This window comes from Danio aesculapii, chromosome 3 (assembly GCF_903798145.1).
Source record: "Danio aesculapii chromosome 3, fDanAes4.1, whole genome shotgun sequence".
Taxonomy (NCBI): Eukaryota; Metazoa; Chordata; class Actinopteri; order Cypriniformes; family Danionidae; genus Danio; species Danio aesculapii.
In genome coordinates this window covers 18883922-19028100 of record NC_079437.1, presented here as the reverse complement: position 1 = coordinate 19028100, position 144179 = coordinate 18883922, and the positions used below count along the sequence as shown (strand labels likewise).

Sequence of the window (144179 nt, the reverse complement as noted above, 5' to 3'; positions counted from 1 at the left end):
TACACTGTTGTCCATCCCTTACATCTTAACCCACCCTTAAACCTACCCATACACCAAATCTGTCCTTAACACTTCACCAGAAGTGTTCTTCAATACATTATGAATCGGTATGTCAAACCAAGCTACCACTGGTTTGCTAATTATCTGTCCAATAGAACACAGTATGTCCAAATGACCGGCCTGACTTCTTTATCTTTAGAGGTGCCCAAAGGAGTGCCGCAGGGATCGGTATTAGGGCCTATTATTCGCTATCTACATTAAAAACTCGTGCGACAACCTTCCAAATGCCTTTTATTATCCATACACTGATGAGACATTGATTTATTGTTGCTCTCCTTCATTTTCTCAGGCCATACAATTTTTACAGTCTGCTTTTAATATTGTTCAGTCACGTCTTAAAGCTCTTAAATTGGTTTTAAATGTAGACAAATCTGAATGAATGATTTTCTCAAATTGTCCCACTCCTGTGCAGAACCAACCATTAATTACCACTGCCCAAGGTGAACAAATAAATTGAGTTTCCAGCTATAAGTATTTAGGCTTTCTGCTCGATCGGGAGCTTTCTTTTAAAGAACAAGTAGTAAATTTGGTTCGAAAATTGAGAGTTAAGTTTTACTATCGAAATGCATCCTGCTTTTCTCTTAAAGCTCGTAAACATTTGGTGTCTGCAACATTTTTAGCATTGATTGACTATGGGGATGTTTTATCTATGAATGCTTCAACCAAATGCCTTCAGCCTTTAAACTCTGTCTATAACAGCACTCTAAGGTTTGTTACAGGCTGTCAGAGACTAACTCACCATAGTGAACTGTATGCCAAAGCTGAGTGGCCTTCTCTGTATGTAAGAAGGTACACCCACTGGATGACTCTGGTCTACAAGGCTCTTCCGGGACTGATGCCTTCATACCTATGTTCCCATCTTCATAAGTCAAAAAGCCAGTATGCCCTACGTTCAAGTGAATCTTATCATTTGACTGTTCCCCGGGTTTAAACTGAAATAGGGAAGCGAGTCTTTGGTCATGCCACCCCCTCATCCTAGAATACTCTTGAGTCTGAACAAAAAATGTCTGAGCTCATCCCAATTACATCTTTTTGCTCTATCCTTTTTAACAAACAACAACAGTCCATTTCTCCATGTATGTGTTTTTAAAATATATTGTAATGCGGTATAGCTGAACAAGTAAACTGTATTTTTATATTATCTTAATTTTCTATTTATTATCAATATTATTATTTTTTTTCATAAGTTGTGTGTTGCAGACCTCTTGGCCAGATCACCCTTGTAAATGAGATTTTGATCTCAATGTTTTTTTTTTTATATGGTTACATAAAGAAACATACATAGAAATACAGAAATATATATACATTCTTTGTAGGCCTGTCACGATATCTATTTTATGCTGTACGATATATTGTACCAAAATATTTTGCGATAAAGGATATTATTGTAATTTTAAGACCATTTTATGCCACTCATTATGTAATGCCAGAATGACAATATAATCACAATGTAAGTACACTTGTCCAAAGAACAGATCCTATTTTATTCTTAAAAATATTTTATTTAATTATAGTCATTTTAACTATTTAATAATTAGGCATTGGAATCAGAATGTGAAAATGCAAGGTAAAAAAGTAACAGAGGCTGCGATATCCGCTACCCAATCTATTTTCAGTTGTCAGGCACCTACATGAAAATATACTAATGTAATTTATAGTAAATACTATAATGTTTTTTAACCATACTGACAATTCCATACTGACCACTCCAATAGAGATAGAGAAGTAGCACATCAGCTAAAATGTTGTTAGAATTGGTTTTTATTGAGGTCATGTCCATGTGTTGTGCAATAAGGAGATTATTGGTTATTGTGATAGGCCTAATTCTTTGACGTAAGTACCTAGTAGTTAAGGCCACTTCATATAATGTAGGACCTAAAACAATGAGAAAACCCATCGCTTTATCGTGTTAGCCCACACTTACTTTTGGTGATGTACACCTACTGTACCTGCATCCATGTCCTGATGCTGGTTATTAACTGAACTACGCTCAAAAATGATGTTACTTAAAAAACTACTTACTTAAAATGAGCTTAAACAGCACTTAAATTAAAAAAAAAAAATGTTAATTCAATTTCTTCATGTTATCCCTCTGTGTACTCAACTTAAATCTGTGTAAAAACCAAGAATTTTTATAGTGTACAGTGGTCCCACGCTGTAACGTGGTTCCTGTTTTGTAGCCTTAGTTTCGTAGATATTTTTTAGTGCAATTTGACATGCTTTTTTTTTTATTACAGTGCATTGTGTAATGCATCCTGATTGGCTGTAGACTGTCAATCAATCTTTTCCGTGTCTCCTATACAGTACAGAATGCATTCAGCTTGCCAAGTTAACATAGATCTTCAATCACTAGCAGTTCCAACAAAAATGCAAAAAGGGTTGTAACTGACCGCAGCAAGACCATCATAAAAGAGGTCCCACACCGGCCGCGCCACGCAACACCATGCATTTTAGAATTGTAAAATATGCACATCTGCGTCGCAAGTCAGTGGCTGTCTGCGGTGCCTAGCTATGACTCAGGACACTGTTCATATTTCTGTCACGTGAGTGCCATCTGAATAACTTCATTTTAAATAACACTGTAATATATTCTTTGAATATAATATATTCAATTAAACTATTTCCAACTATCAAATGCACGGCACATCCGGTGTGCAACCTCCTTAAGGATGGAGTCAGCTTCGTGGATTAGTGACTGCAGGAAAAAGAACATTATGCTGGATGTCAACATTATCCGCACAAATGCTAAAAAGCTTTATGAACCTTTATGGACCACTGTATATGCATAATTATACAAATTACCCCCAAAAAATATTAGTTAGTTCAAACTACTCACTTAAAATGAGCTAAAACAACACAGTTCTTGAGTTTATTTTTGGGACAACTTTATTGTTTTACGTTCGATCCACTTAAATTTGTAGAAACTACTAAGTTAACTTAATTCCTTTATGTTTTCCCAACACAAATCGATTGTGTGGAACCCAGCATTTTTTACAGTGTAGGTCAGCCAAATAGTTCTAAAGCCGCCTTTCCACTGCACATGACATTTGGACACGACTGTTGGAAAACGCCCCCTTGTGGCAGTCACACATAATTTTCAGTGTTGTCGTGCTCTATAGGAGTGAAGCTGATTCTCGTGGTGGCCGAAATAAAGTGCAAAAAGAGCCTTTATTATCCATGCATTCACCATGGTTGAATGAATTAATGAATACTAGAAACTCATAGACTGCTAAAAATTTAGGAGGGAAAGTGGATACAACATAAAAAAATCATATTTTTTTATTACTCATTTATGAATAGGAATGTTTTTTTAATATAGACCTTTTTCTGATTCAAAAAATAACGAAAGAAAATCCTATATCTCATCTCGCACGCACGAACCTGCTTGGACAACACTGGAATACATCACATCCGGTCAGCCGGTTGCATACGGTGTAGTCGCAGGAGTTCAAATATTTCAACGTATCCGCAGCTGAAATTGGATCCAAATTTTCCGGTTGTTGCTAGATCGGATACATTTGCGGCCGGAAGTTGACGAGAATTATTTCTATTATTTATTACATTTCTCATTTATTGTATTTCATTAACGTCTACCCCAATCCTAAACCCAACCATCACAGTTACGTAAAAACAGTTGTTGTATCGAGTATTAGTTATGTTATCTATTAAATTACCCAATAAATTGTATTTTTTAACGCCTACCCCAACCCTAAACCCAACCCTCACAGTACTGTAAAAATATGAATTATTGTTATACAATGTCATAAAAAAATGCTGCTTTATTAATGTGCATATCGCACTTCCGGTCGCATATCCGATCTAGACTTTACCAAATTTTCAGCATATGGAGATAATCGGAACTCCACGCAGCTCCCGGACTAATCTCCATTGGAAATTAATGACTTCCTGTCTGTCGCTTGTCGTTTGTCGTATGCAGTGGAGGCGGCTTAAGTTACAATGGGTTTTTTCACTCTAAGTAAAGTCACTAATTGCTTTTGGTTAGATATGTGTTAGTGTTTACTGCTGTCATTTATTTGACAGCAGATCACAAGATCATAAAAGTATGTATTGAGTTCACTGTAACTTATGATATTAAGTTAGAACATGATTAACTTAGTTTAATAAGTTGTGCGAGCTGTTTTACGTCAGTTTAGTATAAAATAAGTTCAAAGAACTCAAAGTTAATTTGATTCAGCTTAAATGTCGCGGCTTCGAGCGGCGCATCCGGTGCCTTAGTCAAAGTTAATTCAGTGTGCGTGGTTATTAGTCTCTGTGTACAAGCTCGGCACTTGAAACTAGCACACAGTTGGCTGTAAAACTGTACAGACACATATGATTTTGTACTCTCTGCTTGGTCTGTGTCAAAGTCGTACATGTACGACTGAATGGTGATCTTCTCTCTCCTTCTCCGTCTGCCTGTCAGACTCTGTTGCAAACGCAGAGCGGGTGAGCTCATGGCCCCGCCCCCTTGTTACGTTGGCGGGAAGCCGAAACTAATTTACATGTGAAGCAACACACCCCTAAATCAGCGAACTGTGGACACGCCCCCAACATGACACTTTTTAACACATTATAATAAAAAAATCTGAATTGTGTTTTGAACTGAACCTAAACTGGCACACTCAGAACCATAATATTAATATTACATCATAAAAAAGAGGTAAACTATGTGCCCTTTAAAACACCCGCTTCGGATATTATCAAACGATTGAATGGCTGTTATTAGTGGTTATCAGCTGATAGATATGGGCCAGTAGGGGCCTTCTCTGCTTACTGGTAGGCTCAGACGGCTGTTATCATCCATCCACATGGTAAATCAGCTATACTAATAGTATAGAAGACTCCAGATCCAGATCTTTTTTTGCATTACTGTGATGGTAGGGGTAGACGTTAATAAAATACAATTAACGGGATATTTAATAAATAATATAAATAATTCTCGTTAACTTCTGGCCGCAGTCATATGTGATTTATAGCTGAGTAACCTTGTGGATGATAACAGCCTTCTCAGCCTACCAGTAGGCGCAGAAGGCCCCTACTGGCCCATATCTATCAGCTGATAACCACTGATAACGCCCTTTCAATAGAGTAAAAATATTTGAATCAGTTGTTTCAAACTGCCATTTATCTGTGATAAAACATTACAAGATTTGCACTTGTGTGTTTCATTGCACTTGTGTGTTTCATTAAACATTTGACTTTAAAAGTGTCCTGAAACATGCAGGCGAAATCAAAGCAGCTTATTTCACTTCAGAACAGGGTCATTTGAAATACACAGAGATTAGTGTGTTTTACTGCGGTACATGGACTACTTGTAACTGTATATAGAGCTTAAAATATCACCTCTTGGCCGTCGCGTCAAGCCTTGTTAGCATATTAACCGTTCGTTAACTTTCACGCTTCGTTAATACAGTTCATAAATGTGTGGGTTTTGGTCCAGCAGTTGCGTTTAGCGCCTTGAAGGGCAGGTCTGACGTTATGTCCAGCTGGAGCTCTTTAGTTTCACAGCCCAGGGGGGCACAGGGGTGGACGCGCTGAGCTCCAGTAACACGTTAGCAAAACAGCAGCTGAAAATAGATGAGACCTGTAACTCTTACAGACAGATGTGAGGACAGCAAGCCAAAGGGGAAACGTCTCACATATGACTTAGAAGGGGGGGAGGGGGGTGGACAAGACCAGGAGAGTCAGGAGGGAAACATAATATAAAGAGATAGAGAGATATAATCAAAGCAAAGCAAAACAGATATGTGCAAACTAAACGTAGCAAGCTGGAAATAGCAAACACATTGATTGCTGTTCATTCTCTCACCTCCTGCTCTTTCCCACACTCCGCCTTGTATTTCAAGCTGTCAGACCCCCTTCCAGACTGGTGCTGATTGATGACTTCATCAGGGAGTTAATGTGACACAAAATGTTTTAAAACTTTTCTTCACTTGTGGATCTGTCCGACAGGTCCTACTTTATCCCTGTCTTATGGATCTCTTCTATCACAATATGTGCAACATCTAAAAATGTAGTTCATTATTCTGTCTGCATTCATTGTTTTATTTATTTAGTTTTTTACTTTTCAATTTTTTATTTGACAAGATTATATTTGAAAATGATCATTATTATTATTATTATTAATTACTATTATGTTATACACTATTATACATTAGACTATATTATTATACTATATTGTTATATTATACACTGCCAATGAGAGGGGAGCAAGATACGGTACCTTTTTTCAGCGAAGGGCCATTTCAGATTTTTTTTTATCAAATGCATTTATAAAGAGCCATATGAGGTGTGTGCATGTAACAAAATCTTTATTTATTTATTTATTTATTTATAACCAAAACCTTTATTTATCTCCCTGCACAATTCAAAAATAAACAATTATGACGCATCACAATGTATGAAGCAAGAACAATTTACAGATTTGTTTTTCTTTTTGCCATCGCCACTCATAAATGTTTAAATTTACGTGCGTGAGGTTACCATAGAAATGTAAGTTACCACAGAAATGTACCATAGAAATGTAAAAAAATATAGCTTGGCCTTTATTGTTGTTTCGATTCAAGTTAAACCACAGCACCACATATGCAAATTGGTTGAAACGTCCTTTTATTGTAAACTGAGTTCTTATTCATTTCGCTGTAGAAAATACAATATAAAGGGAATTGTAATTGCATTTTCAATAGGAAACTGATTTGTAGTAACAGTTATATTTTGTAAAAATTTGAAATATTGATGAGAGAGAGCTGGAGAGCCATAATTTTTTGGTCAAAGAGCCACATGTGGCTCCCGAGCCATAGGTTCCCTACCCCTGAGCTAAAGGGATAGTTCACCCAAAAGATTAAATTTTTTTGCACTATTTACTCTCAAGTGGTTCCAAGCTTTTATCAGTTTCCTTCTTCTGTTGAATACTATAGGAATACTATATGGCAAAGCATGTTGATTGGTCAGTTTGCATGTCTCAGTATTTGGGCTTTGGTCACATGGTCAAGAAAGATACAAAATGTTTGGTTAACTTTGCTCTGTCTCTTTTCGTGCTCTGATCTTTTCCTACTCTGCATTTTTCCTGCTCCTCTCCGTTCCTGCTCTGGATTCTATCTTCTCTGACTCTACTGCTATCAGACTATCTTAGGGACCGATTCTCTTTGTCTCTCTCTCTCCCTCCCCCTGTCTCTCTCTCTCTCTAAGCTAACTTTATTTTACATTTAAGCATGGGTACAATTATTATCATATGTTTTTATCATTTCAGTTGGCTTATCTGTGTGGAGTTTGCATGTTTTCCACATGTTTGCGTGGGTTTCCTCCGAGTGCTCCGATTTCCCCCACAAGTCCAAACACATGTGGTACAGGTGAATTGGGTATGCTAAAAATGGACCGTAATGTATAAGTGTGTGTGTGTGTGTGTGTGTGATTGAGTGTGTTTGGATGTTTTCCAGGGATGGGTTGCGGCTGGAAAGGCATCCGCTGCTTTGGCGGTTTGATAAGTTGGGGGTTCATTAAATCATTATTTTCGGGATTAAGCTGAAAAGAAAACGAATAAATGAATGAACAGTTACTGTATTTACATGTTGAAGGAGATGTTCTAGGATTTCTGCACTATGAAAAGGTTCCCAGTCCACATCTATCATCCTCTCATTTCCAGTATCCAGCAATACATGACCAATGTCATATACAGTACCACAACGTCAGTTTTGTGAGGCTATTTTAAATATATCATTTATCAAATTGATATTGACTGTCTGGCAGTTTGTGAATAGACTAGTCAACCAGTTGGATAAAAATGCGCATTTTACACTAATGAAACAAGTCACAGTAAACTTGTGTGTTTGAAAGAAAAACAATAGAAACTATAACCCTAACTCATACCACTTTTTTACCACTTTTTTATCTTTGATCTTATTAATTGATCTGAAATCTAGGGATAATTTGCTTAAACATGTTTGACTTTCTTCTGCTAATCACAAAAGAAGATATTTAGAAGAAAACTGGAAATCTGTAAATATTGACTTTCATAGTATTTGTTTTTCCTGCTATGCAAGTCAATGGTTACAAGTTTTCAACTTTCTTCAAAATGTCTTCTTTTATATTCAAACAGAATAAAGAAACTCACAAAGGTTTTTAACCACTTGAGGGTGTTAAAACATACAATCAAGTAATATATCCTTTTTATTTACATTCAGCGACTAAAGTTGTGTAATGATGCATTGGTGTTTACACTCTCAGAAAAAATGGTACAATGTTGAACCAAAGAAAAACCTTAGTCACTGGGGCAGTACCTTTTTATGGAACAGAATTGTACCTTAAGACAAAAAAACAAATTTGTACCATTGCAGTTTGTACCTTTAAAGACAACCAAGGCCGACATGATTTGTACCATGGGAAACCAAAATGTACCTTTGGTTTTTAAAACCTGCAGATACAGTATTGTACCGTCATCAAAGGTACAAATCTGATTGATGAATGTACCACTACAGTGACAAGAAACTTTGTACCTTAACAGTGTCAAAATTGCTTACCAAACATTTATTTAAAATGCCTTTAATGTTTAGTTTACAATACCTATAGTTTTATGTTTTACCAGTTGTTTTGTATTATTGTATTGTAAAACTTTATAATTAATGTTTATAAGTTTTTTAAACGTATGCTTTTAAATTATGTTTCATGTTTTAATATGGAAATTATTCCTAAAATCACTTTGCCTTTCCAGTCATATTTATTTTCATAAACATTGTAATAAAGGAGTCGTTTTTTTTACTTTTGTACATTTTATATGAGAACAATTGTGTATTTGTATTTCAATTGTACCATAAAAGGTACAGAACAGTATCATAAGAGGTCCAGTATCATAAGAGGTCCGTGTACCTTTTTTTCTGAGAGTATATAATATGCTGCTCCCAACATCCCTATAAACCTTAGCCTCAAGCTTTTTGCTGGGTTTACTTTATGATTATTGTAGTCATGCTTACTATTTGTTCCAGTAGCGGAGGTTGATCCAGGATCCATTTGCTGTATAACAAATCAGGATAACTCTCTCATTTCTCTTTTACATGTCCCTAAAGTCACATTTTTGAAAGTTAACTGATCCTCAATTAACCAGTTAAAGGTTCTTATGTGACCTCTATAAACTTGATTGCAAGTGCACTTGATTTTTTTATAATATTTGAATGGGTCTTCTTGTGTCCAAGATCGTCTTTTCCCACCGTATACCATTTCTTTTACCACCTGTCTTTCTTTATAGTTTTACTCTGTCTCACACACACACACGCACTGCACATGTGGTGTGCAGATTGTGTTTACTGTCTCAGACTACAGTAGACAGCCAAGTACAGTGATAGAGCATCTAACTGTACACTTTGACCTTTCATCCTCTGATTTACTGCTAACACGTTTGAAAAAGTCACCTTTTTTGTCAATAATAATGAAAAATCCTGCCTGAAATTGCATATTTAAAGGAGGCAAACTGTAAACTGTAAAATGATAAGCATAGCATGGCACTCGCCATAAATATACATAGAGAAATGCCACATTAAATAATTCCAAACATGGTGATGTTTTTATATACATTTGAAGGCAAAATTATGAGCCCTCCTTTGAAATTTTAATAATTTTTCAAATAAAAACTGATGTTTAACAGAGCAATTTTAACAGTATTTCCTAATATAGCATTCATCAAAACTTAGTTTGGCTGAAATAAAAGCAGTTTTTATTTAGTTTTGCATACATGCATACATTCATGCAGTTGCAGATGCACAGTCAACTTATTCTCAGTGTTCAAAGGCCAGCTTTGATCATTCTAATAACGCAGATACTTCACATATTAGCATCTTATAGAAACAGTCAATAATTGGCTATCTATGTGTATTTACTCTATATATCTGTTTGATCAACTTTGAAGATATAAATTCTTTACTTGAACGGGATGTACGTAAGACCTTTATAATCATGACATGTCACGAATAAGGAGTTTTTCCTGTCATAAACATGATTGTCAGAAGGATATTTTTCTGATCCCTTTTGCCATTAAAATTTCTCTTTAAAAAGTTTTTTTTTTTAATTATAACAGCATTATTAATATTTATTGACATTTAACATCAATTTAAATTTGTACCACTGTAGTTGAGGTCAAGAAAATATATTAATGACACTGTTATTATCATGACAGTTATAATGACCTCATGACACTCATGTTTATGACAGGTTTATGACAAAGTATGTTGTCTTTGTAATGTTGAGATGCCATGAGGCAATTATAATTGTCAATATTATAACAATGTCATATTATTTTTCTTGACCTCAACTACAGTGCTACAAATTGAAATTGTAATTAAATGTCATTAATGACACTGTTGTAAAAACAACAGTGTCATTAATGCATCAAGATATATTTGTTCATGTCAAAAATGTCATAAAGACATCTCAAACAATGTCTTATTGGCATTTAAAATGACATAACTGAGCAAATGATATGTAATGAGAGTAATACATAAAATATCATTGTCATGACAACTTGACATAAACAAATACATCATAACGACACATTGATGGTGCCGTTATAAAAATAACAGCATCATTAATTTGTCGTTATGATGTATTTGTTTATGTCAAGTTGTCATAAAGACATCTCAAACAATGTCTTATTGACATGTTCAAATGGGCAATACCACACGAGTAGCAGTGCGATATGGCTGTTTATCGGCACTGTTGGGAGGCGTGCGTGCCTTAGTGTCCCACCAGTGATGATATACAGCCACAACGCACTGGTACGAGTTTGATATTGCGTTTATACAACAGTTCAACAGCATAATTGTTTATATTTAAAAGAAAATCAAACATGGAAAGTCTAAAAATCCTTTTGTATGAGGAACTACTTTCTTCCGCCATTCATTCACATCTGCAGCTGACGTCAGAACAGCAAATGCCTTTACTAATTCATCAACGTCACTTTAGAGCTAGTATTTGAATGATTTTCTAGCGTAATGTCTAGAGTGATGATAAAACAGATGATTTTGCTCATATTTTAAAATTATAAGGCTGAACGGCATGAAATGCCATCAGTCTACAGTGTTTTCCCAATATTTCTCTGTTGCAATCTGGAGATCATAATAATTAACCCTGAAAAAGCCAAAGCAGCGCAAGCACTACCAGATTACTGTTGTGTTTGCGATAAGGAAAACGCTAAACACATGCAGGCATTTCTTCTTTTTTTCTGTTTTCTGAATGTCCGGCTCGCACAGAAAACAGAGAGGTTGCAGTTCAAATAAAGAGAGTTTATTTATTAATAATAATGATAAACGAAGGCAGCTGTCGTTCTTCAACCACCCTTGGGAGAATGCAGACTGGTAGATGGGCAACAGAAAATCCACCTCAGCTTTCCTCATCTAAGGGCTTATTACGCTGTCACTGTCACCATCTTGTGGCGGAACGTCAACCATCTTTGCTACATGACAGGCTGATGGATGCCGACATTCTGTATCTCAGAAATTATAAATATTTAAAATAGGCACTATCCTTATAAATAAACTGCATAGATGCAATCTAAACAACTACATTCTCAACTAAAGAAAGCCTCAAAAGTACATTGTTGTTCAACAGCTGCAATATTTGTTAAACTGCAGTGAGTTTATTGATCTGCTGTCACTCTATGTGGGTGGAGTAATACAGAAGGGTGAAGAGGCTGAATGAGTTCTAATATTGCAGAATATCACACGGCTGTCAGCCAATCAGATTCGAGAACCAGACCGAATTTTTTTCTAAAATGACAAAACTGAACGAATGACATATAATGACAGTTGTCATAATCCTGCATAAAATCTCATCGTCATGACATCTTGACATAAACAAATATATTAAGATGAATAAATGATGCCGTAATAAAAATAACAGCGTCGTTATGATGTATTTGTTTATAATCTCAAACTATGTTATATACGTCATATTGTCGTAATCCTGCATAAAATGTCATTGTCATGTTCACAAAGGTGTTGTAACACTCTTATGAACACCCCTTCAAGTAAAGTCTTACCCTGAAGGCATTGGTTCAAATCCGGGGGAAAACAATTGAATATTAAATACAGTGTAAGTGGCTTCATATAAATCTGCTGCTAGTTGCAGAATTTTAATGTTTACAATTCTTGGCCACAGTATGCAGTAATGCTGACCATAATTTTACCAGAGACCAAGATGATTTCTCTATATCTCAATCACTGCTATGTTACCGCACTGGAGACCCTCAAAAGTTCCCCCCATTAGAAACACTTGCTTTATTCAATCTGTCAAATGAGGTTTAGGCAGCACGCATGCAGTCAAACTTTAAACTTGTGTGGTTATATTTACCCTGACTGCTTGCAAGTGCATTTCAAATGTAATTATAAACAGTAGACTGACTTGGGTTTTACATGAAGGGTATAACCTAAGCTCAGCTGCATTTACAGTGCATTTCTTTTATAACTCGACTTGTTAATGAGACAACATCTTGTGAAAGTGCTGCTGTACAGATTGTCTTTTTCTGAACAATACAAGCTTGTTGTGGTTGGAGTGTGAGTCTCGGCTATAGGCAGATTTCTGCTGTAAACATATGTGGGTTTAATTAGCAGCAGGCTGAGCTAAACTGATGATGACGGCAGGCCGGAGCTGCTTGTTATAGTCCTGATGATGGCTGTTAGGAAAGACCATGCTCTGTGATGTTTCATTAAGGCTATAGTGATGCATTATCATAATGGATTCTGAGTTGCAGTTAACAATTTGTTAGCATTGGCCGTTGCGTTAGGTCTTAGGAGCAAACAATTAACTTTTTTTTTAACCCTTTAAGAAAACGCAGTTAAATTTTTGGTTTTAGATTGTTAATTTTTACAACTTGAAATGTTAAAATGATTGGTTTTTATTATTATGGTAGCTTAACACCATATTCTAATATTATCTTTTAGTCCTTAATGTTATTTACTTATTTATTTGCTTTTTCCTACGTTTTCTGGGCTCTCGTGTTTAATTGTTTACAGCTTAAAGACAACTCTCACATGTAGAATGAAGTCACATGAATTGCTCAGGTTTGGGTTTTTTCACAGACTTCAACAGACTGTAAAAATCTTGATGGTTCTGTGGGTTTTGTCTATAAAAGCTGATCTTTAATTTGTATTTTCTGTTGGATTCAGATGAGGTGATTAGCTGGGCCATTCCTACAGCTTGATTTTCTTTCTCTGAAACCATTCGAGAGTTTCCTTGACTGTGTTTTGGATCATTGTCTTGCTGAAATGTCCACAGTGGTTTTATCTTCACCATCCTGCTAATGTAGATGTTGGACTAAAACAGATAATATTATTTTACAATGAGGAAGGGCATTGGGTTCCTGAAGAGCTACTGAGAGATTTCAGCTGCTGTCTGGGCTTTCACTACCGTTTTACACCTTTCTTTCTTCATTTGTTCAATACTTTTTCCCTGTGTGGTTTCATTTTATTACACATAAAATGGTCACGTGTTCAATACTTATTTCCCCCACTATATATATTAGGGCTGGGTCATAGGGTCATTTAATCCCAGATTGCCCAACCCCCTCCCAAAAAAAATATTATGCTTGCAGCTAAACTTTATTAACCTATATAACGTTATCATAATTCTAATTAAATATCGGATATACATTTATTCATTTTTATTTAATGTTATATAATTTCATATAAATTTCATACATTAGGCTACTGAGTTGCATTTTATTGCTTTTATTTGTGCCTGGTCGCTAGATCTGGTAGATAGTTGATATTTATTTGTCAGTGTAGATATTTACAGTAATGAACGTCTTTGTGGTTAGGTCATGTAATTCATCCGGAAACAGCAACGTTGGATTCCAACATTAGATCAGTAACAGTTCCTTTTATATGTACAGCTTCTCCATTGTCTTATCTAATACTTCTTACCATGAAAAATACATGGTGTGGTGCACAGTTTTAAATGCTCGTGTCTGACGGTAAATGTGTGCTAAGAGCCCTCAGTTATGCAGTTTTTTTGCCGGGAGTGTTTTTGCATCCGTGTTTTGTTTTTTTTACACTTCAAAGAGTGCAACATTTCTCCAAGTTCTTCCATTCTTCCCTGCTTGCTGACACTGTTATGTTGTTTGTATGTTTCTATGGCAAATACAGGGCAAACTAAGGAAACACAGAGGGGAGCGTTATGTGTTTGGTTGAAAACCGATTTTCAAACAAATCGATCTAACTTTTATACTTGAATCGATAATCGAGTTAATCGATAAATTTGATTTATCCCCCAACCCTAATATATATATATATATATATATATATATATATATATATATATATATATATATATATATATATATATACACATACACATACACATACAGTGGTGAAAAAGTACCATTACTTATCATTCTCATTAGTGACATGCATCTAAAAAGTCTCTGGGTCAATGCGTGTAAAGATTTTGGACATCTTCTTGGACACCTTTAAGTAGTGACTACAGGTTGAAGGAAAGTAGTGGAGTAAAAGTTGTGATACAGCACTAAAAATGTACTCAAGGGAAAGTAAAAGTACACATTTTGAAAATTAGTAGATGCACTGTGAGTTAATATAAAGTAACGGTAAACAGCTGTGTTACCTTAACTTTACTAGAAATTAGCAAATTGGCTTTAGAAATTTCTGAATTTACTCATAGATTTTAAATAAAAAAGCATAAGTACAGTCTGATAGAACATCTGTTAGACTTTTGTTTGTTGTTATAAGAAAAAAAGTCAAAGAATAACATGTTGGAGCCATATTTTTGTGTCGGAGCCACAGCCTGTGTCATATTTTCCTTCTTCCCTCTTTCTCTACTGAATAATTTCCTGTCTCTTTTCCCTTTCCTGTTATATAAAAGCCTAAAAAAAGTCCATATAAATAAATGATTGTTAGACTAGGTGAGTGGAAATAAACAAACTATCACGCTCTTCCTAAACCTGATATCTGTGTATATTAAATGATCTAATGCACTTTACTCAAAACACCTTATTATTATTCAAGAGCCCTCGTGGCTGTGGCTCATAAGAATCTCCACCAAATTGGGCTCAATATGCTGGTTCGTGAAGTTTTACATTTGTTTAATGCCACTTGTAAATGTCATGGCTCTTGTATGAGCCGCTGTGTCATAGACAGCCAAGCAGATGTTTTTGTCTTCTGCGAGAGTTGAAGGACCTGAGGGAGCTCCTTTTTAACTATTCATAAAACAATACGCACTGAGCCCACGGCAATTAGAAAGCACTTAATAGACTTGGATAGCACTCACAGGGTCATAGCCTCACTTTAAGGAGGCCAAATCAGACGGGTACTCTGTGTTTATTGTTCATGTTTCATTTTTTTAAATGTCATCTATAAATAATGCGGACATTTACATGAAGGCGCATCATTGTAAGTACGCCATTATTTTAATTTCAGCTGCGCCTGTGGTCATGTTCCCTATGCACTCCTGCATGCGATATGAGCTCTCATCTCCAAAAAAAAAAAAAACAGCACTTAGGAGATACTGAGAGGGTTTTAGCATCGATTGAAGAGAAATTCTGCCACTTTTACAACTGTTTTGAACATAAATTGAGCCTTAGGTAAGCTGCGCTCCATATTTTTGGATTTTCATGACTTTATTGCAATAGTGAGCCCAGAAATGTTAAGCCAAAAAAGTTTTGCTCTTATTAAACAGTGTTGGGAGTAACAGGTTAAAAAAGTGATACATTACAATAACTAATTACATTTTACTTTAATGCAGTAGTGTAAGGCATTAATGATCAAAATTCAACTAAAATTTAGGGGTGTAAATGTCCACAGATGTCACTGTTCAGTACGTACCTCGGTTTTGGGGTCACGGTCGCATTATATTATACACTTGTATCTTCTGCAACACCTCACACTTGAGCACCATGTTGTTTTGGTTGGCATGTCAAGATAAAACGATTTCAAGTTTAACACACAATGGCACTCATTATTGTAAACTGCATAGCAGTGGGCCAATCAGAACAACTCGGAAGTGGGGCAAACGTTGGAAGCTTCTGTGTAGCGATTTGGCATTACAACAGCAACATAACGGAACCATTTCTGAGCACTGCCAAAGTCTTGAATGGACTTTTGCACCCCATCTCATGTTTTCAGATGCAAAGACACGTTCTTTGTGAATGGCTCCTCAGTTGTTGCACTTCTGAGCTCTTTTCTACCTAACTTCAGTGTTCGCATATCTGGATTGACTGTATTCATCATGGGAGTACATGAGCCAAACAGTGAGCCCCGTGTACTGTGATGGTTTGGGACAAATACAGTAGTATTACACCCCTATTAAAATGTAAATGTTCAAAGGAAAGAAAAAAAATGCAAGACCACAAGATATTGAAGGCAGAATTTTTGTTTTTGCCACCAGAGGGCGTGTATTAAAAACAAACATGATGATGTCATGACTGAGTGTGGAATCATGGGAGTTGTTGTCTTCACATCTGAAAGTACACTATCAAGCCGAAATCATGTTGCTCTTGGATGAGCTAATATTTCTTGTCTGGTGGGTCTCTCAGCAGCTTTGAGTTAGTCGTGGTGCTCTTGTGTTCTTGCATGACTTTGATTTTGAAGAACGTGTAAAATTTGATGCCATTTCTGTCTGATACAATTCATGTGCATGAGAAAAAAACATGTTCTCCTAAAAGCTGTTTTAGGATGCTGTAGTCGCATCTAGTTCATTTTTAATGAGGGAAATGCATAAAGCAGCAAAATGCGAGCGTTTTTTGTGGTGGCACAACGGCAGCTGTATGCAACTAGTGTTTGTGCACCCGCTTTCACAAGCATGGGTGGCAATTTCACTAATATAAAAGTTCTGACAATTTTATACATGTCTTGTGTGTAAAATATTGTTCCTATGATATAGCAAATAAAACTAACAAGCACAACACGTTATGTGTTACGGAATATAAGGTCTCTCACCAAAGGAAAATAAATATTCCAGAGCAGTCAGCAACAGTGCTCACACTATATATCATTATAGATAAGGAGCAAAAGAAATTACTATAGATATATAGACAGATAAATAGACAGAGTTATAACTCAACTGGTTTGGCCATTTGACCCACATTTTCTATGGTCTTTAAGCTTGACCTTTTTCCTCTTCATATAAATGGGCCATGGCTTGACTGAGTACCCAATAATGTGGAATAATAGTACACAAGACAGCAAATAATTTAACATTGTTGTAGTTTTTTGGATATTTTTAGAAATTTCTGAATCTAAACCTAACCTGTAAGTTCTACGTCTGTAGTTATTTTAGTGTAAGTAACTCAAAAGTAATACAGGAGTAATGTAATGCATCAGAGAAATATTGTAAAGTAAACCATTACTAGGCCTACACGGAATCTGCATGAGCAGAAATCTGCAGATTTTTAGCCCATCACTGAATCTATGTATTTATTTGTGTAAATGTGTGTAAATTTATATTTGTTCAGTCTTTAAATTAATTTCACTAATATTATTGGGATATAATAATAGTAATATTAAAATGTTCATATCGTATATTTACAATACAGTATGTAAAGTATTATTTTCTGTCTTTTAGTAGATATATGAGAGTCTTGATTTGTTTACCAAATAATTCTAATTGGATTTGCATTGTAAACATTAAAGTTAAAAAGATAATACTATTTATTTCATATATTACGTTTTTATATTACGTGATACTCCTGAAATCATTCCACATAAATCTGCAGCTCTTTTACTAAATTTTCAGTAGAAATTGCAGGTTCTGTCTGGCCCTAGCGATTACTTTTTAAATAACAGTAACAAGTAATCTGTAATGTGTTACAGTTTGAAAGTAACTTGCACAAAACTGCTTTAAAACTACACTTTAAACATGCTGTGTTGTCATAACTCAATGTTATGTCAACTATGGACAAACCCAACATTAAATATCAATTACACCTTTTTAACCCAGTGATTGGGTTTGTCAATTTTAAACCAAACATTGAGTTACAACAACCCAGTGCTGTGATTGCCAGCAGTTTGTTCTCTGCTGGAGATTACTTCCTGTAGCTTGTTGTAATTTTCTCAATTGGAAACCACTTTCTACTGAACTACATATCCCAGAAGTCTTTGCAGCAATCCCTCCTGCCACAGATGACAGTCATTTGGACACACACACACACAGCTGATACTCATGATCATTGATTACTTGGACTATTTAAACCCCTCTGTTTCACACACATGTTGCTAAGTATTGTTTACCTTTTGCATACATTATCTAAGCATATTTCTTGTTTCTTGTTTTTCTGTGTTTTGACCTTTGGACTGACTATTTAACATGTTTTTGAGTCTTTGCCGCCTGCCCAGAACCTTTTTTTTTTCTTTTGAATATTTATTTTTTTTCTGGGTTTTTACCTTTATTAGATAGGACAGTAGAGAGAATTAAAAGGAAAGTGTGGGGAGCAGAGAGAGGGGAAGGATCGACATAGGACCGCGAGGCGGGATTTGAACTCGGGTCGCCGTGAGCACCAGAGTGCATGTGTTGACACTTTCCACTACGCCATTTGCACCAACTGGATTATGCTCTTGGTTTCTGCCTGACCATTCTAAATAAAGCTGCATTTGGAGCTACCCCTGTCTGCACATCCTCCATTCACAACACCCAGCCTTTTTTAGTTTAAAGTGCATTATTTTACAGTACAAATATAAATAATAGGGTTGAAAATATTGAGCTAAAAACAATTATTAGGTGATTCCCATATGCATAGTCTAACAGATAGTCAGGTCATGTTTCATTGAAATGGTCTCAACTTTAGTGCAATGCACTGAGCATAATTGTTTCAGTCAGAGACCAAACAATAATCATGTAACAATATACAGATGCATCCTTTGGTCTGTGTTTGGTTTGTACTGTAGGTTCATCCAACATTAGTGGACCATACTAGATCACAAATATTTATTTAAAAGCAGGTGTTCTCCATTTAAACTAAGATAAACACAACATAACACAATACAAAGATAATGAAATATGCCTAATAGAGTGGCATTGCATAGGCTGCTGTAGGACATCTGGGATCTAATCAAGTTGTGAAACTAGATCTGCGGTATGGTGGGTGGGTTTAGGGAGTAGAAATGATCAGGAACAGTTTTACATCAAGAACAAGACTGAATTGGATTGCTCAGATTAACAGCTCTTACATTTACCATTCACAATAGAATAGAATATAAAAGAAGATCAGTGCATGTCCACCAAGATTGTATTACGTCTTTCTTTCATGCATTCAAACAGGATTTGTCTTCTTTCCCATGAAAAAAAAAAAGATTTTGCTTTATTTGATTTATTGGGCAGCCATCAATCTGAGCGAGTCAGGGCTAACGTAGCCTCAATTCTGCTTCATAGATAAAACCTTTAAAATAGCTTCCTTATCCATTACTTTCTTATTATTATGTGTCAAGGATGATGTTTTAATATGTCTTCCTTACACTTTTTTTTTAAATTATAGTCTCTTTCACACAGTTCTTTATTAGGGAAATGGTGTTAAAATGTTTTGGGGATTTCTTTTTTGGGCAGGGGCTCTTGTTAATGAATTTGGATCAAATTACAAAGATTTTAGCACTGTTTTACACCCTTGAATACAAGAAATTTTTCATTTAGTGAATTGCAGAAATGTAAAAAGCTGCTCTTTACTTGAGTGACAGGCTTAGAGATTGTGAAGCAAAGCCCCATTGGGGAAATAAAAGTGATGCAAATCTCTAAAAATAGACCTGAACCCACAGTTTTCTTCCATTTCCAGTGACAATAAATGCTAATAATGACAGTAAAATACCAACAACTTTCATTCATTTTTGCACAACTTATACAATGGAGGAAATAAGTATTGAACACGTCATGTTTTTTTTCCTGAGAATAATATTTCTAAAAGAGCTGTTGACATGGAATTGAACCAGATTTTGGTAAAAACCCAAACAATACAAACATAAAAATAAAACAAAACAAAAAAAATAAAAAAAAAATGAGTTATGTGTAATAACAATGGGATGACACAAGGAGAAAGTACTGAACTACTGAAACGTTTTCAATGCTTAATATGGAAAGCTTCTTTGGTGATGGCAGCTTAAAGACGCCTCTCATATGGAGCATGAAGTCACATGCATTGCTCCTTTACATAGAGTGAAAATCTTGATGGTTCAGTGGGTCTCGTCTATCAAATCTGATTTTTATTTTGTATTTTCTATTGGATTCAAGTTAGGTGATTGGTCGGATTATTCAAGCAGCTTTATTTTCTTTCTCTGAAACTTTTTGAGAGTGTCCTTTGGTTTTGGGTCACTGTCTTGTTGAAATGTCCACCCTGTTTTCATCTTCATCATCCTGATAATGTAGATGTTGGACTGAAGCATGAAGCATCTTACCATAGTGCACTAATATTTATAACTAATTTTAAATCCCTTACTCATCATTGTGTGTTGTATACTAGGGTAGGTTGGTCTGCTTTGTACGTTCATATGCGCAAGCATTGGCATATCTTTGTTAACAAATCTATATTGGGTTTACTCCCACCATATTTACAAAATTAGATTTGTAAAAATCCTGTCCTTAGCTATGGCCTTCGGTCACAGGATATTTATTTACTGTCTGTTCCTAAAGTGCGGGCTGAGATGGGAAAAAGGATTTTAATACACAGCACCTTTTTCAAGGAATAATCTGTAAACAGTTTAAAGAATTGATTTCACTGAATGCTTTTAAAAAGACTATAAATGATTTAGAAATTGAAACAGGTTTGTAGATGTTTTGAGTAGTTTGTTTGTCAGTGTGATTCATATTAACTTTCAATTGTTTTTTGTTTTATCGTCTGTTAGACCCATGTGACATGTATACTGCCTAATCTTGGCCAGTATGCTCTTGTAAAAGAGATTTTTAAATCTCAATGTGTCTTTCCTGGTTATAATAAAGGTTATAATAAATGTTATAATAATAATGAGCAGATAATATTAATTTACAAGACAAAGGGCAGAGGGTTGCAGAATAGCTGTAAGATTTCAGCTGCTGTCTTGGATTTCACTGCCTTTCTACACCTCCCTTTCTTCATGTGTTCAATACTTTTTCCCTGTCATTTAATTTCATTACACATAAATTCATTTGTTAACAAATTACTTTTGTTTTCTTTGCCCATATGGATTTCTTTTGTTGTTGCCAACTTTCAACTAAAGTCAACATCAACTTTAGAAATATGTTTTCTGAGAAGAATGGTGTTCAATATTTATTTACCCCACTGTAATTAAAAGGCAGATTATCAATAAATAAATACATATGTTATATTTTATCTGTATGACTGCAATGCTATTTTGTAATCAGCTCCATATGGCTTTTCTGGAGTATAGTAAACTTGCTCAGTAACTTACCTGGTACAGTTAGCAACTGTAATGACTGATGACAAGTAGTCATAGTTGTAAATGCAGTTTTATGTTACGCCTACTTTGGGTAATGATACAGTAAAATGTAGGGTTGGGTTTAGTGTAGGTGGTTCATTATTTTTGAACACAATAGAGCATTAATCTTTCAGTGATGTAAATACATTTTTGCTGTAATTTGTACAGCAACCAACATAACAAATCTTTGCCAGATTCATGTTCATCTGTTTTGGATAAAACTTGCTTTAGTAGGCTGTCATGAGAAGTGAAAATGAATGTACTGTAATATTAGAAGTGTTGCCGAAGACCCATATTCTCAGTATCTGTTTGTTTGTGTGTGTGATTGTGACGGCCTGTCCCTCTGTGAGGCAGCGGATTCAACATCTGTTCTTCCATTTCTCCAGCCAAAGCTATTCATCAAAATGCGAGTGAATGGAATTCCAAAAGCCTTTAAAATCAAACAAACAAATAAAGCTTAAGAATGGATGATTTGCGCCCTTCCATTTTCTTCAGTCTCACTTCAGTGAGCCGCTCCCTCGCGCAGCTGGAGCCAATGATAGGCACAACTAAAAGTATTACGAGATGAATAATAACTTACCATAAATTTCCATATCTCATATAAATATTGATTATGTCAGCAGGGATGATGCCTAGATTAACTCCACCTGAATAGAGGAGTTTAAGCACGGCTGGCCATACACAATGAGTGTAATGCAGAACAGGTCCGCCGGGGCCAGACCCTATCAATGGGGAGATTGGGAAGAAATGCCTCTGCTGTTTTTTTTTTTTTCCTCCATCTGTTAGTCTCTCACACACAAACACATACAGGGGGACCAGGCTGGTGACTCACTCACAAGCTGATGGTGGTTTGGTATTCGTGTGGCATGTGGCCAGAAGGAATGCTGCAGTCTGTACACACACACACACACATACACTCAGACACACACACAGACTGTACCCATACATTGTTGTTGTTTGTGTTTTCTAATAATGGAGTTATCAGTCTCTTACTGTATGTTCAACCAAATACTGCATTTATTTTCAAAAACATTCATTCATTTTCTTTTCTTAATCTGGGGTCGCCACAGCGAAATGAACCGCCAACTTATCCAGCACATGTTTTACGCAGCGGATGCCCTTCCAGCTAGGAGACATCAATACACACCCATTCACACACATACACTACGGATGATTTAGTTTACCCAATTCACTTATATCGCATGTATTTGGACTTTGCAAACCGGAACACTTGGAGGAAACCCACACGAACACGGGGAGAACATGCAAACTCCACACAGAAATTTCAACTGACCCAGGTGAGACTCGAACCAGAGAACTTCTTGCTGTGAGGCGATCATGCTACCCACTGCGCCACCGTGACGCCCCTTTACAAAAGCACACTGAAAAAAATTCTGAAATGTTCTTAGAATTAAAACTAACCATGTCTCTTTTTAAAGATCCTCTAAGTGGATGAGGAGCTCCTCAAACACATGATAATACATAATGAGGAGCTTCTCCCAATTTTTATGAATAAACAATAGCATTAAGAGCTTAGAGTGTATGAGTGTTTCCCAGTACTGGCTTGTGGCGTCCGCTGCTCAAAACATATGCTGGAATAGTTGGCGGTTCATTCCACTGTGGCAACCCCTGATAAATGAGAAAATAAGCTGAAGGAAAATGAATGAATGAAGAGCTTTAGAAAGCCACTGTCTAATAGTAAGTCATTCTAACTATTTCCTAACCATAACCTCCTTCATATTTTAAAAAATTGAAATCTGTGTAGAATTGAAATGGGTCACAGATATTTTTGAGGTTTGCACCAACTCACAAATATAAACCAACTGTATTGTGTATGCTATTGTGTTTCTGGAGCAGAGCAGACTATAAGGCCATTGCCACAGAGCCATAGTCTAGTGCTCAGGAATAGTTTTTAATAAAGTAATCTTCTGATTGGTCCACTGCTTTAGAACTGATGTTGATGAGCAGTGCATTATGTAAAAGTTGGTTTGGTGTCTTAAAAGCATGACCATGTGCAAGGTACTGCAAAAGATGTGAGTATAGCAGTCACGCATGTCCATCAAGTGCATTTACATAGAAAACAATGAAAAAATTGTGAATTGAAAAAAAAAAATGTGCCCCTTAAAGAGATTTTAGCCACGGTTTTGCCATCTGATATAAATTTGGGAAATCCTAAAAGATTCCTGAAATCCTAGGCTAAAATCTGTGATCGTTGGTTTGACATGTTCACTGACAGCCGCTTGGAGCCCATTGCGATCAGATTTTCCCTCCGATAAAGTTCTGGCAGTGTCAGAAGATTTCACTTTCCTGCAGTGTGACACCAGGAACAGGAAACATGGAGGAGGAAAGTGGTCAGTCGCCACAATTTGCTTCCACCAGACATGAGATCTCTCTCGTTCCCACAAATAATGTACCCACATTATATATGGTGGAGGACACCATATATAAACCATAGACACAAGCTGCGATGGTGGCCCTTTCCCTCCTCAAAACTTCGCATATTTCACAGAGCAAAATGCAAGACATGTTCTTCCATCGTGGCTAGTGTGGTGCAGATGCTAGAACCCACCTTTACGCATGCATGACGTTGTAAATTGTATAGCTTGTGTAAAGACATAAATTGGATATGGGTCACAATTAAAAGAACGTGTAAACAAACAGGCAAAAAAAACAAATCAGAATTTGGCATCAAGACCTGACAGTGTAAACGGGGGCTATGACAGCTGAGATCTTACAGTGTGACTTGGGAGCCATGTTCGTGCAGGATTATTGAAAAAATCGCACAGTGTGAGCCGGCCTTTACTCCGAGTAAATTACGCTATTGGAGAATAATTAGCCGCTTGAACATTTTGAGTTCACTTTTATTTTGACTTCATTTGCGCCTGCAGTTTCCTTCACTTGTGCATGAAATTCACTTCACAACAGATGCAAAATCACTCCAGTTTCTGAGTTCATCAGATCCTTCTGAGGTGCACATAGCTTGGTGAGTTTCACCAACTTCTCCAGAAGCTGCGCCTAAATGACGGCCGCTACTAGAGAAAGCACCTGATTGGACGGCAGCAAGAGCAAGCTCCTGATTCACTGTAAAAATGCAGGGTTCCAACACAAATTAAGTTAATAATTTTTTTCACAAATTGAAGTGGACTGAACATAAAACAATTACGTTGTCCCAAATAAAACTTAGGAATTGTTGGTTCAACTCAAATTAAATAAATAGTTTGAACAAACAGCAAAAGTAATTTGGTTAATGTGATGCAAATGTCCTCCAAAGTTCAGATTTTACAAATCACATGTAAATTTGCACCTTATGTGCTGCCTCATTTGCGTGAATTGCTGCAGGATGTCAAATCTATGGAGACCCAGAAATCACGTGATGGTGGGGGGAAAAAGGGTGGAAAAAAAACCTGGGTGGGAGAAAAAAAATGGGTGGGAGAAAAAAAACTGTGATAGGAAAATATGTTTTTCTAAGTTTTTGCATTCCCTCGCAAAGATGTTTTTCCCACAAACTCTTTCTGTTCACTTCATACATGTCAACCCTCCCGTGTTTGCTGGGATTCTCCCGTATTTTACCATACTATCCCGCTATCATCCTATCATTAAGTTTTTTCCCATATTTCTCATATATTTTTAATCCTGAAAGCGTACTGAAATTAACATAAAAATGTGTGCATTCACTTTCTTTCCATTAAAGCTGTGCGCCGATCATCGCCCTTCATATGCAACCCCTGAATTAGTGAATAAATGCGTAAGCACTGACTGACGGACACACTCTGTATGATAAACTGATTCCAGATCAGCTTCTGTACACGCCATTTAAAGTGACACCTCTGTTATCAAACAAGTGAAGAGCAGCAACTGAATCTCTCGTTTTGTTTTGTTTGATAACAGAGGTGTCACTGTAAGAATGCTCAGATCTATAATGAGAGCATTCCATTAATTTAGTAACTGTTTATGTTTTGTTTGTTTAAACACACACCCGAATCCCAAAGTGTTCTGAACTTTAGCTCCTCTTTAAATGGCGTGTACAGAAGCTGATCTGGGATCAGTTTATCATTCGGAGTGCGTCCGTCAGTCAGTGCTTACGCATGCAGTTGCTGATTCAGAGGTTGCATATGAAGGGCGATGATTGACGCACAGCTTTAATGGAAAGAAAGTGAATGCAGACCTTTTGTATTAGTTAGCGTGCTTCCAAGATTAGAGAAATATGGGAAAATACATAATAATAGGATGATGGTGGGATAAAATAGTAAAATATTGGAGAAATGTTGGCAAAAACTGGAGGGTTGACATGTACAGGTAAGAAGTGAACAAAATGTTTGTGGAAAAAAAATCTTTGCGAGAAAACACAAAAACTTAAAAAAATATATTTTACTTTCACTCTATTTTTTCATCCACCCATTTTTTTCTCCACCATCACGTCCTTTCCGGGTCTACGCACAAATTACATCTTTCCTTTGACTTAACACGCAAATCGATTTTGCTTAACTTTATATGTGTCTGGTGTGAACACACCATAATGTTTATTTGCCAATCCGAATCAAGCATTCAACAGCCTCATAGTATAAAGGTTTTTAATATATGTAAATGTTTTGATTTCTTATATTACTTGAATTTTCTGGAAATACACCAAGGTAACCTTTTTCTTTATTCTCCTCTACCGCTCTCCTTTTCTTTCTCTCTCTCTCTAAAATGTTTTTTATGCAATTTAAGAGATTTCCACACTATCACAATACCCAAGTTTCCTTAAAAGGATGGTTTAGCCCACTTTTAATGTGAACACATTTAAAGTGAGCATAAAACGATTTTCCTGAAAACACAGTATATGTGCAGTAGGGCTGCACGATTAATCGAAAAAAGATCACAATCTCAATTCGACCCTACACATGATCTTAATTCAGATTTTCTACGATTCAGCCAATTATATTTTCAAGGTCAGGAGAGAAGCAAGGCAGTCGCACAAGTCTTCGCAGCAACATGGACACCTTCAAATAGTGTTAAAAGTGCCACATAAGGTATAATTCACCGAAAAATGTCATTTCTGTCTTTATGTATTGATGTATTCACGGTCGCGAAATCACACGTGAGCTGTTGTTTGCTGCCGAGAATGCGCGCGTGCATGCAAATGACACCTACTTTAGTGAACAGAACCTGCATAGATTGTGAATAACAGGTAATGAAGTTGTAAATAACGTTCAGTTTGTTGCACAGAGGGATCGTTTGAGGGCCGTGCGGGAGGTTTGATCTGCATGTGTGTGTTTTTTTTTTTTCACAGTGATAGCAGTCATGAGCCGCACTCGGAAGTGAAAGTGAAACCTGTGCGCACATCATTTAAATGATCATATCGCGTTTAAGAGATGATTACGACAAGCAATTGATATAATTTTTTCTTTCATAGTGAACACAGTGTTGTGCATGAAAATAAATGTTTACTGTGTCAGTATAACAACCCTAGCCTATATATAATGGAAATATAATGGTCTAATAATGTTGTCAATGGCAGATGATAAGCACATGTCTTGAACAAACATAATAAATCAACTTCAGAATTATGAATATTTATATTCTGATGTCATAATTTTACTGTGAATAAACAAACGGAACATATTGAAAGTCTGTTCAAGTCCACCATAATGTATATACAAAATGTAGCATTTTAAGCAACAGCAGACCTACACATATGCCTAATATTATTATTGTTGTTTTACCATATGTTTGAGAATTAACAATAATAATAGGCTAATCATATTAACCTTTATTTTACATTTACAGAATCGTGAGAAAATCCTGATCTTGATTTTAAGCAAAAAAAAAATTGTGATTCACATTTTTGCCAGAATCGTGCAGCCCTAATGTACAGTACATACTACTCTTTTGACTTCTTTGTATTGATCAGCCAGCCAAACTGTGTGTGTTCAGATAGGAAGAGAATCAGAGGGTCAGTGTGTCTGTGTGTTTGAGTGTTGCTTCCACATGAACAGATGGCGGAATCATGTCATGGCAGTCACTGTTTAAAGTGTGCCAATGAAATGCTCAGATTGACTCAATGACAGAGTAATAGCAGTGTGTGTGGTGTGTGTGGTCATCTGTGCGTGGGTGGGCAAAGACTGTGTTTGCGTGCAGTGCTTCATGTCTGTTTGTAACTGTGAATGTTGTACTTGTGTGATAGAGGAACAGATACTGTAGATACAGACAGAGAATGCACATCTTTCTGTATTTACATCAGTTTTACTCCATCTTTCTGTTTTTGTCACCTTCTCCCTGTCATATTTCTGTCTTGTTTCACTTCTGTTCTTGCGCTGGTGGTCCTGTCTCATTTCTCTCGAGAGGCAGCAGGTGGCATGTGTTGTGGGCTCTACATGTACTGTATGTGTGTGTGTGTGATGAAGGGTATTGATGTGTAGATGTGTTAATGGTTGTGGTGAGGATGGCTTTCCTCAGTCCCAACCAACTTCTGATATTGAAGCTGAGATAATTAAATAAATAATATTTAAATTATTATTATTTTACTTGAATTTACAAATCAAAGATAAAGAATTGGTCTGTTCATAAAGTATTTAAGGTTGCTTTCACATCTGTGGTTCGGTTCATTTGGTCCAGCCCAAGGGCAACCAATGATACATAGTAGCATTTTTCTGGCGTTTTTGGGTCGTTTTCACACCACACTGATTGCTTTGGTCCGAACCAGCTGAAAATAATCAAAATGCAGTCATGTGACAAAATCCACATCACTCATTGGCCAGATGTTATTGAACGTATTTCCTAAACCACTTTTGAATTGGTCAGAGTTAACATGTGGGAAAATGTCAATGGAAGTCCCGCAAGTAAACAAACCGATGTAACGATTGTTGACCTCTGCGTTGTGTTGTTCGCAGTCATCACCAACTCAAAGCAACGACACCTTCCAAAAGTGGTTCTCAGTGTTTCTTTATTCTGAGAAACAAATCAAATCACATATCACATGAAACACAGGGCAATATACTGCAGACAAAACCGTAGCAGCATCAGCCATGATCCGCTGAACTCTTTTTAATATTTTACCAAAACAAATTCACTTATAAAGAATATAATTCCACATACTTGAGAAACAAATCAAATCACCTATCAAATGAAACACAGGCAATATTGACCTTATTCTTTAATGCGGAAGTGCGCTCATTTTTACGATTGTTTTAGAACTTCCGATTCAGCTGTCTATGGGAGAAATGGAATCATAAACGGCAGAAAACGGTCTAACTGCTTACTCTACAAACAAGTGCTTGCATGACAATACAGACAAAGTAGAATAATATAATAAGAAAATATCAGTTTGAAACATCGAGCAGCAAAACGAGCTGTTTTTAACGTCTAAAAATGAATGTAAGTGAATGAGACCGGAAGTCTCGAGCCAAAATGATTCAAATGGCTGCGCTCACTCGTACGCGGAGAATAAGGTGAATACTGCAGACGAAACTGAATTAAACAAAAGATGTAAAATGAACAGCACTGTCATTTTAAGTGTGGTCTTGCGTCATTCCATAATAAAATGTCATGATAGCAACATGCAATTTTTACAACGAGAAACACAATGCTCGATAATATTGCATTTCTTCATACATATTCGCTGTATAAATCTATCAGAAGCATTTTTTTGGCAACTCAATCACTCTTTTATATCCAAAAATAATCATGTTATACACTTTAATCACAATGTTTTCACTCCTGTGTTCAGAGCACGCTTACCCATAGCAGCATCAGCCATCATCTGCTGAACTACGGTAGCTGCGCAAGGACAAAATAAAGAAAAACGCATACATGTTTTAACCACTAGGGGGCACCAAACCATCAGTCACGTATACTATCTTAATTTCATGTCATTCATCACAATGTTTCAGTCTTTCTCTATTTCCACTGTTAGACCGGCAGACACAAAATGTCGCTTTTTACTATGAAGGGACGACTGCGCTGGCTGATTGTATCCCTGCTCATAGTATACTATATAGTTTGTATACATCACTTTAGACAAACTATACATTTCGAGAATGAAGTGCGGCTACGGCTGGAAAACAATGTTTTTATGCATTGCAAATGGCGAAGGCAAGTCACTTCAGTAGGAGGCGTGAATTAATTTAGCTAAACTACGACATGGTCATCTTCTGAAAATATTACCAACGATCCATCAGGTTATGTGTCTCTCTCTCTCTCTCTCTCTCTCTCTGTCTGTTTTAGTTTGGATTATGTTCTCGCCACAAATGAACCGCTCCAGGGTTCAATTGAAAGCGTACTGAGACCACCTCTTCAAGAAGGTCTCGGTACACTTTTTTTGTCCGCTATTGGTGTGCACTCGAGTGCAATTGCTACAGTCACACCTGCCTAAGCGAACGGCACCAAGAGGGAAAACGAACTCTAGTGTGATTTAACTGAACTAAATAAGGCCGGTGTGAAAACACCCTAAAACTTTACAGTCACAATATTAAATTATCAGTGTTTTTTCATTTTTTTCATGTTAAATGTTCACAAACACATTGTCAGAAATTCAAATGTAAAATGCATATATATATATATATATTTCTATTTTTCATTGTATAAGATCCTTCTGAAATCACATATATTACAATTTGTTATTATTTTGCTCAAGAGACATTTTGTTTTGTTTATTTCGTTTTGTTTATTTCGTTATGTTTTCTCCATGATTCTATAACAACATTGATGTCCTTTTATCACTTTTGGTCAGTTTAATAATTTAATAATTAAAATTTAGAATGTGTGTGTGTGTCTTGAGTGCACATGTGTCTGCATCACTGCATGTGTGCGCATGCATATATGTGTGTGCGCATGCATGTGTGTATGTGTGTCTGCATGCATGCATGCATGTATGTATGTGTTTGTGTGTGTGTGCATCAGTGTGTGTCTGTGTGCTTGTCTGTCTGTGTGTGTGTCTTACGCATCTTTGTATCTGTGAGCATGTGTTTTTGAGTGCATGTGTATCCATGTGATTGTGTGCAGATGTGCATGTGTATATGTGTGTTTCTGAGTGTGTGTGCGCGCGCATTTCTGAGTGTGTGTGTGTGTGTGTATGTCCGTGTGTGTCTGTGTGCATGTACAGTTTGTGTGTCTGTCTATACTGTATGTGTGTGTGCATGTGTGTCTGGGCGTGCGTGCGTGTGTGTGTGTGTGTGTGCGTGTGTGTGTGTGTGTGTGTGTGTGTGTTTCTTGAGTGCACGTGTGTCTGCATCACTCCATGTGTGTGCATGCATGTGTGTGTGTGTGTGCGCCCATGTATGTGTGTATGTGTGTCTGCATGCATGTGTGTGTGTGCATCAGTGTCTGTGTGCTTGTCTGTCTATGTGTGACTTAAGTGCATGTATGACTGCATTGCTGCATGTGTGCGCGTCTGTGTGTGCAATTATGCGTGTGTGTGTTTGCGTGCATGTATGTGTGTACGTGTTTGCATGTGTATCTGTGTGCATGTCTGCCTGTGTGTCTTAAGTACATGTGTCTCTTCATCGCTGCATGTGAGTGTGCATGCATGCGTGTGTGTCTGTGTGTGCATGCATGCGAGTAAATGTGTTTGAATGTGTGTTTGTGTGTGCGTGAATGTTTGTGTGTGTGCTCGTTAATGTGTCTGTGTCTGTCTGTTTGCATGTACATGTGTGTGTGTGTGTGTGTGTATGCCCTTGACTCTGACATTCCTCTTGTCTATGTGCAGTCTGAGTGACGTCATTCTTCACTTTGTGCATCTCCGCTTGTCACAGCGAGTGTAACTCAGCATCAGTAATGGCCCTTTTTATGACAACTTTTAATCTCTTAATCTGCCGTTTGAGCTGACTCATCCTCCATATTAAGTAAACGAGGGTTAAGGACAAGAGAAGGCCTGAATTCTTCGATTAGCGAGTACGTTTTGCTGTGGTAGTTGGTTTGTCTGGCTAATCTAATAGAGAGTGAATGCGGTGACAGTGGAGCTTATCTCCGTCTACAGGCCTGCTGACAGCCATCACTGCCTCACTCTGATCTACAGGCTTTGTAAAGCGCCGCTTCTTCTGCAAGCATTGTTCTCTCCAGCAGTTTTCACACACACACACACACACACGCACACACACGCACACCGTGTGTGCGTGTGTGTGTGTGTGTGTGTGTGCGTGTGTGTGTGTGTGTGTGTGTGTGTGTATTGCTTGAGCGTGTCTAAATGCTAACATAAACCCACAGTCAGAACTTTAGACACACTTATCTGAATTATTTTCTTACAGGCCATTTGATCTAAAAGCTTATGCCCTTTAAATTTATTCATCCATCCACCCTATCTTCTTTCCATCCACTCATCCATCCATCCATGCTACCTCCCTTTTTTCTTTCCAACCACCCATCTATACATCCATCCATCAATCCATCCATCCCACAGCTACACTCATTCAGTCACATGTTAAATCCATCCATCCATCCATCCATCCATCCATCCATCTTTCCATCCATCCATCCATCCATCCCACAGCTACACCCATTCAGTCACATACTATATCCATCCATCCAATCCATCCATCCATCCCACAGCTACACGCATTCAGTCACATATTATATTTATCCATCCATCCATCCATCCCACAACTACACCCATTCAATCACATATTATGTCCATCCATCCATCCATGCCTACCTTCCTTCCTTCTTTTCATCCATCTATCCATCCATGCATTCATCCATCCATCAATCCATCCATCCCACAACTACACTCATTCAGTCACATGTTAAATCCATCCATACATGCTACCATCTTTCCATCCATCAATCCATCCATCCCACAACTACACTCATTCAGTCACATGTTAAATCCATCCATCCATGCTACCATCTTTCCATCCATCCATCCATCCATCCATCCATCCATCCCACAACTACACCCATTCAATCACATATTATGTCCATCCATCCATCCATGCCTACCTTCCTTCCTTTTTTCCATCCATCTATCCATCCATGCATTCATCCATCCATCAATCCATCCATCCCACAACTACACTCATTCAGTCACATATTAAATCCATCCATCCATGCTACCTTCCTTCCTTCTTTCCATCCATCCATCCATATATCCAGCCATTAATCTTTCCATCCATCCATCCTGCAACTACACACATTCAGTCACATAGTAAATCCATCCATCCATGCCTACCTCCCTTCCTTCTTACCATCCATCCATCCATCTATCCCACAGATACACCCATTCAGTCACATATTATATCCATCCATCTATCCAGGACCGGATTAACCAATGGGCCTTATGAGCAAAGGCCCAGGGGCCCATGCGCACTTGGGGCCTCTGCGAGGGGGTTTGGGCAATTTCGAAGTGCGTTTTAACCTAACTTTTAGGTTTATAATCAAGTTGATCGATGCTGTTTGCCTACTTCATCACAAGGAGAGTAGAGAAAATAGAGGGAGAGGAGGAGACAGAGTAAATCATTCATAAATGTGTGTATTATGAAAGACTTAGATTCATAGAACTGGATTGGAGAGGCATTGTGTGTTATATGCCATGCCAATAATACGCTTTATAAGTTTGTAGAACATATACGTTAAAAATACCCATATATATATTCCAATAAATATTCATATATATGGTATATTTTATACTTTCTCCTCTCTCTCTCTATGTGTGTGTATATATATATATATATATATAATTTATTTTAATTATACAATTATACCAATTATTGATTCATTTTATTCAAAAAATATTATATTATTCTTATTTTTTAATTCAACTATAGGGGTGCGACCGGGTAGGGGGCCTTACAAGATAATGTGAATCTGAATTCCCTGAATTCTTAATCCGGGCCTGCATCTATCCATCCATATTATTTAACAAAAAATAAATGAATACACCTAATCTGTCAAGGATATACTCAATAAAGTTTTAAAAACAAAACTTATATCCATTGCGGTCCTTGATGTGAAGTACAGATTATTGTCCCAGTAACAGGTACACTGTGACACTACAGTATAAAAGTTAATACAAATATAAAAAGCCATTAAAACGTACTATTCATCAACATACTAAACTAATCACATTTTCATACTTTTAATATCCACTGGCAGTTTATTCCAGAGCAATGCCCCACAATATTTTAGAGATTTGTAGATTTAACTCTAATAGACTTTACATTTGTTTATTTTACGCAAATACGTTGTGCATGCATAATATACCAAAATGATTCATATAAATGTACCAAAATGATTAATATGCTGAACTTGTTTGTTATACACAGTTATCACAGTCTGAGCCATTTTATGTATGACTTAATTCTACTTAGGTAAAAATGTATGTATATTTAAATGTTAAAGATACTTGGGGAAGACTACATTTATTAAATTACTAATGAACTATAACACTACAGATTATGCTGTATATTAAGAGTATATACATTAAAATATACAGAAAATATCCAAAGAAATTTCTATATAGAATGCATATTAAATGGAGGTGAAGTGTCTTTAATGATTCAAATAACGTTTCTGAAAATAAAATGTCAAAATTCAGGTGAAATAATGTTTCATTATTATTTTCTATACAGTAGATGTATTTATGTAAAAATTAAAGTGCAAACTTTCACACTTTTTTTGTATATTAAAAGTATATGCAGTTTCTTTACGATTTACTTTTTGTAGTTTATTACATTTAAAAATTTCTAAGTAGATTATGCATTTAAAAATAAAGATAAGTATATAACAATTCACCTTATTTTAATTCATTTTATTTTTATTTTATTTTATTTGTTTTTATTTACATTGTTCTATAGCTGTGCAAACTTTCACACTTTTTTGTATTTTAAAAGCATATACAGTTTCATCACAATTTATAGTTTGTAGTTTATTATATTTAATAATTTCTTAGTATTTTATGTATTGAAAAATAATAATAATTATACAACAATTCACCTTTTTATTTTTAATTTAATTTTATATTTTATTTAATTATTTTTTTTCTGTAAGTGTACAAACTTTCACAATTTTTTGTATAAATAAATCATATTGAGTTTCTTCACAATTTATAGTTTGTAGATTATTATGTTTAATAATTTCTTAGTAATTTATGTATTTAAAAATAAAAATAAAAATTATACAGCAATTCACCTTTTTTATTTTATTTTATTTTATTTTATTTTATTTTATTTTATTTTATTTTATTTTATTTTATTTTATTTTATTTTATTTATTCCATAGCTCTGCAAACTTTCACACTTTTTTGTATAAATAAAGCATATAGAGTTTCTTCACAATTTATGGTTTGTGGTTTATTATATATAATAGTTTCTTAAAATATTATGCATTTAAAAATAATTATAAAAATTATACAACAACGAAATTTATTTTTTTTTATTTCATTTCATTTCACTTTTCCATGGCTGTGCAAACTTTCACACTTTTTGTATAAATAAAGCATATAGAGTTTCTTCACAGTTTATGGTTTATAATTTATTATAATTAATAATTTCTTAGTATATTATGTATTTAAAAATAATTATAAAAATTAAGCAACAATTCACCTTATTTTATTTTAAATTGAATTTAATAAAAAATATATATTAATTATTTTATTTTAATTTAATATTATTTTTTTTTATAGCTGTGCAAACTTTTTTGTATAAATAAAGCACATAGAGTTTCTAAACAATTTATGGTTTGTAGTTTCATTCATTCGTTTTCTTTTCAGCTTAGTCCCTTTATTAATCTGGGGTCGCCACAGTGGAATGAACTGCCAATTGTTATACAACAATTCACCTTATTTTATTTTATTTTATTTTATTTTATAGCTATGTTCACCTATTTATCATCTATAAATAATGTCTGCCCAAACTTTGGTGGTCAACATAAGCAAATTTCCACGGCTTATATGAATCTGACAGATATTTTGAATTATTTGTAATAAAAGTATATTTCGTGTGGGTTCGGTGTGAAAGTGAGCGGCATTAAGATTTTAGTGACTCAAAGGCTGGTTCTAATGAAGCATATGGATGTGCTTTGCACTGTGGTTTGGCAAGCACTTGGTCCAAACATATTCTGTGGTCTGTGTTTTTCTGCCCACTCAAACTTTTTTTGACAGAATTTAAAACAGTTCTCACTTCCCATAGAGATAAAGTGACACAGCCAACTTTCTAGCAATGTGAAAGACTGTTGAATTATGAATTGATCTCACATCTGGATTTATTTGTTGCCGTCACATTGGAAGAACAATGCAAGATTAAACTTCAGATATGCATGTCGCCAAAAGGCCAATAAAGTTGGTAATTCTTCACGTATTTCACATATAGGAGCAACCTGATGCTCTGCCTGTGTTGTTTTATGGGCTGCGGAGGTTTTGTTTTGGTTCATGTATATTGGTGAGGTCTGGATTTGGAGCTAATATTAGTTATGAAGCCTCTTAGGACCATATTGTGGTTGAACCACTGAATAACTTCAATCATGGATCATGGTTTTGGTGCCTGATTTATGTTTCCCAGGGTGTTCGCATGACAAATCCAAACAGGGTGTCCAAAAATTTAATTGTGGAATTTTTTGTGTGTGTGTTTCCTGATGACATCGGTTTGTATAACCAAGAATAAAGTGGGTAAATCTGTGGCTTTTAAAGCGATTAAATGACTTAAACAAAGAAATGAGTATACCTATTGTAACCTGGAATTATTAAGTTGACACAACAAATTTTTAATAATTATGCACATTGTTAATTTACTTAATAATTTTAACTCTGGAATAACCATAGCTCATTAAAGACGTCATATTTACATTCAAAGCTTCTGTTGAGATATTAAAATTAAGCTTTCAATGTATGTCATCATTTTTAATTAAGTCATCACACTAAGAATACGATCTTTTTGGTGATACAACTTATAAATATATAGTTCTATGTAGTGCCTCACTTTCATTTTTGCTTTTACAAGCAGGGGAAAAGACTTTTGTTAGCAGGAAGTTGCTTGGCATTAGACTGACTATGTTTACATGACATACAGTTGAAGTCAGAATTATTAGCCTTCCCTTTGATTTTTTTTCTTTTCTTTTTTAAATATTTCCCAAATGATGTTTAACAGCAAGGACATTTTCACAGTATGTCTGATAATATTTTGTCGTATGTCTTATTTGTTTTATTTCAGCTAGAATAAAAGCAGTTTTTAATTTATGAACCATTTTAAGGTCAAAATTATTAACCCCTTTAAGCTAATTTTTTTTTTCAAATGTCTACAGAACAAACCATCATTATACAATAACTTGCCTAATTACCCTATACTGCCTAGTTAACCTAATTAACCTAGTTAAGCCTTTAAATGTCACTTTAAGCTGTATAAAAGTGTCTTGAAAAATATCTAGTCAAATATTATTTACTGTCATCATGAATAAAATAAATCAGTCATTAGATATGAGTTATTAAAACTATTATGTTTAGAAATGTGCTGAAAAAAATCTTCTCTCCGTTAAACAGAAATTCGCGGAAAAAATAAACAGGGGGGCTAATAATTCTGACTTCAGTTGTATGTAATGTAGTTATTTGCCTTAATTGACAATTATATTATATTATATTGTATTATATTATATTATATTATTATATTATATTATATTATATTGTATTATATTATATTATATCATATTATTATATTATATTATATTATAATATTATATTATATTATATTATATTATATTATATTATATTATATTATATTATATTATATTATATTATTATATTATATTATATTATATTATATTATATTATATTATATTATATTATATTATATTATTATATTATATTATATTATATTATATTATATTATATTATTATATTATATTATATTATATTATATTATATTATATTATTTTATTATATTATATTATATTATATTATATTATATTATATTATATTATATTATATTATATTATATTATATTATATTATATTATATAAAGGTGTTTACGTGAGGTGCTTTCATGTAAGAGTTTCCTGTGATTTTTGGGTGACTTTAACTGCAGTTCGGCAGTTTCACCTTCACTCATAACCATTTCATTCATACCACTGTGACAAACTGGGGTATTAGATGCAAATAAGGAGTAAAGACCGGTGAGAGTGTTATGGAATTTAATAATAACGCATGCCGGATGGAAAGAAAAAACGTCCGCATTTCGCGGTGTGTGTGTGCGTGTGCGTGCGTGCGTATGTATGTACAGTATGTGTGTGTGTGTGTGTGTGTGTGTGTGTGTGGCTGTGGCTGTGTGTGTGTGTGCGGTCGGTCCTTTACTGACAGCCGCGTGTTTGGATCTTGTCAGAAAATGTCGGAAAATCCTAGATAACAGTGAGATAACAGTTAATTCCAAGATTACAGTGAGATTAATCTAGATAAAAAAAAAATTGAATCTATGCCCACCTATAATATATATATATATATATATATATATATATATATATATATATATATATATACACTTATATATATATACACTTATATATATATACACTTATATATATATATATACACTTTTTTTACTTTTCATCTGCACCAAGGCCTGCGGCAACTTCCTCCCATGCTGTTTCTTTAACCTGCAAGTCTTTAAGAACTGTATGCTTCTCAAGCTCTGTGAGGAGTGTCATTCAGGTCTTTTAAGGTGCTCTAAGTGAACAGTCGCCTGTGGTATCATATCATTTTGTTTTTAATTGTCAGGATGATGTAAGCCTATAGTTATAATAATATTTATACAATTTAGTTATAAGGATTTTTATACATGATCAATCTAGTGTGCAACTATAAGCAAAACAGTAATGTAAAAGCAATACTGAAATTCTTTTACATTTGGTTTTGTAGTTCAGACCCAAATAAATATTTGTTGCTGTTTTTAATCGTTTAGGTTAATTTGATTGACTATATAAAAATCAGTGGATACTATCGATGCATTTATTGGGTAAAATTGCAAATTTACTGTCATTCAATGTGTTTTGGGTCATTATCAATGCACTGTAACTTTAATTGAAGTTTTCAGCAACGCTCACGCTCCATGCTGATGCGCTACTTCTGCGTGCAGTATCAAAGCTCTAATCTGTTAACATGGATGGTGAAAAAACATGCGCTGCTCTGCTCGCGCTTGCGGTGTGAAACAGGCTTTAGGCTCTCAAAGCTGGTGGTGGCATAAGACTTTTGCACAATACAGTATGTTACCATGGATTTAAGCGTACACACACACGTTTGTTTTTGTGAAAAGTGGGTACATTACATAGGTTTCCATTCATTTTATGCAGCACAAACCGTATATTGTATTGCCTTTACCCCACCCTATCCCTAAACCCAACCATCACAGGAGACTGTGTGCAGCTTTACTCTCTGATTAAACTCATCCTGTGGCATTTATAAGCATTTTGAGAAATGAGACGTCACCAATGTCCTCATATTTCACCTCGTTTTTGTAATACCTGTGTCATACCTATGTCATTATACAGATTTGTGTCCTGATATGTCACAAAAACACGTACACACACTTGACACACACACACACACACACACACACACACACACACACACACACACACACACACACACACACACACTCCAAGATCAAATCTGAGCATGTAGATGCACTTTAAAAAAGACACCCCAGTACAGTAAGACCACTCTAGATCCATTAGCATTTAGATAGAAGAAGTGTTTGAAGTTTTTTGGAAATTATCATTCAAAAGTCAAGCAGCCTTCTGTGTTTTTGTAAATCTATAGCCAAGGGTAGAAATAGTACTGAAAAATCATACTCATACAAATATATAGTGCAAGTAGAGTAAAAGTGGGAAATATTACTCAAAGTATGAATAAAAAGTAGCCCTTTTAAGAGTACTCAAGAGTAGTGAGAATTACACTGTGAAAGCTTGAAGCGTTTACATACTTTTTGTGCATGTGTGTGTGTGTGTGAAAACGTAACATTCTGTAGAAAATTTAATGACTGATTAAGGCCCTTTGGTGTTTTCAGTCCTTATACAGTAGACGTCTTCATCTTCATCACCATCTGAAGTCTCTCAGGAATTGGATCTTGTGATTTAGTGTCTTCTGGACGTATTTATTATGTCCACATTTGCTGCATTTATAAAGCAAACATGTCTTGAGGTTGTTCTGTATGATGAAATTTTTCTATGCGCGGTTTGGTTGGATGGGGAGCATAGGACTGATTATTCTGCTTAGCCAATTAATACAGCACAAAAAAATCAAGTGAAAGTAAAAGCACACATTTTTAAATTTACGTAGTACAACTCCTGAGAAAAAGCTACTCAATTACAGTAATTTGAGTGTTTGTAAATTGTAACTTTACACCAATGACCATAGTTAAATGATGAAAACATGCATAGCAGTCATATTTATTTGTTTTTTATTATTTAATAGAATTCTAATGCTTTCTCGTTTACATAAGTGTACTGTCATAACAACTCCAGGAACATTTTTCTTTTTACACAATGCAAGTGAACAGCATGGGTTACGTACAAAGGACATTCAGCTCTACTGGAGGGCAACTGGTTTCCTAAAGCATCATGTAAAGGCTCTTTTCTAACATCCTAAAGCTGAGGCTCTTAAATGTGATATAGTCTCTATTCGAGCTAATAGTTAATGTACAGTCCCTTTTCAAAAAAACATATTCGTGAAACGCAAAATTATCAAATATTGCCACTGGTTAGGTGAAGAATTTGCATTTTCTGTACATTAGGTTGCGCTGTTAAGTGAATATTGTGGAGGAACAGTGATATTCATCTGATGCTTTCAGTGTACATCATACAGTAAGTTCCCATAACAGGACTGATGTGACGTATACAGTAAATGTCTCTTCATACTGCAAAAATGTCTCCAATTAAGATAATCTGAACATCCATAAAACCAAAATTAATTAATTTATTAATTAATTTATTTATTTATTTATTCATATTTTGCTTAACCTATACTTAAAAAAACTGTTATCTGTATTTTTTCATTCATGGGTGTGTTCCATTTATTTATGCTTTCCAATTGCATTATAAGAACTTGTCAGCTTTGATGTTAAAAGTACTGACAGTTTATAACTGGTTTTTCTACTGTAATTTACATCAACAACCCAAACAATATATCAATTCAAACGTCTAAAGATGTCATTAAAATGCACTTTGTTCAACTTTTCAACCTCAAAGGTTGTCAGAGCAGAGATCAAAGTCACACAAAACTATTTGACTTAATACATTTGAAAACATCCATATACAGTTGAAGTCAGAATTATTAAACCCCCTGATTTATTAATCCCTGTTTATTTTTTTCCCCAATTTCTGTTTAATGGAGAGAAGAGTTTTAATAACTCATTTCTAATAACTGATTTATTTTATCTTTGCCATGATGACAGTAAATAATATTTGACTAGATATATTTCAAGACACTTCTATACAGCCTTAAGTGACATTTAAAGGTTTAACTAGGTTAATTAGGTTAACTAGGCAGGTTAGGGTAATTAGGCAAGTTATTGTATAACGATGGTTTGTTCTGTAGACTATAGGGAAAATATAGCTTAAAGGGGCTAATAATATTGACCTTAAAATGGTTCATAAAAAATTTAAAACTGCTTTTTATTTTAGCCGAAATAAAACAAATAAGACTTTCTCCAGAAGAAAAAATATTATCAAACATACTGTGAAAATTTCTATGCTCTGTTAAATATCATTCGGAAATTATTTAAATAATAAAAAAATTATAATAATTCTAATAATTCTGGTTCCAACTGTATATCAGAAAATATTGACATTGTTCATTATTAGATTTTTTTGCAACTCATCTGAAGCATAAATCTAATGCAATTTATATGGTTCATGCACATAAATTGTTTAAAAATGCAAAAAGAGGTAATAATTTATATCTTGTTTTAGGAATGTCTAGATATTTTAACCGGATAACAACACATAATACTAATTAGTACATTTTTGCAGTGTTTGCAGTTCTCAAAAACACAATAGATAAAAATACCTGCATGTGTTTAACCTGGATAATGATTAATGTATGTTTTTTTTAATCTTCATCAACATTTTCATCAACATAATTAAAGAGTAACACGATTTATGTTTTTTAAAGGAACAAAAATCACATATAATTAACATGGAACACACAAGTAACATAAGTAAACAAATATTACACATAAAATCAAACGCGTTGAACATTTCTCAAAGACACCTGACAGTCCACAGGCACTTTCTGGTGATGGACACTCTTTGAGTGTTCAAATTCAATCTGTTTTAAGTGCTACGAAAGTAAACAGTTTCTAGAAAATACTGCTCTCAAAGAATAAATCTGTTTAAAATAATAAAAAAACAACAACAAAAATGCAGTTTATATGTATAAAAATATGAATTACTGAAGTAGAAATAAGAAAATATGGAGTGACAGGGCTGAAATTGAATATAAGATTTTTTTTTTCCCCTCTGACACACTTTCTGGCTGACAAATGGAGATTTATAACCCTTTTATCCACAGTGGGTATTTTAGTGTGGAGGTGTTTTATTTACGGCAACTTTGGCACATTCCTGAATAAAGAATCAATCCACTTGTTTACTTCAGTTGTTTTAGATGCTCACTGATTAATGCATCGACGCCATGTACTGTAGATGCCAAGCACAAGTCATCAGGCTGTTATATATGTGAAACACATGGCTTTCCCTCACGCTTATACTCTCAGAACACATCATTAGAACAACCAATCAATTTTACAATCTATGAAAATATAGCCATATTTTCAAAATATTATACATCGCACCACCGCCCCCCTGAGAAGCATCAGTCACTCCGATTTCTATTGTACTGTCATTACAATGTCTGCCAACTTCTCTGCTCTGCGTTAAATGAAAAAAAGGCATGGGATAAACACAACCCAATCTGTTCTCAGTGCATTCAGACTAGCGATCTTATCTTGATCTCTGCAGGTTCTTTTCAAGTAGGCTAATATCAGAAGTGCCCCGCGAGTGAACGTTCAACCCATGATCTGCATTAAATGCTAGCATGCGAGCAACTCTGGGAGCCAATGATACGCTTCGCTGCCCGATTTAATGGAAAGTGCAGCGCCAGGGGAGATGCAAACTACTAAAACCGTATAAAAGCCAATGGAGCGACCTGCTTGCCAAAAAACAACAGGCAAAGATGTTCCAACTGCTCATATATCAAACTATAAGCTGATGCACGGCTTCTGGTTGGAACTTAATTTGTAGTGTAATAGTTTAAACCAGTTTATGACTAGCACTGAGTACTGTAATAATGGTCCTAATTGGAAAATCTTAAACTGGTAGCTGATAGATGACTATAAATAAAGCTATCAGGTGGTCATCGCAGTTTAAAGTGCCCCTTGTGTGATATTTTAAAGTGGTCATGAACTGAGAAACCAAAATTTCCTTGGTCTTTAGATATTTGAGGACTTGTAGTACTATGAAAACATCTTGTAAGTTTTGGAGCTCAAAATCATTGCGGTTCCTCGTAATAGAGTGGATAAGCTTCACTTCCAGAGTAGATTCACACCCACTTCTACTTCACTGCCTGTTTAACAATGTTAATATGCAAAATTGTAAGCCAATTAAAGCAGTGGGCGTTTATTTTTGAGTTTATAATTGGCCACGCCCATTCAACAGAACAGAAAACTGTCAATCACCTCAAAATGATGATTTTCTTTATGTAGAAGTTTTAATAACATAAGTGGACTAATTGGAAAATCTTAAACTGGTAGCTGATAGATGACTATAAATAAAGCTATCAGCTGGTCATCGCAGTTTAAAGTATCCCTTGTGTGCTATTTTAAAGTGGTCATGAACTGAGAAACCAAAATTCCCTTGGTCTTTAGATATTTGAAGACTTGTAGTACTATTAAAACAACTTGTAAGTTTTGGAGCTTAAAATCATTTCGGTTCCTCTGAAAATAGCTTATATTGAAGGCAGTCTGACAAAACAACAAGATTCTGGAAGGTTCTAATCTATGATGTAATAGAGTGGATAAGCTTCACTTCCAGAGTAGATTCACACCCACTTCTGCTTCACTTCCTGTTTGACAATGTTGTTATTGCCTACTTAACTACATCCAATCAGCTTGCAGTTGGAAAAAAAAACAAGCCACGCCCACTCTTTTCTCATTTAACTTACTGTTTCTCTAGGAACTATGTCGCAATGTGGAGAAGAAAAAAAACTATCGCAGATGGTTCATGCGTACTTAAGTCAACTTGTTGCTTTTAAGGCAATAGATTTACTCACTTTTTAAAGTAATTAATAGTCTGAATTTATAATGTAATTTTGTCCGAAAATAATTTTACATCCATCTGTGGTCAGAAGCACTTTTTTTAAATACACATTGCTGCTTCAGATCTTTCACGGTGTTTGAAATGGTTCATTCAAGGATTTCATCTCTCTAAGCCCCTCCTTTCTGCATTTTTTTACCTTGCTTTGATTGGTCAGATGACCCAGTAAGTTGTGATTGGTTGACTGCACTAATACAGAGAAATACAACCAGTAATAATCCTCATCCTTTGGAAGTGAAAAACACACACAACAGGGCACTTTAAGGTGATTAACTTAATTTTTGCACAATGATTGATTGATTTTGTGGTAACAAAATGTGACTTTCTTGTAGAAATATCATCGATACAGGAATGTTATTTGAGCTGAGAATAGAAAAGTTGGATAGAGATTCCCAGAATGGAGAGGCAAAGCTCCAGGCAAGGGAAGCTGAGCAGAACAGAGCCCCCCATGAGAGTGAACTGACTGTGGGCAAGAGAAACAGAAAGCTTCAGGGGTAATTACGACCTGCCTGACAGGAATGTCTCACTAATGCTGCTCATGTTTATTCCAGAGCCTGACAGCGAGCGCATTAGAAATGCAACGAACGACAGTCCATTAGATATTATGTGTGTGTTGGGTCCCTAACGCATATTTATGGGTGTAACATCCCACTGGATAGATTGAAAACAGGAAGCAGACTATTTTTAGTAGTTTTCTTTTTGAGTTGCTTGGTAAGGCCATTCTTATTTACTGTACATTGAAGGTGATACTATGATATTAAAATAGTTTCCTCTTCTTTCTATTTAGTCCAGGTCAATGTCGTGTCCTTGGATCGACTCTCATTGATCATGACTTGTTTCAGCACATGACTTCTGAGATGGCTCTGTAATTCAAACCACATTATGGCATTTGATTCTGCATCAGCGTTAGTGGAATGAAACATGTAGACAGAAAGAGTGAGAGAGCAAATGTGGATACGTGGAAAATCTAGACAGACAGATTCATCAAGAGCTACATTAAGAGTCAATGAATAAAGAAATAATATTTAAATGCAAAGAAGTTGAAATTATAATGGGATATCATAGTGCTGACTGCACATTTGATAACTCTGTAATATGAATTGTCAGTGAAATAATATTGGTTTGTTTATTTAAGATTTGTGATATTGAAGTTATTTGTGTCGCTTTCATATCACAATATCTTTAATATAAGCTAATGAAGTTTTAAGACTTAAGTTACAAAAAAGGCAATATACTGTGTTGTATTAAATTTCTTGATTAGTATATTGTTAAGACAATTTATTCAGGGGTGAATGAGATTTCTTCAGACATACTAGAACAATAATTATTGCAATTATTACAGAACCTGAGGGTTGGATTCACAAAAATAATTTTTAAAAATACTGTAAGATGTGGTAAAGTCAAAATATATTCAATTAATATTAAGTTTTCAATTTCATAATCTTTACAGATAATTGTTTACGTTAAGACTAATTATTACCTCAGAAATTGTTGCACATCCCTAGTAATACTACACTGTAAAACTCAAAAAGTTAAGGTAACTCAAATCATTTGAGGAAACCGATTGCAACAAACTATTTAAGTTCAAAAATAGATCTTAATGAGTACTGTGAACTTAATCCATTTGAGTAAACAGACCTTAATGAGTACTGTGAACTTAATCCATTTGAGTAAACAGATCTTAATGAGTACCGTGAACTTAATCCATTTGAGTAAACAGATCTTAATGAGTACTGTGAACTTAATCCATTTGAGTAAACAAAGCAATTTGAACACAGTAAAACCTAATAAATGAAGAGAACTCAAACCAACTGAGTACTGTAAAACCCAATAAGTTAAGGCAAACCGATTGCTACAAACCATTCGAGTTAAACTAATCTATATGAGTACTGTGAACTTACTCCATATAAGTTAATTTAAGTTAAGTAAAAGTAATTAGGTATTTAATTAACTCTTTACCTTCAACACAAACTTGAAAACTCTTTTCAAATGAGTAGAATTAACTTTCAGTCAATTTTGAGCTACCTTTACAGTGTACTATGTATTACTTGGAGCATGTTAAAATGTGATTTTAATTATAACAAAATATTTGAAATAACTCATATTAATTAGCGCATTTTTACCTTTGGGGGATTGTAGGACAAGTCAGAATCTATCCTAACAATAACATGTTATTTAATTTAATTAAATTTTTTTAATTGTAAATTTTTAATTCTTCTTATCTTGATATATTTTGAGAACAATATTAAGAAAAAGATATTTTTCTTTTTGGGGGGGACTCCGAAATGTGACCCTGAATAACAAAACCTTAATCGTCTTAATCGCCAAAAATACACATGTATGGGTCAAAATGACAGATTTTTGTCGTTTAGAGAACGAAGTAAATATCATGTTCTGTGATGACATTTTGTAAATTTCCTACCATAAATAAAGCAAAACTCAATTGATGATTAGTAATATGCACTGCAAAGCACTTCATATAAACAACTTTAAAGGTGATTTTCTCAGTATTTAAATTTTTGCATCCCTCAGATTTCACATTTTCATATAGTTTTATCTCTGGCAAATATTGCACCCGCTTCAAATGTTATCACTTGATTGAATGGGCTTTATCAGTGGTTATCAGCTGATAGGTATGGGCCAGTAGGGGCCTTCTGCGCTTACTGGTTGGCTCAGAAGGCTGTTATCATCCATCCACATGGTTAATCAGCTATACTAATAGAGAAGACTCCAGATCTGTTTTTACGGTTAGGTTTAGGGTTGCAGTAGGAGTAGACGTTAATAAAATACAATTAATGGGAAATTTAATAAATAATATGAAAAATTCTCATGGTTAATCAGCTATACTAATAGAGAAGACTCCAGATCTGTTTTTGCATTACTGTGACGGTTGGGTTTAAGATTGGGGTAGACGTTAATAAAATACATTTAATGAGAAATTTAATAAATAATCTAAACAAATCTTGTTAACTTCCAGCCGCAGCCGTATGTGATCTATAGCTGATTGACCATGTGCATGAATGATAACAGCCATCTGAGCCTACCAGTAGGCGCAGAAGGCCCCTACTGGCCCATACCTATCAGCTGATAACCACTGATAACGCCCCTTCAATCGAGTGATAACAATCGAATCGGCTGAGTATTGTCCTATGATAACAAACATGCATTATTGGAAAGCTTATTTATTTAGTTTTTATATGATGTATAAATTGCAATTTCAAAAATTTGACACTTATGACATGATGGTTTTGTGGTCCAAGGTCACAAACATTCCCAACGTTTTTCATTGAATGCCATTTAAGGAGACTATTATTTCCTTATAGAGTTTTGTGAATCCAGGTTGTTAAGTTGAATCTGACATAGAACTAAATTTTCACACAATTCTATCAAACTGTATGGTTAAATTAATGATAGGACATTCACTGTAAAGATGACTGCCTGAAAATAGCTCTGGTTTTGTGTTTGCGTTGTGACTCAGATTTCCGAAGAGGTAAGGCGAGAGCATGTAGGCAATGAAACCTAATCTGTGATGACTAGAGGAAGGCAGGGAATGTGACACGCTTTGTGTGTGTGTCTTTTATAGAGAAATAGCTGTCACAGAGAGTGTGAAAGAGAGAAAAGAGAAGGCGAGCTAAGTATAGATCTGAGTCATTACATTAGCAAAGGTCAGCAAATGTCACAGTCGTGTGTTGCTGTTGCCTATAAACACTGACCTGCGCTGATCAGTCGCTTTGATGAACTAGATGGTGACCGATAGTCATGTTAAACGCATACAATGCCTCAGGGCTGAAAACGGCTATAATTCAGATTAAATAAAGGGCCTTGATGCTATAGACAAAAAATGTATTAATACTTCAAAGATAAGGCAAAAAACTAAATCCTTATTAGATCAGTCCAGGTTGAGGAACCACAGTGCGGCTGCTAAACTTTAAGATACCCACCAAAGCTTGAATAGTTGTCTTTTTACTTCCTTTAGTGAAGCATCCAGAGTTTGTATCACAAGGACACGTTACTACATCTGAGAAACCCAGTATGTGTTAAACATTCATCAGAGTTTGTGGTGGGTCTCGGTATACATCATGGTCTTCAGAGTAATAGGCGTATGTTTATTTAGATGTTGCTACTTTAGGCCAGTGAGTCTGAAGGTCGATATGGATCCATTGGTGCTGTTGAACCTGCTCATCAATGAATCGTCCGTGCTGGGTTCAACAGGATCAAAGGTCTGGTCACTTAAATCTCGGCGAACCTCGCCGGCTGGCCGTCATGGCTTCAACTTCTCCATTCTCCTCTTTCTGCTTGCTTTCTCCTCTCATGTCTATCTTTCTCCTTCTCTGTATTGATTCATTGATAACGTGGCTTCCTCTTCCTCGCTGGTTAGGCCTGAGCTGGAGGAGAGTCAGGTTGAGTTGCTCCGTCCACTCTCACCACTAGAGGAATCAAGAGAAAGAACATATTAGCAGTAATACTTGGTTGAGTTAGCATCTAAGTGGATGTTGCAAAAGCTATACTTTCATTTATTCATTTTCCTTCGGCTTAGCCACACTGAAATGCCAACTGGCCCAGCTGCGACTCGAACCAGCAACTTTACTGCTGTGCACTCAAAACTACTGCTGTGCACTCAAAAAAAAAAAATATTTTGCTCGTTCAAACTACTTATTTAAAATGAGCTGAAACAACACAATTCTTGAGATTTCATTGGGACAACTTAATTTGTTTATGTTCAATCCACATAAATTTGTTAAAAGTGTAGGGTTAACTTAATCAATTTGTGTTGGGACAACAAGAATAAACTGTGTGGAACCCTGCATTTTTTACAGTGTGAGGCGACAGTGCTAACCACTTGCTAGCCACTGTGCTGCCATTTCCATACAACTATTTACAACTAAAATACTAAATGTGTGCGCACATTTTCGCACAAGTAACACTGTAAAAATGCAAGGTTCCACACAATTCATTCATGTTGTCCCAACACAAATTAACTTAACGTAACACTTTTAACAAATTTATGTAGATTGAACATTAAAAATTATGTTGTCCCAATGAAATCTCAAGAATTGTGTTGATTCAGCTTATTTTAAATGAGTAGTTTGAACGAGCAAAAAAAAAAATTTTTTTTTGGAGTGAAGGTAAGCTTTTTATCTGATAAGAAATATTAGATAATCATATAATGCACAATAATGCACATATTTTATATATATAACATCTAGATGTGTATATATTGAACTTTTTTATAGTTTACTTTATTTTCCATTTATTTAAATATCATTCTATGTTCTTGTATTGATATGTATGCATGTAGTGTATATCCTTGGAAAAAAAAAAAAAACTTTTTTGCGCACATTTGGTGAATAAAGCTCATTCAGATTCTGAAAATAATTGCATAAACTACAATGGAAACACTTTTACCAAATAAATTCCAGCATGAGTATCATTGGATCATCCTGTGATACACAATGGAACAGCACATTGCATAAGATCTGAAATGTTTTGGTCATTCTAAAATCTCTTCCGTCAAAGTCTGTTATCAATGCAGTTCAGCATTATTATTATTTTTTAATAAAAAGTAGTTCAGTATTATTATTATTATGGTGTTTTGAGAAAGCCAACATACTGTTATACTACATAAACATATTATTCTTCTGTCTTCTTTTTCTTCTGAGACTCATTTCTATATGCATCTCCTCCTAGACCGTTCATACTACAACCACCAAACTTACTCCAAACCTCTAAACTGGTCTGACTTGGGTGGCTTTATCTTTTCCAACTGACCCGGACAATCTGTAAAAGAACTATTGACTTAACATTGGACCAAACTTTGTGACCTCATAACTTTGCACCAAACTGTCATAGAAACTTAAAGCTGGGCTCATTTAACTCAGACTACCAATCTGCCAATCACTAATGACCTTTCAACTTACTAGCCACACCCTGGCAACCACTTACGGCACCCTAGCAACCATGTACTAGTGCATTTACAATATAAGGCAATACACACAAATGTGTTTTCTGTATTAATTATACCATTAAGTAACTTTTTTGCTTAGGTTAATATGTTAATAATACCATAATGATACCATGCCATCATAAGCCTAGTACAGTATTAGATTAATTTATTCATACTTGTGCATGAGTGGTAGTAACTTTTATAAAATGCCTTACAGCGAATAAAAGATTATCATGTGCACTAAATGAATCCTTTAAAGAACAAGATTATACATCATGCATCATGTCATTTGGGCTCAAATGAGATGCTCAGGGAAAAGTTTTTTCTTACTGAAGAACATGCATCTTCCATTTTTAGCCAGGCTGAGTGGAGCATCGAGCCGTTCCCCCTGGAGCTCTGAGCGTCCCGTTCCCCTCATGCCTGCCCTAACCATTTAACTGCAATCACTACTACATTCAGCCTGAGACACAAATGCCTCATTTTCCCACTAACCCTTCAATCTGTTGTCAATTGTGGGGCGCCTTGGAAACAGTTCCGGAATGCTGCAAGTAGGCTTTTAGTTCTGAGGTGCCGTTTTGTGTCTGGACCAATTCAGAGTTGTGCATTTGTGCAAAAAGGGGGTGGAAAAAACACACAGTAAAACCCTTTTTCCTGTCTTGTCTATGACATCATAGGAGACAAATGTAGCCACGTCTTCCTACTGCAGAAAACAATAGTGTACTTGGTTAATTAGATTGCAAGTAAGCTCACAAGTTGGCGTATTTGCTTGTATGAGAATGCCAGTGCCAGTTAAATACTCCAGTAATCTGTGAGCATTTGCATTACCTACAGTTTGTTTGTTTTTTCAAATATTTCTCAAATTATGTTTAACAGAGCAAGGAATTTTTCACAGTATTTACTATAATAATTTTTCTTCTGGAGGTCTTATTTGTTTTGTTTCGGCTAGAATAAAAGCAGTTTTTATTTTTTTAAAAAACATTTTTTGGTCAATATTATTAGCCCCTTAAGCTATATCTTGTTTGATTGTTTACAGCAGGGGTCTCAAACTCAGGGCCAGTGGGCCATTTATGGTCTGCCCTCCTCCTCCCTTGGGCCCACAACTGATGAAGAAAATTCTTCCCCAAAACGTATGTTTTTCAATCACTGTCATTATAGACTGATTTCGCACGGCCGCCATTTATAAAGCGAAATCGAGGCTGCGGTGTGAAGAATCCCAGAGGTATCACCTGGAGTCACACAAGACATTGTGTACCTGGCTGTATATTTTATCAGCGAAGAGAAAGTGACACAAATTTATAATTTCACCATCTTCTGAGTGACCAGAAGGTCCATTCTGAATGGATAGTGAAAATAAAAAGGGATATCAGAGGGTCAAGGGTTATCTTTCCCAAACAAATGGTTTAGATGCCATTTATCAAACTCAAGTTAATGCACTGATTCTTGTACTAAATTAGACCTGTCACGATACTGAAATTTATTTAAAAAAAAACACGTAAATTTTCTACTAACATTTAAGCACTGTTGAACGCAACACCGCTGCCATGGTGTTACCCATTTCTCAACAGAAATGACTGTGATTGGCCGTGAAGGTCATCAGTTCTCAGCACTTCAGCGCTGCTTACCGAGTGTAAACACAGACGAGCAATCTGCTGATCTTCGTGGGTTTGAAACGCTCCAGTGTCCGTGTATCTGTGTTTGCACTCAGTAAAGAGTGGAGAACTGATGACCTTCATGGCCAATCACAGTCATTTCTGTTGAGAACTCGTGAATATTATGGCAAATCAGCAGTGTTTAAGAACACGTTCAGCAGCACTTAAATCTTAGCGAGAATGGACGTTTTTAAAACTTCAGTAGTGGGACAACACTATTACAGACAACACGAGGGTCTGCTCCAGAGGACTGCATTGTTTTATCGCTCACTGGGTTACATAGGCTGAAGCAGGGATGCCCCCCATGGTGTTTACGGTGCCATGAACTGAAGCCTAGGAGGACACTCTTAAAGAGACTGGGATATTGGTAATATGCTAATATGCTTTTAATTGTTTCAGTTAAACTTTAATTATATTAAAGTGATGTTTACACCATATCTACATTTTGAAATTGCGGCAACAGCTGGAGGTTTGTAGTCCACACCATGTTGTTGCAATGTTTACAGTGCTGATCCTATACTTCCAGGTTTCACACCGCAGCCTCGCTTTGTTTTAAAATGGCGACCGCGTGAAATAAGCGTATTGTGCTGTCACATATAGCCACTTGTGGTTTTGACCCCCCACCTATTGGACGTTTAAAGTGCTGCACTATATTATACTGTATTTCAGTTTTACTTTCGGTTTCTCTCAGCATGCAGTCGAGAGTAATGCACATGCTTATTATTTTTGTGGCTGATTTAAACGTGCATAAGTGCTCTATTTTTACTAAAACTCCATTTTTGTAAATATTAAAGGGTCATTTGATTATTATCAGTTTTATACCACCTGTATTTGTTAAACAAACACTTCTTCATGGCTTACACGTTATGCTGATGGTGTAGCAAATGTGCAAATTTTGCTAATATTTGATTCAAATGGTCTCATTTAATAGATTTTCCTCTATTATTGAGATTTCTATGATAACTATGAACATTTTACTACTGCTTGAATTGAACATGTTAAATTAAATGTGAATATATACTTACTTTCCCCCTCTTTGTTGTAGTTTCACAAAAAAAGAAAGATACTAAGAAGAACAATTGCCAGTAAAGGCAGTAAAGTTACCCAAACTGTTTCTGCAGTTCTTACGCTATCTGTTAAACTTTTGATAAAGCAACAGTTGGTTGGGACAGAATAATAATATTTATTATTATCATTATTATGACTATTTAAATGTCAAAGTGCTAATTAAACAGCCGCAGATATATTTCAGCAGTTGTGTGAAGCAAAAAACTTGGTGATTTGCATCATTGGTGATAGGTAATGCTTGAAATATAAATATCAGGTCTGTGGTCCTAAGATGCATCAATTACATCACTTTTTTCTTGTGCTTGAATGTTAAAACATTAAAAAATGTATAGTCTTGAATTGCCAGTCACTGAAATGACCCCCTGCCAATTTGAGTTTGAGACCCTTGGTCTATAGAACAAACCACTGTTATACAATGACTTGCCTAGTTACCCTAACTTGTCTAGTTAACCTAGTTAAGCCTTTAAATTGCACATTAAGCTGAAAACTAGTATCATGAAAAACATCTAGTAAAATATTATTTACTGTCATCATGGCAAAGATAAAAAAAAATCAGTTATTAGAAATATTAAAACTATTATGTTTAGAAATGTGTTGGAAAAATCTTCCTTGCATTAAATAGACATTGAGGAGAAATATACAGGGGGCTAATAATTCAGGGGGGCTAATAATTTAGATTTTTTTTTTTCATTATTCAGTTGATTATAGCTTAAAACAAATCTGTCAAACTGGAGATTGTTTATCATAGTCAGTGCATGCTTTCGATGAAAACCTGGAAATGCTATGGTCTTCTGTCTCTTGAGGAGCGTCCTACATTTTGAGTGTCCTCAACGGAGGATGTGGTATTTCGAAATCACATTCTCTCGGCCTGCAGAGGGTAGATCTGACCAAATGTTATGCTCAAGAGAAGCTCCAAGACAGTGTGCGAAAATGTGCGCGGAGCAAACAGTAAATACTTCAATGTCTCGTCTGCTGTCACAGTTAAATGCAGTTCAACAATAGTGAGCATGCTATATGCACGTACACATATGCTACAGACATCAGACTGTTTTATTTAATAATTCATTCAAGAAACATGAAATCTTTGTAGATTTAGTAGCCTTCGTGTTTCAAGAAGGCTGACTTTTCTGTGAAACACGGAAGGTGTTTTTAAAAATGTTTCATACAATGAAAGTCAGTAGTAGAGCTGCACAATATTGGTAAAATCTGACATTTCAATATTTTATGTTTCTGTGATATATATTACGATATGAATACAATTTCACCAGATGGCTTGAATAACTCTATTTTGAAAATAATAATATTAATTTAGATTGATTGGGGTGTTTTTTGTTAGGGTATAAATCATGTATAAATAAATAAGAAACAAATTGCAAGCAAGAATAAATACAATAGAGCAAAAAAGTCAAGGTTTAAGGTTGTTCTTGACATTTATAAAATATTGCAAAAGTTTTCTACAAAACTGTTGTCACAATCACCAGCAATCTAGCAGTTGCAGATCGCTGGAAACTACACATCTGTCACTGAACTGGACTACTAATACTATCATGCACCTCACACACACCAGTTCCTGATTCCCCTGATTACTCACACACAGCTGGAAGCTCATGACACACTGATTACCAGGACTATATATGCATCTCACACATACACTTGGCTGAGTCTTGTTTATTTACTGTAGCATTACGAAGCGATCCATTGTCTTGCCTTGCTGTGTTTCCTGACCCTTGCCTTGTTTATTGTTTCATGTTGTTTGCCGCCTGCACTGATCTCTTCGCTTGTGACCCCGACTACTCTTTTGGATTACCTGAAAGCTTCTGTCTGTTGTGACCTTTACCTGCCTGACCATTCTCTTAATAAAGACGCTGCATTTAGATCCTCAACTCCATTGCCAGAACTGTTTATGTTACAACTGTAATGGAAACAAGGCTAGTAGAGTCCAATTGTTTGTTATGAACCTCTCAGACTCCTCAGTGTGTTATCTTTAAAAAAAAAAATTTTAAGCCCCAACTGCACTGACAGTACACTGCAAAAGAAATGCTGCATTCCACACCATCAATTTGTGTTGAGACAACATGAAGGAATTAAGTTAACTTGTTAGTTTTTACATATTTAAGTGGATAGAACCTAAAACAAAAAAAAAATCTCAAGAATTTAGTTTTTTCAGCTCATTTTAAATAAGTAGATTGAACAAAGAGTAAACGTAATTTTTTGTGTGTATGCGAAATGAGGCTTTTTAGGTGGATGGGGAACTTGAAAAGTAATAAATAAGACCATAGAGCATAGAGTAAAGGTCTAAAATTCACCATGGTTTATGCCTTATTGCCTTGGACCAGATGCATGGTCCACCGGGAATTGCCCCAGAACAGCCACTCAAACTCTCGCAGATGGCGTGACTGCTCTTCATGTAGAGCAAAATGTGGATGCGTGAGCTCACAAGTGCCTGAACTGAAGAAGGCTGAATTCCTTTAAAAAATTAAACACCCTTTCACCTTCATGCACCTCTTCTGATATCCACTCATCCATCTGTTCAATCCCCAGAGTCTAGTGAAAGCTGGATTGAGAGATGCTAGATAGAGCAAAGGGAAGGAAGAAGTGCTGGTACTTTAGCACTAACTGCTGACTGTTTGTTGGTAACTCCTCTTGAACGACTGACACAGCACAAGCTAATCAACTTATTCGTCACTTCTAACTGACAGCAACAGACCGGTGACTCTAAAACTCTAAAAGAGTCAAATGAAGAGACATGTACAGACAGCAACTGTATATTTTAATGATTCCATAGAAGAAGCAGCAAACATTTGCAGTTGAAGCTTATTAGCAGCTTGTTGGTAGATCAAAACAAAAAAAAATGAAACCGCCACTGGCACACCAGTAGGTCCAAATCAGTCTGTGATTTGTCACACAACAGCTGCTAATGAGCCAGTCTTACTGTCAGAACGCCTGGCCAGTGCACATTTTTCTCTAGGCTTTGAACTAAAAATTCTCACTCATTCACTGTCTAAAAAGCATGATTCCAAATAAATTGTGACTCATTTGTAAAGAGATCACAACTTTCTGATGATTCTATTTGCAAGATAACATAAGTAAGGAATAATCAACGGCTTGCCATGCATTAAAGGATTTAAATGCCAACGTGGAGGCAAAGGACCACACATCGGGCAGCGGAGCAAGCCGTTGATTATCCTGCTTATTCCATGGTTATTTGCCAAGATAGGCCAAAATTTACACTTACGCAGCGCAATATTTATCTGAATTTTTGTCAGTTTTTACATGTTAGATTTTCTAGTCCCTCCACTGACTCAGCTGTGACAGGCAGACGGAGAAAGAGAGAGAGATCATGTGTGTGCTGTTTATACCTGCTAACGTTAAGATGCCATTTCATCAATCCTGTCACAGGTGGACAAATAAGACATTCCCAGTCACACCTGGAGTGTGTTTCCAGTCACATTCCCAGTCATAGGTGTTTCTTTTGTCTACATTCTACAATTTCTTTTATGAGGGAGGATCTGTATATGGCTTTCTCTTAACATTACCTTTAATACTGCGAAAACTGGGCTACCTATAGCAGTATTTCCGTGATTTACATTTACATAATTCTACATCAATTGGTGACGTTTTTTCCCTCGCCATTGTCGCCACTGGCTTGCTCGGATCAGGACTTGTGGAGCTGCATACCGATGGATTTGCTCTTCAGTGTTTGAACTTTCAGCAGTGAAATTTAAACTAAACTAAACTTCAACTCTGAAAACTGGAACTATGTTAAATTGCTTTGACACAATCTACATTGTAAAAGCACTATATAATCTTATTAAATCTTATTAAAAGTCCCATATCAAATACACTTTATGAATGTTACTGTATGTTATGCATTGGCTACTCATCACAAAAACAAAAACATTACAATGCTAAACTTTGCTAAATATCCATTCACAAATCTTGTCAATGTTCTCAAATCAAAATAAACTGACGTTCAGATGGCTGTGGGCAAGAACAAACTGCAATGGGAACTCAGCAGTTAGTCAAAGGTCTGGTTTAGCAAGAAGATATCAGCATTGATGTTTCATTAGCTAAAGAGGTGGTGGTTTTTTAAACCTCCTAAAAAGGCTTTTATATTTGCCCATTTTCAACCCCATAGTTAATTATAGAGTGCACTGAAGCATAAAATTACTGCAGAACATTATTTAAAATGTTAAAATTAAAAATATTTAAAAATATACATCTATATATATCTACCTTATTAGGCGTCAGATGCTGTAATGGAAGACCCAAGTGCAAAGCATTGATCTGCATCTGTAGGCACTGAGGACTGAAGCTACAGAAAGACACTTGGCACTAATGCGTTTACTGTATATCTGGCGCCTGTGTGTTTACTAGTGTGAGAAATAATGGAGAGAAGCTGTGGCTAGAAAGTTTGAGAAGTAAAGATTTCTTCAAATATCTTAATTTTAATGAATAAAGTTAGTTATATGGTAAATGTTAAGTGTCTCATGTTGGGGTGAACTACCTGAAAAGCTCCTCATTTACATATACTAAATATTCTGTTAAATTTAACTATAATGCTCACTCACTTTCCTTCAACTTAGTGCCTGGTTTATTAGGGGTTGGCACAGTGGAATTAACCACCAATTACACAAACACGGAGAGAACATGCAAACTCCACACAGAAATGCCAACTGACCCAGCCGAGACTCGAACCAGCGATCTTCTTGCTGTGAGGCGATTGTGCTACCCACTGTGCCACTGTGCTGCCGATTGAACAAGATAGAAAAATAAATATTATCTGTTTATTGTATTATGATCATTATATATATCATTTTCCATTTAAGATGATCTTCATTCTCTCTGTGAGATTGATTGGGATGTTTTCGTGCATCTTGGGCCTCTTAAGTGAAGTTATGTTGAGGGTCTGCTTCACATTCCTGACACTCTTGTTTTTGCTTTTCTGTTTCTTTGCAAAGGTTGCATCTCCTCCCCCCAAACCCATCACTATTCAGCAACCAGCTCCCATAATGCATTTCTGCACCCTCTCAAGAACGTGATAATTCACATTTCCAAAACCCAAGACTGTCTGTTGTTCTCACTCATCTAATCGAGCTTGAACCCACCATCTTTCTTTCTTTCTTTCTTTCTTTCTTTCTTTCTTTCTTTCTTTCTTTCTTTCTTTCTTTCTTTCTTTCTTTCTTTCTTTCTTTCTTTCTTTCTTTCTTTCTTTCTTTCTTTCTTTCTTTCTTTCTTTCTTTTCTCTCTCTTTCTATCATTGGCTGATGCACTGCATGTATGACACAGAGGTTAACACAATGCCCTTGGCTCGCAGCGCCGTTTACAATAAAAGCAAATGAAAATGCTGCTATTTATTTATTCATTAAGAAGGTGCTTTCATCTGGAGTGATTCACACTGGCCAATACTATCTCTCCCTCCTTCACAAAACACACACACACATATACGTACACACCGTGCGCAAAACATTAGATAGTTGACATTTTAATATTTAATAAACCATTCAAAGTGCTAACCCCTCTTTGTAAACAGACTTCGCTTGTGCCATTATGATGATCTTTCAGTTCTCTGTTCGGTGATATTTGCAGGTCATAAATCACAGCAAAGAAAAACAGTGATTAGATGTTTCAACTCTAGCAATTTTTGTGTGTGTTTAAAACATTTGGTCTTGTTATGAAACTTATCACACACATTTATAGACTATAAGGGAAGTTATTCACATTGTAGGCTTTCATACTGCTGTATTTTTAGTTCTCTGGTCTTTGTTAAAAGTGTAACATCTGCACCAAACGGTACTGAAATATTTTCTTCTTATTTAGTTGTCCAACAAGATTGCTGTGTGAAGATTGTCTGTTTTCTAAAGCAGAGATTTCCAAACTATGGGCCACGGGCCAAATTTGGCCTTTACTAACCTTTGAATTGGCCCAGTGTCCCATTTGAGAAGAGAGTGAGAATAATGGGGAGGGTTGCTTGGGGCGAATATCGCTGACAGAGATCATCATTTTGAATTTGATGTAACCTTTTGTTTATTTTGTTTTGTAAATTAATCAGATTTTTTAAAATGTAAATACTGTCACTCGACAGATAGAGGTCAATGCACAAGACATCAGCGAGCAAATCAAATCAATGGCACGTGCAGCTTGCGCCTGATTCACACGCGGGCTTCAGCATCATAGCTTGACGGAGGACGGGTCTAAAGTTAGGGCTGACGCGATCATCATAGCAGCATCAGGCAATAAAATTAGGCCCCGTTTACACTAGTACGTTTTAGTACTAAAACGGCATTTTAGAATGAAAACGATCTGTTCTCAGGTAACGTGTTTTGGCTGAGCGCAAAGATAAGTTAATAACTAATGTAACCATGTACATTCTGTATACTGACTGATTGTTTTCCTTTATTTCCTATATTATATAAACTTATTGTACGTTATACTTTTATTATGGCCATTATTGATTATTAACTCTTTCAGCAAAAGAGAGGGTATGTTTCGTATTTTCAATGAAAATGAAAAGAGTCATGTTATAGGCTCCGTTTTGTTAGAAATATGCATACAGTGAAGACGACGGTCATATATGCAGCACGACGCCTCAACATTTCTGCTGTCTGTTAAGTTGTTAATATCAAAATGAAAAAAGCAGTTCCTTATATCATGTTTTCATTTTATTGTTAAACAACGTACGTATCCAGGATGATGTGAATAATGTTATAAAGTACACTGTTCCCTTTAAAAATTTACCCGACATGTCCTCGGGAGTCTGTTTTCCATATCAAACTTGCGAAGTCTGAACTTACAAGGAGAGGATGCAGGACAGAACTGTGTGTAGGCTGCTTAATATTAAGGAAAAGCCTCAATAAGATAAGCAAATGTCTGCAGCCCCGCCTCCGTTTTCAGATGTCTCTGTTTTGCCCATCCACACCGAGACGGAGCAGCAGTACTTTAGAATGAAAACGGCCTCTTCAGCTATTTCAAAACGCTCTGTTTTCAGCACTCGAAAACTCCGGCGTAGTGTGGACGGATGGCGTAACCGTAGCAAAACTTAAGCGTTTTAAAATGAAAATGCATTAGTGTAAATGGGGCCTTAGTCCGCAACCATCTGTCTGAGCTGGGGTATTTGCATAAAGCGATCTGATGGCTGACACTTCTGTTGGCACTTGAAAAGTTGAGAAATTCAATTCAACGCTGCTGAAGAGGCTCCGACGGATCCACAATTCAGTTTGGCAGAACTTGACTTTATACATTCAAATTGAATGAAAAGCATTGTCGCTGACGCCCTGTGTGAATGGGCTGTTAGTGTCTTCAGCATTGAACTCCATAGTGTTGTTATGGAATTGTTTATATTTTTGCTGTAATAATTTTATTATATTTTTAAAAATATATATACTGCATTAGGTAATTAATTTAAAGCAATGTTTTGTAGTTATTTTCAAATAATAGGAAATAATTTACTCATGGACAATTTAATGTAATATAGTTTGGTATATTTACCTTCAAATAGTTTTGCCTTCAACTATATATAAATATATATATATATATATATATATATATATATATATATATATATATATATATATATATATATATATATATATATATATATATATGGTGGGGCATGTCAGATGCTAGAGAGCATTTAATTGGTCAAGATTTTATGAGAAACTGAGGTATGAGGTGACTTGAATAAAACCGTTGATCCATTTAGGCAGAAGTGACAAACTACAAACTTTACCAACACACCTCATGCCAATTCGTTATTTTTTTATTTAGTGGCTAATTCGTATGAATTTGTATGATCTCATTCATACAGTTTAGTACGATTTGCTCATCTCCCAATTGGGGTTGGGTTTAGGGGCAGGGTTGGATGCAACACCACCTTTTTAAAATCTTACATTTTTGTATGACAATTTTGCCACTAATCTGACAAAACGTGAAATAGCTATGTTTCCTTATCAGTTTTATGTCTCCTAAATGCACATTTTGTCACTGTTTTGGTGCACACTAGCTTAAAGATATCCTTAAAACCAAAGCAAAGCAAATATGGAAGTAACTGAAACTGCAATTCATTGAAATTCCGCTAGTACTGGCTCCATAATAGAGCACATTTCTACTGAGCCCACTGTTAAAATGGCCAACTTTACAACAGAAATAAAGGTGTTTACAGCCTGGTACAAAAAACGATTTTGGTTCATATAGCTGATATTACCCTTCATGACAACTGTGAGGAGGGTGAATTAGTTTTTTATAACTTAACCGTTTAGTTTATATTAAGTTATATTAGGTCTGCATAATTAAGGGCGTGGCCACTTGAGTGACAGCTAGGTCTCGCTGGTCACCGTCACTTCACCTTACCTGATTCCGGCTGATTAGCCGCTGAACTCGGCATATATATCCTATTTTTGTTTTGTTTTATGTAGCTTTACACAGTCAGTTGCATTTTGGAATTATTTCCTAAAATTATCAGATGATATGGCATGCTGTGCACTTAATTGTGCTCACAAACCATTCAAGTGGCCTCCATTTTCCAGGTGTGTGAAATTATATACTTATATACCATCTCTATAAATGTATTAGTTTTATTTAAGATCACTTATATTTTTCTTTAGACCCGTAAAGCACTGCAGAATCTGACAGATTGATTAGCTGTAGGCTATAAAACAGTCATCTGAAATGTTGTCATACAGTTTTATGCCTGGATTTCATACACGTAAATAGCCTTACATTTACTAACCCAGACTATATTTGAAGTATTGGGAATAAATTTGCGTTTTCCTCCTGTAAAAAACATCATGAGAGCAATGTTTAGTGGCTCAATGTGTTACATCAGTGTTTTTAAAAGTCTAGGCACTGTATTCATATAGTATACAAACAAGCACAAGTGGTCAGAACACAAACGAATCGCAGGTAATGAAGTATTAAGCGTTTCTCTCAAAGAAAAGCCTGTCTAAGCAAAATGCTAGCAGGGGTCTGTAGCTCCGCTCGCGCTTCGCCTTTTTGCCCTTGTTTGGTATCCGCCAGTAGGTGCGATGACGTGCCAACAAAATAGCGACGACTGGCCACGCCTACTTGTAGCTTCTTTTGCGTTCTTCAGAAACCTATGGGTGACATCACGGATACTACATCCATATCTTTTACAGTTTATGCTTAAAATGAACAATACTGATACTAACATCTAAAAAACGCATAGGACCTTTTAATTGCATAGGACCTTTGAAATGCTTTCTCTGTGCTTAATCGATTTGACCAAGCTATGTGCATACATTTAATGCTCTTCAAACTGAGGCAGTTTGTCCCCGGTGAACATGTTTGACATCCTGCCCTGCACTTTGCAGCAGGTTGAATCAACATGCCCACTTTATTGTTGGCTTGTAATCCCTCCCTGTCTCGTCCCAATGGCGTCAGTGCGCAGTGAGGGTACGACAGGACTGTAATCACTCTTTTAAATATTATTGAACAGCACATGAGCGATTTGGAGATTTCTCTGGAATGCACGAAAGCACGTCTTGGGTTTATTTTCAGGCTTTGCGCATGTGTATATCGCTGCCATTCTCCACTTGTGTGTTCTTTTTGAGATGTGAATGATAAACGTGTCAGCAATGCCATCCGCAGCCAGCCTTACATGGAAATGCCAAGTGTATAATATAGTGGAGCGTGAAAAGAAGATATGAGAATGGAGAGAGAGAGAGATACTGAAGATACACACAAGAGGAATGAGAGGTGTGGGTGGATATTTGTAAAAAGCATTGTACACAGGGACATCGTTTGAAGCTAACTTGGCTACAGAAATGACTATGAGCTCGTTTACATGAATGTTTTTAACCCAATTATGCTTAATTAGACATGAATGAATGTGGTCATGTAAAGGTGATTACACAAACGTGTTCTCATTTCATGTAGTTTGAGTAGAGGTGGTACAATCAAAATGCTGCATACAGTAAAAAGGAAATAATGCTGATATTAAACTATATAAGCTGAACTCTTCATCAGTTTTAATGAGTTATTTAACATGTTATTTAATATGCTAATTAGTATAGGTTTTGACATTACTACTGAGAAATATACTGATTTATCAATAAGGTCTTATAAATCAGGTCGTAGTTTATGAGTGTGTGTGTGTGTGTGTGTTAATGTGAGAGTTTATGGGTGTTTCCCAGTACTGGGTTGCATCTGGAAGGGCATCCGCTGTGTAAAACATATGCCAGAGTAGTTGGCAGTTCATTCTGCTGTGGCGAGCCCTGATAAATAAAGGATTAAGCCGAAGGAAATTGAATGAATGCTGGGTTATTTGTTTGCGATTTTTAGTTATCAGTATGTATGTAAACGCATGTAAAAATGGAGTCGTGATCTTACCGATCTGCTCTGCTGCGTGAAGCTGTGTGTGGGCCTGCGCTTGTGCCTGCGTCTGTGACTGCGCCTGCTGCTCCTGCAGACTCTGACTGTCCACTGAGATGCCGCTGTCACTGTGCAGCTTCTCTCCTTCTGGAGACGGTGTCTGATTGGCTGTGGCTGCGCGATTATTAGCTGCCTGTTTATTCTGCTTGCAGCTGTTCCACCTGGACGACACAGATGCACACGTACAGTACAAATGAATGTAATGAGAGACAGGAAAACGTTCGCTGCTTTCAGATGCAACAACAAACACTTGTGTATGCTAGTGGTGGATTTTTTTTTTCTGGACACACCTTTATTCTTTCAATATTTGACACTTTTTTTTTTAGTTTGAGGGGTAGTTCACTCAAAAATAAACATTCTGCCACCATTTACTCACTCTTCATACAGTATGTTCAAAACCTGTTTGAGTTTCTGTTGAACACAAAAGAAAATATTTAGAAAAATGCTGGTAATCGGCACCCATTGACTTCTCAATGACTTCTCAACAGTTCAACAGAAGAAAGAAACTCATAAATGTTTAAAACCATGGGGGATAATAAATAATGAGGTCATTTTCATTTTTGCGTAAACTATCTCATTAATATCAATAATTTTGTGACGATAAAACCAAATTGGTTAGATTTCATGGTCATATTCACCCGTTTCAAATGATATCACGCGATTGGGCATTATCAGTGGTTATCAGCTGATAGATATGGGCCAGGGGCCTTCTGCGCCTACTGGTAGGCTCAGAAGGCTGTTATCATCCATCCACATGATTAATCAGCTAAACTAATAGAGAAGACTCCAGATCCAGATCTGTTTTTACGTTACTGTGATGCTTGGGTTTAGGGTTGGGCTATGCGTATACATTAATAAAATACAATTAATAGGAAATGTAATAAATGAAATAAATAATTCTGGTGGTTAATCAGCTATACTAATAGAGGAGACCCCAGATCCAGATCTGTTTTTGCATTACTGTAATAGTTGGGTTTAAGATTGCAGGAGACGTTAATAAAATACAATTAATGGGAAATTTAATAAATAATCTAAATAATTCTTGTTAAGTTCCGGCTGCACCCGTATGGGATCTATAGCTAAATAACCATGTGGACGAATGATAACAGCCTTCTGAGCCAACCAGTAGGTGCAGTGAGCCCCTACTGGCTTATAACTATTTGGGAACAGATGAATCTCTGAACGAATCAAATGGGAGTCGTTGGGATAATTAGGTAAAAATGAATGCATATTGTAAGACAATGAAACTGTTGTTGAAGACCCCCAAAACCAAAATATGACATTTTTTAATGCATAATAGGGGCTCTTTAAAATCAAGATCACTTTTTTCTCATGATTCTATGGATGTAAAATAAAGGTTAATATGAGTAGGCTATTATTATTGTTATTCTCAAACATATGGTAAAACAACACATGTGCATTCTGCATCCTCTCAGTAGAAAACAAACAGTGGGTCAGCTCATGTGGGATTTCGCACACTTTTAACACCATTTGGAGGTGTCCTTGTTGCTGAGCAATTTATATAAAACAATGTGAAGACTTCTGCTACCGTCTTTATGCTTCTCTCCTGACCTTGAAAATATAATTGGCTGAATCATAGAATAGCTGGATTAGCATCGTGTGTAGGGTCAAATCGAGATCGCAATCTTTTTTCGATTAGCCCTACATGAAATTTTTGAATGAAATTAACATTTGAGGAAGTAATAATTGAGCAAGAAAGTGCATTAAAGGGAGCAAAAATGGCATCCAATATATATATATATATATATATATATATATATATATATATATATATATATTTATTTATTTTTTTTTTTATATATATATATTTATTTATTTATTTATTTTTATATATAATAATAATAAATGCTCATTTAAACATTTCTTTTTCTAAGAAACCTGGAAAAAATTATTATATTAAGTAGTACTTTATAGAAATATTAAGTAGTTCTGTATCTTTAACAAAATTCAAAAAACCTTAATGTTTCTTGTGCATTAATTCATTATAATCTTAAGTTTTCTAAACACTCGTGTGACATTGACAACTGAAGAAAACCAAGCTTTGCTATCACAGGGATACATTTGAAAATAAAAATATTACAGATCAAACAAATGCAGCCTTTGTGAACCTAAGATTCTTCTAAAACTCTTACAGACCACCAAACTTTTAAAAGCTATAACCTTTATCTAAAAGCAATAAAAGCCTATGATTTGTTTGCACTGCTTTTGCTCACCTTTTGAAAATGATGTACGCCAGGAGGCCGACCACAACCGCAGCCAGGATGGAACAGTAGATGGGGATCAGGTTCTCATTTAGCCCTCTGCCAATGAAGTGAGGGGAGCTGGGTTTGGGTGTGGTGGCATCATCTCCAGGGCTAGGGCTCCACAGACGATCCAAATCAGTGTCAAATGAACCGGAATCATCCGTGGAAGTGGGATAGGTGGGACTCAGTGGATCTAGCATATAGAGAGAGAGAGGCAGTCACACAAACTGAAAACCACTCTAAACAGGATTCACACTCTATTATATTTATGTAATTTAAAATGCAAATGGGATATTGAACTGAACCTAATGAGACAGTCAGTGGAAGCTGTGAAATTGACCAATCGCTGTCTGCATGGTGTTACATGATATATAGCCCTTTTCACCCACTAAAGGCACTATTTGTCTTTTTATCTGTCTTCCTCTCTTTATTGATTTGATGCATAATTTATAGAAAGGCATCCCCCCATAAACTTCTCCCAGTTCCCTATAGAGGACAATAGAGGCCGTCCACCTTTTCAGAAGCCTTTGTGCCGGAAGCATTTTTCCCATTCTCTTTATTATTCTCACATTAATCGCATTACAAACTAGTACTTTATAGCTTTTAATAATAAATTATTCATCCAATGAAGCTTTCCAAAAATGATGTATTATTGACTTTACTATTTAAGTCTTTTATTCAGTATGCATTTGACGTTTTAATACAGAACAAAATCAATCTCTGTGGAGGAAATGAATGGAATTTTTACTAAGGGAACCCAACTGTTGCACTTTATACACACACACACACTCACACACATACACACACACAGATAGTCACAAAATCTCCCTTGCTTTCCTGTTGAACTCTTCACTCCTCCTGAAGGAAAGATTTCAGAACGGAGTGGAGATTGTTATGGTTCATTTCTTTCGTGGCTGTAAAATTGGTGGTGACAGAATTTGATCTGGCTCAACATGAGGTCTTAACATGGCTCTCTAGAATATTCTCATTCTCTGAACTATTCCAGAGCGTACATGTGCGTGACGGATTGAGAAATGCTGAAACCGAAAAACCTCTTCGTTCTCTGTTTTATTTTTGATTCCGACAAAGCAACTATTGAGTAGTCAGAGGTGCCATATTTTGCAGCAAAATTAAAAAAAAACACTCCTAATTTACATGGATGATATTTTGAGATTTTGAAAGCTTTTGTAGATGTGTTGGAGATGAGGTGCTCTTCGGGTTGGATTTCCATTATGTGCAATCAAGCCTCTACGATTCAGAATGATGCCTCAGCACGATTACTCCAACAAATCCTGAGGTGCCATTTACACAAGTGCACTTTTGTATTAAAACACTTAAGTTTTGTTATGGTTATGCCAGGTATCATTGTAAGTGGAAATATTGAATGCTTCACTAGCGAGAAATCTGTTAAACAGACCATCTGCAGTGTGAGGATAAACAACCAGCCTCCTCCATTCTGCCTCTTTACTTTCTCTTTATTTTACTTTTATTCTACTTTACTTTTGTGGATAAGAATGTGAAAATTAGGGTTGCGTTGGTCTTAAAATAGCAGTGTAGAGTGTATCATAGGACCCTTTGTAACAAAAAGGGGCTATATGATACATCACAATCATAACTGATTCTTCAATCTTTGTTTAAAAATTAAAGGAAAAACAAAAATGAAGTAAAAAAAGGAGGGGGGAGGCACAGGTTGTTTTAATTAGTAAAAGATTATTCTAGATAAAACATTAGGAAGACATTGACGGAAATACAAATCATCCATAAAAGGCACACACCAGACCATCAATATGACAATGGTTTGTTTATTTAAATCTCTGTAAATGGGGCTATATGATGATAGGACAAAAACAAAGCCTTTTGACAAATCATGGAACAATACGCAATGGTCCAAAAGACCAGTCAGAGTATGATTGTAGATAGCCTAACCTCCATTTTCAAAAGAATGGCTCAGTCCATCTGTACTGAAATGGAACACAAACATTTTCAAACTAAAATGAGGTCTTTAGAATTTTCAAAATGCTTAATTTTCGTGTTTAAATATGCCACAGTAGTGTGGCCACCAGGTGTAACTGTAACAAAACATATGGATTTTAAAATAAAAATGCATTCGTGTAAAATCGCACCATAGTTTGGAAATACCAATGTTCCATTTCAGCAAAGATTGGCTAAAACGCAAAATTGTCTGACTTGTCTTCTGTATTATTATGTAATGTAATGAAATGTGTATTTATATAGCGCATATCTCTAAAGGTCTAAAGAAACATATTGCCACTGCAAGGGAATTCAGCTCAAGCTTGCCTCTATAGTTGGTCCAGAATGCAAAAAAAAAATTCTAAAAAAAATTCTAAAAAAAATTCTAAAAAACATTGAAACCAGCTAGTCTATTCAGAAACATATCTACCACCTTAGCCTCTGTTTATAGTTTATGAAGTTCTGTAAAACATGAGTCATGTCTGAATAGTTGTAATGAACGTGACTTAGTCATGAGCTGTTTAAACGATTAATTCAAGGACAGTGTTTTTCAGATTGGTTTGCAGACAGACACACACAAGCACACAGTCAGTCTTCTTATCTTCAACACCTCTTCAAACTCACGGGCATCTGAAGACTTGTGCAGGCGGCCCTCTCTTTTCTTTATCAGTCTCTTTTACTAACTGTCAGTCTTTTTTCAGTCCATCTCCTCTCTCTTTCTCCACATTCATTCATTCATTTATGTCTGACCAAGTGTGCACAAAACTTAAACGATTTCTAAAAGCTCTTTTATTTTCTCTGTACCTATGGTTTAAAAATTACACATATGTGAAACTTTGACACGTCAACATGAGTTTTCGGCATGTCTAAGCTCGAAACCAGAGTAAAGACAAGTCGTCGCTTTTGTTGGACTGAGCCTGTTAAACTCAACCAAGGCAAAGGTTAACAATTTTAAATCCTTCAGGCTTTATATGATGCTATTTTCCCTTTTTAACTAAGCGATTTCGGGATGAGGTGCCAAGTGTGAAGTGCTTGTTAACCCTCAGCTGGGTGCCGTCTTTAATGAGGATTCTGTATTCTCATCCTCTTGCTGTGCTGTTTTTTTTTTTTTGGAAGGGATTTTTATGCTTATCTGGCAACCCTTTTCAAGTTTGTTAGAATGGTTGTCTTTATCTAAAAGAAAACACTCTCGAAAGACTGTCACACAGACACACAGCAACCCTTATATTCTCTTCTTGTGTGTGTGATAGACAGGAGGGAGAGCGATAAGAGCCTTGTGTGTGTGTGTGTGTGTGTGTGTGTGTGTGTGTGTGTGTGTGTGTGTGTGTGTGTGTGTGTGTGTGTGTGTGTGTGTGTGTGTGTGTGTGTGTGTGTGTGTGTGTGTGTGTGAACGGATGGATGGCTGAATGAACAGAAGCTTTGCTGTTAAATGCTCTGATTAGCGGCAGTAATTACACTAGCAGGAGGCATTAACTCTCTTACACACACACACACACACACACACACACACACACACACACACACACTTATTAATCTGTCTTAAACAAGGATTTGTTATTTTAAAAGGCACATCGAAAAGTTAAGAAATTCGAAGCTATTTTATTATGTTGGCATGCGTGTGTTTGTTATAGTTTAGATGTGTTTTGTGTAGCTTACAGTATATACAGTTGGGGAATTAAGTAACTGAACACGTCACCATTTTTCTCAGTAAACATATTTCTAAAGGTGCTGTTGACATGAAACAACCAAAGAAATCCATATATGATGAGAAAACAAATCTAATTAGTTTACAAATGAAGTTATGTATGATAAAATGAGATGACACAGGGAAAAAGTATTAAACACATGAAGGAAGGGACGTGTAGAAATCCATGGAAAGCCCAGACAGCAGCTGAAATCTCTCAGTAGTTCTTCAGCAACCCTCTGCCCTTCGTCATTGTAAATTAATATTAGCTGCTTCAGTCCAACATCTACATGAGCAGGATGATGAAGATGAAACCAGGGTGGACATTTCAGCAAGACAAAACTCAAATAGTTTCAGAGAAAGAAAATCAAGCTGTAGAATGGCCCAGCCAATCACCTGACTTGAATCAAAATAGAAAGATCTAACTAGTTTGAGTTTAAATGTATTATCTTTTCATTCCCGAAGATTTTAGGGCACCGATCTCTTATTTAAGGGCTCCTATTTTACCTTTTACAAGATGTAAGGTAAGTTTTTGGTGTCTCCAGAATGTGTCTGTAAAGTTTCAGCTCAAAACACCCATTAGATCATATTGTATGCCTGAAGCATCCTCGGATATATTTGTACTGACACTATACGGCTGTGGTGATTCCAGCGGTTATGAATAACAAAGCGATTTTGCTGTCTTTATTACAAACATGCACTGTTTTAAAAATGTTTTAAACTTGTAAAACTCATTCTTGAGGTGCAGCTGATCACAGAGAGTTGGGATAGATCTTTTAATCCTAGTTTCTTTTGCAAACCCTGTTATGTGGGTATGTTTTTCGCATTACTACGGAGACATGTTAATATGCTCCTGTCAATCAATTTGTTGGATGGGGGACTCCTACTTCACATTGCAGTGGGCCTCAAGTTATTTTAACTTCAGGAAATTTGTAAAAAAATTACTTTTTGTGTTTATATTAGGGATGCTCCGATTAGGATTGGGCGATACCGATTCCTTGTCGTGGTGATTGGCTGATACTGAATACTGATTCTGATGCTTCAAGCTTCATAACGCTTAAAGCATATTTTCCCTCTAACTATGATACTTAAGTAGAGATCTCTTCTTACCTAAGAGAATAATCAAAGGATGCTGCATATAATCCCTTAAACATGTCTCTTATAGCCATTTAGGTGTGAACATGTCATGGCCAGAAGCAGCTTTACAAAAAATAGATAAGACAAATTTTAAAAATGGTAAGAAAATGATAAGCATTGCAATTTGGAAACACTGCAAATGATGGAAGAATAATTCAACATGTCTCAACCAAGAAAAAGTTTGGAGTCCATATTTGATGTATAAGAAGTTAAAATGCAACACCTATAAATCCATTACTTCTTTACTAAAAGGAAATAGGCCTCTCATCCACTGTTTATGGAAATGAGTGTGTAACAAGAAGTTATATTAATTAATATTCATGCAAAAACAATTATAATTTCAATGTTTTACTTATATAACATTTCAGGTTTTAGTGAACTTGCAATATTGTCAAAAACAGAAGTTCTTTCAGCTCTTACATGCAAGGTCATTTAAATATTTTGCTCATCTCAAACTAACCCAAACACATGAGATCGGCCAGATCAGCGAGTACCGATTGAGTCTTTAAAGGTGCTTTTACACTTGGTTCAATTGCCTGGATTGAACCCAAGTTCAATTGTCCCCCCTTTCCATGTTCTCGGTTGGTTTGTGTTCACACTGTGTTTTTTCTGAACCCCACACTAGCTAAATGTACCATACTCTGACATCAAATGAACTCGAGTGCGGACCGAAATTACTAGTGTGAATTAAATGAAAAGCCTATTTGTGATTATTGGCCGATACTGATCTCCTGCCTATCGATCAGAGCATCTCTAGTTTATATCACTGCAGTATGACAGTGGACACACTGTAACTAAACACAGTTCTGTCCAAACAGCTTCCAAAAGTTGACTTTGCATCATACCAATACAACACTTAAAATTATAGACTGGTGATTATCAGCACTTTTAATAGTTTATTTTACAGACTTCATGTTTAATATATTAACCTTACTTGTTTTCTTGAAACTTTCACTTTAAGGTGAAATAATTTTAAATGACTTTAGTTTAATAGTTTACGCACTGGCATTAAATTAAATTGGCAATTAAATTAACATGACTTTCAAAATGGGATGTTGATAACAGATTAACAGTACTTTTTGTTGGAGTATTATATTATAATAGTACATAGTATTTTTTCCAGTGTTGTCTAATAAAGACTAATAAAGTTTTTATTTAAAAAGCTACTTTCTCCAAACTTATTTTATATATATATATATATATATATATATATATATATATATATATATATATATATATATATATATATATATATATATATATATATTTATTTATTTATTTATTTATTTTTTTTTTTCTTTTATTTATGATTTTTAATGCTGTTAAAAATCATGGAGGCCATACAAACTACCAGATAATGTAGTTTTTGTTGTGTATACTCATTTTTGCTTCACCCTAATTTGAGCAAAACAAAAAAAGTAATTAAGTTAGGTTAAGTTAATGTTAGTGATCCGTAGGGCCAGACGTAATCTGCGAACGTTTTTTGCTATTTCTGTGGAGAATTTTGGTAAAAATCTGCTGATTTCTGCGGAATGATTTTGGGAGTACCATAACTAAAACCTTAATATATTAAATAAAAAATAATATCTTTTTAAGTTTTATTTAATGTTTAAAATGCAAATCCAATTAGATTCACTTTATTTGGTAAACAAAGCAAGTCTCTCATATAATATCTCTTCTAAAAGACAGAAAATAATACTCTATAAATTGTATTGTACATAAATCAGATACACATTTTCATATTAGTCAATAATATTACTGTAATTAATTTAAAAACTGAATGAATATAGATTTACGCACATTTACTCAAGTAAATAAACAGAATTAATGATGGGTTAAAAATCTGCGGAAAATCTGCGGAATTCTGCGTGCACAGATTTAGTTTTCCGTGCTGTTTTCTTATTGGAATTTTTTTTCCAAAATGGCCACCGCGTAACATTAGCGGCATTTAGTGGCTGCTTCCCAAATAGCAACAGAGTGTCGCTTCTTGGTAATTCTATGCTCTTTGGTGTGACACATTGCGTATGTGTGCCTTTGATGCACCCCCTTGATATTTCTTATGTCCTTGTTGCAGCACCAGTAGCACAGAAATTAGGCACCGAAATGTATATGCTAATTCGGTCCGGTGCATACCGGTTACAAAGGTTTTGGTACCCAACCCTAATTTTAACGCTTATTATTTCTTTGATTGTGCCCACATGGCACACACCATCATGATCTATTTTAAAAACAGAATCGATTCAGAATCATTAGAGAAAGAATCACAATTAGTTTTTCTCCCACCCCTACTCATCAATGCAGTCTATCTATAAGAACAAGTGACAAATCTAGAAGACTGAAACCCCAAATGGAACTAGAGTGAAAGAAGAAAGCTTCAGAATGCAAGGGGAAACTGCTCTAATATGTATCTGAGTGAGTGTGTGTGTGTGTGTGTGTGTGTGTGTGTGTGTGTGTGTGCGTGCGTGCGTGCGTGCGTGCGTGCGTGTGTGTGTGTGCGCGTGCGTGCGTGCGTGTGTGTGTGTGTGTGCGCGTGCGTGCGTGCGTGTGTGTGCGTGTGTGTGTGTCTGTGTGTGTCTGTGTGTGTGTGAGAGAGATGCAGTATCCGCGTTAGAGGTCACAGATTGAAACCTGAGTGTAAGAAACTCCAACGGCCTTATCGATCCAACAGAGGAAGGAGCTCAGCACATCTTTCTCTCTTTTTTGTCACACACTCACAGTCACATGCCAGTTAAATGCGTATGAGCCACAGGAAGTGAATCACCATGAATCATGGACCACCAGCGTAGAGAGACTGGTCATTCAGGCATATGTGCGCCTTTGACTCTTGAGTGTGGTCAGTCTCATGAAAGAAGTTATTTTCAAAACACCACCCTCATCAAGGGGGCACATAAACGACTGGCCCGCCAGAGAGAAGGACAGACATGAAAGGGTCAGAGATGCACAGACAGAGAGAGCGGGATGGTGGAGAGAGGCGGTAAAGGGCACGTATAAGGTCATTTTAAGGATGATAAAGTGGCACTCGCTGAGGGTGGTCATCTCTGTCTTTCTGACTGTGTGTGTGTGATACGGCAGAACAAGACGGCTCTGTGCTGTAACCAAACACACAAAGAGCGATCACGTTATCTTCAGGACAGAGCTAGAGGAGAAATGTTGAAACTGTAGCTTCCAAAGCTAATAATAATAATGTAGATGTTACCGTAAAGTTAAGTATCATTTCCTATACACTATAAAACGTTTGCAAAGTGAAGGCAAGTGTGGTGTTTTTAGAATTTTCTATTATTTTTCAAGTGCTCTTAGACTTGATTTCATTGTTTATCTTTATGAATCCCTTACCCAAGGAGTGCCAACATTTTAATTACCCCTCAACCACTTTTGTTTTGATTTTGAAGTGTATTTTTGTCATTCAAAATTGTGAAGTTAGTAATTTTTTTTTTTTTTTTTTTTGTTGATTTTGTTGTTTATTTTTTTGAAAAGACATCACTTATGGTGCTCAAGGCTGCTTTAAAGATTTTTTTAAATAAATAAATAATAATAAGTTATATTGTGAAACATCATTACAGTTTATTTTAATATATTTATTTATGTAATTAATAAGTATATTTTTAAATTCCTGTGATTCAATGCAGAAATTCCAGCAAATTAATCTTTACATTAAAGTTCAAAAAAGTTGTGCTGCTTAATATTTTTGTGACATTTTTAAGATTCTTTGATCAACATATATAAAGTTAAGCAGAGCAAAAAATATTTCAAAATAGAAAGCTGAACTGAAAACACTCTGATCTATAAGCTACTTAAAAAAATGATTCAAAGATGATTCCCTTGTATTTACTAATTTTTTCTACGTTGAGTGTTTGTAAACAATTTATTTGGGCTGAATTTAAACAAACAAATTAAGTTGAACATTATTAAATATAATTTGTTTAAATTCAACATAAATAAATTGTTTGCAACAGTTTTGCATGCAACACTTTTTTTAGTATACACAACTCCGCTGTCCTCAGGAAAGAGGGTGATGAGCAGTGTGTGTCTGTCTTTTTAAACAAAATTGCTTGGCGGATTTGTTCACCCAAAAATACTAATTCCCTTACCAGGGGTTGAAATTAACCATTTTTTATATTTTGTCCACTCTTCGAAAAGTGTAAATGGTGGATTAACATTCACCACATGATCACTGATCAGATGTGCTATTATTTGTAACTTTAGGTGGTTTCTAAAACTAGATCTGTCAGTGTTATTTTCATTCTCTCGTATCCAGACCTTTACATTTACATTTAGCTCCCTGTCACCTGAAGACTGAGTGATTGACAGCTGATATTAACCAATCCATTCGCGTTCTGTTCTAGAGCAGTGAGCCAATAAGAAGAGCTTGAGGGTGGGGCAAGCATTACGGGATTTGTTTACTGCAGAAAGTTGAAATGGCATGTCTGTTTTAAATCGTTCCTGAGGTTGTTTGGTGCAAAAATGCATTCTGTATGAATTTCTAAATGCGTGCATGCGGTGAACATTTTGCGGTGAAAACTGATTACACGGCAACAATTTTATGCACTCGCACAAATGCTCCCAAATATATTTTGAGGTCTTATAGATATAATTTCAGGAGCATGTGACCAAAACGGTTGCAATTTCGAGCCCTGCTTAGTGCTTACCATTTCAAGTTTTGCTAAATTTTATCAATTTCTTTCTTTTGCTGTACAAAAATACTATGGCTGTCAATAGCATATCTACATAAACAGAAGAAAGAAACAGGTTTGGAACAAATGGATAAAGTAAATGATGAAACCGTTTTCATTTCAGGGTGAACGATCCTATTAATCTTCTTTGTTTTTGTCCACTTTGTACCACTTTTCTGATTTCTTTGATGGATCTATGGAAGTGTATACAGTATGAATCAGATTTCTTAAACTTTGACCAAATATTGTCAAATATGACATAAGATTCACATAAGAGCACAAAAGGAAACAACAGAAAATGATATGGAGGGCAGCAGCTTTCATTTCTGCTCTAATAGTCACAAATGATACTAAACGCTGTGGGTTTCTGCACCATCAGAACTGGTATGAGAACATTGTGCTTTATTCGTTTATTTTCTATTTTTAAACCAAATGTTTGATTTCAGAGGTCAAAGTTTAAATCCGATCTGCCTATTAATGTTTAAGGATTAGGTCAGTCAGCTAAAAGTTGTTGGTTTTTGTTTGGTCTAATGAGTATCTACACTATGAAATCTGTTTTCACTGACCTATGAATGTGAGCATGCTCAAACCATCTCAGACCCGATTTACATCTGTATATATCATAGTCCACTTACAGTATGACTGAACTGATAAGAACACATTTTAATAGACTACAAGGTATAAACAGGGCCAAAATTAAACATCTCATATTGATTATACTGTTGTATCATAATTATACAGTGTGCTAAAGCTGTGATCTCATATGAGTTACAGATTATCCCCCCTAGAGTACATTGTTTAAAAATTACTTGGGCACATGGATAAAAAATGCATAGATAAATGGTTTATACAGTATTACACCCAGTAAACAAATGCTGGGTTCCACACAATTGATTTGTGTTGGGATAACATAAAGGAATTAAGTTTTTTTACAAATTAAAGTGGATTGAACATAAAACAATTAAGCTGTCCCAAAAAAAAAAAACCTCAAGAATTGTGTTGTTTCAACTCTTTTGAAATGCATAGTTTGAACAAACAACAAACTTAATTTTAAAATTAAAAGTTTAAAATGTTAAAAGTTTAAACATTCAAGGTTCTCAAGTTCACACTTGTTGCATATCATTCAGACGCTACAGTACACATGAGCACTTAAACTATAAAACTTCACATGATCACTTGATGATTTCTCAAATACCTCTAAACGGGGTTCAAGTATTCTGATAACTAGCGGTTTAGATGTACATTTACACCTGTATCGAGGAGTGTGTGATCAGATTACTTGAGACAGATGTTAATAGCGGGTGTGACACACACCAAAGAGCCACAGCCGACACCAAACCTCAAACTGACACATCCAGCCCAATCATTCTCTGGCAGGAGCTATAATGACCCTCACACACACACACACACACACACACACACACACACACACTGAGCCCCCAGGCTTCAGACATCAGACGGTCCCACCGCCAAGCGCTAGCACACTAATGCAATGACACACCACATTACATGCCTTCTCCTGCCATAGAAACAGAGCTTCCTCTGTGCGTTTGCGTGTGCGCGTGTGTGTGTGTGTGTGTGTGTGTGTGTGCGTGTGTGTGTGTGTGTGTGTTCAAGTGCTAGAAAAGAGCCCATCGCTTCAGTAGCTGGCTACAGTGTTTCTGAGTGTTCTGAGCTAGACTGCTAACGAAAGACAATAAAATAAAGGTTTAGCTGGTTGTGTGCTTAGTCAGTTTGTGGACAAAGCTTTGAGGAAAAAGAAAGTATTTAGTAAGTAATAATAAGGCACATTACTTCACAGTTTAAACATTCTGTATCCAAATTCACATCTGTGTCAGCAAATTGTTACTAATAGTTCAAGTAGTCTTTTCCATAATTGTCTATCAAATTTCCCCTTGGGGACAATACAGTAACATTTCATTTTATTGAATATATATCTGGATATACTGTATGTCTACTGTATATTATATTATATTATATTATATTATATTATATTATATTATATTATATTATATTATATTATATTATATTATATTATCATTCATTCATTCATTTTCTTTTCGGCTTAGTCCCTTTATTAATCCAGGGTCGCCACAGCGGAATGAACCGCTGACTTATCCAGCACGTTTTTACACAGTGAATGCCCTTCCAGCTGCAACCCATCTCTGGGAAACATCCACACACACTCATTCACACTCATATACTACGGACAATTTAGCTTAACCAATTCACCTGTACCACATGACTTTGGATTGTGAGGGAAATCGGAGCACCTGGAGGAAACCCATGCAAACACAGGGAGAACATGCAAACTCTACACTGAAACACCAACTGACCCATCCGAGGCTCGAACCAGTGACCTTCTTGCTGTGAGGCGACAGCACTACCTACTGCGCCACTGCGTTGCCTGTATTATATTATATTATATTATATTATATTATATTATATTATATTATATTATATTATATTATATTATATTATATTATATTATATTATATTATATTATGTTACAGTTTAAAAGCAACAATCTAAATATGTCAGCCCCATCATTTATTTCCAGATCACCATATTTACAGTTATTTTTCCCTCCTATAATAAAGCAGAACTGTTACATGCTGTAAAATCCCTGTTGTCTACACAACTACTTTAATACATCTTGAAGTGTGTATTTATGTGTGTGTGTTTGCATGTGTCTCTGAGTTTGACCTTTTAGACTGCCATGACCTCTGTAACTACAAGGCTTTGCACTGAACAATCTACACTTTGACCTTTCGACTGCAAGGCCACAAGCAGACACATGCGGAAATGACCCAGACCGGGCCTTAAACACATGGAGGAATGCAAACATTATGACTGAGACTGGGAGAAATTAGCTGTTAGAAAGACTGTGAGAGTTATCTGTTGTGTTGTTTGTGCAGTTGCTTGGTGAGTCAGCACATGCTGTACTGATTACATTATCGTGTGCAGCTCAAATATGCATGAAATTGGGTTATTGATATTATCTAATGTTTGATAAGAAAATGGCCTGTTTACAGTATTGGTCCAAATAAAGAAGCCTACTCTGCTTACCAAGGCTTCATTTATTTGACTAAATATATTGTTAAAACAAAAATAAAAACATTTTTTTTCTTTAATTCAATGTAGTTTAGAATTTAAATTAATAGCAGCATCATTATTCCAATCTTCAGTGTTACATGATCCTGAAATGGTTATAATATGCTGTTCAGCTATAATAAGTTATGCCTGTTAATCATTTTTGTTGTGTTTTATTTGTGAAAACTATTTTTTTTTACATTTTAAATGTTTTACTTTCACTTTTGAACTTGATTAATAAAATGAAACATATTTTAATGTTACCTTTGAATGGTGTTTTGCTGCAGCTCATTAAATTCCAAAGTATTAATGGGGCCGAAACTTCTGCTTTAAATCACAAAAATAAATTGCATTTTAAACAACATTTAATAAAACAATAGCTATTTTAAATGATTGTGTAATAATATTTCCCAATTTACAATTTTACAGTATTTACTGTGTTTTTGATCAAATAAATGCAGCCTTGGGGAGCTTAAAAGCATATTAAAAGCATTAAAGAAGCTTACTGTTACCAAATGATGTTTAAGAGAGCAAGGAATTTTTCACAGTATTTCCTATAATATTTTTTCTTCTAGGGAAAGACTTTTTTGTTTTATTTCAGCTGGGGAAAAAAGCAGTTTTAATTTGTTTAAAAAACATTTTAAAGTCAATATTGTAGGAAGGCAAATTATCATATGCATTTGATTATATGGCAAAACATGTCTTTTTCCATACAGAGAAGGTCCATACAGATTCCAAAGAAAGATACTGATTAGATCAGGGCCTGGTTAATAAGTGGACTTTGGGGAGTTTACAATGTAGTCACATGTTGATTAGTCAGTTGGTATGTCTCAGTGTTTGAGGGATTTGGTCACATGGTCAAGAAAGAGACAAAATAGGTGGTAAACTTTGCTCTGGTCTCTTTTCCTCCTCTGCGCTTTTCCTGCTCTGTCTCTCTCCCACTTTCTCCCTCTCTTTCTCCCCTGTCTCTTCCTCTCTCTCAGGTAACTTCATTTTACATTTAAGCTGGGTACAATTAATATCATATGTTTTCATCATTTCATGTTTAATCTTTTTATGCAGTTATTTGTAACTAATTCAGTTGTAACTATAGACAATAATGATTATTGTCATTAAACCATTTCATTTTCAACTATTTGTGAATTACTTTTGATTTAACATCAACAATTAATTGCTCCTTATTGCAATACAATACAATCACATGATAGCAACGCTCTCCCACATTTTAGGCTATTAATACTGCCCTTATTTCTGTTTTTGGTATAAGATTGCAGAAGGATGGTTTGACTAGAATGTACAGTTTTTCACCATCATAACATGATAACTTTTAAGTCATTCGTAGGGCCAGACAGAATCTGCGAACATTTTTTGCTATTTGTGCAAAGATTTTTGTAAAAAATCTGCGGATTTGTGCGGAATAATTTTTGGAGTATCAGAACTAAAAACTTAATATTTAAAATACAAAATAATACCTTTTCAACTTTTATTTAATGTTTATAATGCCAGTGCATTTAAATCTACTTACTGTATTTTGTAAACAAAGCAAGTCTCTTATATAATGTATCTACTAAAAGATTACTTGACAAGCTGTATTGTAAATAAATCATATAAACATTTTAATATTACTATTATTATATCACAAAATATTATTGAAATTAATTTAAAAACTGAATTAATATAAATTTACACAAGTAAATACATAGATTCAAAGATGGGCTTAAAATCGGCAGAACTACAATACATAGTTTATGTGCTGTAGTTTAAAACCCATTCTTACAATATTATGAGCCTCCTTAAGCAATATTTTTTTCTGATTGTCTACAGAACAAATAAGCAATATAATGACTTGCTTAATGACCCTTATTTGCCTAATTAACCTAGTTAAGCCTTTAAATGTCACTTTAAGCTGAATACTACTATCTAAAAAATATCAAGTAAAATATTATTTACTGTCATCATGGCAAAGATAAAAGAAACCAGTTATTAGAAATTAGTTATTAAAACTAGTATGTTATAAATGTGTTGGGAAAAAAATCTAATTTCTGTTAAACATAAATTGGAGGAAAAATATAAGAGGGGCTAATAATTCTGACTTCCACTGTGTATATATATGCAGATTGTCTCACCGTGACACAGTGCGTCTTCAGTAGATGTGCAGTTCCTGAGCAGTATCTCTGTATCCTCTTCGCAGATTGTGCAGGGCATGCAGGGGTCCATTGTGTTCTCCTGATCCGAGTAGGTTTCACCCAGACACTCCTCACACACTGTGTCGTGGCTCAGTTCGCAGCGCATATCCACACCCTGACCCAGTGGACACACAGTGCAGGGCTCGCAGCGGCCGTTCAGCACGTTCATAAAGTAGCCGTAGTTGCACACACACGCGGCGTCATTGGAGTCGGTGCAGGGCGTCTGCATTCGCATGAGGCCTGTGCACTCGGTACACACCAGGCATTTGTCTGTGTGGCTGAACGTGTCAGAGAACGTCTCACCTGCAGAAAGAGAAAGATGGAGAAAATCATCTGAAATGATCATCAGGAATAGGGATACTGGGAACAATAAGGTTGTATTGGTTATTGAATTTACTAACATGAGCAAACAATGAACAATCCATTTATTGTAGTGTTTGTTCATGTTAGTTAAAGGTGCAGTATGCAAGTCTGAAACCAAGTGGTTGAACTAGGTATTGCACACCTGGTTCAAAACATATGCAAGTGCAGGTTTCCAGATTGACAACACCAACAGGAGTGTGCCTGACTGTTGAGCCTAAAGTCTGATTTAAACCTTGTTCTAAATCAATAGCAATAGAACGTGATAGAAGGAATATGTTCCATATTAAAAGGAGTTTTTGTTCTAAAAAAACACCTGAAATATATATATTATTATTATATATATGTTCAGTGATAAATGCTAACAATGTGAGTTTGAATGCCATTTTACATGACATTGCCATACTACTGAAAGCAGCAGCAGATTGTTTACCTCAGATTTTTGAAATTGAGCTTCAGAACTGTGGCTCAGTGCAAGCCAAGAAATATCAGTGATTTAGCATGTACATTTACTAAAGTTAAAGAGGTCTAATGTGTATTAATTAGATTATAAACCTTACTATTTCATTGGAGTGCAGTAAGTGCAATATTCTGTGCTTCTGAATGGCTGTATTTAAATATGTATGTCATTTAGCATGTTGTTAGGACACGGGGTTACAACAGGGCTTGTAATATTTATATTATTTGCTAATTTATAACCACCTCATGTGGAACTCTGAATCTGTGTCTAATTTCGGAGTCTGCTACTGTCCATGGGAGGTCTCATTTCGGTCAGGACACACACTTTGAGAGCCTTCATGACTGAATTTATAAAATATGTGGTTTTCCGCAAAGGCAACCCGGGGTGTTGAAATATAGTTGGCTAAACTGGCATTGGGCATGCTAAAGGGACCAAAACAAGACAGACGTTCCGGCATGTAACTCACATTTTCAAAGCAGAATATCTGACTTCAGCATTGTTTTCCAGATAAACAAGAATGTTCACTTAGCATGTTACTTAAATATTTGCAAACATATTATGGCATTTTTATGCTTTAGAAGAGTCGAATACTTACATACAGCACCTTTTAAGAAAATACAGTTCGTTGTTAGGTGATTTTTAACTTGCGGTACATTAACTAATGTTAACAACCATGAAAAGGGATTTTAATAATGCATTAGTAAATGCTCAAATTTGAATAATAAATGCTGTACAAGTATTGCTCATTATTTGTTAGTAAAACCTTATTGTAAAGTGTGACCAAGATACGGTTTAATGGTATACTCACACTATAGGCTATCCGAACCGTGCCCAGGTGTATTTCCTGGTTCGTTTGACAAAAGTGAGTTGAATGAATTGGGCTCAGGCACGGTTTAGTTGACCGGCCCTGGCCCAGTTGGGTCCAGTTCAGGTTTGGGCGCAGTTCGGTTGGGCATTGGTGCGGTATGCTTGTAGTGTGAGTGCATAGAGTGCCTGAGCCCGAAACTGAGGACAAGACGTGACTTTTAAGGGACTGTTTCATATGGATTTATTAATCATTTTTACTTTTCAATGAACGCGAACTAAGCTAATTTATTAAAGATGAAAACTCCTTGTTGCACATCATTGCACCTTCAACAAACCTCCTAAAACTAAGACAAAACAATATATCTAAAGAAATCTCCACTGTGCTGAGCGAGAGCACTTCTCTCTGTTAAACTGAACAGCGCATCATGGATGACGTGCTCCAGCTCGGAAACAATGTGAGTGCGGGCCATCGGGGGAGAGGGGAGGGGGACAACTGCACAGTTCAAGGCAACCGTGCTTAGTGAGAGTTCGCCGTAACTCAGGGGGGTGGGGGGTGTCCAACTTCAGAGTTTAGTTTCCCAAAAGAAAGAATGAGTCGTCAGTAAATCCAGTCACAAAACTACACATTTGTACCAAATTTTCTGCATTGCAAAATCATTTTATTAAAACTTCCAAAAGTTGTTAATGGTGAAATGATAAAGCCAAAAACATTTGTTTCTGTTAATTTCACACTGCATTAAAGCATAGGAGCTGAGGTTATGCACATTTGGTTTTTAAAATGTATGCAGTTGACCAATTACAGAAAGCCATTAGAGCACAGCAGACTCAGAGAAGGGAGGGGCTTCTGATTCTTCTAAAAGATCAGGTGCTATAATGTATTTTGTTGGATGTAATTGTTTTGTTGGGGTTGTAAATCTGGAAACATTTACAAAAGCATAATATTGACACTTTATTAATGATCACTTAGGGGAAATTTGATTATGTCTTTAGTGCTTTAATTATAATTAGCCACTGATGATGATAATAATAAGACACTAGTGGCAAAGTAAAACTGAAAACGGTGAGGCTTTAAAAACAGACAAACGAGGAAAAAATAGTAATCAAGGAAAGGAACAATGTGCTAGATTGTGTTATAGAGATCTCTCTTTCTCTGTGTGTGTGTGTGTGCGTGCGTGCGTGCGTGCGTGCGTGCGTGCGTGTGTGTGTAATCGGTTGTGTTCACTTCAGTGTGGCGATGATTCATGCAGCCTAAACACAAGTAGACCTGGCACAACTGTACATAATGCATCTCAATTTACTGTACTTTATACTGCTTTCAACATTGAAATAACCTTCGGAATACTGTGCAGTCTGAGTGGCTGCATCAGAAAACAAATACTTTGCTACTATATAGAAGGCAAATAGGGGGTTTTCACAGTGATGCCGTTGAAGAACCATTTTTGCTTCTCCAAAGAAGCATTTAGTAAAAGGTTCCTCAAAAAACAGTTGTCTTCATTGTGTAAAGAAAAGTTCTATACTCTAAAGAAGCCTTTTTAAGGACTTTTACAGAACCATTAATGTAAAAAATAACATTTATTTATATTTTAAGACTGCAGAATGTTCAAATTCATGCATCTAATTAATTGTATGTGCAAAATTGGAATTTTCTTTCGCATAAAACATTTGCGAATAAAGCATTGTTTCCAACCAAACAGTAAACAGAACAAATTTGTCATTTCCTAATAGCCTGGAACCAAATATTAAAACAAAAATTTAATTTTCTGGTAAGAAGAAGCCACTGTGGGCCTTTTTTCCAACATAAAATTGTACTTGCACTTCTGCAGATGAAACACACTGACTGTAAGTTGGCTTTTGGAGGCGTGAGATCACACTTTGGAAGATCAGTCGCTCACGACAGTTCTGAGAGATAAAAAACACTTTGATGACATAGTTTGGCTAAGGGATTTTGGAATGACCAAAACAACATTTCAGATGTTGTGTAATATGGTCAGTCTATTGGATTGACCATTAGTGCCATCCCATCATTCCCATTTTTGGATTTTTGTTATCACACAATCTGATAAGACAAAATAACATGACTTTTTTTGATGTGCATGATGTCATTTTATCAGTAAATGTGTTTCCATCATAGTTTATATGCATTTTTCTTATTGGGTAAAAGTTTATGCAACTTAGTAAGTTTTTAATGTGCATTTTCAAAATTCATTGCGTATAAATTTGCTGTTTCCATTAAGCATTTTTATGCAATATTTCAAAAAACACTTTAAAATAGGTGAATGAAAACATGGCTAATGACAGACACATGTCAGGATAGTACCTACTGAAGAGTTTGAGATTATGCAGTCAATCAGTATGATCATTTTATTTGTTGACCTGGCATACATTGTAGGTGCTTAGCTGTGAGGAAACATGGCAGATTTCCAGTTGTGTCCCAATTCAGAGGGAAGCTGCACCCTTTAAAGGTTGCAGACTTCAAAGGTGAGTCCTTCAAAGTCCACAAAGGCCAAACCAAGCTGTGTGAAATGAGACAGTCTAACCTGCTGTAGAATCCATTGATCTTGGTGCCCAGCTAATGTGACAGCTGTCATTATCACTTTTTATACACATGGTTTCAGAATATATGACACCCGAAAATGAACATATACTAACAGTCGATACGCTGTCAACTGGTTTCAAATCTTAAACGAACAGATAATAGGCAAACCCAAACAGGTATTGTTAAGAATGTAGGTAATTATTAATACTGGTAAACTATAACACCCATAGGACCAAAAATACAAAGGAAGTCAAAGACTGCTGGATTATATCATCCCATATGTCCCGTGAGGTGCTTTGAAATGTGCATTTTTATTCAATGTTTGACATGATCTAAACTTTGAAAATAAAGAAGGGAGGGTGGGACAGTGTAGCGATTTTGGTGGAAGTGACAAACTGCAAGCTTTGCATGTTCAAATCAGTTTTAAATTTTCTAAACGTAAATTTTGTCACTGTTTTGGAGCACACTAGCTAATAGATATATTTAAAACTAATAAACTGAAACTAAAACTAACATCTAAAAAAATGTATTTTAATTTTATGGGACCTTTCAAATGTAATATTTTCAATTTTCAAGAGCTTTAATTGTGTGTAAGAGATTAAAAGTGATGATTTCTTTGGTAAGTACTTTGATAAATGCATGTTCTTTTCAGCGTAGTCCCTTTATTAATCTGGGGTCACCACGGTGGAATGAACTGCCAACTTATCCAGCAAATGTTTTACACAGCGGATGCCCTTCCAGCTGCAACCCATCACTAGGAAACATCCATACACACTCATTCACACATATACACTACGGCCAATTTAGTTTATTCAATTCACCTACAGTGTTTCCTCTAGGATTTCTTCCAGCTGTGGTGGCAGACTCTGTTGGGCCTTTTACACAGATCTACCAACTACATATGGCGTTATTTCATTGACAAATGTCGTGAGCGCAGTATTACAAGTCAAGATTGCATACATGTAATACGAGCATGTGAATCTCTGTGCTCGAGCGCCGATTTCCTCTGTTCGTGCACAAAACACCTTGCGTGCCCTCAAATATACACTGCTCAAGTGCAGATTTTCTTGTGCACTCTCAAATAAACGCTGATGAAGTGCGATTTAGTGCGTTTATGTAACGAGTATGTCTCCAACATTTATTAGATTTGCTAGGAATATTTGTGAAAGTCTCCAATAGACCTACAGAGCAGCATTAATGAGTAGAAGTAAAGTGAAACGGTTATAAACTCCAGCAAGATAAAGCTATTGTATGCAGAGCCACAGACCTTTAACTATAAATAAAATATAAGTATGGAAACTGTGTTCATCATAACTGAAAGCTACGTCGTGTTTGCAGGCCTCAGGCACCTGTCAGTCAGTCAGTCAGCACGTCACCTTAAAGGGTTAAATAAATAACGCACAGCAGTACTTCGATTACAGAAAAGTTTGCGCTGTTATAATTCACTTACCTTTTAATACGTTATGGTGCGATTATAATCCACTATTTTTTTTAAATGACTGAATGTTTTAAATAAGAAGATGTAATGTAGCCGTGACAGGATGAATGGTGTGGCGCCCCACCATGGAAGAATGAATGTAGCGGAAACCATGACCTATAACGCATGTCTTTGGACTGTGAGGGAAACTGGAGCACCCGGAGGAAACCCATGTGGAGAACATGGAAACTCCACACAGAAATGCCAACTGACCCAGCCGAGGCTCGAACCGAGCCATTAGTTAAAAAAAAAAATCTAGATGAACTGAAAACAAAATTTGTATGTGAAAAGTGTATAAAATCAAATTTCCGTAAGCAGTGTTAATAATATTAGTATTGTAATGTGTCCAAGCAAACTGAATCATTTGAAGCAGGGATGTCAAACTCAATTCCTGGAGGGTCGCAGCCATGCACAGTTTACTTCCAACCCTAATTAAACACAGCTGATCAAACTAATTGAGTCTTTCAGTCTTGTTTGAAACCTAAACAGGTAAGTGTGTTGAAGCAGGGCTGGAACTAAACTGTACAGGGCGGCGGCCCTCCAGGAATTGAGTGTGATATCCCTGATATAAAGGCATAGTTCACCCCTCAAAAAAATAAAATTTCCTCATTATCTAATAATAATAATTCCTCACATTTATATAGCACTTTTCTGGACACTCAAAGCGGTTTACACATTGGGGGGATCTCGTCATCCACTACCAGTGTGCAGCATCCACTTGGATAACACAAGGGCAGCCATATTGCGCCAGACTGCACACCCTGCTGGCCTCACTAACACCACTTCCGGCAGCAACCTAGCTTTCCCATGTGGTCTCCCATCCAGGTACTGACCGGGCGCAGCCCTGCTTATCTTCAGTGGGCAACCATGTGAGAGTTGCAGAGAGCTAACTGCCGGCATTTACTCTCCCTCATATCGTTTTAAACCTTAATGAGTTTCTTTCTTCTGTTGAAAACAAAAGAAGCTATTTTGAAGAACCAGCATTTTTCACAATATCTTTTGTTTTCAACAGAGGAAAGAGACTGAAATGGGTTTGTGACAAGTAAATGGTAAGTAAATAATGACAGAGTTTTCAGTTTTGAGTAAACCAATCCTATGGGAAAGAAAATCTCGAGGAAAATCCAGAACAATCCATATCCATTGTATTCTTCAATGCGCAGAAACAAATGAGGAATTTTGAGGCTGTATTTGAAGGAGACGTTGAATTGGGGCAAGTCTTTGTCATGAGTCATGACGATGTGACACAATCGACCTTCGAACGCAGCTTTCAATGTACAGTATGCAGTCTTTGAATTTGGACGCAGCTTATGTCATGGATTCGAATTTGATATGACCTTTATATATATCCTTTTCTTTTTTTCCTTTGTGTTTTTCCATTGTTCCAAGAACTTATATTACTTTCTCGAGTTTCTTGACAGTAATGTCTAAATTCAGCCCTGAAGTAAAGCTTTATTTTTTGCGAGAGATTGTGTTTATTAAGCTGTAAGCACTTTTCTCACTTTCCTCTTTTTCCTATGTGAAAGTTTGGGATGCTAGATGGAACTAAAACTCAGAGATGTAAATTTTTTGCAAAGCTGTAAATTATTCAAAGGTTATGTTTATGGTGAGGGTCCCAGTAAAATTGGGTTTAAAACAAAGGATGCGTGACATGTTTTGATGATGACATGAAGTTTCATTGGTTAATAATTTATTCACAGCAGTTTTATGTTTCAGTATATCTTGTGTTATAGAGGACATTAAAGGCGACCTATTATGCAAAAATCACTTGTATAAGGGGATTAAACACAGTTGTGTGGCTACAGTCTGTGAATATAATCAGCTTCTAATGCTAAAAATGTATTAATTAAATTTTTTTTTATTATGACACTTCATCAAAACATAGAAGTCTGGGGAAACACTTTGATTGACATTTTCCCTTTGTACACATCATCAGAGGGGGAAAACCCCACCCATCTCTCCCTTAGTCTTGTTTTTGAATATGCTACTATGCTGACACATAGGCATTTGTAGCCCCGCCCTCTTTTAAAAAGAGCACAATCTAATTTGAATTTAAAGCAACAGTCACCAAAATAGCACAATAGGGATCAAAGCCTAAAAGGGTCCATTTCAAAGAGTTATAAAACATTATTTGTGCGTTATTTTACTGTCCTTATATAAATAGCAACTTTTGATTGTGTATATGAGTGTGTTTTTTGCAGTTATATGCCTCATTTTCTATTTAATTATGAGATTTGAATACTGCATTTTAGTGATATTTGAAGCACTATTTAAGCTGAATTAGCTTATCAGATGGTCATCATAACCACACATTTTGATATACCAAAAATATTTCTTAAATATTTATAATAAAGAAATGTGAAATAATACTTATTTTTAAATACATATTTATTACACCATATATCATTAGAAAAAAAAAATATGAATCTGTTAAAGTTTTAAATTAAAAACTGTAGCCTATTGTCATTTATTAGGCAAATAACAAACTGGCCAGGACACCTCAGTCAGAATTTAGCCATTTGAAAAAGAAATAAATAAAAATAATAATAATAGTAGTAGTAATAATAATGTAGAGCTTCACAATTTTACTAGCCTCCCTCGTAAAAAAAAAAAACGTACATTTGAAAATTCATGGATAACAACAATAGCCAAAAAAGTCTTCAAATTTTAATATGGGCCATTTTTGGTGCTTCTAATGCTAAAAATGTATTTAAAAAAAATGTAATGTATAATCACACTTTATAAAAACAGTCTGCAGAAACACCTAGACATTTTCTCTTTGTACATGTCATTAGAGGGGGGAAAACCCCACCCATTATTGACAATCTTTCCCTTTCTTTCTGTTTTTGAATCTGCCACTATGATGACACACAGGCATTTGTAGCCCCGCCCTCTTTTGAAAAGATTCCAATCTAATTTGAATTTAAAGCGACAGTCACCAAAATGGAACAATAGGGATCAAAGTCTAACAGGGTCAATTTTAAGGAGTTATAAAACATTATTTGTGGGTTATTTTGAGTTGAAACTTCTTGTAAAAAGCTGCATAATAGGTTCCCTTCACGTATTGGTTTGTTTTAACATGAAAGAGAGTTATGATTGATGCCCTTATATAAAGAGTAACTTTTGATCGTGTATATGATGGTTTCTGGCAACTTTCTCTTTCTTTTAAGGTGCCCTGTAATGAAAATCTGGGTATACCAAGGCATAGTAAAATAGCAAAAGATCGGTATATGGAAATAGGCATACTGTAAGCCTCAGACATCGTGGTTACCTCGTTTTCATGTAAATTCCATGAGTGTAAAATGCACACGTGTACAACAAGCCAATCAGAGACTCACGGGCCATGCCCTCCGCATTTGCATGTATGTCTACTTTAGGTCATTCATCCGGATCTGATTAGCAGCTGCAAGAGAACATACCTCATATTCAGTTCTGAGATCATAAAAAAGCTCTGAGATCATTAACCTCCAAGGGCTTGAGAGTCCACATACGTGGACAGCACATTTTAGCTCGTAAGTGGCTATTTAAAATACTTTGAATGTTTTATATTTTGTTACAGACATACAGTGTCATCCTGCAACTGTTTTGCAGCATATGAAATGTCCCAAACCCTATTTTTAACTGTCCAAAATGGGGGGAAAAAAATAGTTTTTACTCTCTGATAGTCAAAGCAAGATAAAAAAAATTCTGTTAAATATGCATTAAAGAAAATTCAGGAAAAAAATTTTTTATGCAAATTCAGACCACGAGTCCACATATATGGACATAATTTTTCTCAAAAAGTACATTGTATCAAAAGATGATACTTAGGTTTTTGTTCTAATAAGGTTCCAATAAGCCCAAATAGCAAAGAGAAAAAAGAAATGCATGTGAAAAAAACACCTTGAGCTTTAAGAGGTTAATATGCATGCCTCAGGCTGCGTTTGATGAGCCATACGTTTTCTAGTGATACTACAGTGAGAATTTTCCTCCCTTAGTTATTTCAAAATTATATTTCACTTACTACATGGGATTTTTATTTTGAAAACGCGAGCCCCAAATTGTTTACACAAACCATATATGGTCAGTTATGGACCTTTTGATTCTAGGGGTATTTTATGGAACAATAAATTAGCTTATAAAGCTGTTACCGAAGCCATAAACCTACTATGTGGATATTACAGAACGATTTAAGTTATTAAACCACTGCAGTATATGGCATCTTTAAAACTATACATAATTAGAAAAGAGATTTACTACTTAAAAGTTCATGATAAAAACTCATGATATAAATGAAACCGATACATTTGTCTCCAACATTCCTCATAACATTTTTTTTTTTCAAAGACCGAAATATCTTGTCAGGAATTTTTGAAGAAACATCTGAGGGAGTGTTGATAATTAAACAAAATGTAACTGAGAATCTTGTCTGAGCAAATAAAAAAATTAAAAAACATTTTCCTGCAGGCTGTCATGTGGAAACAGAAGGTCAAGTGTTCACTCCCCATGTTGCAATAACATTTGAAACCTGTTCAGACCAATTTACGTCCCGCAGATAATATATCATTACCATGAAATGATCTGTCAGATATATCAGAAGCATTATACTGGATTATCAGCTCCTCTTTTATATTACAGCCAAGACCTTACAACAGAAAGCATAAGAATGTGAGCAGATTGCGTAATTTTTGTTGTGGCAAAACCCTTTTATTTCTACATAAACACATAAAGGTGGATTTTAAAAGTTAGAACTCTTAACACCAAATAAACCTGCCACATTTGTAGGATGAAGATAATATTTCAGACAATAAACGTGTATGAAATGGCGAGCAGCAGAAGCACATCCGCACAGCCATGATAAATGTAGCCACCAACACCACATTAATCTGACGCTTCTCCACATACCATCTAAAAATGGCTTTTTTTTTTCTTTTCTTCTTTAGACAAGCATGCGGTGAGCCTAAGATGTTATCAAGGTGAGTTGGTTATAATCTCTCTCATGCATGTGTCCCTGTTCCTTTACTTTCATGATGCTAAACAACAAAAACAAACAAAATGTGCAGAAAAACAACAACATACAGATAGATCTCTGCTGGAAATGGGATTGTATTCCTGGAACACAGGACTGCGTTTCATCAAAAACCACAAACATGAAACAAAAGCAGTCTCACAGCTGTTTTGCACACTGATTCAAAGGAATATGCTCAGCGGATGCTTTTTCCTATTAACTAGTTATTTGTTAATAATCACCCCCTATAGTGGGCTATCTTACTTAACATTTCAGTGAAATAAGACTGATGCCATGCTTTAAATAGCTAATCTTTCAATGGTTCAATTAAATTTTATTATTGACCTGTTTATTATTGAAAATACACCTGTAGTTTGCTTCTCTTGGTTTGTAGCATGATACTCATGGCTTTTACTCATGGTTTATTTATCATTCACACTTTCATTTTTAAGACCAGAGATAAAGATAGATACATTTCTAATGTGTATTTTGCAAAAACAATGCAAACATATTTTGGCCACTCATAGTATGTGTATAAAAGCACTCTGAATCTGTAAGAGCTTAAAATATTTAAAGGAGTCAAAAACAGCTGCATTTTCAATGCAATCTCAAGGCATTTGCTTACATTTTGTGGCTAATGTGTACAATCTTATTCATACCTGTAAGTATGAATTGATCATCCTCCAATGATGGTTGGCTATAGGTGTGGGATTTGTGGGCACACCTTCTTTTAAAGGTGCAGTATGTAAGTTTGACACCCAGTGGTTAACTGTATTGTACCCCTAGTTCAAAATATACGCAAGAGTGCCGACTGCCGTGCCTAAAGGCTGATTTGAACTGTGTTCTAAATTAAAGTAACGACACCTGATATAAGGAATATTTTACATATTAAAAGGAGTTTTTGTCCTAACAAACACCTGAAGTTTATAGTTTAGAAACGGCTTCTGTTTCTTGCAGTTGAACAACAAAAAACTGACAATAATCACCTCAGGTACACCTCTTGTGCTTTATTCAGTGTCAAATGCTAATATTGTCAGTTTGAATGCCATTTTACATTACATTTATTGCCATACTACTGAAAGCAGTAACAGATAGTTCACCTCAGATCTTGAAAATAAAATAAACCATTTGAAATTGAAGTTTAGAACTGTGGCTCAGTGCCATTTATTTTGCTCTGTCTGTACTATTTACAGTATTGTACAGTGCATCCCTAAACTATTGCTAGCGCTTCACTTTTTCACTTTTTTATGTTACAACCTTATTCCAAAATGGATTCAATTCATTTATTTCCTCAAAATTCTACACACAATACCCCATAATGACAATGGGAAAGAGATTTTTTGAAATTGTTGCAAATTTATTAAAAATGAAAAAACCTGAAAAATCACATGTACATAAGTATTCACAGACTTTGCTCAATAGTTTGTTGATGCACCTTTGGCAGCAATTACAGCCTCAAGTCTTTTTGAATGTGATGCCACAAGCTTGGCACACCTGTCTTTGGAAATTTTTGCCCATTTCTCTTTGCAGTACCTCTCAAGCTCTATCAGGTTGGATGGGAAGCAACGATGTAGAGCCATTTTCAGATGTCTCAAGAGATGTTCAATTGGATTTAGGTCTGGGCCCTGGCTGGGCCATTCAAGGATATTCACCTAGTTGTTGTGAAGCCACTCCATTGATATTTTAGCTGTGTGCTTTGGATCATTGTCCTGCTGGAAGATGAACTGTCGCCTTAGTCTGAGGTCAAGAGCACTCTGAAGCAGGTTTTCATTCAGGATGTCTCTGTACATTGCGGCATTCATCTTTCCCTCTATCCTGACTAGTCTTCCAGTTCCTGCTGCTGAAAAACACAGCATGATGCTGCCACCACCATGCTTCACTGTAGGGATGATTTTAGCCTGGTGATGAGCGGTGCCTGGTTTTCTCCAAACGTAATGCCTGGCATTCACTCCAAAGGGTTCAATTTTAGTCTCATCAGACCAGAGCATTTTGTTTCTTATGGTCTGAGAGTCCTTCAGATGCCTTTTGGCAAATTCCAGGCGGGGAGTGGCTTCTGTCTGGCCACTCTACCATACAGGCCTGATTGGTGGACTGCTGCACAGATGGTTGTCATTCTGTAAGGTTCTCCTCTCTCCACAGAAGAATGCTGGAGCTCAGACAGAGTGAGATCAGGTTATTGATCACCTCCCTGACTCAGCTTAGATGGCTGGCCAGCTCTAGGAAGAGTCTTGGTGGTTGCAAACATCTTCCACTTACGGATGATGGCGGCCACTGTGCTCATTGGAACTTTCAGAGCAGCAGAAATTTTTCTGTAACCTTCTCCAGCCTTGTGCCTCGAGACAATGCTGTCTCGGAGGTCTACAGACAATTCCTTTGTCTTCATGCTTGCTTTGTGCTTTGACATGCACTATTAACCCTGGGACCTTATATAGACTGGTGTATACCTTTTCAGATCATGTCCAATAAACTGAATTTTCCACAGGTGAACTCCAGTTAAGCTGCTGAAACATCTCAAGAATGATCAGTGGAAACAGAATGTACCTGAGCTCAATTTAGAGCTTCACGGCAAAGGCTGTGAATACTTCTGTACATGTGATTTTTCAGGTTTTTTATTTTTAATAACATTGAGAAACTGAGATCACATTTGTGATTTTCTTTTCAGTGAGAGGAAAATAATCAATCATCTCCATCCCTGTTGATGTTTGTTTCACCGTGAGATCCGATGTGTTTTTTGGGGGTTTGACGCTGTTTGATGTGTTCACGCCTGAGGTTGGCCTGAGGGTGAGGTGTTCACCTCTCCATACTTGGGACGGAAGCGAAACACTTAGCGTGCTGTTCTTGTCATGTTTGCTCTTGTTGTGCAGGCGATGTTCAGGCTAATGACTCGGTTGCCCGTAATCAAGGCTTCTGAGACACGCGAAAACAACTGCTTGAACATGTTGTGCTGACAAACATGAGACTGCTGATGCAGACAAAGCACTTTTCATTATAACCCATTCAAACATGAGAAATAAATTCATCCTCGTTGATAGAGCTGTGATTCTGTGGGTACAAAATGCTCTTAAATGTCTAACACTAAATGTGCCACTTCTGATTGCTCCATATCACTGAGTAACACACACACTCACACACACACTCTAACTCACTCAATAAATGATGTTCTTTCTAAGAGCAGACTGGTCTCCAGTGCTCTATGGGAAGACCGAGGATGATGGGTAAACATATGGGTCATGTGACATGGACCACGATGAGCTGCGAAAGTGTCAATTCAGCCGAACAACCCTTTCAGCCCATCTGTTGGTTCTCTCGCTCGCTCTTTTCTTTCTCCTTCATTAATTATTAATGGATGGATATGACCTCGATCTGCAGCGGAGAATTCAAAGATCAGTCCATTTGTTGCCCAACTATATATAAGCTGGCCCTATCTATTCATCAATATATGTTTATTTGTCTATCTATCTATCTATCTATCTATCTATCTATCTATCTATCTATCTATCTATCTATCTATCTATCTATCTATCTATCTATCTGTCTCTGTCTGTCTGTCTGTCTGTCTGTCTGTCTGTCTGTCTGTCTATCTGCATGCCTGCCTGCCTACCTGCCTGTCTGTCTCTCTGTTTATCTATCTATCTAGCTATCCATCCATCCATCCATTCATCCACCAGTTTTTTTTATTAATTTGCATTATAATCTTACCTGCCAATACTATCTCTTTTCCCAGACGTCTCCCACATTTCACACCCTTCTCTCGCCACCTTCCCGTTTTTGTTATTTGTCCTGGTAACCCCCAGTAATTATTAGATGAGCCCCCATAATAAGTGCTGTTTAAAAAGAGCAAGGGAAGTTTTTCACAGTATTTGTGTCACGGATTGGTCAGGCTCTCACGATCCCCACTCACGAAGATCACCATCACCTGACTTCTAATGAGCACACAGCTGCATCACATTCACGAGCACCAGATAAAAGCACAGCACTCCAGTCGCTCATTGTCCGGGCTCGTCTCGACGAAAGCGGACAACTGAGCGACCACTCAGCGTAGTCATCCTCAGCTAAAACAAACGCTTTACTTACCTGTTCTCTTTGTATTCCTCCTAGTCTTCCTGGTCCACCCGAATCGTCCTGTCTTCCAGTCCTTCCAAGTCTGTGTCATCCTCTGTCAGCTGTATCTGGTGTGTGCTGTCCATCCTCGTGTATTCCTGTTACCCAGCCACGGAGGAAAAGACCCCAACATCACTCCTGATCCTCCTGGCTATCCTTCATGTGCTCCTTGTTGTCATTTAATAAACACCCTAACGTTTCCTTACCTCTGTCTCCTGTCCGCTTCATAACAGAAGCCCGGACCAATAACGACGACAACATGAGCACCCCCGATCACTTTCAAGAGCTGGTGGACCAGTTGAAGCGGATTCTACAGCCACCAGCTCCACTTTCCAACGCACCACCAGCACCGAGCACTTCCGCCTCCACAGTTTCTTCTTCGGCCCTTCCTTCCAGTCCCATGGCCCGACCAGCGCCCTACTCAGGCGGAGCGGGGGAGTGCAATGGTTTTCTGTTACAATGTTCCCTCATATTCGAAATGCAACCTTCTCTATATCCCACAGATAAGTCAAAGATCGCCTACATCGTATCACTACTCTCTGGGCCTGCACTTAAATGGGCTGAGACGATCTGGAACCAAGCCGGGCCGGTCATGAATTCCATCACTACCTTCACGGAGTATTTCAAAGAGGTGTTTGGACGTTCTGATGGGGAAGTAGCCGCTGGAGAGCAGCTGTATCATCTAAAGCAAGGTACTCTATCTACACAGGAATATGCTCTCCGGTTTCGCACTCTAGCAGCTGCAAGTGGATGGAATGAGAGATCGTTGTTGACCACGTACCGGCTCGGCTTGGAACCCACTCTCCGAATCCAGCTGGCCACATTAGATGATACTATGGGTCTGGAGAGATTCATCCAACATTCTCTCCGATGTTCCGATCGTCTCCGTTCCTATCAACAGGACACCATCACCCCCTCGTCTGCACTCCTCCAATCGCCTGAGTCAACAGCCTCTCCAGAACCAGAACCCATGATAATAGAGTCTGGAAGACTGACATCAGCGGAACGACAGAGGAGGCTGACCCGGGGTCTGTGTCTATACTGCGGTGTCAGTGGACACACCCGTATGGAGTGTCCCCTTCGTCCCATTCGGACTTCAGTGAGTGTATTCAGTACGAATATTGAACAATGTAAACCACTTACTACCACCGTACAAATAACTACTGCCTCTATTTCTCTCCTTGTCACAGCCCTCATCGACTCCGGGTCAGCAGGGAACTTCATCTCCCAATCCCTCTGTCGTCAACTCCACCTACGTACTGAGGCGTCCTCGCATATATACCAGATACAACCGATAACCCAGTGCACTCGATCTTCGACCCGTATCCATCGACAATGCGAAGACATCCTTCTTCAAGTGGGGTTGTTACATCAAGAGAGGATTCAATTTCTGGTTCTGGAGGGTGCAAATATGGACATCATTCTAGGGCGCCCGTGGCTGGTGAAGCACGATCCCATCATCTCTTGGGGCACAGGAGAGATAAAGAAATGGGGATCTGGATGTACACCTACCTGTTTTCCAAATCTCCCTCTTCAAGGTCGGAACCCCATTTCTTTGTTTACAACATCGGTCGAGAGTCCTCCTGAGAAGCAGTCTATCCACATTCCTAAGGAGTACAGCTCCTTTCATGATGTCTTCTGCCCCAAGAGAGCTTCCCAGCTACCGCCGCATCGGCCATGGGACTGCGCGATCGACCTAGTTCCAGATGCCCAGTTGCCAAGAGGTAGGATCTACCCGCTCTCGCTTCCAGAGAATCAGGCAATGGAAGATTACATAAGGGAGGCTCTGAGTCAGGGGTACATACGTCACTCAAAATCACCAGCCGCCTCAAGCTTCTTCTTTGTGGCCAAGAAGGACGGAGGGCTGCGTCCATGCATCGACTACAGGGTCCTAAATAACGGTACAGTAAAATACCGATATCCCCTTCCTCTGGTACCAGCCGCTTTGGAACAGCTCCGAGAAGCTAAAGTCTTCACTAAATTGGACCTCCGCAGCGCGTATAATCTGATAAGAATACGTGAGGGGGACCAATGGAAGACAGCATTCGTGACCCCTACTGGCCACTATGAATATGAGGTCATGCCTTACGGTCTGGTCAACGCCCCCTCCGTATTCCAAAACTTCATTCATGAAGTCCTCCGGGAGTTTCTTCACCACTTTGTAATAGTGTACATAGATGACATCCTCATTTACTCCCGGAGTGAGGCCGAACATCGCCAACACGTTGCGGAGGTCCTACACACATTGAGAGAACATCACCTCTACCTCAAAGCGGAGAAATGCTCATTCCACCAGAAGTCGATTCATTTCTTGGGATACATCATTGACCAAACCGGTATACGTATGGATGGGAAGAAAATTGAGGCTGTTCTATCCTGGTCAGAACCCACTTCCATTAAGGAGCTCCAGAGGTTTCTTGGGTTTGCTAACTTTTATAGACGGTTTATCAAGGACTACAGCAGGATTACATCACCTCTCACTAATCTCCTCAAGGGTAAACCCAAAGGACTGGAGTGGACCAAAGAAGCAGCCGCAGCCTTCCGCCTTCTTAAGAAGGAGTTCACAAGGGCCCCACTCCTGACTCATCCTGACCCAAATCTTCCTTTCGTGGTGGAAGTGGACGCATCCACCACCGGCGTCGGGGCAGTATTATCCCAACATCATGATACAACCGCCCCGACTGCATCCCTGTGCCTATTTCTCTCGGAAGTTGAGCCCGGCGGAGCAGAATTACAGCATAGGAGACAGGGAGCTTCTAGCAATCAAGCTAGCCTTGGAGGAGTGGCGTCACTGGTTGGAGGGAGCCAAACATCCGTTCCAGGTGATCACAGATCACAAAAACCTCCAATATATCAAAGAGGCCAAGAGACTATGTCCACGTCAAGCCAGATGGTCACTTTTCTTCTCACGTTTTGATTTCTCCATTTCCTATCGTCCAGGACCCAAGAATCTAAGAGCAGACGCTCTCTCTCGTTTACACGAGCATCACGATCATGAAGAACTCCCAACGAAGATTCTTCCCGAACACATCTCCATTTGTCCGATCACCTGGAACGCTCCTCCAGTCGTTGCCACTCCGGAAGCCCCTGCTCCGCCGGGATGCCCTCCTCATCGGCAGTTCATACCACCTGAACACCGGGTAGATCTGATCCACTCCTTACATACCTCGCTAGGCACTGGACATCCAGGGATCAACAATACTCTCTCGCTAGTATCCCAACGATTCTGGTGGCCAAACATGGCAAGGGATGTGAGGCAATATGTTCAGGGCTGTAAGGACTGTGCCCAATCCAAGAGCCCACGTCATCTACCCGCTGGAAAGCTCCATCCCTTGCCGATTCCGAACCGTCCCTGGTCACACCTAGGAGTGGACTTTATCACTGACCTCCCCTCGTCAGAAGGTAATACCTGTATTCTAGTCATCGTAGATAGATTCTCAAAGTTTGTCAAACTAATCCCTCTGAAAGGTCTTCCCACAGCCTTTGAAACAGCCGACAATATCTTTAATCAAGTCTTCAGGTCATTTGGTATTCCAGAAGATATTGTGTCGGACAGAGGTCCACAGTTCATCTCACGTCTATGGAAAGCCTTCTTCAAGCTCCTAGGTGTGGCCGTCAGCCTCTCTTCTGGATATCATCCCCAAACCAACGGGCAGACAGAGAGGAAGATTCAGGAGGTGGGACGGTTCCTGAGGACCTTCTGCAGTGGTCACCAGAGCTCCTGGAGCCAGTATTTGGGCTGGGCAGAATATGCCCAAAATTCACTGCGGCATACCCTCCACCGGACTCACGCCATTCCAGTGCGTCCTGGGCTTCCAACCACCGCTCTTTCCCTGGGATGGCGAACCATCTGATGTCCCCGCAGTGGATCACTGGTTCCGGGAGAGCGAGAGAGTCTGGGACGAGGCTCATCAACATCTGCAGAGGGCAGTCCGTCGAAGCAAGGTAACCGCCGATAGAAGAAGGTCTGAAGAACCCAGATACACACCCGGACAAAAGGTGTGGCTATCCACCCGGGACATACGCATGCGACTGCCCTCTCGCAAGTTAAGTCCCCGATTTGTTGGTCCCTTCACCATCGTGGAACAGGTTAACCCCGTCACCTACAAACTACAATTACCCTCTCACTACCGTATTCACCCTACATTCCACGTATCACTCCTGAAACCCTATCACGATCCTGTTCTTCCCTCCACAGAGCCTGACCACGAAGAGGAACCCCCTCCTCCACTGCTCCTAGAAGAAGGAGCCGTCTACGCAGTGAAGGAGATCTTGCGTTCCCGACGTCGTGGTGGCCAGTTGGAGTACCTGGTGGACTGGGAAGGGTACGGCCCCGAAGAAAGGACATGGGTTCCCAGAGCTGATATTCTCGATCCTAGTCTCATGGTGGAGTTTCATGAGAGCCACCCTGAGTTCCCAGCGCCTAGAGGCAGAGGGAGACCACCACGGCGTCGGAGGTGTCGGCCCTCAGGAGCGGGCCCTGGGGAGGGGGGTACTGTCACGGATTGGTCAGGCTCTCACGATCCCCACTCACGAAGATCACCATCACCTGACTTCTAATGAGCACACAGCTGCATCACATTCACGAGCACCAGATAAAAGCACAGCACTCCAGTCGCTCATTGTCCGGGCTCGTCTCGACGAAAGCGGACAACTGAGCGACCACTCAGCGTAGTCATCCTCAGCTAAAACAAACGCTTTACTTACCTGTTCTCTTTGTATTCCTCCTAGTCTTCCTGGTCCACCCGAATCGTCCTGTCTTCCAGTCCTTCCAAGTCTGTGTCATCCTCTGTCAGCTGTATCTGGTGTGTGCTGTCCATCCTCGTGTATTCCTGTTACCCAGCCACGGAGGAAAAGACCCCAACATCACTCCTGATCCTCCTGGCTATCCTTCATGTGCTCCTTGTTGTCATTTAATAAACACCCTAACGTTTCCTTACCTCTGTCTCCTGTCCGCTTCATAACAATTTGCTGTTACATTTTTAAGAATATTATCAGCCCCCTTAAGAAATATATGTGTTTTGATTGGCTACAGAAACCATGTTGTCCAACGTTCAATTAACCTAACTTCCCTAGTGAACCCAATCAGCCTAGTTAAGTCTTTAAAAAGCACTTTAAGCTGAATCCTAGTATCCTGTCAAATAACTAATAGAAAATTATGTACTGGCATAATTGCATTTTAAAAAAAAAACAAAAGCAGTTAGTATTAGAAATAAGCTATTAAAACTAATATTTAAAAATGTGTTCTCGCCGTTAAACAGCACTTGGGAAATTATTGAAAAAGATCTAACATTTCACAAGAGTGCTAATATAATTATGCCTCATATATAATTGTATTATTATAATATTGACTTATGTAAGCAGTCCCAAAAACTCACACCCAAGCTTTCATTATGTGTATGGATATTACATTACTGAGATCTGTTTGAGCTATTTAATGTATTTATTTTTGAAAAACGTGTGTGTATATGCTTAGGTAACAGTGAATTCCAATTTCTCCCCACTTTCTTGTCTATCCTCCTCTTTAAAATAAGCCACTTTGCTATAAAAAAAGTTGCTCTTGACTAGTCTTTTAGTCTTTATATTTACTGTAATTTCCTTGACCGTGAGAGAGAAACACACGCTGTCTGACTTCCATCTTTCTTTCATTACTTCTATAACTTGACTTGCAGTGTTTACTGTCTCCCCGTTGTCTTTAAACACGTCATCTTTAACGTGAGTAAAGGCTATTGTGACATTCACACGAAGCGTGTGCAGTGAACTTCGCTGGGATACACCTGAACTAGCCATTTTGCACTATTTACAAACACATACATGTATCGCAAACACTGACATAAACAACCCACAAACACAAACAATGGCTGTTTACACGCATAATAAATACAAGCCTTTCTGACAAGAGTGCTAACAGGAAAGACTCAAGCTGTCTTTGTGCACTTTTATCCTCTTAGAGTTACTGACAATTATTAAACGGAGCAATGTTCTTTATAAATGATAAATCAAAGAAGGGATCCTTTTAAAATATTACCAAATAATATAGGATTTGCCAAGTAAAGGAATTAGATGAGTATTTTAATTTGAATATAGAAATTTCTTGTGAATTTTGTAGTCATGTTACTCGTTTGTTTGTTTGTTTGTTTGTTGTTTGTTTGTTTGTTTGTTTGTTTGTTTCTTTCTTTCTTTCTTTCTTTCTTTCTTTCTTTCTTTCTTTCTTTGTTTTCACTGTGTGTATATACTCAAGGTTAATTTAATTTAATCTAATTATATGCTGTAAAAATGTTCTATACAATCGATTTGTGTTGGGACTGTATGAAAGAAATAAGTTAGCGTATGGGCTCTATTTTAATGATCTAGGTGCAAAGTCTAAAGTGCATGGTGCAAAAGCATTAAGGGCATGTCTGAGTCCACTTTTGCTATTTTAAGGACAGAAAAAATACGCTCTGCACCGAAGCGCATGGTCTAACAGGGTTGTGCTTATAATCTTAATGAGTTATGGTTGTGTTTTGAGCACAACATGCATTAAACCAATCACAGTCTCATCTCACATTCCCTTTAAGAGTCAGTTCTGTCACGCTATGGCACATTTGCTATTTACATGACAGACTTTGTAAAAGGAAAAACTGAACACTTCACTGGCAAGAAAACAGTTAAACATTATCTGCAGCACGAGGATAAAGAACAAGTCTCCTCCATTCGGCGTCTTTACTTTCTTTCTCTTTATTTTACTTTTACTCCTTTACTTTCATGGATAAGGAAATGGTGTTGTACGCACTCCAATGAAGACATCCATTATCCTACATATTTAATTTTCTTTGTTAAGCGCAAAGATTTGTTTCAAAACTATTTCTAAATTCAGTTCTAATTTTCAGCAAATGAATAATTGAACTATAATAACAAAGTGTGGTCAAAAAAAAAGTTATATATGCTACTATTACTACAACAACAACAGCAACCTGAATAATGAAATGGTAGAAATCCTTATAATAATGACAATGAGGAGATAACAGGAGGACTAGTCAGAACAATGTTAATAATAATGGTAACAAAAGTAGAAGTGATAATATTAATGTTAACAGTCCCAAATGATGTTTGGGAGATCAAGTAATTTTTCACAGTATTTCCTATAATATTTTTTCTTCAGGAGAAAGTCTTATCTGTTTTATTTCGGCTAGAATAAAAGCAGTTTTAATTTTTATTTGAACCATTTAAAGGTCAATGTTATTAGGAGCTTAAATGTAAAATATACAGGGGGGCTAATAATTCAGGAAGGCTAATAATTTTGACTTCAACTGTATGTTAGTTCACATCTCATGTCATCTCATTCTCTAAAAACATACACACACACACACACAATTACAGTTAAATCAGCCAGGTGCGTGCGCTCTTTTTACACTTCTCTCTCTCACTCAGAAGAACCTGCTTTTCTGCTCGCCTGTCATTTAGCAGGAGGAGAACTGTACTGTAACTTTTGGGATGTTTGCCAATACTTCTGCTGGCACGTTTTAAAAGATTTTGTAAGTAACATAATACCGAACGAGCAAAAGAACGGCCATTGCGTAATGCACTGTATTCTGATCCATAACCACAACCATATTGGTTTATCGGAACAAACTTGAATGCATTTCTGCTCTGTTTTCAAAATTCAGTTGTTCTTTATTAGCATGACTGTTTCTTGATAATACAGTTAAAGTAATAATTCAAAGCTGTGTGGAACAGTAGAGCGACTGCACGGGCCAATAAAAGCAGCAATGGCTCCAGTCATTCTGCCTGAATGTTCAGTAGCATTAACCTCTCTCTCTCTCTCTCTCTCTCTCTCTCTCTCTCCCTCTCTCTCTCTCTCTCTCTCTCTCTCTCTCTCTCTCTCTCTCTCTCGCTCTCTCGCTCTCTCCCTCAGATGAATAAGAGCTGTTTTAGTCTCATCTGATGTTGCCTGTGCTTAAATGCATCATCATCTAATGCTGTTATTCCCCAAATCCCCATCAGTAATTAGTCAGCTCTGTTTAAAACTGACACGCTGACTGATTCCAGTTAAGCACTGATCCTATGGGTCTTTTACAAAGAGTATAAACAATACACTTGCTTTTGTTTTTTACTGACTTATAATTCATGTTTCACTTCAAAGTGTTATTTGCATTGTGACATTATTGTTCATGATTTTTATTGTTATTATTAAATTAGACAGACATTTTTAAACATTACAGTATTCGTTCATTTTAATTCTATTAATTTTACAGTATTTTTTAACAGGCATGTATTTGTTAAATTAAATTAGCACAAACATGAATAACCACTACAGTGGTCACTTTATTTTAAGGTGCACTGAAAAAAAATGCTGGATTCCACACAATTCCTCCATGTTGTCCCCACATGAATGGATTAAATTAATTTAATTGTTTTAACAAATGTAAGTGGATTGAACATAATACAATTTAATTGTCCCAAAAAAAACCATTTTAAATAAGTAGATTAAACAAACAGTAACAAATCTTTTTTTTGGAATGTACAAGTCATATTTAATATGACTTTAATTCAACCCAGGCTCATTCTGATTACGTACCCCTATATACATTTCTGGAGAGCGCCAAATACGTCCCAGGAGCTATGCTTTTTTGCAGTTTTTGTTTCGCGAATCCACCAGAGGCCACTGTGTACGTTTTCTCAGATCTCAAATTTCTCTTATGAGTGCCATTCGCGCCTGCACATCTTGCGCAAATCCACCAGAGGCCGAATTCGACTGAATCACTGAATGACTGTAAGTTCACAGTACTCATATAGATTAGTTTTTTAACTCAAATGGTTTGTAGCAATCGGTTTCCTCAAACGGTTTGAGTTGCCTTAACTTATTGGATCTTGCAGTACTCAGTTGGTTTGAGTTCTCTTCATTTATTTGGTTTTACTGTGCTCAAATTGCTTTGTTTACTCAAATGGATTAAGTTTACAGAACCCATTAAGATAAGTTCATAGTACTCATATAGATTAGTTTTATTACTTAAATGGTTTTAGCAATCAGTTTCCTCAAATGGTTTGAGGTATCTTAAATTATTGGGTTTTATAGTGTATGTATGTACTTAATAAGTAATAAAAAACAGCCAATATCTTAAAAGTAGGCAAGTTAATAAGGCACTTTATAGTGAGAATTGCTACTTTAACGTGTTACAGAAATATTTATAATTAATTATATAGCACTGTTGTTTTGAAGAATGTTAGAAACTGGTAACCTTTAACTTCCATAATATTTTTATGGATGTCACCTGCTACCAATTTCCAACATTCTTCAAAACATTTACTTTTGTGAAGAGAGAAACTCGTAAAGGTTTGAAACCAACTCTCAAACTAACATTTTAGAGTGAATTATGACTTTTATTAGTTTATTATTTATTTATTAGTTTAGATTGTGATCAAATATGGCACAGACAGGATTTTTGAAACTCACGTAAATAAATCAAACCAATGACCTTGTCAGTGTGAACAAGGAACTCCTGCTACAAGATCATTTTCAAGCTCTCTGTCTATAATAAAGTAATTAATGCAAAAAAGAAAGTGAAATCAGTTAATATGAGTAAAGAAATGAAAGAAATTGGCCTGATGAATGATGAAATGGCAGCTGATACAGTAACTGTGATGTGAAGTGCTTAGTATCTATCAGTTTTTGATCACACACACACACTGTCATGAGTGTGTGCGTTCATGTGTGGAGGAGGAAGACAGAAAAATGGCCAGCTAAATATTTCAGTAGTTGCTGATGTATGCTTGTGTCTAGACTGGGAAGGGTTGAGGGGTGAAGATGCATGAAAGAGGTGTGTGTGTGTGTGTGTGTGTGTGTGTGTGTGTGTGTATATTGTATTCCTTACATTGCGGGGACCAAATGTATGGCAATACCAGTTTGTTTTGACACTGCATTACTAAAAGAGACAAAAATACAATTTTTTTGGACTAAATGTAGCCTAATGTCATCAGTTTTTGTCAACAAAAACTAGACGAGAATATTCGTGGATGATTCAGACTAAAATAAGGCTAAAATGCTCAGACTTTTAGTTAACTAAAACCTGACGAGACTAAAAAGAGTATGAACTTGACTAAAACTAATAAAAACTAAATTGCCAACTTCACACAAAGACTAAAGAAAAACTAAAATTAAAACATGGTACCAAGAACAAAACTAGTATTACAATGTTGAGGTGGTTTATGAGGACATCCCCCGTGTCCTCATAATTCAAACCGTTAAAAATTATAATTAAAGGAGTCTTTTCACGTTCAGAAACTGTCACAGGTTTCCTGAGAAAATAATATGTATTATATTGTGATTATTCACTCATTTTCTTTCATTTCTTTTTCGGCTCAGTCCCTTTATTAATCAGGGGTTGCCACAGCGGAATGAACCGCCAACTTATCCAGCATATGTTTCACACAGTGGATGCCCTTCCAGCTGCAACCCATCACTGGGAAATACCCATACACTATCATTCACACACATACACTACTCTTTGGACTTGGGGAAACCGGAGCACCCGGAGGAAACCTACGCAAACACGGGGAGAACATGCAAACTCCATACAGAAATGCCAACTGACCCAGCCAAGGCTCGAACCAGCGACCTTCTTGCTGTGAGGCGACAGCCCATCCACCGCGCCGCCCTATTGTGATCATTATAAGCAGTTTTTACAGTATAAAATATATTACACCTACAGATATGTCCTCTTAAACCACCAAAACCTGCATTTGTGTGTGTACTGTAGGTGTGCGTGTGTGTGTGTGTGTGTGTGTGTGTGTTTTTGTCAGTCCTTGACCAAACAGGGGACGAGAGACAAGCACAAGGAACACAAAATATCAGTAAACAGAAAGCTTGTATTCTTACACTAAAAATGCATGCAGGTGCTTTTCTAATATAACATTCGCCGTCTTTATTTATATCCCATGCACGATGAAAAAAACAAAAAAGCAGCCAGTTGGGTTATTGATGTAAAGTGTCCTATCCTGAAACATAAGCCCTCCTCTATTTCAGGCCTGTCGTCCTCTAAGTGCTTCTCTGCGCTCGCCGTGAGCCGCTGGTTTCTCTGACTGAGAGCGAAAAGTAGGATAGAGACACTTTAGGAAACACACGCAACAAAAGGAGGAAAAAAGTGTCTTGTCATTTCCAAATGTGCCAATGCAGTTTCTAAATATCAGTGGACATATGTACAGTTGAAGTCTGAATTATTAGCTCTCCTGAATTAACTCAAACCTGTATATGTTTTACTCCAACTTCTGTTTAACGGAATAAATATATCAAAACACATTGCTAAACATAATAGTTTTAATAGCTAACGTCTAAAAACTCCTTTCTTTTATCTTTGCCATGACAACAGTACATCATGTTTTACTAGATATTATTCAAGATACTAGTATTCAGCTTAAAGTGACATTTAAACTTCAACTGCTACAAAGAAAATGTTGGTGGAAACCCCCTCGTGATCTTTCTGTTAAGCACTGGTTGCATTCACTTTTGGAAATACTGTACCTAGAACTGTCATCATTATGGATCAACCATGCTAAATTGGACATTTTGACTGTCTGAAAAAGTCAAATTTAATGTAATTTATTTACTTGCTTGCTCTAAACTACAGTTATCCTGTGTTTCCTGATGTGCATATAATGGGGTGGGGGGATGGGGGATATATATACAGGGTAATAGCTGTTAAAAGTATTTTCCTGTCTGATTGCAAAAAATTTATATTTTCATTTGTGTAAATAAAAACTGAATTTAAAAAGGTGCAATTTAAAGGCTTAACTAGATTAATAAGGTAAGTTAGGGTAATTAGACAAGTCATTATATAATGATAGTTTATTCGGTCTACAATCAAAACAGATATTGCTTAAGGGGGCTAATAATATTGACTTTAAATGTTTTAAATGTTTTAAAAACTTAAAACTGCTTTTATTCTAGCCAAAATAAAACAAATAAGTCTTTCTCCAGAAGAAAAAATCTTCTTTTAGATTAAAATGAATAAAACCCAATTTCTCAATTTTGAAGATTTAAAAAAAAACAATTTGAAAGAAATTCAAATAAATGCTTTATGCTTGTTACTGGTGGTCTAAAAATGATTACTTATCCTGTGCAAAGACTCAGTAAATTGATCAGAAGCATTGGCAGAAAGAGTAATGAAAAATCATCCTCGTGTAAAAGTGCCATTACTTACTCTGTTGAAAACATTACTCAAAGTTTGAGTAAAAAGTAGACCTTTAAAAAGTACTCAAGAGTAGTGAGTATTATTCTGTGAAAAGATTATGCATTTACATGCAATTTGCGGACGCGTGTGTGTAAACGTAACATCTCATCAGTGACATGCAGTCTAAATCTTCTTGCACACTTTTCAAACATGTCTTAAAATTGTTCATAATGCTGCAAAGTTATTATTATTTGATTGGACTAGAATCTCAGGCCTGGGTTTTCTACTTTAACCAATGCCCATAGACAACAAAAAATAAAAATAAAGTAGTTACTATAGGTTGAAGGAAAATAGTGAAAAGCACTAAAAGTACTGAAACAGCACTTCGTAAATTAAGAGTTTAAGTAATTAAGTAAAGTAAGTTACAATTCCTGCAAAAAATATATACTCAATTACAGTAATTTGAGTATTTGTAATTTATTACTTTACACCACTGATCAGAAGTTACAATAAAGATTCTTGTAGTGTTTAGAAAAACACACTATTGTACTTTATTTTAAATTTTATTATTAAATAAACCATCAAATCAGCATATTAGAATGATTTCGGAAGGATAATGAAACATTGAAAACTGGAGTTATGTTATTAGAAAAAGAAAATGATGAAAACTAAAGAGTATTCTTCAATATTACTTTTTTACTGTATTTTTGGATCACATAAATACAGCACTTGTGAGACTCAGGGTGCTTTCACGCCTAGACTTTTGTTTTGGAACCTGGTGCATTTTCCCAGTTAGAGCAATTCGTTTGGCATATGTGGATCTAGCAATCACGCTCGGATATGCGCCAAAACAATCAGTCCGAGATCGCCTGAATGAGATGTTCTCGGTTCAATTGAAACAAACTCTAGAGCAGATCGATTGTAGTGAGAAAGCAATATGATCCAATGAACTAACGAACCATATCACATTGTATTATGGTTATGTATATATGGCTACATGAATTAGAATTATGAGTAGGGTGGGATGTCATTCCTAACGGTTATTGTCAAATACGAAAGTGAAAGCATGCTGAACTATTAACGAGAGCTGTTTAACTGCACCAAGAGCAAAGTGCACCATTGTAACCATTTTAATCCCTGTTTTGGATCAAAACAATTGACATACAGGTGTGAAAGCACCATCAAAAACAAATAAAAATGAAACTTTTAAACAATATACAGTTTTTTTTAAAAAGCTAAATTATTAGCCCGCCTGTATAATTGCAATTGTTTTCAAATATTTCCCAAGTGATGAATCTTTTTTCTGCATATTTTAAAATCAGTGTTGGGCAGTAGCGTCGCTACAAGCAGTGACGCTTCTAGCTTAACTACATTCCTCAGTAGCGTGGCGGTAGTGTCACTACTTTATAGATCAAATAGCATTTCTGAAGCGAAACTATTTTTTTAGTCAAGTAGCGCAGTAGCGTCCACACAAGCTACATTTACCAACTGCGGATCAATAAGTGACGCCACCGCCATTCACAGAGCTGTGAGGCCGGTGTCTAGCTGATGAAAGTAAATCCATAAGATGGCGAGAATGACGATTTCTTCTTCTTTCTGTTTTTCGGTGGTCGAAAACAAACTTTTTGGTGCATTACTGCCATCTCTTTCTCTCTGGTCGGTGACATTGCCAACCAATTAAGCTGAGATGAGGAATTTTCTTGATGGAAAGATGACTGAGGGAGAGGAGGTCTATATATAGTTTAATGTAGTAAAAGCTAAAGTATACTATGGTAGGTAATGATAGTTACTAATGATACTACATTATGCAGTGTAATTCATTAATGAAGAGTACAATATAATGCTTACTCCTAAATATTTCCCTTTACTATACATTACTATAGTATTTTAAATGTGTAACATTTAGTTTTATTGGATTTGTTTCTGTTTGGTACAGCATATTATTTGCAGTAAATAATTGAACTGAAAAATTGTGCCTCATATGATTCATTGACCGTTTTATTGATCACTAAGATATGATTTTGACTTGGATTTAAGTTGCTTTAGATTATTGCAAAAATATCTAAGATGTATTTTTTATTATTGCAATATTTTTTATTATAATAAAAAAATAGCTTAGATGTGGCTAAGTTACTTTTGCCAAGTAGCTTTTAGCTTAGCTTGCTACATTTCCCAGAGGGTAGATTTTAGTTCAGTTAAGCTACATTTTAAGTAATTATTTAGTAATATTATATAAAAATATAGTAATATTTAGCTAATAGCTTAGCTCACTACATTTTTAGCTTTCCCAACACTGTTTAAAATATAAAAGTTTTTTTTAAATAATATCTTTGTCTTTGCCATGACAGTATATATTATTTTATTAGTTATTTTTCAAGAGACTAGTATTAAAGTGCAGTTAAATGCCTAAACTATGTTAGTTAGGTTAATTCATTGTTATTTAGCCAAAAACTAACCATTTCTTATATTCCTAATAAAACTGACCTTGGAGTTTATGTTTGAACTGCTAAATAAGAAGAAAATAAATAAATAGGAAAATACTGTGAAATAAAAGTTGCTTTGAACTGTATAACCAATATATTCTGTGAAACTCACGTAACCTTCATCTTAGAAAATATTGAGGCAACCGACCGCCCAGATTTCCAGTTTAAAGGATTAGGACGACTCCAACATATTATGTGTCTTTTTAAATGCGTGTCCATCTCTCACGTCTTGTTTTCCTCAGTTACTCTCAGTCTGGTTTTCCTCACAGACTGCGAAGCTGAACATTTGGCCTAAATTAAAGCATTAAACACACACACACACACACACACACACACAGCAGCAGCAGCTCATATAGCATATCCAGCTAATTGCATAATTACTTTCAGCTTTCTGTCTGTTCTTTGAGTGTATATGTGCATGTGTTTGTGTGTCAGAGAGAACATAATTATGTGTTAATAAGCATACGTGTGCACGTCTGAGAGAGACTAATTACCTTAATAAATTTATGTGAGTAAAAGGAAGCATTGTGGATGTTTGTTCATGCATGTGTACAGATGATCAAGAATATATGACATTTATCATATATAAAATCATACATGAATATACCTTTAGCCCTCAATGTGAAACATGTATTCTTTTACAAACATTAAAGTGATTTCTGTGAACAGGCCACATTTTGGCTCAGTGGTTAGCACTGTCACCTCACAGCAAGAAGGTCGCTGGTTTCAGTCCTGGCTGGGTCAGTTGGCATTTCTGTGTGGAGTTTGCATGTTCTCCCCATGTTGGCTAGGTTTTCCTCCGGGTGCTCCGGTTTCCCCCACAGTCCAAAGACATGTGCTATAGGTGAATTGAATAAACTAAATTGTCCGTAGTGTATGTGTGTGAATGAGTGTATATGGATGTTTCCCAGTATTGGGTTGCAGCTGGAAGGGCATCTGCAGCATAAAAGATATGTTGGATAAAATGGCGGTACATTTTACTGTGGTGACCCCTGATGAATAAAGAGACTAAGCTGAAGGAAAATGAATGAATGAATTGTATTTTAACAGAAAACAAGATGAAAGGGTACAGGAATATACTGTTGAATTCAGAATTATTAGCCCCCCTTTTAATTTATTTCTCTTTTTTAAATATTTCCCTTTTCTAAGTCGTTCAGCTCAATCTCTCAACATGTATGAAGGACGTAAAAACCTGCCGTGTGAAAAATCTATAGTAAAATATTCAGTTTTCTGCTACATGGTTACATTAATCGAGTTTGTAATATATTCAGTTGAAGTCAGAATTATTAGCCCCCTTTGAATTTATTTTCTTTTTTAAATATTTCCCAAATTATGTTTAACAGCAAGGAAATTTTCACAGTATGTCTGAAAAAAATTTTTCTTCTGGAGAAAAGTCTTATTTGACTTATTTCGACAGGAATAAAAGCAGTTTTTAATTATTTAAAAGCCATTTTAAGGCTTATACTCTACAGAACAAACCATCGTTATACAATAACTTTCCTAATTACCCTAACCTTCTTATTTAACCTAATTAACCTAGTTAAGCCTTTAAAAATATCTAGTAAAAATTATTTACTGTCATCATTGCAAAGATAAAAGAAATCAGTTATTAGAAATGACTTGTTAAAAATATTATGTTTAGAAATGTGTTGAAAAAATCTCTTAATTAACAGGGGGGCTAATAATTCTGACTTCAACTATAAGTACCTTGACACAATCTTTGATACCACATTAAAGTTCCAACAGAACTCTAAACTGCGACTGAACTCTTTCTGTGGAGAAAAAAATATACTGAAAACTTTTTATGCTACCTATATTGAGAGTATATTAAGCTTTTCCTTTTTATGCTGGTTCTCCTCACTTTCCATTAGAGACAAAAATCGCCTTCAAAACTTAGTCAAGACTTGATCCAAGATTATTGGTTTGCCTCTGTGGAGTCTAGCAGAGTTACATGAACAGCAAATGCTAAGGAAAGCTCAAAGTGCGATAGGAGATGATTCCCATCCTCTGAAGCCTTTTTTTGTTCTGTTGCCCTGTGGAAGAAGGTTTGGAAGTATCAATTGCTCTTCTAACAGATATAAATTTTGTTCCTGAGACAATAAGGCTTTACAACCTTACATTTTAGCAAGTTTGAAATTTTTAATATATGGGTCCTTTCTAAGTTTTTAGTAATATTTATGAAGTTATTATGAAGCATGCTGGGTTGTGTTTTTTAATATTGTTTGTAAGTGATTTGTCTCTTTATGTGTTTGTTGTATCATGAAATGCTACTGCCCTAATTTAATTGCCCCTGGTGGGATTAATAAAGTTATTAAACTTAAACTTTTTGTAAAGAAATGTTTACAGTATTTGCTATTGTGTTTTTATAAGACATTTTCCACAAATCTAAGGTGAAAAGTCATTAAAAATAGTGGATTACTCAGTAAATGTCCTGTACATCCATGTCATTTAATATTTTGGCTTCATTACTATACACGTTTGTCTTTCTTTACAATTCTTTTTTTTTTTTTTTTTTTTGCAAAATCAAAAACATTTAAAAAGAAAACTTCAGTTATGGTGGCACAGAATGACGCTAATATAGTATATCAAGGTTAAACACTAATAATACTAATTCTACTAATATACTCATACTAATACATAAGTAAATCAAACCATTCATTCATTTTCTTTTCGGCTTAGTCCCTTTATTCATCATTATCCAGCATGTGTTTTATGCAGCGGATGCCCCTTCAGACGCAACCCAATACTGGGAAACACCCATTAGCTTATTCCATTCACCTAAATAACATGTCTTTGGATTGTGGGGGACTGGAGCACCTGGAGAAAACCCACGCCAACACAGGGAGAACATGCAGACTCCACACAGAAATGCCAACTGACTCAACCGGGGCTCAAACCAGCAACCTCCTTGCTGTGAGGCGATAGTGCTATCCACTGCGCCACCCCAAATGCATAATTGCAAAAATCAAATGCATAAAAAAATACAAATATGATTATACAGTTGAAGACAAAATAATTAGCCCTTGTGTTAAACTTGTATTCGTTGTCAGATATTTCACAAGTGATGTTTAACAGAACAAGGGTATTTTACAGTTTTTCTTGTATTATTATTTTTTTAATAAGAGCTTTCTTCCAACAACTTTTAACCTCAAAAAGTTTGACAAAGTGACTTTTATGAACATTTGTAACAGTTTGAAGTGATATATTAACTTATTTCTCTATATATTAGGGCTGTACAATATATCGTTTCAACATCGATATCGCAAAGTGCAAAGCCTTAATAGTGACTTGGCAATGTCAGTTTAAGTTCAGTTATAGCTTATTCATCCATTAGGAAATTTGAGTGGGATTATAGTTGACCAGGAACCACATTGTGAAGCTTCACCTCAAAAGAGAGAAAGCTTTTCGTTAGCTTGTTTGATTTGTTTTTAAGGCCTATGACTTTTAAGGCCTGTAACCTGAGATTTAAACTGTATTTAAACTATTGTAACAAAGATTCATTGTTTATATATATATATATATATATATATATATATATATATATATATATATATATATATATATATATATATATATATATATATATATATATACACACACATACATACAACAAAGACTATGAAGGATTTTTTTTTTACATTTGATTATTTAATCTTTGTACCTAAATACAGTTCCAGAAAACCGTAAAATGCTATATGTTTAATTGATGCAAATTATTTATCCAACATAATCATTCCAATAAATATAAAATTCTAAATTCTTTCCAAATTGAGCTATAAAAATCGTCTAGTGAAATTATATTCATATCGCAGTATTTATTGCAGAAAAACAAAACATTGCAATGTCCGTTTTTTCCAATATGCAGCCCTACTATGTATTATTTCTTTTACATTATATTATTTAAAACTACTAAAATGTCAATAAAGTCACTTTGTTAAACTGTAGAGTTGAATTTTCAACATAAAAAGTCTACCGAGCAGAAATCAACATCCCATAATGCAATTCACAGCCGTAAATAAATGTAAAACACAAAATACGGAAACTGTTAATTGACATATTTTACACTGTAGTTAAGCCTTTAAATTGCTAGTATCTCGCAAAATAACTTGTAAAACATTATGCAGTGCCATCACAGCAAGCACAAAATAAATGAGTTATTAGTATATTATTTAGTATAGTATATTAGTTATTAAAACTGTTATGTTTTAAAAATATATTTGAAAAATAATGCAAATTACACAGGAGGGCTAATAATTTTGACTTCAGCTATAAGTGTGTGAGTACTTGTGTAAATGAGAGAAGTGGTACTCACTGTCTAAACACTGAGTGCACTCAGTCTGGGTGGCTCCACACTCCTTGATCACTCCCTCTCCTGGAGGACACTGCATACAGCACTCGCCGCTGTGGGTGAAGCTGCCCGATTCACACTCCTCTTCCACAGCTAGCTCCAGCTTCGAGCCCGACACCAGCCCCAGCTGCACACAGAAACAAGTCACATTACTCTTCCATCTCTCTAGAGGTCCGCACATGCCTGGTGTCCAATCACGCATACCCCCCCCCCCTCTCCCCAGATATTCGGATGGTAATGCTTTAATTAAAGTGTTTGCGAGGCAATATAGTCATATTGATATTCTTCAAATGCTGCTGCATTCTCCATTAATTGCCGCAATTAATTCAGCCCGGAGCACCTCAAGTACAAAGTCTGTTCAAAGATTTTGTGGATCATTTCGCACTCAATTGTTTCACCAATACATTTGTTTTGTTGCTATTGTGAACTTTTTATGGTCGTTTTCCCAGTAAAGATGATAAACGTTTCATTCGTTTAGCCTGAAAATGCTAGCTGTTTTTGCTAACTGAAAATGCAATCTGGGTTTCCATCACAGTGTTAATGTGCATTTTAAAGTATCGTATAAAAAAATGAGTGATTAAAATTTTGAATAAAAATAATAATATATTTATGCTTGCTTGAGGTGGTTTGGGACTTGTGTAAAAACAGGTTTATTACAGGAGATGGAAACGCATTTGCTGAAAAAACTCTGACTTAGCGAACATTACACCCATGTGACCAGCATGTGATCAGCTGTCTCTATTATGTTTGCCTTGTTGCTGTTGGTTGCTAGGTTACCAATACTACAATCAGCCGCTCTAATAACAGTTGTGTCTCATTTCAGAGGCTGCATCCTCTGAAGGATGCAGACTTCAAAGGTGAATCCCTCCAAGTCCACACAAGCCGAACCGAGCATTTTGAAATGAGACGATCTAGCCTACAGAGGACAGATTTTGTTTACAGTCAACCGTAACAGCTGCCTTTAATAAGCAGTAATATAATTTGTAATGACTTTTTTTTCCCAAAGTGATTTTAAAACTTTAAGCGATCTAAAGGCAAAGCAAGGTTTACAGAAGCTGGAAATATATTTCCTTTGATCCATACATGTACACAAAAATGTAAACGATCTATAAATCACTCTTTAGTAAGACATGTCTGTTAGGGAAGCAGACGGACAAACAGGGTGAGTTAATGGGTATGAATGTTTATTAAAACAGCAGAGCAACAGAAGGATAACAAGGGGAACGTGAATGGAGTCCGGGTTGATATTACTGTCCTTCTCCTTAGCAGGATGGATAATAGGCGAAGAGGAAGACCGAATGCACACACCAGGTGACTTGCGGGGGAGACAAACAGACGACACACACACCGTTGACAGGACGCTGGGAACATGGGACCGATTGGAAACAAACAGAGTTCAGGTAAGTTTCAAATGGCAAGATTATGATAGTGAATACTTTGGAGAGTATCCACTATGGGTCCGCTTCGTATTAACGAGCCCGGACAAGGAGTGATGTGAGGTGTGTGCTTATATAGTGCTAAGGTGATAGGGTGCAGCTGTGCGTGACTAATACTCAGGTGATGATGGGAGCTGTGTGGAATTGGTGGAAGAGCCTGGCCAATCCGTGACAATGTCATACTGTTTTTGTCTTTTTAACATGTATTTAAATATCCAAGTAAAATAAACCTAATTTAATCTGGAGTTTTCTTATTAAAACATCCTGCCGTTATCAGCGCGCAATGAATCTTGGGATGTTCGAGCCATGAAGGATCCACCGGTTGTGCCCTTCATTACCTGGAAAACGAAGGATGCGTTTTGAGGCTGCATTTTAAGGAGCCTTCGAATTGTTTTAAAATGAGACAGCCTTCGTTGCGCCGCAATGACGCAGTGCACTTCAAATGCATCCTTCGGAGGATGCAGCCTCTAAAATAAGACACAGCTAACAGGATGGAAATTCTTCTAAGTTGCATCTGTGATTTTACTTTGTTTTTGAAATTTTTTAAACGATTTGCTCATGCTATTTAGAGTCCAGTACTATTCTTACAGTCCCATTTGTAGAAATAGGAAAAAAATCAATCTACAATAATGTTTCTATGACTTTATGAGAAGAAAACGAAATTGACAGTTTAGTCACTCCGTTAGTCACTGTTTTATATATAAAAAAAAGTAGAGAGCAACAGTGAAAACTGCAATTATGTCATGTGTCCAATTTTCATGTATTAATCACTTTATTTATTTCCAATGTGAGAACAACTTGTAATAAAAAAAAATATATAGCCAGATATATACAGCCAAACACTGCATAATCAGTATTAACTCTGTCAGTTTTTACAAGTGAGATAAACCATATTAAATCAGCTACATCAAACATACAGATGTGACCTTTAGAAATGCGCGTCTCAGGGAACAGAATGCCATGACTGACTGCGATTAGCCGCGGCACATTTAGGGAAACTCTCTGACTCAGGAAATACATTACAAGTAGGGGGCAGCCGTGCTTCATTCTAAGTATAGTGGCCAGCTTTGAAGGCGAAGGACTCGACACCCACGGGTGGCTATTTCTCCGTGGAAGGTGGAGGTGTTTGCTCCATGTTTTGTTCATATTTGCTAAAATCAAATATAATTCTGCGCCTGGAATAATTGTGTTTATTGTTTTCTGATAAGAGAAATTGTTTCAATTTAGATACAGTATTGTCGCCACAGCCATAGCTCTAATATTACATTTTTGACTGTAGGCCTACATACAAAACTTTTCACAGAGCTCAGTTAAATGTTCTTTGATTAGCTATCAATAAACTTAAAGCCAAAATGAATGGTAAAATACATATTGTAATTTAATTTAATATATAGTTTAAATAAATAAATAAAATATAATTTAATATCCTAAATAGGCTAAATAAATATAACATATTTTTAAATTAAATAAATAGACTATTTTATGAAAATTGGCCATGTCCATGTTTAATCCATCGAATTAAACACAAATAAGACAAATAAGTATATTATGTGTATTTGAACAAGCAGTTAATGCATGCACTGAAAATATAGGCTATAGCCTACCTTAAAATTTAAATAGGCTACATGAAGTTATTGGCTTTCATAGGCCAGCACTCCTGAGATTTTGGATTAGGATTGAGCTTCCTCAATATCACTATCAACATCGGCACGTGCCTTCACTTTAAAGTATTTTCCTTAATCACCGCTATTGTGCATGTTAAGTGAGTTTCCAGTAAGCACAATGGTCCCTGCTATCATTATTCTTTTAACATCTCTACCGATTTGTATAGTCACATATTTCACTTTTTCAAAAGTTTCACTGTGAATCGTCACATTGACAGTTGAAATGCTATTATTGTGAATCTCTTACGCTCTTACGTGAATAATTTATATAGAAATTAAATGTAAATGCACACGTAGAGGCATTTGCAAACATGCAGAATTCTTCTGAATTATACAGTGCAAGTTCAAATAATTGAACTCAAGCAAAAAATTTAAGCGAGGGAAAAACCATCCTGTGATGCAGTGTTCAGTGAGTGATCCAGTGTTCTCCGTGTAGTGTGAACCCAGCATTAAACATTATGTGTGTGGCAGTATGACGACAAGCAATATTTGCAGGCTGCAGTTCACTTAACGGCCACCGATGTCACAAATAAAAATTATTTTTAATAAAAAAACTTTATTAATTGTGCATGAAGCCCCTTTAATGCCAAACTAATAAAACACAAAGTATAATGTCATTGTAATGAGATTTAAAGGCTCCCTGGCAATCAGAAAGGAGGCGGAGAACTAATTAGAAGTAATTTTAATAAATAACTAAATATAAAACAAACGAGCAGCAACAATCCCTCGCGGCGATTACAGCCAAACTGAAAGCAAAACAAACATATAGTGTCCAGGCCTAGTCCTTTATCGTTATCCAATGCTGTCTCTCCTTTAAATTTCCAGAGCTCCTCCGTGAGACTCGAGACTGGTGGTCCACACAGGTGACATTCGTTAGCACTAACACCACCAGCCTCGTTCCGTATTGTGTCATTACAACAGTTTTATTCATTCATTCGTTTTCCTTCGGTTTAGTCCCTTATTTATCAGGGGTCACCACAGTGGAATGAACCACCAACTATTCCGGCATATGTTTTGTGCATTGGATGCCCTTCCAGTCGCAACCCAATACTGGGAAACAACCATACACTCTAATTCACACACACTATGGCCAATTTTGATTACCCAATTCCCCAATAGCACATGTCTTTGGACTATGGGGGAAACAGTAGCACAAGGGGGAAACTGGGGAGAACACGAGGAGAACATGCAAACTCCACACAGAAATGCCAACTGGCCCAGCCGGGACTCAAACCAGCGATCTTCTTGCTGTGAGGCGACAGTGCTAACCACTGAACAACCGTGTTGCCCACTTGGATTTTACCTGCAACTCATTTATTTATTTTACTTATAAACTCCTTAATATGGGGACTTGATTTTGGTAACAGCTGCATGACAGCATACTGACTGCGTTTGCTTTTGTGTGTCCAAAAGCTGGGGTGGGGTTGAGCAAGATGAGACGAGAACTCGGAGTCGTACATATGTCTGCTGCATGTCCAGCTGTTTCTCTCGTATCGTCACGGGTCCGATTACACATAACTTTACACATGGAGGTCTCGCAGATCACAGTCTACAGATTCTTTCTACCCAAGACACTTATTCGCCCTACCCTTCCCTTAAGCGCTTCCTCTTTCATGGGTCCTGGTTTGTTTGTTGAGCATTGTCAATAACCCAAGGGGTCATAAACATCTGCACACAGGCACTGCAAGAGGTGTTTATGGGCTTGTTCTGTCTGAGTCGACAGATGTGTGTGTGTGTGGTGTGTTAAAGAGGACTTAGAGGCTCATTAGTGAGTTAATTTACTACTACGCTGCTTCACTCGGCCTCTCTCCATAGGTTCAGTCCGATCATGTATTGTGTTCAGAGCTGATGTGTGGTTTGTTTTATGTGTAAAGAGGGAAATAGTGATTGGCTACATGGGCTTCGGATGCGGAAGCGTATTTCTCATTTATTGTCTCCATAGGAATTCTTACAGTTCTTTAATAAAGTGTTGCCATGAACCGTTCACTCAGAGAGTCTTTTAAAAAAACTTGATCTGATCTAGATATTTTACTGGGTACTGGGTTGTGGCTGAAAGGGCATCAACATATGCTGGAATAGTTAGTGGTTCATTCTACTGTAGCAAAACAGGGACTAAAACGAAGGAAAATGAATGAATGAATGAATGAATGAATGAATGAATGAATGAATGAATGAACTACAGTAGATATGAGCAATATACACACCGTAAACAAAAAAGTTGACTTAACTTAAGATTGTAGTGCAACTGGCTGCACAGCTTTTTTGAGTTTACTCAAGTTATAACCCAAGTACTGCACTTGAATCAATTAAGTTCAATCAATTTTTTAAAAAACACTCTGCAGCAAGTTACCTTAAGCCTCATTCACACTACAAGTGACTCGCAGCGGCAAAGCGACAAGCGACCGTTTTTTATCAGAGAGTGAGCGACTTCCAATAACCTCTGTCTATGCAAGCAACAGTGACCGTTGGCCACCAGGTGGGCATGCTGAGCGATGCGACAAATTTGAGAATCCTTCAACTGCGCCACAGCCAATAGGAGCACATTAGAGCTCATGTGATCCCCGCTTAGCTTCTGCAGAGGCTGGTTGTATTCTCCGGGCTGTAGACCTACACAGACCTGTGTTTGTAGCATCACAATTTTAAGTTGAGTCAATTTTTTTTTTTTTACAGTGCAATATATTGCAGTGATCATGACCTAGAAATAGAAAAAGACAGACATAAAAAATCCTGGACTTTTAAAGTAAAGAGAATATGTAAACAGTGTGACACAAACAGAGGATGAAACACACTCCCTTCTGTTCTGCCCCAAAAACATCACAACTAGAGAAATATCCCCCCCCCCCCCCCCCCCCCCAATTTGAAACATTAATTATTTTTTTCATTTAAGTGACATAAAATGATGAATTGACATCTAAACTTGTTATAAAATATGTATACACCATACACACATTATAAGAAAGGGTTAAATTCATGAATGAAATTCAAAAAATGTAAATTCATGTGTCCTATTTAAATAATGTAGACTTTTTATTATATTATTATTGCAGTTGTTATAATTATCAAACATGAAATCAGTTTTTTGTCATTTATTTCTTATTTATTGTCAATTTTATTAATTTGAGAATGGTAATATATTATATATCTCATACATATTCCAAATAATGTACTTTGTTCTGTCTCTGCATCATTTTTAAGCTTCTTTATCACTTGTAATGTACAACACTGCATGTAACTGGCTACAGAGATATTCATTACTTCTACTAGTGTGTGTGTGTGCGTGCGTGGGTGTGTGAAATCCGGACTGAAATTTATATAATGACAGGGGTGTGACACAGGTATGACAAAGAGAAAGTGACTTATGAGAATGTTACCCATGTCCCCACTTATCGGAGACCTTATAAGTCATGCAGAATTTTTTTTTTTATATGAACAGTTTTGTGGTGATTAGAAAATATAGTTTCTTCAGTATAAGAACAATGGAATGTCCCCACAATTCACAAAAACACAATACTCTATACTGTCACAGAAGGTTTACCAATTATCATGCCATGACCATTTTACACCTATTTTGAACAAAAAAAAGTCATTCGAAAGGGTAAGAAAGTATGACTGAACTCTAAATCAGCATATTAGACACTGTAAAAATAGCCATATCAATTTTTATTTAAAAATCATGACCTATTTAAAAGGCTCCTATTTTCCAACCCAGGCTCATTCTGAAAACGTACCTATATAAACATTGCTGGAGAGTGCCAAATACATCCCAGGAGGTTTTTTTTTTTTTTTTGCAGTCTTTGTTTTCGCGAATCCACCAGAAGTCGTTGTGTACGCTTTTTCACATCTCAGATTTCTCTAGCGAGTGCCATTCATGCCTGCTCTTCTCCCTTAAATCCACCAGATGCCGCTGTTGACTGACTAAATGACTGACTGACCGATTGACTGACCCACCGTCCTCCTTCCCTAAACCCAACCAATAGTATTTTAAAAAGCATTGATGGACCCACCCACCCCCTTGCCTAAACCCAACCGACAAATTTAAAAAGCAATCCAGAAAGAGAAAAGCCATCACCTGATTTTTACCACGTTTTACCACATTCTCACTCTGTTTACACCCTGTTTATTTTATTTTTTGGCTTCTGTTTTTGTCTTACCCACTTTCTGGAACCATTCTTCGCCGGACTCGAACCTCATCATCGTCGTCATCATCACCTCTCTGTGTCTCGAGTCCACCGACGTGCGAGCTAACTGGACAAACTCGTAACAGTGGGAAAGCCATCCATACGGAGGTAAGCGCAAAAAGGTATGGTGTCATACCGCCCCATAGCATTCATTTTAAAAACAAAATGCAGCCATACGTATGTCTGGCTACATAATTCGTGATCTCCAGAAACGTATATAGGGCTACGTTTTCAGAATGAGTCTATTTTGCTATTTTTTTAAGTAGTTAGAGTGAACTTGTCCAGCTATCAAACAACTGAAACTGAATTTACACTTATTTGCAATTGAGCTGTAGCAACATGCTTCGTATTTTGACAACCTCTGAGCTTGTGATAGCTTCGTTTTATTTTGGATTTATGCAATATCTTTCAAATCTATTTCTCTTCGACGTAAATGAATGGCATTTTTACTCCTGGAACCCTACTGTTATTCTCTATTGAGGATTAAGTGGGCCTTGTAAAAGCATTTCTCTCTAATAAAGCTGTGTAAAAAAACAAAGATTCATTCATTAACCTGTGCATTCCAGAGCATTTCAAAAACACACTCACACATAAGCATGAACACACACACACAGTGCAATTAAACTCTCAACATTTTTGTCTTTGCATTCATTAATGAATTAGCATACTCTCTCTCTTTCTCACTCACTCACTCTTTCTTACACACACACAAACATCTTTTAATAGGAACCATAGTGTATTACAAAGCTGTATTAATTACATTCTGTACAATCACAACAGGTTGTCACCATAGACTCCCCACAATCAAATCAAAAAGTGAAAGCCCCTCTAAACCTCTACATATCTTACCGACAACTTCACCTCTCTTTCCTAATCTTGTCTACCTCTCTCTCTCATGCACTCTCTTTGCCCTTTAAGACTCTTCTCTTCCTCCGCATCCTCTCTCTCGTTCATTCATTCAGAAACAGATGCACCAGTACAGCAGCCAACTACCCCCCTCATTTACTCTCTCTCTCTCTTCTCTCTTCGACAAACCCTGGCTGTCTTGCCTTTCTTTTTTCTCTTCAATTTGCATTCGCTTGAGTAAGCGTGCCGATGAGTTAACTTGGCAGGCTTTAATGGACTCCTCGGTATGGAGCAAGCCCAACGCTTAACAACATCTGAGCAAAGGCTATGTGTCTATAAGTGTCTGGGGTTTAGTTTTGGGGGTGGCTAATTAATCTGCTAAATCTGACTAATCTCCAAGCGGTCAAGTCCGGGAATGTCCTCGAAGTGGAAAGCACATATGTAAGTCTTTGGGTTTTGCAGTTATTTAAATATTATAGCCTGGTAAATGCGTTTAGAAAGTGCCTCATTACTGTGCAATTCAGCAATCCGCACCTGCCCATAAAGCACTGCTATGCGCCGGCTCGAAATATTGGTTTAAAGTTCTACATTTATGGCATTCTGCAAAAATTTTAATAAATATTGGTGACATTTATGTTTGGGGACCAATTTTCAGTATCGACGACTTGCTTATTAGCAGGATATTACTAGAATATTGCCTTTCAGATGCCCTATTCCGACCCCACCTTGATTTAAAGGGATAGTTCACCCAAAAATTTATTTAAGCACCCTTTATTTGTTCAAAACTTATTTAAGTTTCTTTATTCTGCAAAATTGTAAATAATATTGGTGACACTTATGTTTGGGGACCAGTTTTCACTATCAACTACTTGCTTATTAGAAGGATATTACTAAAATATTTCACTTCAGATGCCTTAATCCTACTCCATACCTCAACTTAAAGGGATAGTTCACACAAAAGTTAATTTATGCTCACTTCACTTCAAAAACATTGTCAACCTTCAAAAGCCTTCACTTCAAAACCTATGTAAGTTTCTTTATTGTGCAGAAATTGTAATCAATGTTGATGACACATGATTGGGGACCAATTCTAACTATCGACGACTTGTTTATTAGCAGGGTATTACTATATTGGCTTACAGATGTCTTAATCCTACCCCATACCTCAACTTTAAGTGATAGTTCACCCAAAAATGAATTTATGCTCCCTTCAGTTGTTCAAAACCTATGTAAGTTTATTTACTCTGCAGAAATTGTGATAAATATTGATGACACTTATGATTGGGGACCAATTCTCACTATTGACTACTTGCTTATTAGCAGAATATTGGCTTTCAGATGCCCTAATCCGACCCTTATACCTCAACTTAAAGGAATAGTTCACCTAAAAATGAATTTACTTAACCTTAACTTGTTCAAAACCAATGTAAATTTCTTTATTCTGCATAAATTGCAATTCAAGAGTTCCCACTTATGCTTGACGTTAATAGTAGGTTTGGCATGCTGTCCCGGGAGAGAACCCTGAGCTCAGAGATACTTGAGCCCAAGGCTGCCGTCCGATCAATAAGCATATAAGGGGATCCGAAACCAGGTAGGTCTTGAGAGCTCCCCTTAGAAAAGGAAGGAAAACGAGGAGATGGGGTGGAAGGGGGGGGGAGTCTTCCAAAATGAAGATAGAGTAGTAGGGAAAAAACGATCCATTTATTGTAAGCTGGAATCACTCTGATTGGATTTTTACTAATAACAGATGAGCCAGTCGTGCTCAATTATATCACATGCTCCTCTCAAAATTAATTTATGAAACTTTACTAAATATTGATGACACTTATGTTTGGAGACCAATTCTCATTATCATGACAATACAAGAATATTGACTTTCAGATGCCTTAATCCTACCCCATACCTCAACTTAAAGCGATGGTTCACCCAAAAAATGAATTTACACACCCTTCATATGTTCAAAGCCTATGTAAGTTTCTTTATTGTGCAGAAATTGTAATAAATATTGATGAAACTTATGTTTGAGGACCAATTCTCACTATCATGACTTGCTTATTAGTAGGATATTACTACAAATATTGGCTTAAGATGCCTTAATCCTACCCCATACCTCAATTTATAGGGACAATTCACACAAAAATATTTTTTTTTCATCCTTAAGTTGTTCAAAACCTATTTAAGTTGCTTATTTCTGTTCAACACAAATATCATCTTTTGTGTTTAACAGAAAAAAAAGAACTCTTAAGGTTTAAAACGACATGAGTGAGAGTAAATGATGAGGTAATTTTTATTTTTGGATCAACTACCCCTTCAACAGCATCTTAATACCTATTAATAAGCAAAGAAAATGGACACTTAGGCAAAGATAATAGTTAGTCAGTGTGAATTGAGGACAAAACTAAAGTGTGACCTGTATATTGTAAAAGTTTTTAATTCATTAATTAAAATAACCTCCTCTTTCTCTTACCACATTTCTTCTCTGATGAACTATCCCTTTAACAGCACCTTACTAAATATTAATAAGACAAAAGTTGTATAATTAGGCAAAGGTAATAGTTAATAGTGAGTTAGTGTGAATTGGTGCCAAAATTAAAGTGTAAGCTGAATATTATATCAGTTTTTAATTCATGTGATCTTTAATCAAAATAACTTCCTCTCTCTTTTACCACAACATTTCTTCTCTGATGACATGTTTAGTGTCACGGGGGCGGGATCAGCCTGCCAGTCACATGACACTGACCAATAACCAAACCCCAAATCAGTTACCTCTGGACAAATCAAGACCCACCCAGAATATTTTTCCCCATTCAAAAGACTGTTGCAACTTCTGACATTCAAACCATGAAACATCAAGCCTATCCAAACCACTTTTTTCACCACCTATTAAGCCATTTTTGTCTTCATCAGATCTCTTAAATGAGCGCAGTGGCTTCACACGGCTGTAAGATCACACTCCAACCGGAGCTCATGTGTCGGAGGAGATCCTTCACTGGCTCTCTGCACCTGGATCAAACTCAATTGCCGGCTCCGTTTGCCATTTTGCAAATCAGATCACTGGAAAGAGGTCACGGTGTAATTGTGTTTAGTCAAGAGCGTGTGCATGTTTAAATTGATCTGGGCCGTGTTACACGAGACTGGAGGTGGTGAGGGTCACGTAGGGCACTCGGTAGGGGACCCCGAGGGTCGCATGCTTGCGCACTTTGAGTTGAGCATTAGGCATATCCCTTTCAAAAAAATGTACTATGGTAAGCTCACACCAAAAATACCAGAGGTGTTTGTAGTATGCATGCACAGTCTCACTTTATTCATTCAGAAATTCAATGATATTCTGAAAATTTAATGATCTGTGATGTTATGATATACAGTAGTAACAGTAATTGCACTGCATAATGGCAATTCGGGTTATTTCTGTTATGTGATGAACTCTGCACGTTGTAGCCTAGCAGGTTTGGTCTATACATGCAAAGGTAGGCTACAATGTGGAGGCTTACTACTAAGTAAATACAGTTCAGCTATTTTTCCCATGTTTAAGTAACCACAAAAGTTGAATAACAAGTTAATGAGGTCACATACTTTCTGTTGTTGCTTGCAAACACAAATTCTCACATATTTTAGATGCACTTCAGCAAATCAGTCCAGTGAAGTCAGCTGCAGGGATACCTTTAGAAATGCTCATCCCTATTCAGATCTTTACAATAAACTGGACTCTTAAAATCCAAGGTTCTTTACAGCATTGATGCTTCCATGAAGAACTTTTAACAATGATTTAATCTTTCCTGTCCTCAAAAATGTTATTTTCCGTGGAAAATGTATATTATCAAAAGAACTGTTCACTGAAAGGTTCTATGGGAACCAAAAGCAGTTCTTTCATGGCATCAGTGCAAAAACTATTTTGGAGAATTTATTTTTAAACCTGTTTAAACACACACACACATGCATGAACTAAAACTCCAAAAGGCTCACATTAGCCTTTTAAAATGAGCTATAATGTGTCAACTGAAATAAATGAAGTCAGTCAAATTAGAGAAACTCAAATTTCATCTAAAGCAACTTGCCATGAAAGTTTGGTTACCGTTGGGCGCACATACAGTAGCCTGTTTTTTCCTAAAATTTCTCAAATGCACTATTGCATGTCCATTCATTTTAAATCTGTACGAGTAGCCGACACCTGTTCTCCAGAAGCCGGCCAACTGAGATTAGTCATCACTAGCACAATCCGAAAACAAGTTCAGTCGAATGCGCATCACGCAGTTCACCTGATGCCAATTAACCTGCATATTGAGAGAAATCCAGCGGCGCGCACTTGCGCTCATCTCAAACTAAAGCGAACACTTACCGCTGCACAAATCACGATCCACAGCGAGCTGTCCATGTCTGACGCGTGCCTTGCCTTCCCTCTCAAACTGTAAATGTGTCAGTGTGGGTCGTGAAGTGAAGCTCAGCCGTCGGACAGTTCATATTAGCTCCATGAGGGTGCTGCTCTCGTGCGCGGCTGCTGTTTGGGACTTTAGGACTGTACGGAAGCGCGTGCCCTCGCTGATGCGCGCTACTGTCCTGTAGCCTACTGTCCTGTTCTCCGCGCTCAGCGCTGTCCAGCAGTGCACTGCGGAGGAGAGAGTCGTGCACGCAGAGATGAGGGGGGCACGAGAGCTTGCCAACTCCCCCCATCAGCACCTCTCTCTCTCTCTCTCTCTCTCTCTCTCTCTCTCTCTCTCTCTCTCTCTCTCTCTAGTAACAAAAACGCGTATGCAGACGACTCACTGAGCTGCTTTTATCTTTTAGCTGATCGCTTTTGGACTTATTATTTAACTTATTAGCTTGATGTCAAATATGCATGCATGCACGTATATGTATGCAAATATTTTCACACTTATTAACACGTCTCCTCATTTCCCTTCGTTTACGCTCGCTGTATTTTAATTAGGAAAAAATGCGTGCTGTTTTTAATCAAATGTCAAACCAAGACCCCTTTAAATACGAAATAAAATAATAATTCGGGTGAATGATAGTAATGGGAGTGACGTCACGCGTCTGGTGTAATCAAACAGACGCCACAGGAGGGCGACTGCAGCCAGTGAGTCACCGATGTCACATATGAGGCGTGATGAGGGCATAGACGGTTAAGTGCCAGGGATGAGAGGTTTTTACGATTTCTTTCCTTTTCACCTGCATTCTTAAGATATTTTTTCCACCTGTTCGGTGTTTATGGCTAGATTCACGTGTTGTAAATATGATTCTAAAATGGCTCCGTGTGTCTGAGGGGGTTTTCATAGGTTTGGCTGTGCACTGCAAAAATCATTGACTTACAGTAGCGTCTTATCTGTTCAAAAATAAGGTTTACTTCAGTTCTTACCATATTGGAAAATACATTTTCAGCATAAATCTAAACATTTTATACTTAAAGGAATAGTTCACAGAAAATATGAACAGTTAACACTGGCAAGTAATAAGTTTGTTTTGCCTGTATGTTTTACTGACTCTCAATGCAAAAAAAAAAAAAAAGCTTTTCTTACTTTGATGTTGTGTCTTGTTCCTAGTCCAAATATCTAAACATTCTTTAATTAAGAACAATTTGGACAAGCAATCATATTGTCTTGTTTTAAGAAATAATCTGCCAAAATGAAGTGAGTTTTTCCTTTAAACAAGTAAAATAATCTGCCAATGGTGTAAGAAAAATAATATGTCAAAAGGAAAAACAAGATTATTTTGCTTACCTCATTGGCATATTATTTTGCTTGTATTAAGGAAAACTTAATATTGGCATATTATTTCTGAAAACAAGACATTGTGTATTGCTTACCTATCGGAAATTCTTCTGAATTTGAGAATGTTTAGATTTTTTTACTAGAAACAAGAGAAAAAACTATGTAAGAAAAGTATTATTGTAGTAGCTGTTGACATTTTATGAATCACCAAGGTCCACAATCTCATCAAAAAAATCTTCTTTATGGTAATTTAAACATCTTGTTGGCCTGAGGATGAGTAAATTAACCAGTTTAATCCCACTGGTCTAATTTGTGACTATTGTTTTTTCATGTTTATTAAATCTTCAAAAGTGCACCGCAAAAAAAGCTTTTCTTACTTAGATGTTGTGTCTTGTTTCTAGTCCAAATATCGAAACATTCTTAAACTAAGAAGAATTTTCCAGACAAGCAAACATATTATCTTGTTTTAAGAAATAATCTGTCAAAATGAAGTGAGTTTTTCCTTAAAACAATCTAAATAAATCTGCCAATGGGGTAAGAAAAATAATATATCAACTAATTCTGAAAACAAGTTGTTTTGTTTTCCTTGCCTATAAATTCTTGATTTAAGAATGTTTAGATATTTGGTATAGAAACAAGACAAAAAATAGTAAGAAAAGTAAAGTGAGAAAAGCATTTTTTGCAGTAGTAGCTGTTGACATTTTCTGAAAAAAAAAAATTCTTCACGGCATTTCTTCTTGTTGGCCTAAATTAACCAGTTTAATCACATTGGTCTAATTCAGCAATGCCCAAACTAGGGCCCGTGAGCCAAAATTGGCCCATGGTAACCTTTTAAATTGGCCCGCCATGCCATCTAAGAAGAGAGGGAGAATCATGGTAATGATTTAGAGATTGTCATTTTAAATCTAAACCTTTTGTCTGTTTGTTTTATTGTTAAAAGCTTACTGAAATTAAATGGTGTAAATGAATCAGATTTAGTTTAAATGTACATACTGTCACCCTAAGGATAGAGGACAAATCAAGGCAAAGGCAGATTCAGCTTGACAATTTAGCTTTGAACTCCACTGTTATAAATGTGATTGTTTATGCTTTCATTGCAATAATTTATCATTTTAAATGTCATACTGCTTTAGTTTATACGATTTAAATTAATGTTTCTAATAAATTAGGAACTTACCCATGGCAAATTTAATGTAACATAGTTTGGTATATTTATCTTCAGCCCACGGCTCTCAATGATATTTGGTTTTGGGCCCTTTATACGAAAAAAATTGGGCACCCTGGTCTAATTTGTGACTATTATTTATTCATATTTCTTAAATCTCCAAATGTGTTGTTGTTGGCTTTGGGCAAGCAATTCAACTTTAAAAAATATTTTAATTCAAATGTATCAATGTTAGATGAGCAGATCAGTTTACATACTTCCTGCATACTTCCTCGCACATCTAGAAAATGTAAGAGGCCTAATTCGTTAGTCACAACTCTGACGGTTGTATCGCATGTTTAATTGTTAATTGCAATTTAATTTTTTTTTTTTTTTAAATGTGTATATATATATATATATATATATATATATATATATATATATATATATATATATATATATATATATTATACTTCTCAGTTAAATTTATTATATGTTTTTGCTCATTAATCTAATAATATTCCTAATATGTGCATATTTTATACACAGTTTTAACTCTGAATCAGTGTACGTGTGCATGCTCTCCAGTTGACTAAAAGTAACTTTAACCATATGCATAAATAATGTCAGTCTATGATTTTTTTCGGATCTTCTGACAGAAAGTGCTGAGGGTGAGGAGTGATGATCTTTTGTGCTGATATAAGCTTTAAAGGTAACCAAGACTTGTGTCATCAGCTTTCCAATCCATTAAAGCCAAGAAAGACCTTCCATAAAGTGGTCTTCCAATAGTCGGACTCACAGAGAGACTGCTGACTGGAATCTACTGACATCTTCAGATCAAATGACACCGGGATGGGGGTTCAGCAACTGACCATCTATTTTCAATTGTTAAGGATGACTCCAAACATCTATTTCAGTAATGGGAAAGCAACTTTTTACCAGTCAGAACAGTGTTTATTTGGCACTTAAACAATGAGGATTTCAATTAGGCTGAAATAATTTGTGAACATTTGAACAGATTAGTTTATACTACCTCTAGAAAACATAACTAAACATAATGAAGCAGGCAAATGGTTGATTAACAAATCTTTTGCTTCTTAAATTGAACCATGGGTGATGAAGACATATTATTGAACTGATAATGAGCACAAAATTATTGTCATTGCATGATCTATAGTGGTTAGTCACTTTAAAGAGAAATTCAGAAATGAATACTCACTATTTAATCACCCTCAAGTGGTGCCAAACCTTTTTGAGTTTCCTTATTCTGTTGAATACAAAAGAAGATATTTTGAAGAATGCTGAAAACCTGTAACCATTGACTTCCGTAGTAGGAAAAACAACAATGTAAGTCAATAAATTCAGGTTTTCAGCTTTTTTAAAGTATTTTATTTTGTGTTCAGCAGAAGAAAATAAGTCAAACTGGTCTGTGACAAGTAAAATGTAAACTATCCCCTAGATTAGTTATTTATTCGACTATACAAGCAGATATCAGTTGCAATCAGATAATATGAATTTAACATGCATTTTTGGAGGATCTTTTTAGCTTCAAAAGTATATCATCCTCGCTTTTCCAATTTAATAAAATAAGGTGTTTTGAAGTCTAAAGTATAAGTTTCAGTAGATGTGGTTTCACTGGGATCATGTATCAAGTCGGAAACAGTCTTCATCGATCTGTTAATTTATCAATAAATCCACATCCTACATTGTCAAAGGCGACCACCAGCCCTTTACACACACACACACAGACACACACGCATGCCTGAATGAACTCACTCTCTGAAATTAAGACTTCACTGAAAGAGCTTCGTGATCGATGGATAACAAGCGAGCAGTTAGGAAAGACATCAAGAACAGCCTCTTTTTTTCTGCCAGTGGAATTAATTTAGCCTGGATAATTAATCCAGTCAGGGTAAAATTAAATCTGTCAGAATTTATGGATGTTCCTTAGAGTCAGAGACATAAATTAACGTCGTAATACTGATAATGCACACTTTTATTAGAACTAACATTGTGTTGTATCATTTATCTCTTTTATCAGTTCTGTTTTAATAATAACACAGAGGTTAAATATCATCGTTGCTGATAAGGTGTGTTTTATAGTATTATCATATATGTAATGATGTAGCAATTATACATTATTGCCCTCCATGCTGTCTTCTTGTATCCTTAAAACACTCTCTCCCCTGAGAAAGGACGAGTAGCCTATGTCCAGATGGAAACCTATTACTCTCATTATGGCAGATTACATGCACCGCATGCCTAAACTGAAAATAGTACACGGCCATTAGGCCTACATTTGATCCCTGTCAGTAGGTATAGATGAAAGGTGGCATGAATGTATGCTATTTAAGTATGACTGTATGACTCAGGCGTCTATCATGGCTCCAGTGTCAATTTACCTGTGAGTCAGCAAAAAAAAAAAGAAGTCCAAACTCACTTCTTGCCAACATATGTGATCAATCTAGCCCTAAAGGTTATCTGTATAGTCCACTGTTCTGATTGTGAAACATCAAATTGGAAAACATCTACATTTCACACCAGGAGAAACTAAGAGTAATTTTAGAACAAGCTTGACAATGTGTAAAATAACTTTGGAAATGCTTGAAATTTGAAGTTTTTTGCAGAAGTTAAAGTCAGAATGCAGAATACTTCTAATGTTTACATTTGGGTGAATCTTGCAACAGTTTGACCATGTTGCAAAGATTAGTATGTTACTAGCACACGTTATCCCTTGTTAAAGTAACACTCGAGTTAAAGTAATCCGTGGGCTCATTTCTCCTCGAGTTAAACAGTTGACTTGAACCGTTGTGAAAGTATTCAGCTGATTTCTTGTTGCATACAGGGTCACTTTTAGCAAAGCTCAGCATAATTGGTGGAATTAATTTTGATCATTAGTATTTTGTTTAAAAAATGGATAATTTTCCTATTTAATGATTGAGGCCTCTGTAGTTACATCGTGTAATAGTAAGACCAAGTATAATAAAGTATAAGTATAAATAAAATTAAAAGTTACTGTTCTAGGTCAATATTACTAGGAATTATGATCTCATTCTGGCGTAAGATACTATGTGGAACGCCCACAAAAAACAAAATACAAACAAACAGGAAAGCACGGACGAGTTGGATGATGCCGTCTGCTGCTTCAGAAGCATTAATAGACAAATTAATATCAAAGAAAATCAGGACATCGGTAATATGTGAATATTTTGGTTTCAAAGTCACAAAAAAATTAAGTTTATTATTTTGACACCTTCATGTGTATTTCGCATGTTCACGCATGTATGTGCGTCATTTGTAGTGACTGACTGACTGTAATGTAATGTATAAAAATATAATCTGTCATTGCATTTTCATAGGACAGTTATATATAGATGCTTTAGTTGCAGAATTTAAAGCAGTTTAACATTTTTAAAGCTTTTTATTGGATATTCAATGTGATTATAAGCATGACTTTACGGAGAGCTTACGACCTAACTACGGTTTGCTTTAAGAACATGTTAACAAATTTAATTACAAACTAGCTAGTAGTTACAAAGCCTCTAGTGTTGACGTTACCTTCCAGTTTAAGTAAGAACTTATGAACAGCTGATGCAACCCTACCCAGGAGATAACTAATGCACTACCTCACTAAAGACACGGTGCCTTTTAATGCAGTGATCAAAGCAGGACTTAAAAAAGCTCATCTAAATGCAGGATAGGAGATATACACTTCCGTCTCGCACCTATTTTAGCCATTTTGGAGTACCACAGCTGTATGATTAATGTCATGATTTTTTGTGTAGGGGATAATTATTTTGTTTTAGACAATATAAGCTACTGAAAGGCTCTTATCAGCCTTATGTTCTGTAATTTTATAATTATTATTTTTTGTTTGTATAATAAGCTATACCATCTCCCTAATTTGAGTTCAACTTGTTTACAGAAAGGTAAGGCCATTTTATTTGTGTTTACCGTTTGCTCTAGAGAAAAATGAGTGTTTAATTTCTAAATATTTTAAAACAAATGAGAATAAATGTTTAAGTAAGTTAATATCTTTTTAGTTCCTTTTTTAATTAACACTACATTTTAGAAGTAAGAAGCTACGAAACAGATTATTGAGCTGAAGCTTGACTACAAAATTAGTGAATTAGATATTTCCCCCAAATCGCACAGCCCTGGTTACTAGTGTTATCTCAAACGCATGCAGCTCATGTTCACTTATGAGAACGAGTCCCACAGGTTGAGAATAATGAATCTGCTGAGTGTTCGCAAACATTGCTATATTTAGAGGGGGCAAGGAGCAGGTTATATTAAACAATCTGCTGACACTGTCTATAAGCAACATTAAGACTGTTATTGCCATATGTACAACAGAATTTCCTAATGTTCAACACTCCCGGCAGAAGATGGATGCTCGCCAGGCTGAACAGAAATGCCTTCCAATGTTCCCACTTCTGCCTGTACCAAATAATCCACGCTACAGATGTGGAGTTTTCCCACCCGGAATGCTTTGCCTCTTTGATTCCATCCATATGACAGCCAGATCTGAAGCATGCCGACTCTGTGATGCCATTCGCTTTTGCCAGTTATTGCCAACCTGCAACACAAAGGGATCACCAGCAGAGAAATATACTGGTCACGTCCTGTTCTGCATTGTGTCTCATGTTGAAGCGATGAGTGATTGCATTCACCGACAGTAAATAAATCATTGGAGCATGTGCTTTTCTTTGGTAGTAAATGTTCCTGTACTCAACTTACCTGTCCATCTGTTTTAGAGGGATGATCACAGCCTGTATTCCTATTGGTTGTTGCTGTCTACCTTAAGGCTCAGTTGCTTGCTGTTTTGTGAACTTTGAGTCAGTTGAAGTCAATATACACTACCAGTCTAAAGATTTTTTTTATTATTGTTTTCAAAGAAGGCTGCATTTACAGTGCTCAGCATATATAAGTCCACCCCTCACAAATCTCTCTTTTAAATTCATATTTTTAATAGGAACATATACAATATTATATTGTTGTCCATATACATTAGATTAGTCAGCACTGAATCCAAATCTGGAGCTTATCTAACAAAATAACTTACGATAATGGTCCAAAGTATAGAACACCGAAATTTATGTTATAGAACAATATTAAATACAAATTTTAAAAAAAGAAAAAAATCAAGAGAAGCAAATAAATAGTTGAAATGTAGTTTGTATTTTTTTTTCCGCAGTATTTAGCTTGAATTTAATTATATTATTTTTCAATTTGTAAATATGTTTGGTGACTAAAATATTATTTTAATAAATATATCTGTTTAATAAAGCTGTTTTGTTTAAATGCTCCAAAATACAGCCTATATTCACTGAGAAATGGATACAAATATTCATTTTCAAAATGGGGTGAACTCAATTATGCTGAGCACTGAATTTGGTTAGAACTACTGTAAAAACTGTTAAATTGTAGAATATTATTACAATTTTAAATAATTTTCTTATTTAATGCAGTTTCAACTTTATTTTGTTCCAGCGATTCAAAGCTGAATTTTCATCATCATTACATCCTGTCTGTCTTTTAGAAATCATTATATGTTCTATTACTGTTTTATTATGATCAGTTATAATTGGTACAAAATCACTAATAACGATTCTTACAATTATCTGTGATGAAAATCTATTGTTTTCATAGTATCAAGAGAACTGATACTACAAATACATTTTACTTATAGGATTATTTTACGAGAAAAGAAAGTTCAAATAAATTATTATAATATAAATAAATAATAGATTTTATTCCATATAAATTTACATTAGAAATGTATTTACTTTGACTCTTGAACATTTTATTGCGATTAATAAAATTAAATAAATGTATAATGGTACTACTAAATGGAATTATATCAGTTTCCCAAACTGACAACAACAACTATATTTATAATAATAATTAAAAATAATTATTGTTTTCTTCTTGAACAGATCGTGATACTACAATATTTGAAGGATTATGCGACACTGAGAAAATATTTTGCTTAAAATTAATTAAAAAATTTATAACATTTTAAACTACATTTTAAAAAATAACAGATATTTAATGCTACACCATTTTTACTGTAAATAAATGCAATCTTTGTGAGCAGAACAACCTTATTAAAAACGATCAAAAAAATCTTACTGATTCCAAACGTTTGACTTATAGTGTACTCTAACTTAAGACAATAAGACTCATGAACCTTGGCTAACTGCTGCTATTGGTTATTCTAGTTTTTATAACACAAGATATGTCCCAAATCCCAAACTTATGCATTATTCAATGTAAATTGTAGTATAAATAGTGTAGTAGTATATTCTCAATGAAAGTTCTAAAATGTACAAGTGCACTGTAAACAACCCTGGCTCATTCTGAAAACGTACCCCTGTATACACTTCTGCAAAGCGCCAAATACTTCCCAGGAGCAAAATTTTTTGCATTTTTTTGTTTTTGCGAATCCACCAGAGGCTGCTGTTTACGTTTTTTAAGATCAAATTTCTCTCGCCAATGCCATCTGAGCCTGCTGTTGTCACGTAAATCCACCAGAGGCTGCTGTCGACTGACTGACTCACTGACTGACTGACCCACACTCCTCTTTCTCTAAACCCAACTGATAGTTTTTAAAAGAAATCATTTGAATCTGTTGACATCCCTACAAGAACCCTTTCTGTGTGAATGAGTGTCTTTCGAAAAATGACGTCTCACCTGCGCCCTCACAATCATTACATTACATGGAACGGGGGTTTTCAGCTTGTACAGTAAGCAGACGCAGATGAAGCGTGAGTTATTTACATGTGAAGTCATAGCAAAGTTGAGATATAGACATTTTGTGGCACAAATTGGGCGTTTTGTATGTTTGACGCGCTTCAGACTGCAAAAGAAAAATAAGAATATTAATAATTTTTATAATATATAAACATTTTGTACATTTTTATATATATTTTTCTAATCACAAAATTGTGCGCGAATTTCCTGGGAATTACTGCCACAAAATCAGTCATTTCTATAGCAAAAAAATATTGTGAAAAACTATGGGATCTGTATTATTTTTGCATTGTCAAGGTTAGAAATACTGCAACCTTTATCTTTTGAGTGAGGAGGACTGAGATTAACTCAGCTTAAAGTAACAAGTTGGCAGAAGCTTTTTTTGGGTGAACTCGCAAAGTTTTGCTCGCAAAAACAATCTTTTTAACTTAATGAAGAAAATTTAGATTTAAGTTAAGTAAATGTGTTACATGTAGTTGTACAGACATTTTTACTGATTTTTACTTAAACCGACAAAATAAAAACCAAGTAATTTCAACTTTTTTCAAGTTGGATTTTTTACAGTGCAAATCTGAGATTTTTAAAAGCAGTTTAACTTCCACCAAAAGAATGGGTCTGATGCTATTTTAAAAATAATAATAATTATTATTATTCATTCCTCTACAAGCAGCATGCATGTTGTGAGAAATCATATTTGAATTTACAACGCTTGATTATATCAGCATGTAAACGTACTTATGCCTGCAAGAGCACTGGTGCTTTTAGTTGGAGAGAGAAAAATGTGCATGTGAGCTTTAATTCGTGCCACATAAGAGCAAAGAACATCACCTGTGATTGGTTACAGAAAAGGAATCAAACTTGATGAATATACCTTCCTTCATAAGCTACATGTGTGAATGGAGTCCAGCCAAACTGTAGGAGAGGGGAAAGGTAGCTTAAAAGCAGATACATTACTAAATCTCTCAGTTTAGCTGTTTATCATGCTGTCATTTTCTAGACTCCACTCATTCTTTTTCTGCAGAAGAGAAAGACAGCAGGAAAACAGATTGAAAAGTACAGTAGGGGGGATTTGGTGTAGTGATGAACCCATCAAAATCTCGTCATTGCTTAAGCAGAGGCTTTTTGTAGATACGTTCCTGTGCAAAATACAAAATCCATTGCTCCTGGTATGTTTCATTGCACTTTTCAGTTGACAAATCCACAAGAGGGCACTGTCTATATTTTTGCGAATCTGAAATGTGTTACTTAGGGTAACCCAACCAATAATGTTGCTCTCTGAAATATGTTATTAGACACACAATGTTAGTTTTGTTAAAAGTCTTTTGGTTAGTAGAATACTGCAGTTAGGGCGTTTGTTGCGTTTAGAGCAGGGGTTCTCAGGAGGGTATATATATATATATATATATATATATATATATATATATATATAAACACACAGATTCAAAGAGACCACAGGTCAACAGGGAGATTGCAAAAGACCTGCTTCTGCTTTAAACTGGACTGACTGAATACCTCCTATTAAATATATCATATATATATATATATATATACAGAAAATGTAAAATACAGTAAAATACCCTAAATCTGTTGAAATGCATCGATCTGATTGCGGTTAAGTTTGCAGATCGCTGATAGGAACAGTGAACAGTTCAAACAGAGCGTGTCTGAAACTCATATGCAAGTTTATTTTACATTCTATGGCAAAAACACCATTGAGCCTTGCAAGATTCACCTTTATGGGCGCACGTCTGTTATAAAACACACAGGACATTAATTTGAATGACTATGCATAGATATTAAATAGTTCACACAAAAATACACAAAGAGAGACTTTCACTTCACGCATAGTTTGTGAATGAATAGACTGACATGTACTAATTACAGACGTGAACATGAGGCTGTTTTTGCACCGAGTTTGAAGTAATCTAGAAAGTGCATTACTTCAATCATTTTAATATAACGTATTAATAATGAATTTCAAAAATTATAGTATAATATTGAAAGTTCATTTTAAGCTATCTCGCAGCCCACCTGCAGGATCACTGAAGTTCAAGTAAGTGTTGTGTTTTGTCATATTTTCGGTTTTTGGTGCCACTTTCGTTCATCTTTCCTTTATTACAACCATTTATTTTTATGTTTGTTTGATGCAATATTTATCATATATATATATTGTCATTTGTTTTCACCTTGAAAATACATTCACATTTATTTGTGGCATATATTTGGTTATCTGTCTGCTCCCTTGCCATTACCACTCATAAAAGGGGTCACATGTAAATTCAATTCAATTCACCTTTATTTGTATAGCGCTTATACAATGTAGATTGTGTCAAAGCAGCTTCACATAAAAGGTCATAGTAAATAGGAACAGTGTAGTTCAGTTTGTAGTGTTTGTAGTGTTTAAGTTCAGTTCAGTTTAGCTCAGTTCAGTGTGGTTTAATAATCACTACTGAAAGTCCAAATATTGAAGAGCAAATCCAACGATGCGCAGCTCTACAGATCCCGAATCATGCAAGCCAGTGGCGACAGCCGAGAGGGAAAAAAAACTTCACTAATGGCGGAAGTGAAGAAAAAAAACCTCGAGAGAAACGAGACTCAGTTGGGCACGACCATTTTAATTTCTCCGCTGGCCAAACGTCTTGTGCAGAGCTGCAGTCTCAGAGGCGGAAGCTAGAAGCTGGCCTCAGCGAAGACTCGTCTGTCTCTGGAGCGTCACAGGAATCAGTCTCATGTTCTCCACTCCTCCATGACCACCACAGTAGCTGCTCAGGATACGGCCTGGTCCAGGATATGGAAACCTTGGGATCATCTCGTCGTTGGTCTTGGATCGAATCAGTGACTCTGCATAGTCTGAGGGCCTCAGGAAGAGTATCCCCAGGTGGAAATGGAGAATAAAGAAAATAATTAGCATAGCTGCTGTTCATAGTGTATATAAACAAGATGCATAACCTGTGTGGAAGCCCACTAAGTGGTGCACTAAGTGTATGCTTTACTGAACAGATAGGTCTTTAATCTAGTTTTGAATTGGGAGAGTGTGTCTGAGCCTCGGACGTAAATGTGTAAATGTTAATGCTAAAACCTTAAAGAAGCATGACATTTAATGTAACAAGAGCAAATGTAAGAGAAAAGTTCATTGCAACCATGTGGTTTTATCGTGATTTTTGCATTGCATTTATATTTTTTTTCATGAAACCGTGCTTCACTGGACTTGACTGGACCCAAGTGTTCTGTCACAAATGCAACACTGTACAAATTAAGCTACCAAGCAAGTTGACCAAACTAGAAAACTTGTCCATATGGAGACAGGTGAAGCAAATGTATTTGATGTTTTTTTTTTTTTTTTTTTGTTGTTGTTGTTGTATTAATCTAGTGCTGTGCAAAGAGCTGCACAAAAATAATCCTTTATTAACTACAATATGTCACGGTAAATAACATTAATGTGAAAAGGGAACAAATGGTGTTTGGCGTCACACTGCCCGATGGCATTCATTTTACCTACAAACTACAGTCAAACATGTTTAAGCACGTTTTTGCAATTTTAGAAATTTTAATTTCCGATTAATTAACATTAATTTCCAATGGGCCTGTGTTGCATTGCTTTGCTGTAAATTGCATTTACATTTACAGCACCATTTCTATTGCTGTATATGTATTTACAGAATTATATATATATATATATATATATATATATATATATATATATATATTATATATATCTTTACTGTAAAATGATATAGTAACACACATAACAAAGTATTTTTTTAGAGTGTTCTGTATGATTTATAAGCCATTTTATTCATGGCTACCAAAAAAAAAAAAAACAAGGTAAAAAATACTAGTATTGCTATTCTTGTAGTCCCCACAATGTAAAGATACAAGGCACACACACACACACAAGTTCATTGGGTGACTGCAATTGATTACACACAGTCTGATGAAACCCTGTGTCTCTTTAGCATTGCCGTGCAAAATAAAGCAGTTTTACACAGATGGGACAATAATGAAAATCAGTGCAGCTTTGGTATTTTTAGATGTACATGTGGTTTGCTCTTATTTGTGCTGATGAAGACACATTTTTGGCCACCTCGGTTCAAATTCATGTGCGTGGTTGTGCTAATGCATAGTGTGAGGGGGATATTTGCAAAATGTATGTAAACAGTCACATTGCTGTGATTGGCTGATCATCATGTCAACAGGAAAACACCCATCATCATCTACAGCAGGGGTCACCAAATTTGTTCTTGGAGGGTCGGTGTCTTGCAGATTTGAGCTCCAATCCTAATCAAACACACCTGATCAAGCTAATCAAGGTCTTACTAAGTATACTTGAAACAGCCAGGCAGGTGTGCTGAGGCAAGTTGGAGCTAAACCCTGCAGGGACACCGGCCCTCCATGATCGTGATTGGTGACCCCTGATCTATAGGGTAATGTTCATATATAATTCTTAAAGGGATAGTTCACCCCAAAATAAAAATGCTCATCCTCAAGTGGCTCCAAACTTAGATGAGTTGATCAGAAGATAAGATATTTTGAAAGGCACTGGAAACCGTTGGCCATTTTAGGAATAACACATTTTCTGGAATCAATGGTTGCAGGTTTATACTCTGTTAAATACGGTAATAGGACGGTAACTTGCATTAGTGGTGGCTGAGCGTTTCTTTCCTGTCCACAACCCTTTTCCAAAGTCATCTGGTGAGATACTCTGTTAAAAACGGTAATAGGACGGTATTCTGTGTCACAGTAGCTGTGGCTAAATGTTATTTACTGCTGAATGATCTAAGGGAAGGCCCTTTTTCTTTTGTCACGTATTTATGTTTAAAGGATAGTCAAGGAGGGTAGAATTGTTGTTTTATTTTTGGTTTAGGTAAGAGATCCAATATTAGGTAGCGTACTTTATTTTGTTTGTTGTTCTGGCCTTTTGTTCCCTTGTTTTGAAATTGGAAATATTTATATTTAATAAATCTGTTACCCCCTTTTCAACAACTTGGCCTGTGTGTGTGTGTGTGCTTGGGGAACAGGAAAGGGGAATCCGGGTGAACTCTTTTAATAGACGGTCATCCTTATCGTTATGTGCGTATCGCGGTGCATCCACTACGTAACAAAGCTGAAAACTGAAACCATTGACTTAATTGAATTTGTTTTTTCCTACTATAAAAGTCAATGGCTACAGGTTTCCACCATTTTTCAAAGTAACTTCCACAGAATGAATAAATTTACATTTACATTTACATTTAGTCATTTAGCAGACGCTTTTATCCAAAGCGACTTACAAATGAGGACAAGGAAGCAATTTACACATCTATAAGAGCAACAGTGAATAAGTGCTATAGACAAGTTTCAGGTGTGTAAAGTCTAAGCTAAGCATTTGTTAAATTTTTTTTTTTTTTTTTTTTTTTTGGAGAGAGAGAGAGGGCACCATTAGTGGTATAGCCAGAGAGGCAGTTGAAGATTAGGAAGGAAAGTGGAGACTAAACAGTTGCGTTTTTAGTCGTTTCTTGAAAACAGCAAGTGACTCTGCTGTTCTGATGTAGTTAGGGAGTTCATTCCACCAACTGGGCAGATTGAATGTGAGAGTTCGGGAAAGTGATTTCTTCCCTCTTTGGGATGGAACAACGAGGCGACGTTCATTCACAGAACGCAAGTTTCTGGAGGGCACATATATCTGCAGAAGTGAGAGCAGATACGAAGGAGCCAAGCTAGAGGTCACTTTGTAAGCAAACATCAGAGCTTTGAATTTGAATTAAAACAGGTTTGTAATAAGTAGTGAGGAATAAATAGTGAGAGAGCTTTTTACTTTTGTTTGTTTTTAGATGCAAAGACACGTTCTGTCTGTTTTAATCGCCCGATGGTCATTTTAAATAGATAGTTCACCCTGAAATGAAAAACAAATTGTGTCATTACGTTATCATTCTTCACTCGTTCAAAACATATTTGAGGTTTTTATTCTGTTGAACACAAACGATGATAGTTTAAAGAAACATAAAAATCGGTAACCATTGACTTTCATAGTGTTTATTTTTTCTACTATGGAAGTCAATAGTTACAAGTTTCCACCATTTTTCAAAAGAACCTATTTTGTGTTTAAATCTGTGGCTGTTAACATCAATTTTAGAAAAAACGAACTCTCTGGAAGTCAATGATTGCAAGTTTGCAACATTTTTCAAAATAACTTCTACAGCAAAAAGAAACTAAAACAGGTTTGTGACAAGTGAAGGTTGTGTAAATGGTAAATGTTCACCTAAAAATGACAATAGTTTAAAGAAATATGAAAATTGGTAGCCATTGACTTCCATAGTGTTTGTTTTTCCTACTATAGAAGTCAATGGTTACAGGTTTTCAATATTTTTCAAAATACCTTCTTTTGTGTTCAAGAGAAAAAAAGAAACTCTAACAGGTTTGTAGCAAGTGAAGGTTGAGTAAATGATGACAGACTTTACTTTTGCATGTTCAAACACAAATACACGTTTTGTCTGTGTAAAAGGTCACATACTGTAATAATTTTAAACAGATAGTTTACCCTAAAATGAAAATTCTGTTATTATTTACTCACATTATTTACTCATCATCAAACACAAAATACGATAGTTCAAAGAAAGTTAAAAACCAGTAACCATTGACATCCATAATGTTTGTTTTTTCTTCTATGTAAGTCAATGGTTACCAGTTTTCAGCATTCTTCAAAATATCTTCTTTTGTGTTCAACAGAAGCAAGAAGCTCATAAAGGTTTGGAACAAATGAAAGGTCAGTAAATAGTGAGCACATCTTTATTTTGGGGTGAACTATACCTTTAATAACAAGTACAAAAAGCTGGGTCAACACTTGATATTCATTGTAAAATCTGTGCTGAATTAAACCCAGTCAGGAATCTCTGTTGGAGCAAATAACAATCAGAAACAGAGATTCTCAGTCTCAGTAGGCCATTTCTTCTTGGGTTATATCAGGTCAGCATATTGCCATTAATACATTATCCTAAACGTCTCCTCCATTGTGCATGACTAATTATTCATCCTCCGTTTGATGACTGGATAAAGGTTTTTATTACGGAGCTTATGATATCTTATTGCATGACTGAAAGTTCACGCATGACATGTAGTCTAGTAATTCTCTGAATCGGTCATTTCTATCACGTTCTGGACCATTTATTCCCAATTTGAGCCATACGGTGAATGCACACACACACACACACACACACACACACGCATGCAAGTGAGCGCTGAACAAGTTTTTTTTATAGGATATGTTTCTGCAGTCCTGGCAGTTCATCAGTTTGTATTGAGATGTAAGATCAAATACACTGGGTCTTTTACAATGGAGCGTAAACGTTTCGACTGCATTATTTATGATTGGTCTTCCAGAGAGCCAGTAACACAAATATGTCAGGATAATATACAGGATGGGATTTTATTTACCATCTGTGTGTCTGACTGTGTTTATACACAGGAAAGGTCAGATGTTTGAATGTCTGTGGGCCAGCATACTGTCTGTGATAATTAGATCAATAATAAATACATTTGTAAAGCAAACTACTGTGTCTAATAATAATAATAATAATAATAATTATTATTATTATTATTATTATTATTATTATTATTATTATTATTATTATTATTATTATTATTATTATTATAATTATTTATTGTATATGAACATAAAAATTTTAATGAACATAAAAATATTCCCCAACATTGTTCTGCTTTGAGAGAAAAAACTCAACTTTTTAATTACGACTGTTCTTAATTTAATTTTAATTATATTTTCATATTAAATATAAGATTAATTATATATTATTTTATATATTTATATAATTGAGCAAATTATGCATGAACATGTTGAACCATTAATACCTTCTGAATACAGCGATTAATAATAATAATAATAATAATAATAATAATAATAATAATAATAATATTAATAATAATGATAATAACAATAATAATAATAATAATTATTATTATTATTATCATTATTATTGTTATTATTATTAATAATATTATTGTATAAACATAAAATTAAAAAGATGAAATTCCCTAACATTGTTCTGCTTTGAGAAAAAAAAACTCTTTATGATGATTTGATAATGATAATTATCTCTTAAACTCTTTATAATGATAATGAATCTCTTTATGCTGATTTTATTGCTGATTTTTATTTTTTTATTATTAATAATTATAAATTATTTCATATATTTAATTATTGGGCAAATTATTCATGAATGTTTTACTGTGAATACCTTCAGAATACAGATAATAATAATAATAATAATTATTATTATTATTATTATTATTATTATTATTATTATTATTATTATTATTATTATTATTAATATTATTATTGTTATTATTATAGTAATTTATTGCATTATTATTATTATTATTATTATTATTATTATTGTTGTTATTATTGTAATTTATTAAATTATTATTATTATTATTTCATAAATGCATTAACATAATTTTAAGGCTGAAATTCTATTAAAATTCGAATAAAATATTTTGCTTTATTTACTTAATTAAATGTATATTTGTTATTGTTCTGCAACATAATATAGATTATAACTACTAGTAGTATTAATAATAATTAGAAAAATTAAAATATGACGATTTCACTCTCAGTGTTTCTAAAGTGTTATTTTAAATTGCAAATACAAAATAGTTATATTTATAATTATCATTACTAGGTTTACAACTCCTCCTTCTCCTCCTCCTCCTACTACTACATCTTATACCAATAATAATATAAAAAATAATAATAATAATAATAGTAGTAGTAGTAGTAATAATAATAATAGACCAAGGGCGGCACGGTGGCTCAATGGTCAGAAATGTCACCTCACAGCTAGGTTACTGGTTTGTGTCTGGGCTGGGCCAGTTGGCATTTCTGCGTGAAGTTTGCATGTTCTCCCCATGTTTGTGTTGGTTTCCTCCAGGTGCTTTGGTTTCCCCCACAGTTCCCCCAACATGCGCTATAGGTAAACTAAATTCGCCGT

The 144179-nt window shown here is 36.0% G+C and overlaps 1 protein-coding gene across 1 annotated transcript; it reads right to left on the bottom strand.

Annotated features, from left to right (window-relative positions):
* Positions 1-47661: 47661 nt before the first annotated feature.
* On the bottom strand, positions 47662-126183 carry ngfra (nerve growth factor receptor a (TNFR superfamily, member 16)). Its single transcript, XM_056453325.1, has 6 exons — positions 125924-126183; positions 113428-113590; positions 79702-80064; positions 64991-65213; positions 62715-62917; positions 47662-48133 (listed from the first exon to the last, which is right to left on the bottom strand). Exons 1-6 carry the CDS (start codon positions 125957-125959, stop codon positions 48081-48083), a joined length of 1041 nt encoding a protein of 346 aa, XP_056309300.1. The 5' UTR covers positions 125960-126183; the 3' UTR covers positions 47662-48080.
* Between the last annotated feature and the right edge of the window lie 17996 nt (positions 126184-144179).

Excerpts from the sequence above, each read along its gene's own strand:
- ngfra (XM_056453325.1), bottom strand. The coding sequence starts at position 125,959 with ATGGACAGCTCGCTGTGGATCGTGATTTGTGCAGCG. Across the intron at positions 80,065-113,427 it reads GTGCACTCAGTGTTTAGACA|GTGAGACGTTCTCTGACACG; the intron begins GTGAGTACCACT and ends CTCTTTCTGCAG. Across the intron at positions 65,214-79,701 it reads TGAAGACGCACTGTGTCACG|ATCCACTGAGTCCCACCTAT; the intron begins GTGAGACAATCT and ends TCTATATGCTAG.